Source organism: Chelmon rostratus, chromosome 7 (genome assembly GCF_017976325.1).
Source record: "Chelmon rostratus isolate fCheRos1 chromosome 7, fCheRos1.pri, whole genome shotgun sequence".
NCBI lineage: Eukaryota > Metazoa > Chordata > Actinopteri > Chaetodontiformes > Chaetodontidae > Chelmon > Chelmon rostratus.
Genome location: NC_055664.1, coordinates 1,219,536 through 1,354,348, shown reverse-complemented (window position 1 = coordinate 1,354,348; position 134,813 = coordinate 1,219,536). Strand labels below are relative to the sequence as shown.

General features: G+C 41.5%; 1 protein-coding gene across 2 annotated transcripts; it reads right to left on the bottom strand.

Annotated features, from left to right (window-relative positions):
- Positions 1-15,544: 15,544 nt before the first annotated feature.
- fat3a (FAT atypical cadherin 3a) lies at positions 15,545-129,174 on the bottom strand. Of its 2 annotated transcripts, XM_041940276.1 has the most exons (30): positions 125,865-129,174; positions 108,668-108,991; positions 94,428-94,489; positions 92,680-92,994; positions 92,146-92,356; positions 84,868-84,936; positions 79,800-79,939; positions 73,546-73,821; positions 72,779-72,989; positions 69,930-72,658; positions 68,431-69,802; positions 61,559-61,755; positions 61,155-61,308; positions 60,828-61,061; positions 59,948-60,340; positions 53,929-54,143; positions 51,814-51,951; positions 44,332-44,475; positions 43,124-43,321; positions 40,391-41,192; positions 38,701-38,835; positions 38,308-38,462; positions 34,981-35,229; positions 34,166-34,412; positions 31,282-31,435; positions 29,384-30,096; positions 27,055-27,168; positions 24,094-24,153; positions 23,492-23,527; positions 15,545-16,934 (listed from the first exon to the last, which is right to left on the bottom strand). In XM_041940276.1, the coding sequence occupies exons 1-30, from the start codon at positions 129,172-129,174 to the stop codon at positions 16,318-16,320; spliced, it is 13,974 nt and encodes a 4,657-aa protein (XP_041796210.1). In that variant the 3' UTR covers positions 15,545-16,317. The 2 variants fall into 2 exon arrangements, with proteins under 2 accessions (XP_041796210.1, XP_041796211.1); XM_041940277.1 differs by lacking the exons at positions 23,492-23,527; positions 24,094-24,153; positions 84,868-84,936 and having other exon boundaries at positions 59,948-60,337.
- Between the last annotated feature and the right edge of the window lie 5,639 nt (positions 129,175-134,813).

Genomic DNA, 134,813 nt, shown 5'->3' with positions numbered 1-134,813 from the left:
TTTTGCAATTTAAAGTTGCTTCACTTAATTTCTTTTATTGGGAATTTCCGTACAAATAAAATCAGCTGCCTCACATGAGACCACACTTGAGTTAAAAAGAAAAGACTCAAAACAGTAAAACTACCATGACGAATATGAGAACAATAGAGGTGCATTATCGCTACCAACTGTTGCTCTCTCAGGTTATGTGACAACATGGCAAGCAATTCGTTTTTCTCCAAATTTTCATCTGTGAGAACATTTAATTGAGGGCTGAGGTTTGCAGGCGAGCAGGGCATAAGTTATGAAGTAGAACGACTACAGTGCCATTACAAACTTTAAATTTGCTCCATGATGAGCATTTTAATGGCTGAAGTTGGAAAATGAATATGTTTAAAGGAGCACTCTCGCATTTCCATAAATCAGGCAGACTTGTGAAAGACTGAAGATACTGGATTCCACACTTTGCTGAATGTAAGTCAACAACATTTTTCATTAGACTCTCCTGATGCACACCTCATTTTACTTACCACCCCAAACCATAAAAATCAGTTTCCCTGTTGTCTTCTGCTTCCGTTGTACACTGCAGGTCTCGGTGCTTCGAACCTCACCTGTTGGTCTGTGGAGGGTTTAAAAAGCATATGTCTAATGAAAGAATTTTTGATGTGTCTATAACTGGAAACCTGGGATCAGGATGGAGCAACATTGCAAAATCTGTGAACTGCACAGCTTGAAGAAAAGATTGAAACACTGCATCAAGGGCGTGACAGTGAGCAATCCATTGACTCTGTGGCAGCTGCTGCACAGGGTGCTAAAAATGGATAGACCTTTCAGGTGACTCCTTCCCCTGATGCATGGTTGACAGCGGCATGCCTTATCCATGATCCCAGTGTACTGACAAATTCAATGTTTGTTGGCACTGCAAAGACTGCTTAAAGCCCAGTGGGATGCATCTAAACACCACTGGTTGCAGGCTGTTTGGCACCAATCCACTGATCTCTGTACCATAGTTAATGTGGCTCAACTCACTTCTCATTTCTCAGAGCTGCTGGTCTAACACTTTAAGGCTTTAACTACTGTGTCTGACCAACTGAAAGATGTGTGCAATACAGGACAAGTATTGACATTTTCATCAGAATTTAGTGTAGTCACTGATTGTTTTAGTAAGAGCAGTTTCAGTGCTGTTGTGTGTATTCAATTCAAGATTCAAGATTCAAGAGTCTTTATTGTCATTGAGCATGTCAATGAAATTTGCATTGCAACCCCCATGTTAGGAACAGATAGTAAGAAAGATAAGAAGACTAGAAAGAATAAAATTAAGATAACTACAATAAAATAAAATAAACCAACATGGAATAAAAATATTCGTAAAGCAATTCAAAATATAACAGAATGAAAATATACTAAGGCAATAAAATATACTAAACAATAAACAATAAAATATGGAAGTGAAATGTGTCAACAGAATAAAATATACAAGCAGAATAAAATATACAAGCAGAATAAAATATAGACAGTGAAATGTACCGACAGAATAAAATATACCAGTGGACAATAAAATATGCCAATGAAATGAAATGTGCCAATATACTAAAATGTATATAATTTAGTTAAGTGTATGTGTGTACCTAAAAGTTAAGTACACAGAAGGTGCAGGTGGAGGTGGGGGTGAAGGTGGAAAAAGTGCGGTGTGCAGTGGTTGACAGTCCTCACAGTCTCTCACTCCAGTGAGGGGCTGCTGGGGGTGATAGCTCTAACAGCTCTGGGGAAGAAGCTGTCCCTCAGTCTGTTAGTGGTGGTGCGGATGTTCCTGTACCGCTTTCCTGATGGAAGCGGTACAAACAGTCTGTGGCCCGGATGGCTGGGGTCCGTGGCGATGGATCTTGCCCTCTTCCTGACCCCGCCTTCATATATAGAGTCTAGGTCAGGGAGGGGGCAGCCCACGATGCCCTGTACAGTTTTAACCACCCGTGCCAGTTGTTTCCTCTCCTGTGCCATGCAGCTGCCATACCACACTGTCACACTAAGGCAAAGGATGCTTTCTATTGTGGCCCTGTAGAAATTGACGAGCAACCGAGAGGAGAGTCCAGCCCGTTTCAGTTTCCTGAGGAAGAAGAGCCTTTGTTGTGCCTTCTTCACCAGGCGGGAGGTGTTCATGGACCAGGAAAGATCAGATGTGAAGTGGAGGCCCAGGAACATAATGTTGTCCACACGCTCCACCACTTCTCCGTCCATGAGGAGAGGGGCCTGATCCGTCTTCCTGGACCTCCTGAAGTCCACAATGACCTCCTTGGTCTTCCCTGTGTTCAGCACCAGGTTGTTGGCTGAACACCACTGGGTGAGCTGGTGTATCTCCTCTCTGTAGTGGGTCTTGTTGTTATCTGAGGTCAGACCCACTACTGTAGTGTCGTCCGCAAACTTCACAACTGTGTAGGTGGGGTGTATGGCAGCACAGTCGTGAGTAAACATGGTGAAGAGGGCCGGGCTGAGCACACAACCCTGTGGCGTGCCCTTGCTGAGGACCAGAGGGGATGATGTTAAGTACCCTATTCTAGCCACCTGAGGCCTGTTGGTGAGAAAGTCTTTGATCCAGTGGCACAGTGCTGCATGCAGACCCACTGCGTGTAGCTTCAGCGCCAGCTTGTCTGGGATGACGGTTGTTAAAAGCTGAGCTAAAGTCTACAAATAGCATCCTGATGTAGGTGTTGGGCTGCTGCAGGTGGGTCAGGGCTGTGTGCAGGGTGATGGAGACAGCATCCTCTGTGGACCGATTCCCTCTGTAGGCGAACTGAAGGCTGTCTAGGTCCGAGGGGATGAAGCCTCTGATGTACCCGAGAATAATCCGCTCATTACCGGGGTCAGAGCAACAGGCCGGTAGTCATTCAGGCAGGTGATGGATGTCTTCTTCATTACCGGAATGATGGTGGAGGACTTGAGGCACTCAGGAACCATAGACAGCTGCAGGGACAGGTTGAAAATGTCCAGGAACACTATTATTATTAAGTTATTATTACAGTATTAAAGCCTGACTGAAATTCCTCCAGGATATTATTTTCTTTAAGAAAGGAGTTTGCACTGAAAGTATGTTTTCAGCATCTGGGAAGATGCCTGTTTGCAGAGATGTATTTATGATCTTCAGGACATGACTTGAAACACTGTCAAAAACCACTTTAAAAGTGCTGTAGGTACAAAAGGAGTCAATGAGTCATGCAAATAATACAATAATATTGGATGCAATGTGGATTAAATTGATAAGGGTGATAAGGGTAAACATAATCTAACAATGTGATGGAGGGTGAGAGCTCAAGTGAAGGTAGAAGTGACCCAGCAGGGGTAATTGAAGCTTCAACAAAGGGCTCTTTTCAACAAAATAATTTAAGAACCCCTCACAGTCCACTACTAAGGTAGCACAAACAAAAACGCAGCGAAATTTTAGCAGCTTAACTTTTAGAGTCAACTAGATTGGAAAAGTAAGTCTCTCACTCTTTACCAGTGACTTAAATGAAATGATATCACCCTCATATGGACTCAATGAACTGTTTCCACTGATGTTAAGGCACATTCTCTTTTTAGTTTTATTTTCATTCTTCCAGGGATTTGGGTTGGTGGAATGACATGGCATAGCTTTCATGTCTGGCTATCTGGTTCTCAAGCACATATAATTAAATTGATTTACTATATTGTTTACATTACTATGGAAGAGAAGAAATGCAGTTAAATAAATTTTAAAAAATGATGAGCTGAGGTAAAATCCCCCAAGAAGAAAACAATCCACACACCGAAAAAAAAATACATGAAAAGATTATCAAGGTGTGGTCATAACTAAGAACAATAGAAGAAATGAAATCAGAAAATTCTGATAAAAAAATACTATTTAGTTTAGGAGGGAGACAGATAATAAGCACACAGGAATATCAGAACTGATTTTAAACATCAGTACTTCAAATGTAGCACTCAGCCACTGATGTTTACACTGTCAGAAAATTGCCTTCACAAATATCGTTGGCATCATCCCTAACATCTCTAAAACATCTCTTTTACACACACACACACACACACACACACACACACACACACACACACGCACACACACACACACAGTGTTAACATACATATACAAACAGGCAGAAAGGATATTGTCAAGGTTAAAAGGTTAAACATATTAATTTCAACCTGGTAGTAGTACATGTGCTCCTACTGATGTAATTTGAATGATTTATGGAAATGACAAATTGAATAATTTAGCATTATCATTAGAGCAAAAGCAATATATATTCAAAAGCCTGCTTGCTTGTTCTCACCTAAATTAAATGCATCCAACTTTGAACATGTTTGTGCTCCTGAGTTCATCAAGTGATGATGCATTAACATTGAAGTGTAGGAAGTGATGACATGTCACCTCAGTAAATTTACAGCAACATACCTGGCTCTGCCTTAAAAGGGGTGACAAGTGGGGCCAGTAGAATCAATCAATCAATCAATCAATCAATCAATCAAACTTTATTTATATAGCACTTTTCATCCATTTAAAATGCAACACAAAGTGATTCACATGATAAAACAATACAACAACAGAGAGAATAAAAGCATAATATGACAGACAATATCTCGCTTCCAGATATACACACATGCGCTCACACACACACACACACACACTCACAAAACACACACACACACACACACACAAACACACACAGTGCTGAGACATGGCAGGGCACTGAGGAACCATGTGAGGAAACAGCTATGGGAGCCATCCACACTGGGAAGCGCCACAGCCTGCGGCCACTCGGGCCGGGCAGACCGGGCATACACCCCAGTGTGGAGGCCCCCCATGAGGAAACACTGAAGCTAAAAACTAAAAGACTAAAGAAAAAATAAATAAATAGATAAATAACCAAATAAATTAAAGATAAAGGCATGTATAATACACAAAAATTAAAAGCTTTAAGAAAGTTAAAAATGTAGAGATAAAATAGACAAATAAATAAATAACTAATAAATAGTAAATAATAAATAAAAGTAATAAGATTTTAAGGTGTAATACTGATAAAGTATAAGCATTACTAAGAACAAGTCATAAGAAATGTAAGAAGTAAAAATAACATAATAGAAGAATTAAAAGTTTAAAAGAGATCAGTTAAAAGCCAAACCAAAAAGGTGAGTCTTGAGCCTCCTTTTAAAAACATCAACAGTCTCTGCAGCCCTGATGCTCCGGCAGGCTATTCCATAGTCGAGGGCGGTAATGGCTGAATGCAGCCTCCCCATGGGTTTTTGTATTAACTCTAGGAATAATTAAAAGTCCAGTGCCGGAGGACCTCAGGACCCGCAAGGGTTGATATGATAAAAGCATGTCGGATAAATAAGTGGGCCCAAGACCATTAAGACATTTAAAAACTAATAAAAGAACCTTAAAATCGATCCTGAAACACACAGGGAGCCAATGCTGCGATTTTAAAATCGGTGTAATGTGAGCCCGCCCTCTGGTCTTCGTCAGCATGCATGCGGCTGAGTTCTGTATTAGTTGCAGGTTAGAAATGGTCTTTTTGGGGAGGCCCAGGGCATTACAGTAGTCTAAACGACAGGAAATAAAAGCATGCATCAGCACCTCCGTGTTAGCGTGAGAGAGAAATGGGCGGACTCTGGCTATATTCTTAAGATGATAAAACCTATTTTTAATATGTGGAATAAAATTCAGCTCAGAGTCAAAAATGACACCCAGGTTCTTTACACATTGTGTTGGTTTGAAATCTTGTAGTTTTGGTAAAAGTTTCTTTCTCTTGCCTTCAGGACCAATGACTAAGACCTCTGTTTTGTCCTGGTTGAGCTGTAGGAAATTCTCTGCCATCCATGAATTTATATCTAAAATACAGTTAAAAAGGGCATCAATTGGCCGTTCTTCAGGAGACACGGCAATGTGCAGCTATGTATCATCTGCGTAACTGTGGAAGCTGATGCCATGTCTCCTGATGACCACCCCAAGGGGAAGCATATATAGATTAAAAAGAATTGGACCTAAAATTGACCCTTGGGGCACCCCACAACTTATTTTATGTGTTCTGGAACATGTATCCAAACTTACCCAGAAATATCGATCTGTGAGATAGGAGCTGAACCAGCTAAAAACAGTACCAGAGAGGCCGACTAGGTTTCTCAGTCTGTTTAATAAAACATGGTGATCTACTGTAACAAAGGCAGCACTTAGAGCCAGTAGTACCAATACTGTGAGTTTATGCAAATCTGCATTACCTAATGTCATTTAAAATCTTTAAAACGGCTGTCTCTGTACTGTGGTTCATCCCAAAACCAGATTGGTATTTTTCTAAAACATTGATACTATTTAAAAAATCATTTACTTGATTTAAAACCAGCTGTTTTAATATTTTACTTAAAAATGGTAAGTTGGACACAGGTCTGTAGTTATTAAAAATGTTGGGGTCTAGGTTACTCTTCTTCAGAAGGGGCTTCACCACCGATGTTGTAAAGGCGGCGGGGAAGACACCCGTCTGAAGAGAGTAATTTACAATATTTAAAATCTGTTCCTTGAAGAAGCCATGAAATGTTTTTAAAAGTGATGTAGGAATTGGGTCTAAAAGGCAGGTTGTTGAGTTTACTTGGGAGAAAGCTCGACCAAGTGTCCTTGCATCCACCAGGGCAAAACTCTCCAGTGTTTCCTCAGGTAAATGGCACTAAATGCCACCTGGACAAGGGTGTTTGTTGCAAGATCTGGAATGGGGCGAGCAACCCAACCACTAGTCCAATTCCTCAACATTGTGGCCACAAGAATCTCCAACTTCCTGTTGTGTAAGAACTACATCAACATGTTGGTACAAAAGAGAGGCAGAAGATGACCAAATTCCATCCATCACAGAAAAAAACAGTGAAGAGTCATTGGAAGGTCTTTGACTGCTGCCTGACGGACAGAGACTCCTTGGGGGCTAGCAGTGTTGACCTGGAGGGCTGGTTGAGGTCTGGGCCTACCAGCAAGGGATCCTCCCAAGAATCCTCTGGCCTCTGCTCATCTATGAAGTCCCCATGACTGTAGTGGAAGGCTTTGAGAGCAAGGTGAGAAGCTATTTCCACCAATGGCTTGAGCAGCAATTCATAGTGGTGCAGGTTTGAGAAAATGTGCAGTACACTGAATAGAGAGACACCAAACTGGCCAGGGCAGGGATTGCCATGAGGAGTGTGAGACAGTGGAGGGCACTTGTGGCGTGCTTCAGTGGTGTGCTTCAGTGGCAGAGGAGCAAAAAAAAAAAAAAAAAAATAGAAATAGAGAAATGTAAGATACAAAATACAAAATAAAAGCTGACTATATGTATGTACAAATTATACAAAGGGCTTATGTCAGGAAAAAAAGTATGTAAAAAAAATACATTGCTGCAAAGAAGTGTAGCTAGATTACACATGGAATGGATAAAGTGACTACAGCATTAATGATATTGCACAGAAATAAATATGTATATGTCACAGTAGAATATTATTATGAATTGTTATGTACAGTACTCATTGAGAGTGGAAAAGAGCAGTATTGCAAGGTACTAAGTGCATCATACATCACTGCAAAAAACAACAGTCTGAGTATGGAAACAGTGCTAAGTTAAGCATTGCTGGAGTTGAACACTCTGACAGCTGTTGGAATGAAGGACCTGTGGTAGTGTTCCTTCTTACAGGGTGGATGCAGCAGTCTGTTATTGAAAGAGCTGCTAAAGGGGCCTGTGTCATGCAGAGGGTGGAAGGGGTTGTCAATGGTGGATGCCAGCTTGGCTACTGATCCATCATCAGTAGATGGAGACGACTTTGGCCCTTCCTGTACAGGGTATCAGTGTTTGTGGACCACTCCAGTTTATTGTTCAGGTGTACACCCAGGTATTTGTACTCCTCCACCATCTCAATGTCCAAACCCTGGATGCACACCGGTGTAGTCAGTGGTGCTTTCCTGCGGAAGTCAATCACCATTTCCTTTAATAAATTGATTAAACTGCACCAGCCTTTGTTAGTGTGCATATGGGCTCCATTCCAGTTTTTTTCCTTGGCATAATTTCAACAAGTACAGGGGGAACCAGTTAGAAACCTAGCAGCAGCATTCTGACCACACTGCAGACTTCAGAGAGAAAACTGATTGACTCCCATGTGCAAGAAGTTACAGTAGTGAAGGCGAGAAGTAATAAAATCATTACTTACTTATTCAGAATCTTGGAATGACAAGAAGGGTTTTAGTTTTGCTATGGCTCACAGTTGGAAAAAGCTGCCTCTCAACATGGTATTGGCCTAATTGCAGTCAAAAATCATCCCAAGGTTTTTTGCATAGGGTTTCACAAAGGATGACAGTGAGCTGAGCATCCCACACAGAGTGCTGGCAGATTCAGGAAGGCCAAAGAGAAACACCTGTTTTAATTTTGTTTAGCATCAAGAAGTTTTGGCACATCCAGTCTTTAATGTCCTGGAAACAGTCAAATAGAGGCTGAAATGAATGAAGGCTGTGGGATTTTAGAGGGATATATTGTTGGGTTTCCTCTGCAAAACAATGGAAAGAGATGCCTTCTGGTGAGAGGATAGGGTCAGGGTACGTACACAGAGAGTAGAAGATACACACAGAGTAGAAAGGCACAAGAACACAGTCCTGAGGAGCCCCACAGGTGAAGGGGGTCGAGGAGGGAGTAGTATTCTCCACACTAACAGAAAAACGTTGGCTTTCCAGACATGTCTTAAACCAATTTAAAGCTGTTCCCTGGATCCAAAACCATTGTTTCTGTAAACTTGTTTTTCACTTTCACTTTCACTTTGAGACAGGATGTGCATGATTTTTGCAATGCTACGTAAGTGGTAAAAGGCAGTCCTTGAAATTTGTCTTACGTGGAAGTTAAAGGACATATCCTGATCAAAGATGACTCTCAGATTCCTTACGGTGGTGCTGGACGCCAGCACAATACCATCCATAGTTACTGCACTAGTAAGTTTATAAGGTGTTAAGGTCCAAGTACTATAACTTCACTTTTGTCTGAATTTAGTAACAAAGAGTTGCAGGTCATCCAGGTCTTCATGTCCTTTAGACACGCTTAGAGTTTAGTCAACTTTTTTCGGGCTTCATAGATAAATATAGCTGGGTATGATCTGCATAGCAATGAAAAAAATTATGGAATGCTTCCTGATAATGTTGCCTAAAGAAAGGAAGCATATAGGGTGAATAATATCATAGTAAAATATATATATATATAGTTGAGGGAGCTGGGAGTGCATGGGCAAAATTTAAGAAAGACAGTGAGGGAGATGTCAGATGAGGCTGCTAGGTCTAGTCAGTGGATATGGATCAGGAGAAATAATAGTAGTTGGGGGGTGAAATAGGGGGGGGGGGGGGGGGCAGGCAGAGGACATGCATGCCTAACCCGGCAAGAGAAGAGGTTAAAGTCTGATCAAGACACCTCTCCTCTGAAATGTTCAATTTGGCCGGGGAGGCTTGGGGCTTGGCCCAGGCAAACCAGTGTGGAATAAAGCAGGTCTAAGGAGAAAAGAAAGCTTGTAGTGGAACAGGTGCGTAGGCAGGAGGAGTTGTTAAGAGGGCCAAAAGCAGTTGGTCAAGCCAAACAGGGACAATGGTTGAATTGGGAAGGTGTTGAGAAGAGGAAACTTAGTTGGAGGGACCTGTGGAATATGGAGGAAGGCCGTATTAAATTTCTGATAGGGGCGACATACGATGTGTTGCCAACCCCGCAGAACCTAAGTCTCTGGGTACAGGGCGATCAATCGTGCCCACTCTGCTCAGGTACAACAAGTTTAAAGCACATTTTGTCAGGTTGTAGAATTAGCTTATCACAAGGCCGGTATACATGGCGGCATAATCAGGTGCTGAGAAGCTTAGCCGCAGGCATTGAGGAGAGAAGGAAGCAGGTGAATTCTGGAAGTTCTAGAAAGGAAAGGTTAGATGTGCAGTTTGTTCGAGAGGGGGAGAAAAATAGAGCTGCTAAGTCAGGGAGAAAGCAGGTAGGTGGCTGCCTGGTAGGGGCTGATGATTGGCAAATGCAGGTCGACTTGGGAGGAAAGCTAGTTGTGCCCCAGGAAATAGTTTATAGTAATCTGAGGCCAGACATTGTCTTATGGTCCATGAGTAAAAAGACTGTGTATTTTATTGAGTTAACAGTCCCTTGGGAAAATTCAGTGGAGGCAGCTTATGAAAGGAAGAAGACTAAGTATGCAGATTTAAAGACAGAATCTGAGCAGAGGGGATGGAAGACCAGGGTCTGTCCGGTTGAAGTGGGGTGTAGAGGTTTTGTTGCAGGGTCAGCTGTTTCACTGTTGAGGGAGCTGGGAGTGCATGGGCAAAATTTAAGAAAGACAGTGAGGGAGATGTCAGATGAGGCTGCTAGGTCTAGTCAGTGGATATGGATCAGGAGAAATAATAGTAGTTGGGGGGTGAAATAGGGACAGTGGGGGGGGGGGCAGGCAGAGGACATGCATGCCTAACCCGGCAAGAGAAGAGGTTAAAGTCTGATCAAGACACCTCTCCTCTGCTCTGCTTTCCCCGCCCCATCTTCTCGCTCTGCCAATAGGAAGAGAACCAGGAAGTTTAGATAAGGTGGGGGTGTGGCCAGCTAGAGTCTCTCTTTGGGACCATGCGGCCTGTTCAGGTGAGTTTGCGTGGTAAGACACAGAGTTGGCTTGTTTTTTGATCTTTTTGGTTGTTTTCCTGTTTTGTTTGCTTCTTGAAGGAAATGTTAGGGTTTGTTTTCCTGCTCTGTTTGCTTTTTGAAGGAAATGGTAGGGTTTGCTGCTTCTTGAAGGAAATGTTAGAAGAGGCTGTTAAATCTAGTCTGTGGTTTAGGCCTCCACCTTCAGCACCTTCTAAATTTTCCACCCCCTACCCGAACAAGGGTCTGTATCCAATCCCTACTTTCATCTTTTGACTCTACCTCTTTATTTTCTATCCCCTACCCGAACCAGGGTTTGTATTCCCACCCCGCTTTTTCTTGGTGCAGTTGGTGAGAGGCAGGGGTAGATGATGGTAGTGTGGCAATCGGCAGTTACATGTGGCATCTAGGCCTGTGGTAGCATTGTAGCAGCTAACAATAGCTAAAGCGGTGAGAGTATGATAGTATCTTAGCAGTTAGTATTGGTAGCTAGCAATTAACATTAACAGCATCGGTGAATCTAGCTTTATTGTCTTCTTCTGTTCCTCTTAGCAGGTAGCGGTTAGCACGTAACATTAGCTAAATGGTAGCATCGGAACTGTATTGTCTTCTTCTGTTCTTCCTAGCGGTTAGCATTAGCATTAGCAATAGTTAAATGGTAGCATCGGTACTGGCCACTACCTGGAGCATCTCTGGGTCAGTTGAATGTGGCGGTGCTGTTTGGATTGTGTAGGAGCAGTGTGAACTGGCACTGGGGGGGTGACTCTGGGACGCCGGAGTTCACTGCCTAACCTCCTGGAGGTGTAGTGGGACTAAGTAGGCAAAACACTGTTGAAGGGAGGTTTCCACCTGATGACCCCCAGAGACGTGTTAGGAATCACTGCTCTTTGGCAGGTATAGAGGCAGATTAGAGCTCCAAGGTTCTTCACTGAGAATGAATCCTCTTTTTGAGCACAAGTATCTTGTGTTTAAATTAACTATAGTATAATAGTCCAAGCACTGGCTTTAGCATGCACAGACATCATCATTAAAGTGTACAAACTGAAATTGATCTGTTCAGTTCCATTAATGCCCTGAAGTGTTGCAGTCTTTGTAACAAGATACCATGGTCAATGGTGTCAAATGCAGCACTAAGATCTAACAAGACTAGTACAGAAACAAGTCCTTTGTCTGAGGCAATTGGAGGGTCATTTGAGACTTTAACCAATGCTGTCTCTGTGCTATGATGCACTCTAAATCCTGACTGAAAATCCTCAAATAAAATATTGTTTTGCAGAAAGTCACACAGCTGATAGGTAACTACTTTGTCGATGATTTTAGAGACAAAGGATAGGTAGAATTTTATCTTTAAAGAAGCTCATGAAGTTGTGACTACTGTGGGTTAAGGGAGTACGTGGTTCAGTGGAATTATGACAGTCCATCAGCCTGGTTATAGTGCTGAAGAGAAACCTGCGATTGTTCTTATATTTCTCTATTAGTAAGAGTAATAGGCTGCTCTGGCACCGCGGAGGACTTTCTTGTATGAAAAGAGTGTCTTGCCAGGCAAAACGAAATAGTTCCAAATTGGTGGAACGGCAAGTTTTTTTTTTTTACGTTTGCTATGATTTGCAGGCTTATGGGGTATACCAAGGAGCTAACCTCTTCTGTTTTGTTATCTTTTTTGGGGGGAATAGAGTCAAGGGTCATACGCAATGAACCTGTAGCGCTATCAACAAGTTGATCAATTTGGGAGGGACTAAACTAATCACAACAGTCCTCTGTTGTACATATGCATGTGTACATTTTGTAAAACATTTAAATTGTAAAACACAATATATAATAGAATTAATTGGATGATTTGTTGTGAGAGGGTTATTGAAATTGGAAGACTGTTGGACTGCTTTACCTACTCATCAGAATGATGGTTTGGTGGCCGATTCAAACCAGACTGTGATGGATGAACAGAGAAGAAACTGTATTATTGCATAGTGAAACTGAATTAGCAGCTCCTGAGGCTGAACTTCCTGAGCAGTCATAGAAAGTACATCCTGCTGCTGGGCCTTTGTAATGACAGTGTCTATAATGAGTGCCCACCTTATGTCCTAAGAGAACGTGGATCCCAGAAAAATGAAGTTTTGTTGCAAAAAGACCCTCGCCTGGGCCAAATGGTCTTAGAGCCTCTCTAACGTAATTGGCTCTTCTTTACTACATATTATCAACAGACCATGTGCCACAGTCCTTTAAGTAGAGGTAATTAAACTTCTTGAAAAGCATCAATATCCAAGAAAATGCAATGATGCAGGTCAATGGTAAAATGGGTTCTGGCTCAGATTTGGAGTTATTGTCAGTGAACTGGCAGGAAAGGGTGTTGGGCTTGATGTTCCTAGAAACTGGACAACAAGTGAATTAAAAATCAGTCCAAAAACATGGCCCACCTGGTTTGCCAGGAATTCAAATGGTTGGCGATGTTGATGCAGGAGAGATTTTTTTGATCTGTCCAAACAATGAAGAGAAGCTCCTGGATGACTGGCATTTCATTTTGCTAGGGTGAGTAGCTTTTACTGTCCTGTGCATTAATCTACTAACAAATTGCGCCAACAATGTAACATGAGTATAACATCAAAGTCTCTGGTAACATCCTCTCTGCCCCCTAAATAAATTCTCTCTATTATTTAAATACCTACACAACATTTTTTTAAATTATTATTATAAATCCAAGTGGCAAAGCAGTTTTAAAGGCTTCATTGCCTCATTAGAGAGCTGGTCACCTTTTCCCCTTCTCAAAGAAACTTTTTAAACACATCTGTTTTTTACTCATTTTGGTCGCTTGTGGGTTAAATTTGAGCTCTCAATTTTTCAAAGTAAAAGATTTTTCAAAATAAAAGATTGTTCAGACTCAGATAATAAATAAAACTGAAATATTTAATTATTTCTTGTGCGGCCCAGTACCAATTGATCGGCCCGGGGGTTGGGGACCACTGCATTAATGTATCAAGCTCAATAACAAATTGCCAGCTGGTTTGAGTGGCAAAATATGGAGCATTTTGCGGACTGCACAAGGAAACACTTACTTCTGGTGTGTGGCAAAACCTGACAAAAGTGGGTGAATGATACAGTTTGAGTTATACTAAGTCCTAGACATATTTCAGCAGCTCAGATGTGTGACAATATTCAATGTATTATCAAATGGTATTTAACATGATATCCAGTAAACAGCTGTGATGATCTGTCAGGGTGGAGTCATGTCACAATTGAGAACAAGTGGCATGATGCGCAAGAACCTTTTTATTTTCTGCACTGAATTAAAAAAAAGCTAAAAAAGCTTGCTCAGTTACTCTGTACACTCAATGTCTATAGATAAGGGACATATTTTTGACTTTGCCCAATGTCCTTGAACATTGGGAATTCATCAAACATTAAAGATGAAATAAATGTACAAAACATTGCCTCACAACCATAAACATCTTTTGACAAAACAAAATAAAAAACATTTGCTGGATGTAATGTCTGGATTTAATACTGTGCAGAATTCATCTATAATATTGAAATGGCATTCAGTCAGTCAGTGGCAGAGGAGGAATCATGTGAAAATAATTGGTATCCAGTCTCTTATTTGATCATTGTTCACATAAAAAAAGAAACAAAGGTAGTTCAATATTGCAATTCCATATCTACAAAATCTGCATTTTAACAACCTAGCTATGTACACTGTACAGAGATTTAAACACAAACACACACTTTTACAAAGAAAAAGAGGAGCTGCATGCCTGAATGGATCAGGCAAATTATAGTACAATACAGTGATGATCTGAAGCAGTTGGATGTGCTACCTGTCCTGGTAGCCAGATGGAATTTAAGCCATTGGTGACCTGGATAAGGGTTCGACTCCTGGCTGCAGTCATGGCAAAGATGCTTCAAAGTTACAGAAAACACTGGAATGCAATGATAAAAATGTGTCTGCTCTGCATTGCTTTTTGGAAATAATGGTATGAAAACATTAAACAGGTGGGGGAAACCCAGATATGGACATCATCAAATGCAGTCGGTGCTTGTCAATTCTTTTTGCCAAAGATTTCCAATGCAGATTTTTTTGGCTTTTTTTTTTTTTGGCTTTCACCTTTATTTACAGAGGGCAGAGTGACAGGGTGGAGGGAGAGGACAGCATGCAGCAGGGAGCAGCAGGTTGGAATCCAGCTGGGCCCGCTACCGGGATGCTGCCTTGATACATGGGGCGCACACTCTAGCAGGTGTGCTACCAGAGCATCCCAGCATTCTGTCCTTTAAAATGACTTTTGATCTTGATTGACCAATTGCAGTGGCATACTGGCAGCAAGGCTTGCAGTATTTCAGAACATGGCACAAAAAGTCATAAGCAACATCATGGATAGCCAACACCAAGTCACTAAAACATTCCACAAAAAGTCAAAGTCAAAGTCAAGTCAAAAAGACTGAAGCTAAGAATGGATGTGGTCGCTAACATACATTTTAAGGAGTTCTGTCTTAACATTATTACTTCTACTATCTTGTTACCTGAAGACAAACTTTTCCTCATAAACATGTCTTAATTATTCCTTTTTACAAGATAACAAATTGCTATCCAGTTGTGGATTAAGTATTCAAGATTTTACTTAAGTAAAAATATGACAATATAAAAATGCTCCATTACAATAAAAGTCCAGCAAAATGGAGCATAGCATTAATTCAGGCTGAGCACTTGAGTCACACTTGCATTAGCTGATTGTCATCAGCTGCTTCATTCATGCTTAACAATAACTGGCTCATTCATCAGCTCTACTGATGTGACTGTGTGTGTCTGTGTGTTTGTGTAAATGTAGGTACTGTGTCCTATCAGTAGATACAATAATCAATTTGATGATCTTTTGAGAACAGGCCTCCAATACATTAGCAACTACAGTAACTCTCGGCCTCTGCACTAAACTTGGTACAAAAACTGAAGCTGGAAGATCAGTGACACATTCAACGCTTTGGGCGAACGAGAAAGGATGCCTGAAATGTTATGGCTTGACGGGAGGGCTTAATTTTGGGGGGAAAGGAGCAAGCACGTTCCACATTAAAACAAATAAAGAACTTTTTTAAATGTGGCCACAACACTGTTTCATACTTATCCACCAGTAAGGTCATACTATTTTACAAAGTCTGTACAAGCTTGAAGCACTACAAAGTTTACAAATCAAGGAGGAAAAAGGACAATGTGGATTTGTTTTTGTTTTTCAGAAAGAAGTGGTCTGATGGGCTTCTGTGAAGGAGCAGGGAACCAAACAACCTTTTCACTGACATGATTGTCCCTTCTCTTTTGTCTAATTTTCTCTACCGCACCTGTAAATTTCAATCTCTTTTGGATAAGTCTTTCTCATTCACATTCTCTAACCCATTCTTTTCACATTACAAATGACTCCCTTTTGGTACAGGAAGGACACTTCTGATTGTTCAGCATAGCAGGGACAAGACTGACAACACAGTTTGTTGTTCATGGTAAAACTTAACACTCCCATTTCTGGACATAGTTGCATGGAAGGATAGTACTTAGAACAACTGTGGTTTTAAATTTGTGGTTTTAAGTACATTGTTATAGTCTATGGTTGTAGCAGTACCTATTGCTGACAATATTTCTTCCCTTGTGATAACATCCTCTTATGCATCTCCTGCCATCTGCACTAATGTTATGCTCCTTCTGGCCCGTTATACATCCCATAGCATCCCTTTACTGGTCAATCAATCACACCTCAGTCTGTTGCTGTGAGTCAGTGATGATGGTCACTCCTCGACGAAGCTCGTCCATGCTGTCAAAGTCACTGCTATGTTCAGAGTCCTCGAGCCCACAGGGGGCCGACATGTCCGAGGCTGAAGACGCACCAACAGATAGTCGCATATTTAGCGACACAGAGTCATCAGTGTCCCCATTTCCTGGTGTTACCCCACTCACTGCAGTGGCGAAGTCCCCAAGGGGCAGCTGGTGTGGGGGCAGGTACTGGCTGGGGTGGAAGTGTGGCCTGGCATGCTGGTGCCCAGCGCTGCCAGAGCTGAGGGTGCTCTCCTTGGAGACTGGCAGGTTGGACGGCATCGGCGTGTAGGGCTCGGGAAAGTCCTCACCTGTGGGCAGTGGAGGTGGCAGTTGGTCTTGACTCAAGAACTCTTCTTCGTGGGGAGGGGGGTAATCACTGTCGATGTCATAGCCCCCCAGGTAGTAGTCTGACTCCAGTGCACGGGTGCTTCCTCCAAGGTGGGGCGCTGAGCCTGCTACATCGCTGCCAGGACCTGCTTCATAACCTGGCACCTCTTCAATGTCTGACAGCCTGGTGTTCGGCATCCAGTCTGATGTGTCCCAGTGATATGCTGGATAGTAAAAGGGGAGATTATTAGTAACAATTTGGACTGTGAAAATGGGAGTCAACAGCCCAAAATGGTTGAGCCAATACACTAATCTCCAAAATGTGAAGCTGTGCAGCAGCGATGCCTGTGCACAAGGCACGTTAGACTCAACCACACGCAGAAGTCTTCAAGGTCAGGTACATCGCAAAGCACAACCTGTGCAGAAAACATGTTAGGTCTTTGAGGCTATGTGGCATGCACAACAGGAGCCTTTTAGGATCAGGATCACAGGAGTCACAGCATGCTGAGCTTTATGAAGAATTGCAGCATTCAAGCCATGTCAAAAGGCTCAAAAAACACACACACATTTGATTCTGGATGTTAGAGGGATACATCAAATATCTGGTACATTTTCCTATTGGTCAATATAGCAAAGTGATATGAAACATCTATGCATTTTCAGTGGGTCGTTGGCTCTGATGCACCCTGTTACAACTCTGCTTACACTCCATGCAGATACTTATATCGGCAGTATGAATACAATGATTACACATATTATTAATCAGCTTGGTATAATAAAGTCTAATGTCAAAGTAATGATATTCTTAGGTTTTCCTGAGAAGTGACCTGTTGTGGTGTTGCAGATAACGACTGTTCACTCTCAGAAGCAAAAGCAGAAGTAGTCTGTTATGGATAAAACACCACAAAACCTCAAAGCTACGTGGCTGTGGTTGATGGTGACACCAATGACTGCAGTTCACATCCAGTCTGCTGCTGAGAGTCAATGTTGGTTTCTTTTTACTATGACCACATTCTTAGCCTAACTTTATTCATATAGTTTTAGTTGGCTGATTAACTTTACCAAAAGTGGTCGATCTCATATGAATAATTTTTGAGTCTTGTAGGTTGTTTTGGAAGGCGGTAACAAATTGGGTATCTCATTCTGTCTGGGCATGGGATCAGAGAATTCATATAGCTCATCCTGACAGGAAATGACAAAGAAACTAAAACTAGTAATGTGCAGGATGCTGCACTGACATTTAAGTACTATTTTCTATCATAACATGTATAAGATATTCCAACAGCCTACCATCAGGCTTGTGAGCAACCAAACTACCAACAACAGTCAATGATATGTGCATCACTCCCATTATATGCATCTAACTGGTCCATTTTTCGTGAAGCATTTACTGGTAATAGATGACCACCAAAATGAAACAAAATGGTAAGTATTACATGATTTTCTGAAGTGGATGAAGACTAACCAAATGCAGCATAAAGAAGTGACAGAAAATTTGGGATGGTGCAATTTTACATTACAACACACTGATCATCTCCTCCAAATTCAAGCAAAACAAGTCTGCATTTTTTGACCATGTTTGGCAGGGCCTTTGGAATTGAGAGACTTATTGACCCATCAGAACATAGTCTATCTTGAAATGCAAACTCTGAAGGAGTGCATGCCTGAAATGGAACCCAACAGGGGTATACTAAGGTGTTAGGATTGAGGACTGGAGCCAACAATCTACTGGCATAGCATGAATGATGATTCTCATCACAAAGGTTTGGTTGACCAGAAGGACAATCTACCAAAAACTCTGCAGATTAACTTAAGTGAAGGCAAATTCAATTTAAGAGCAAATGGTAAGTGAAGTTCAAATGGTGAGTGAAGTTCAGCGATGACAAATCAAACAAAAAGACATTCATGCATCAAAGCAAAACATAAACCAAGACTGAGGCTGTGAGAACTTCATTACACAACAACTGGTACAGTACCATCACTGGGCTGGAGATAACAATCCAAACAAATCGTCATGGTGGGATGCAGTAAGGTAAAAGTGGCAGGCACAAGTAGTTTGGGGGTGGGGGTGTGTATAGTGGGTTGCTAAGTCAGCACAGCACAGTGAGTACGAGGGGTGGGAAGTCACATCAGATCACACACACATACACACACACACACAAAGCTCCAACTAGGGAAAGGGAAGAGCAGAGGAATTTACCAATCGCAAAGTATAGAAGTATGAAAGTATAGTTGGGTATACATAGAGAGAGAAAGACGCAGGGGGTAGACAAAATAGCTTCAGTCAGTGTTGATCTTGGGTCAATGCCTGACAGATGGATGGCAAATAAACCTGTCCATCTGGTTGTAGATGGTGTTTTGATGCTGCTCGTTCCAGGACATGGTGGGGAGTGGTGGGACTAAGTTACACGTGTCCAAGTCTGAAGTCTGAACCTTCAAGTCTTAAGCAAATTCTGAGTTACTGTCATGAGAAGCGAGTAAAGTCGAGTCGCTGTTATAAGTACAGTAAATCAAGTCGTTGCTCAGGTCAAGCAAGTCACAAGTCAAGTCATTCGAAATTCGGATGATTTCCCACAGTTTCCACACCTAAAATACAGTGGTTATTAAAAGTTGAATTTTCTTTTCAACATGAAAGAAAACTGTTGCAGCCTGCTTATACCTCATAAATCATACTAATACTTGATATTTTGTTGCAATCAATAGCAAGCCTCCAAATCAACAACAATGGAGAGTGGGACTGCGAGAGCTGTTATGTTTGGCAGTTCAAAAAGGCCCAAATGCAGGAAACTCAGGTTAAATGCAGATTAAAAAAAAAAAGCTAGCTTTTAATAACCAAAGCTGAAACCAGAAAACCCAAACAGGCAGGCAAAAAATGCAGGACCAGGTGGGGGCAAATTCCAAAAAACAAACTAACAACAAACCAGTATGAGACAGGCAGGAAACAAATGCAGACGACCTCACAACTGAAAGATGAAAAACACACTGGCTGTATTTGAACCTACTATGCTGGTTGTATATACTGATTTGGCCAAAATGTAGAATGTAGCATGCAGCATACAAACAAAAGCAAAATGTGCAGTATGCCAAAAATACCCAGATGTTATGCTGATTCTGAAAAAATCTCCAGTCTGAATCTTACAATGCAAAGCACTGGAGCACTCACAACAACAGGAACTTTTTTTCACAATTTTCAACAACTAAACTGAACAGAAAGATATTTCTCATTTTCATTTCTCTGTTATTCTGTCATTACATACGTTTTTTTATGTATTTTATTGAACTCATGCACCTTTTGCCAAGGGGTAAATTTTCACAGTATGACCAGATGAGCATGGGGATTAACACAAACAAAAATACCATCAAATAACAAACTTTAGGAAAAGGCAACCAGTCTGATTAAAGAAGGATAGGTAGGATAATGTTACGTTTTCAAAGCAACAGAAATACCAGGAGGACTAGCTCCAACTCACGTTATATTTGCAGTGAAATAATACAACATAACAAAAGGAGAAATGGGAAAATACAGATTTACCAGTTTCATACTGCTATACTGCTATGAAAAACAGAACGCAGTATGTAGGACATACGACATCCATAGTCCACAGTAGCCAGTTCCAAACACAGCCACAGACTAAATAGACAAAACAGGGAAAACTAACCAGGGACAGGTGAAAATAATCTGTAATCACAAGGGTTGGAAAGTAGCAAAGGCAGAAAGTAAAACACAACATGACACATGAGGAAACATTCAACTTAAAACAGGAAATAAGTAAACTAAAAGTCAAAACCATGACAATTGCACACAGAAGCGAGATTTATCATGACTTACTGCTGCTGACTTCTCCCTTGAAGAAGAAAACAAAATTACCACCACCATAACTATCACTTATGCCCCAACTACATGCTGTCCATTCATCCCTCTCCTAGAGATTTAAAAACCATCCACATTTGGCCTCATGTGATGACACCCAACAACTGTTGTTTACAATTGGCCTCAAGAGGCTCCAATGAAACTAGTGACTGCCATTAAATCGCCAGGAGCACTAACGCTCCAAATGGTATCAATGATCTAGATATCGACTCTACAGAGGTCTTATACCTGGGAATCCCCAGCAGTCAAATAGAACTGAAGAAGCCCCTTGGATGAGAGGCCCCCGGATCAACACTTCTTGAAAAAACAAAATCAAACAACAAACCAAATCATGGATATGTATTAACCAAAACCACAGACACTGTGGTTGCCGTACACTCAGATCGGTTCAGCACAAAACTGCATTACATCACCAACTTGGAAAACTTCGACCACAGCTACCAACAGAACTGACTCAGCTTCGAAATTGTAATGTAGCCATTTTAAATTAAATTAATGGTGTTTTAAAGAAGCTCTTAAAACAGCATAGAAAGGGGTATAGTTGCATGTCATGAGAATTTACACCTGAAGCCATTTAGTCATGAGCATGCAGCCGTGTTGCCTCGACAGTTAAAAAAAAAGCACCACTATGGCCCCAATCAGTCCCGCATTATCTTTTTCACTAACAATGTGTATGTCTTCTCAATAAATTGAAGAATTGATTCCAAACCAAGTCTAACAACACTTAGACACTTAACATTAGCTTTCAGTCTAACATCTGACCCACCGATTAAATAGCAATAAAGACATTCACATACCTTTCTTTGCGGCTTTTGTAGTGACAGATGGATGTTGTGGTGGTCGTGTCACTGATTTCTGAGCTGCAAATCTAGCTGTTCTCTTTTTACTACCATCATCAACAACATAATCCTTGAATGCTACCATGTAAGCTGTCTCATGTGTTGGCCTCTGCTGCTCTGCCAATGTCCTGCTAAGTTAACAGTTTTACGCGTAATGCACTAGAAATCACTCAGTCATATGTATTTTTAAAGTAACTCCTCAATATATAGAAAAAAACAAATATTTACACACGTGGACAAAACTGTGGTACCCCTCGGTTGATGAAAGAAAAACCCACAGTGGTCACAGAAATAATTTGAATCTGAGAAAGTAGTAATCTATAAAAATTCTATCAAAATTAACAATGAAAATCAGACATTGCTTTTGAACGGTGGTTTAACAGAATTATTTTAAAACAGAAACTCATGAAACAGGCCTGGACAAAAATGATGGTACCCTTAATTTAATATATTGTTGCACAACCTTTTGAAGCAATCACTGCAATCAAATGATTTCTGTAACTGTCAGTGAGACTTCTGCATCTCCTTGAGTTGTCTCAGGTTTGAAGGCTGCCTTCTCCAGACGGCATGTTTCAGCTCCTTCCACATATGTTTAATAGGATTTAGATCAGGTGACCATTGTGGGTTTTTCTTTCATTAACCAAGGGGTACCAACAATTTTGTCCACATGTGTACTAAAAAAGGTCAAGTCCCTTCGAGTCATCTGTCTCAAGTCGAAGTCAAGTCTCGACATGAATACCAAGTCAAAGTCAGGTAGAGTCTTCAATGTTAGTCAAGCAAGTCCTCAAATTTGGAACTGTGGTCTGACTGGAGTCAAGTCATGTGACTCAAGTCCCCCACCCTTGGGCAAGGTGAAGGTTGGATGTTGGCCTCAGGTTCGAGAGCCTGGACTAGTGCACCATAAGTGCATTTAATTTGGTATTAATTGGCGATTGGCTTCCCTGCAGAAGAATGAGAGGAGCAGTAGGTTTAAGCATAAAGATATCCTGTGGAGCTTTCTTGTAAAAAAGCCAAAGCTAGGTTTACATTCAGTGTTAGTCAGCAAAGCACACAATGTGTGACCTTGAGCTTCAACAAATGTATTAAATGATTTTCCTTTCTCATAAAACATTTGCAAAGCCAAATTTTGAAAAGGTTTAAACCTGCATTGTTCACATCTGTTTACCAGCTACAAGTCTTGATATCTGCGTTTTGCGGGTGCATTACTATATTTTTTAACATATTACTGCCATCCGTAGACTAGTGGAATACTGTGAAACACTTTGGTAAAAATGTGTATCGAATCACCTGTGTGTATTTTGATCTGCATCCTCATATACCAGCAAAAGAATAAAGAAAACAGGGATACTATGACAAAACTGACTCCATAGTACGAGTGGTCAAAAACTCCACAAGGTACCTTTAACATTACGGCCTGGTCACAAGAGCAATTGGCCTGAAAAACAGTACTGGAAGCTTGGTGACTTAGTGACAACTCCCAGGGCCCATTAATGAACTAATGTAGCTAACTAGGTTGCTGGCTGGAAAATGGTTTCAATGGCTTGCTATGCCAAATTTTTGCGTGTTTCACCGATGAATTCTTGTTACAAAAGTGGAAGTTTTGGCCTGATGCTGGCAGTAGAAGAAAGGTCAGTGAGTCAATAGCGAATTCAATGGGTATTTGGTCGTAATATCTTGTTCTGGATCAAATAGTTAGATAGACTGACCTACCAGCTTCTTCATCATTAACCAATCAGCTGCAAAATTATTTCATGTATCCAGAACACTTAAAAATAATGCAACAAAATCTGTTGAGCCTAATATGACCCACTGTTTTAGCAGTATTTACAATGTAGATTTCGTTACTGCACAAAGTTATTTTCATTGGGTGGTTGTTATTTTGTCTACTCGCTGCAAATAGACAGACAGACAGACAGGCACACAGACAGATAGACAGATAGATAGATAGATAGATAGATAGATAGATAGATAGATAGATAGATAGATAGATAGATAGATAGATAGATAGATAGATAGATAGACAGACAGATAGATAGATAGATAGATAGATAGATAGACAGATACTTGTCACCTCTGTTGTAGCCTTGACCGTGGTCCATAACTGACACTGTCAGATGGAAGAACAACATAACACAGTGACCTTTAGCATTCAATCATGAGTGTGTCCACTGTTCTATATGTAGTAGTACAGGGTAGAAGACGGTTTAGAGTGGAGGTGCTGTGGGAATTCATGTCCTCCAGAGACTGTCCTCGCAAGACATATTACAGCATCAGTCTTGTTTGCTTGGAGAGAATACCTGTGTGTCCTGCAGATTGTTGGCAATGGAATGTAGTTTGCCATCACTGCTTGATGATGAAAAAAATATACTGAAAACTGAGAGCTAATGCAACCTGAAATGGATTGGACTGACTAACCACTGACTGTGAGACTGTGTGAGAAAGGAGAAAAATAATCTGTAAATCTAGGTACTGCCATGTTTGAAGCTACTCTTTGTACAGTGCCCAGGAGGGTTCACTTACTGAAACATACAGTATGTAAAACGTAGTGAGTGTGTATTCACCTAGTGTATAAAACTGTAAACACCATTTTCAGAGGTCAACAGATAACAAGACTGAGATAAGACAATAGTAAAAGAGTGAGATGGGAGACACAAAGGGAATGAGACATGGTACCTTCACTTTCGATTGTGTCGACTGCATCATTGACCAGTCGAATGACGGTCACTATGGAGGCTTGTGGAGGGAAAAAAGGAGGAGATAAGTTTTGAAATACAGTCATTCAAAGTGGAAAAGGCTACTCATGGTGTTAGTCGGGGGTCATCCCTCACACCTGTGTCATTGCTTTCCCACTACTGCCAGTCCTATCTGCAGAGAGGTCTACCTGGTCTGCTTCTGGCATTGTCAAGACTTCTGACTGATTTTGGAGGGATTTGGGGGGGTAATTTGCTTACAGTATTCTTCACACATATGGAGATAGAAGTTAAAAAAAAGACAAGGTAAACACTGACAGACAAAGAAAATGAACTACACAAATGCAAAGAAAGCCATGGGGAAGCAACACAATATAAAAAAACAAAACTAAACAGAAACAATGCCAGTACATTTCTACTGCTTGCCATTTTAGTGCAGACACATCCTCATCCGATGAAGTCAGTCAGACTTCAGCAAACACAGAAATGGCAACAATATCAATTTAGTTAATGCAAAATTCACATGTTTAATCAACATCATCATCATGATTACTGGCAAAAAAGCTTTCATTTTTAAAATCACGATCATTCTGAAAAGTAAAACAATGAATGTCATGGATTGCAAATAAATGTAATGGGAACAGGACGCAGTGTAAACACAAAACTATACATACAGCTCTAGCACAAAGGCCACGACCACCAACACCACTGTGAAGCAGTCACAACCCCTTAGCCTCTTTGAGATTCTTTACAATTACCTTTTGTTAAATCATTGTAATGTACAGTTGTAAGAAAAAAGTTGGGGAAACCTTGGGAATGCATTCCTGTGTTATTTTAGCAAACTGATAATATGTGCAAACATACATGAGTAAATGTCTGAACAAATTAAATCTCACACAGAACTGACACCATACAGTACTGCTAATTTTGCTTTACCAGTAGTGACGCTCAAAATATATCTTTCTTTTAGCCAGTTTACTTGGTAACTGACAGTGTCAGAGCAGATGGGGAATGTTGGGAGAGAGACAGGTGTATGAAACTCAATGCAGATCCTTGGATAGAATCAAACTGATGCCATTTAGCATGCAAGGAAACTGCTATACAAGCTACTGTGGAGTCCCGAAAATATAATTTGACATGAGGAATGACCACAGGGTCATTTTGGCTCTTCTCAACATGAATTTCTTTAGCAAAATTCATGACAGTCTGGCTGTTAGAGGAGACAATCCACTCATCCTCTGGAAACAATGAATATCCACAGTAAACTTTATGTAACCTCATTACTCAACATGCTATTGATCTCAGACTTGTGTTCTTCCTCCTCATCATCATCATCAAGTTCTACCATTTTTGTTAGATTGGACTTCTGAGTTGTACTTGTGCTCTGGGGATGACAAATTTGGCATACTGTGATGGACCACTGTGTTGGGGTTCGACATGGGCAGGTTTACACCAAATACTGTCAGTCTCTATTCCTCTCCGCCTCTCTTCTCTTTGTTTATGCACTCTTATAGATAGTACAGTACAGCAGGGACCCTCAACTAGATTAGCAAACAATTACTCGAAGCAGACACAGTGGGAACCAGACATTCATATAAAATATCTAATAAATTTTATTTAGGCCTAATTAGCCTAATACTATTTCATATTTTCACTTTCTTACAAAAATAACATTATTTTTACGAGTTCATAGCAGTGTGGACAGAGTCCTAAAAAAACTGAAAATCCATAATGGTAACTGGATATTCACCTAAAAAGGAGGCAGTCAGTGCTCAATACAAAACCCACAGTTCAACTACTAATGAAGTTCTTATCCAAAAAAACTCCTCTTCAGGACAAAAATACTCAATACAACAGCTGGCCAACAAAAATAAACCCAAGTGACACCTCTCGTCTAATAGACAAGCTTAGTGATTCTCCACCAACTCCAGAGTTCATTTCTGCCCTGCTCAGTAGGTGGTGCCAGGTACTGTCAGGGGAAAGAAGTACAACAGCTGCAACACGTCAGATACCACAATTAATTCATTTAGCAGGAGGTGTTTAGATTAAAGACTACAAGGAGCATGTTCCAATATATTGGGATAGTCTGATTCAGAATACCCAGCGTGTGTGTTGCTGCAATATTCTACATTTATCCACAACTGGTCAGCTGGACTGGTCTGGTCTTCTCTCTGAATGCTATTCTGTCAACCTCCTACTGCACGTGGGGATCGATACTTAACAATACTGACTTTTAAACATCATCACAAGTAAATATAAAAGATAATGTATATTACCACCCAGTTTCCCATCACTGCCTGCCCTGCAACTGCATTTCACTCACCCACTAAGCATTGTATAAACATGATGACCATGGCCTCTGTGTCACCATAGGACGCCGCCTTTTCAGTGATGTGTATGTGAAGTATTCTGGTTTGTGAAACAAAGTGGAAACATAATGCAGGGAAATAAATTGGGCCTTATGTGTTCTTACAGATTCATGATAGAGGAAGCTCCAGGTGATTTTGTGAGTTTGTTGTAATGTGAGATTCTTATAGTGGAAAAGTGCTATTACTGTGCTCCCCCTTTCTTTTCTCTGCTTCCATGCTTTCAGGTACTTTCAGGCTCTATGACCATTGCTTCTGAAGCTAAATAAGTTATTCTTCAAGTATTTCTCTGTGACTTCTCTTTGTTTTGCAACAAGCACATGGACATTTCTCACTGATTTATTCAGATCTGTCTATATATTTCATATATGTATAAGTCTGAAGGAGAGCACAGATTTTGCATGGGCATTGATGAGGAAATTTTAAAATTCACGAAATAGACACCCAGTAAAACCAACTAATAAACAAGCAAACAAATAATTTTAAAATAACCACATTTAAAAGAACTGAAACACTATGGATCTGGGATATTCTGAGAATTCTGAAACACTCTTGCTGTCGGTGCGTGTGCTTCTTACCATTGTCATCACAGGAGTCAGACTGGAAGGAGCTCAGTGACTGGACCTCTGAGTTGCTGCCTTTGTTGCTCCCTGAGAAACATGTTACTTCTTCTGCCATGTCAACCGTTTTACCTACAGGGAGAGGCCAGAAGTCAGGAGGGCCAAATTAGAAAACAAATACAAATGTAAAACAAACTGCCTTTTGAGGAGCTGAAACTATGACTGTGTGTGATATGAACAGTATTTATGTATTCTTCTAAGTTTGAATCTTATGTTGCTAAAGTACATATCAGATTTTTACCTATAAATATACCAAAGATATTCAGGTCCAGTCTTAGGTGTTAGGGTTCACCCTTTACAAGTTAAGCTATGTAGCATGAGGGTAGCATAAATAAGAAGAGATAAAGTAAGGCATCAAGGTGGTTATCACCAACATCCAATTTTGGTCAGGCGTATGCATCCATAGTAGTACTGAACAATCTCAATAGCAGATGAACTGGAGCTTGCACAACTAGGGTAAGGGTGGCAGTGCTCAAACTATTTCATACCCCTGTTTGAGGTTGCAATGTTTCCACTGGCACCTGGTTTTGTAATATGCCAAATCAGAGTACGCTGGAGAAGCTGACAGCAACAGAACTGTATTTCTGTCTATATGTCTCAACTACAAATGTCACTAAAAACAATGAATAATATTCAAGTATATATTCGTGGAAGCTGAATTTAAGAATGTCTATTTTTAATGATCTGCCTTAGACGTAGTAATGCAAGGACACATGGGAGCAGTCAATATTCCAACCCATTTAGTCATTAATGTTCATGTAAGCACATTGGGGGGATTAGTCAAATCTGATATCCGATTGTGTGGCCTTGCAAGGCATCTTTTCTCTACAACAGGCAAAAATGAGCAGCTTGTTTCTCTATGCAGCTCTTAACTATGTAATATCTAAATCAGAGGTTCACTCAATCAAAGTGATTTGCAGATGTCATGAAAGACATGACAGACTACAATGAATGTTGTCTTCATAAATAAGTTCCCTGAGCTTCATACACAATCAAGCATGAATGTGGCTACTTCGATCTTGTCACGTCCTGTGAGTTTCTGCTATTGAAATAAGCGGGTTAGGAGAACGACATCTGAAGCATAAAAAAACAAACATGTTCAACGGGACATGCTGAGGTACTGACCAAATGAAGCGCAGCACACCGGCAACATTTCCAATTAATGTCATCAGTGAATGGAGCTAACTCAGTTGTCATCATACTACCTAAGTGTAATAACATGTCATCATACAAGGGGGGAGATTGTAACCCCCCCCCCCCCCCCCCCCCCCCTTATCATGTGAATGTCCTCTTGAATCTTTGTCCTGAACCAGCTCCATGGTGCAAGTGACAGTATTTGGAGTTTATGAAAAGCATGATGTGCTAAATTTATAATGTCACAACTGTTATTTCAATGGGACAGATACATTTTCAATCACCACTGCAGCTATTTCTAACTGCTTTAAAAGGTACCTGGACTTGCCATCCTAGAGGTTTCTTCAGTTCTAACTGACTGGTGTGGAGTCCCAGGCACTAGTCGTCTTGTACGACACCTTGGGAGTCGGTGAGGTCACATGTAAGTCGGTGACCCACCCGGCCATCTTTTGAGTTGTTAGGGACACATGAGTCATGGTGTGAATGGCCGTTGAGCTGCCTGGGGAGGGATTTCAGGACTGCATTGTAAGTGGCTGATAAGTGGTGTCGTAGACCACCTCCTCTGTTCAGTGATGGTAGTTCCAGTTTGCCTTAGATGGCTTATTTCAGTCCTCTTTCAAACTGCTTCCTGGGACTCCCCCCCAGTCAGTTAGAACTGAACAAGTCAGAACTCAGCTCATCTCATCTCATCTTCTAGAACCTCAAGCAAGTCCAGTTGCCTTTGTAAAGCACTTACAAGTACTACGGCCTTGATGAATGACAATCTTCACAGAAACCTTACATATCTTCTCCCTCCATGCATATAATTATTTCATCCAATGTAATATGAGCATGTTTGGCACTAGATATCCTTTGGGGTGAATTATTATTGTGTTTTCAGGTTGTAGTTGAGTGGATTGGGTTGCTGTATTAGTGAAATTTGTGGTGAAATGAAAGTTTTGGTAAATTAAAGTGTCCAGTCAGACTGTACCAGTCAATACCCATTAGCAAAGGACTTGGATCATAATTGTGTTTGCAATTTATAGCTGGGGAAAAATAACCTCCAAAATACACATTCTATCTTCACATACTGTTACTTTGTTAATCCTAAATTATTCCAAAGTATTCCTACCTGCTCAAGTTTTCACTTTGGGAAAGAAACACATACACTCACCCTCATCACTGTCCCATGGGCTCTTGCGTAAGGAGTCACAGTCTGAACGACAGGGTGACACTGGTGGGAGATTGGGGGCTACGCTGCACACCACCACTCCCCTCCTGGTGCTTCCTGACAGGATCCTTGGTGACTCTGGGTGAAAGGTGCTCATCTCTGTATGTTCCACACTGCGCCCATCCACCATCTTCTCCAGCGTGGACCGTGGGTCACCCTGGAAACAGGGTGTGTATGCCATGGGCCTAACAGGTACCTGTGGAGGTCCCATCATCCCACCCCCCCCAACCACGGTGGGCCCTAGTCCTGTCTCTGTGTACAGGTTGAGAGGGTCTCCAGGTGTGCAGTGTAGGGTCTTAAACTGAACACCGTTGGCCTTGTTGAGGAGTGCTGCAGTGGCTGGGTCCTGGACAAGAGAAAGGTTGTTCCGCGAGTAGTTCTTCTGGAAAACCTTCTTGCGGAAAGCAATGAAGAGGATGATGAGGGTGATGATGACGAAAAGCACCACAGCGATGCCGATCAGCTCCTCTTTACCAACCACAGCATGACCAGCCTGCATGTCAGGGACAACAACGGGTCGTAGGCTGCAGCGCTGGCCCACGAAGCCTGCTGTGCAGTTACAGTAGAAGGAGCCATGAGTGTTAACACAGACGCCGCCGTTCTCACACTCACCCTCTGGATTGCTGCGGTCGCATTCATTAACATCTTCCTCACAGCTGCAGGATGGAGAGATGGAGGAAAGAGTGGACAAGACTGGTATGAGATAATAGTGTATGAATAACTTTGGACTGCTCAGTTACCTGCTCCCAGGTGGATTTCTTTCCAAAAGCCAGAGAGCAAGAGTAAGATGAAATGCACTGAGGACAGACTGCGGAAGACGTAGTCCCTTTACAGGCTCACAACACAATCCCTTTGTCTTTAGTATGATTAAACTGCTGTTATAATTAGAATAACATCAGTGAAGTGGTCTGTTCTTGATTTTGGAAAGGACAGTTCTTGCTCATCAATCAATTTTTTAAGTAATAATAATAATAATTTTAAAAAGTTTTTAACCTCTTTAACCTCATTCACTAATCTCTGTGTCAAAACACTTTATGAAAGTTTAAAGGTTTAATTGGGTTTGATTGCTGGGTAATATGTAGAGTGAAATACTACACATGAGGCGCTCCAGTCCGGCGTCTGTTGCAGCATTTTGAAGCGTGATCCTTTAATAGTTTGAGTTGTAAATTCTTTGCTGTTGTTTTTGTCTGTCTGCCTCTCTAAATCAGGATCATAAGTGCTGCTGCAGCTGTGTGCTCAGGCACCGTCTCCAAGTTCAAACAGCAGCTAAACACAGACAGTATAGACCTCCACAGGTGGACAGATGTTCTGCTAAAATTCACTGTTAGATCTGAAGAAGGATTACTTGTTTTGCTATTGTTCAACAATAAAGAGCACATTTTTTTTTAATTTGTGCAGTTATTAAACTTAAACTGTTCCATCAGTGTGTGTGGAGAAACATCAGCGCACTCTGACAGTATCTGCTCCAGTAGCAGGATCAGCCTGTTGGAGAGCTCAGGAAGCTGATCCTGACAGTTGTGCTGATATTTGTGCTGCTGTAATGTATAAAGTTGGTGATTTGCAGGTCGGATTGGGTGCAGGTGTTGATTAACATATATTTTTGTTGGCCAGGAAGGTGGGCTGGCTCTCATGATGGGTCTGGGGAATGCGGTAAGTGTGTGCGTATGTGTGTGTGTGTTTGCTTCTTAACTGAGGAGCTCACGGGCCCATCATGATAGCCTGCACTGGGACCCATTGTTACTAACTTACACAAAAATATATTTTTCCAGAATGTGGATGAATCAACCCTTTAAGGACTGTGTGTGTGTGTGTGTGTGTGTGTGTGTTGGACTTGAACTCACGTGAGACCCTTGAAGCCTCTCCTGCAGCTGCAGAAGAACGCGTTGCCAATAGGCTTACAAGCACCACCATTCTGACACGGGTTTGGAACGCACGCCGTTATCTCCATCTCACAGTGCCCTCCGGTGAACTGGGGGCTACAGCTACATGAGTACCCTGGCAGAGAGACAGGGGGGAGGGGGGTGATGAGTCAGAGCAGTCTGTGCACTGTTTACAGTGCTGTGTGGCCAACCTTAACCCAAACCTAATTCTAACCTAAAACTGGAAACCAAGTCTTAACCCTCAAACAGCCCTTTGAAGTTGTGAGGACCAGCCGAAATGTCCTCACTTTCCTAAAATGCCCTCATTCTGTTAGTTAAAAACTTTTTGCAGTTAACATGTACCAAGTATAAGTACACACACCCACACAAAACACACACACACACACAAACACACACACACACACAATCAAGGGAAGGGAACATACACTAAACTTTAAATCACAAATGTATACTTGAATATACTTTATAAGGGTATGATTAGATAAGTTTATACTTCTTCCTACTCCCTTTCGCTCATGTAAACTATGTTGCTCATGAGATGTGACTGTTTTCCGGATTATTTTTTGTTTTTGTTTTGTTTTTTGTTTTTTTAATGTGCACTTATTTCCTTATGATTCCTTATGATTATTATTTTTTATATAGGTACTATGTGTATGTATTGCTATGTACGTATGCATGTATACATGTAAGCTTTTATTTTTATTTTTATTGTGGTTTACGTGATCGAAATAAATTTATACTACTACTACTAAAGAAGATTTACTGTGTACACACAGTACATCTGAGACACACACTAACCACTCCACAGCAGTGTGTAAATGACAACTGTGGGCTGCGATTCCCTGGATGCTTTGCTCATTCACAATATAAATGAGGAACATGTGGCATGTGGGAAATCTTGTAGTTGCATTTAGGGAGGCCTTCTGGGACTGTAGCATTACAACAAACACACACAGCTCTGCTGAGAACTCTATATGCTGGCACTGTAGCTGGTGCATTAACTTTACCCACACAGTGTGGGGATTTCAACCATCAGCTGCTGTTCATCTGGAGCTGTTAGACACAGTTGGGCAGTCTGGCATAGCGATAGAGCTGCATTGTGGTCTAAAAACTACTAGAAACACATCAATGAGCCACACTGCTGGAGTTAGCGACACGTTCCTTCATTACCATGAACACACACACTGTAGTTTATTTTGGCTCAGTCCCACACACACTGTCCTGCTGCCATAAATGCTCATTAGAGCACCAAATCTGGATTAAATAGTCCCAAACAAATGTACTGTTTTCTCCTGTTTTAGTAAAGTTTGCCTTTACAATCTGTACACCAGCTGTTTTTGGAAATTTAAAAAAGGAAAATATATATTTCATTTTTTTTTCATCTTCCATAAGAACCAGTGGGCTTAAACCTGAGAGGAATAGACAGGGTGGAGAAGTCAGAAACTATTGGGAGAATCACTGATGTTGGTTTGGGTCTTTACACAGGGTTTTATTAGCACCTGCCTTATCATTTAATATGACAGTTGCAGTGTGGATTAAACCAGTCTTTTCTGGTTTATTAACATCCATTAACTAATTTTCACAAATCCCTGTTATGGTTGCCAGATGTGAAGAATATGAAAACTGTTAACAAATCATCAAAGTGTTTTAGTGTTTGACAAATACAAAATTGTTACAGATTTATATATTCATTGATACATTTATATAAATATGAACTAATCCGTATTAAAAGTGGGTACTATGAGTGAAAAGTTTGTGAAAGTGATATTTTGATAGCTATTTGTCATTTCTATTATAGAGTTTGAGAGTGTTCCTCATCTCTTTCTCCCTCTGTGTGTTGTTTCCTTCCTCCTGTTTGTCAGAATCGTGTGCTTGAGCTTTGCATCTTGTGCAATTGTGTTGTCTGTCCTCTTTCCAGGTAGAAGAGGTCATAGGGCTCAGGTACTGTCTGTTTGGTGACACCTGAAGTTGCTCAATGTCCCCCTAGATTCATATTCTCTATATTTACAATCTGTCGATAATTTTGTCATCCTGATTGTCCATACTGTAATGTTGCTATGTTGGTCTATTCTGTGCACACTGTGACATTTGTTGCATGTCCTTCCTGGGTGTGGGATCCCTCCTCTGTTGCTCTGTCTGAAGGTTCCTCCATTTTAATTTCCCTGTTTAAGATTTTTTGGGGGGAGTTTTTCATTATCTGAAACAAGGGTCCAAAGGGTGTGTTACGCTGTCCAGATTGTGAAGGTCCTTGATTATATTGAGCTAGATAAATAAAACTGACTTGACTAGCTCAAAAAATGCACTATCAAGGTGTAATGCCATCCACTACAGCAGGCCTTTAATAAATACTAATTTGTTTTTTTTGTGTGTGTGTGTATACACATCAATTTATAGGATGAGAAAGTCATACAGTGTTCAGAGGAGCAAAACTATTAAAACACCTTCAGTTACAATATAGTCCATACAAAACAATGACTAGCACTATCCTAAACTTGTAAACTTTAATCAACGCCTTCTGACGCATTGTCATCACTTTACTGCTCAGCTGCATTAAAAAAAACTGCTGTCACTTGACCACATGACATGGCGGCCAATCATATGAACACTGATCATATGACCATTTTTTAAGGGTAGATGCACCCTGGTAGATCCTGCCCTGCAGTAAATAATAATTAATACTTGCAATACTTTCAAACAATTAACCTTAATAATTAAAGAAATCATTCAAAAGACAATTTAAATGCATTCAATTTATTAATTTCTGTGCCATTAAATCCAAACAGGCCTCCGTTTTTAGGATATTCAGTGTGTCGAAGCTGGGATGTATGAATGTCCTGTTACTCACCACCAGAGGGCAGGCTTGTGCAAGTGGCTCCATTGCGGCAAGGCTGCTGCAGGCAGGCATCAGGATAGAGGATGCAGCCCAGCTTCATCTCTGTCAGTCCAACCACCTCTGCATAGCGCGAGCGTTTGTTCTGCAGTGGCAGCTCATTGTTGTTCAGCATGACCGAGTCCAGGCAGCCCTGGAAACCCTCAAGCACCCGCGGGTCCTTCCGGGAGTCCATGAGACTGCGAGAGTTGGGGTGTTGCAACTGAGGAAAGAAGGGTCAAAAATGAATGCACAGACTTTCAAAGACACCCTCAAGAGGTGAAGACCAGCCAAAAGGAAATCCGGAAAACAAACGCACGCACACACACACAAACACACACACACACACACACACACACACACACATACACACACACACACACACTCTCACAGACACACTATATTAAATTTAAGTTACTGTTACATTTAAATCAATGTAGCACATAAGAAATTACAGTATGGCATATTTATTACATTTTTTGTTGTGCTTTCTATTTTCATTTAAAAAGAAGAGTTGTACAGTATAGCTGGAGATCATTCACAGCGATCCTGTCGCAAGATTAATGTGATTTTAATGTAGCTTATTTCCCTATGGTTGACATAGTTGGCATAGCAACGTGTGTGCAAATGTAGCTCGAAAAATGTTACAATTTTTCACGATCTGCTTGGACCCTGGTTGTTGCTGCTTTTGGTTATATTTAATGTTTTCTGGATGCCAAAAAGCTCAGGATCCCCCATGTGGCTGCCACTCTGACAACCTTCTATGGCAGCTAAACTAATAATGGACTGACCAATGCTCCAAAGTAGATGATTCTGTCCGGAGCAAGTGGTTGTATGAATGATGGTCCACGGCGTCGCTCTACATAGCTGTCATCCAGCGCCAAGCTGCTGAGGTTGCGGTTCAGCTCCAGTGCCACTGTGTGCCAGTTGCCGTCGTTGATACGACGGCCAGAGATGCCCAACATATCAGGACCGTCACCACCTCCACCGCCATTGCCAAGGCCACAGGCCAGTTGGAACCACAGCTTCCCCTCCTCCAACTGCTCACACACACACACACACACACACACACACACACACACACACACATGTTTAACGCAACGTATATCCAATCAGGCAATTCATTAAAAGAAAATTATCTTATTTACTGCATGTCTTACATCAAATTCTCTTACAAACAGTTCAAATCTCTTCTTAGGATAATTTTCATGGAAAGCATGTATTGAGTGTTTTCTTTGCTTGCAGATGCAGATGCTTCCTTCTCTCCTACATAGTTAATACCTTGCTCTTGAGCTCAAAGCAGAATTATCAGTGCACATATTTACGTTGTATTGTAAGATATTCATCTGTTTTTGCAGGAATTCTCAGGGCTGATCACACCTGGCATCACTAGATATGACAGATTAAATTTGAATGAAGAACTGAGAACATATCAACAAAAACAATGACTGCAAAGCTTTGGAGCTTGTGAATTTACTGCTAATTAACTAATTTACAGCTTTGAACTTATCCAACAGGTGAATGAAGATTTTTAAATGTAATGTAATTTTTTATCTTTTCAAGATTGTTACAGAGAATGCTAAGAGCTCTAGAATACTATTCTCCACTACTGACTCAAGAGTGCCACCACCTATCCGCAGTTCTCTGCATGAAACTCTGAAGAACTTGCATCCATCTTCAATCATTCAATTCATCAACTTGAACAGTTGGTTGGTTTTTTCTAACTGTGTGTTCAACTGGTTTAAAACATACATCGCAGGGAGAAATCTTTTATGCATGTTTTTATTTTTTTGCATAAGGGAGCTGCTTGGTCCACACCTGTTCTTACTGTACATGCTGCCACTTAGTGACATCATTAGAGAGCACAATAAGTTTCCAAATGCAAGTGACACACAAGTGTACATCTCTGCCCAACCAAATGATGCTACAGCTACAGACTCCATTGTTAAGTGCCTTTTGGCAATTGGTAAATGGATAAGCAATAATGAGGACAAAACTGAAATCCTACTAGTTGGCCCTGAAACAAAAAGAGAAATGTTATTCAACAATCTGGGGATACAGATCTAAGTTCTAAGACGATCAACAAGATGACAAATACTTACCACCACCACCTTAGAAACATAGCTAAAGTATGGCCATTATGAATCAAACAGATGCTGAAAAACTGTTTCAGTCAGCTTTATTTCAAGCTGACTCAATTATTGTAACACACTATACTATACTGGCCTCCCCCCAATAAAGGGAAAGGCTTCAGCTCATTCAAATATCTGCAACTTGTCCAGTAAACCAAGAGGAGAGAGCATATTTGTCCAATTTTAGCTGCTCTGTACTAGCTTCGTGTAACATTTAGAATTGATTTTAAGGTCCTCCTCCTTGTATACAAACCCTTAATAGTTGTTAAATCCCTTGTTCACGATTTACCTTCAAGAACACCGCCATCATCTGCTGCTGGTTTATTAGAGATTCCCAGCAACAGCCCAGAGAAAATCAGGGATGTAACCTTTGTATAAATTACACCCCATGGCTGTACTTCTTTAAAATGTTGTACTTTACTTCATTTTATGTATTCTATGTATGTGCATTTTAACCTTATTTTGTTACTGCTAAGAAATTGCTGTACTTTACTTGATCTTATGCCTTCTTATTTATATTAATTTCCATCCTTGTTTTTATGGTCAAGGATGTGATTTATGTGTTTGTGGGTTTAATTTTCCATGTAATATTATTCATTCTCTTTATAAAAGACAGTGTTTTTTGTTTTGTTTTGTTTTAACCCCCACAGCACCACAACAGGGTGATTTTTTCCAGGGCAACTTTGGACTGTGCACAGATAGCGCTCACAGTAAGGTTAAACCCATGGGATGACGCTCTAGGGTAGGCTCAAATAGGCCTATGTAGATTAATGAAGACCGATGGTGAATTTCCATTTGGAAATTGGGAGACTCTGTTATGCTTGTGTTTCAGTGGCCTACATGCCGATTGGTAGACTGTGCATACAAGCCAAAATACTTTCTGAGTTCTCGCCTATTAAGACTTGAATCGCTACCATTGTATTAAAGGAATAAAAGAGTTTGGAGACTTTTGATGCTTCTATTTTCAGCCTTAGTTTTATCTTATTTCTATTGCTATTATCAAGTGGGTTTTATTCTGCATATTTTACATTAATTTTCTATCCTTATTTGTAATGTTCAGTCTGTGTTTTCTTTATGTGAAGCACTTCTGCATTTCTTTGGTATAAAGCACTTTGAGCTGTAATTTGTGCATAAAAGGTTTTATTATTATTATTATGATTATTATTATTACCATCATTGTTATTAAATGATTATATAGGGGGTAATTTATAGGATGAGAAAGTGAATTGTGTCAGCTGTTTGACGTCTGAAACACGTTCTCTATGATAGTAGACAAACTAATGCCAACATAGTATTCCACCATGTTATAGGGCTAGCAAACACGGTTACTTGACTAAAAAAAACTTCATTAAGAATAGTGCTTTTTACTGATTGGCCACAACAAGTATACACATCATTTTCTGCAACAACATTTTGGTTATCTTGGACTGTATGCCAGAGCAGTTCAGATGAACTTTATATATCTCTGTGGTTCAACCACACAGCAACAGAGCTTTAGTATCAAACTAACTAGTTTCAAAGTATTGTTTAGTGTGGACTTTGCCACCTAATTTAAGCAAGAACTTAGACAGCAACATTTTTTGTAGTCCTGTTGGCTGGAGGCTACACACCCACTGCCACAAGGGTTCCAGAAATGTCCCGAACACAGCAAAATAAGAAAATACAGGCAGAGGACAGGGTCTCTGCAGATACAGAAACTACCACATACTTTTAGCTGGTCATAAGTGTTGAGTGGGATTCCTTTGTATGAGTCTACGGATTATTTTTTGGAAAATTGTATGCATTCTGCCTTAAATAAATATGTTAGACATGGTCCATGTCAAGCATTCGAAGAAATGTTTTCCTTAATTTATTTCAATTGTACATTGATTCAGCTCACAGAGAGAGAAGACTGGCAGCTTTTATGGCCAACTGAGCAGCAAATACCCCTTAAAATGTCAGAGCCTAGGCCAGTGTGTATGTGTGTGTGTGTGTGTGTGTGTGTACCTTCAGTACAGTGCAGGGTTCAGTATGTGTGTACATGATGATTCCTCGACTCTGCAGTGTTCTGATTCTCAGGCTGAGTTTCAGCTCCGTCTGCAGCCGGTCAGACAGTCTGTACTTGATGTAGCTGTTACCTGAGAAACTCAGAGACGAATGGCCTGCACCCCCACCCACACAAAACATGTGGTTAAATGAAACAAATTCCAGAGCAATGCACAAGCACATATACATGACATCTTAGTACTCTAATAATTTATGTTTTTACTTAAAAGTTGTCATTTGTATTATTCATACATCAAACATTTTCACACAGAGGTGTGACTTTTGTGTGTTTCCTCTCTTTCTCTCTCGTTCTCTCTCTCTCTCTCTCTCACACACACACACACACACACACACCTGCACACTCTCCCAGTTTGCCTGGTGGACACTGGCATGCGTAATGCCCTCTGGTGGCCTCAATTGAAACACACTGCATGTCTGGTGGACACGACTGATCCTCACACTGTTCTGACAGGACAGCACAGCTGGCATCTGTACACACAGAGACAAAAGTATGTTGCTTTTAAGTCTTCAAGTGATTGCATGGTTTGATTGTACTTCTGACATATGCATTTGGCATACAGTATGAAAGCTTTATTAATCTTTTTGAAGATTTCCAAGGTTTGATAGCATATGACCCTCGTGAGGCTCTGTAGACCATGAATGAACAACAGCATGTATTTCATATTACACTGTCACACACTGTGTTTTATGAACAATATGTATTTTGTGCCATGTCTTGTTGTTTATGGGCATTAACTGTATTATGTGCACAAATGCACTTTGGGTAACTGCATGAAAAGTGACATGTTTCTTTTCATGACATCAATTTGTATATCATAATGGCAATTAATTTGGGAATATAATATTAATGTAATTATCAACATATCATTGCTATTTGCATTACACTGTTACATTATTACACTTGAAAGAAAAAGTCATATCCCTTATTTCCTTCATGCACTTCAGACTGTAGTGTCTGAAGTATTTGGTCCATTACATGTATCTCATGACTTGCCTTGAAGTGCAGTTTGTACTTCAAACATGCTAATGTTATACTTGGAATTTATGCACAAAACATGGGGTGCATTTAACTACATGGAATACTTGCAAAGTTTTCTATTTCATGCATTTCACCCTTGGTGTTACAAGTAAAAAAAAGCACTGCAAATATAGTGTCATATCATAAAATCTGGCAAATTCATTTTCTTCATTGTGTGGTGCCAAATGCATTTCATGACACACACACTTTGCAGCTCATGGTGCATTTGGTGCATAGACCACAGACGACAGACCACATTTTTGTCTCTCTCTTTACTCAAAAGGCCAGCATGTGTCAGTGGAAAGCCCAGCTCCATTGTGTGGCTGCCAGTGAACACTATGATGGTAGATACTGCCAAGCTAGAACAGACAGTAGGTTGATCACCTTATTTTTCAAATTTGAAGAGTAATGATGTTAAACCTGGGATAGCCTGTTCTACTATATTAGCTTCTGTAACTCAATGCAGTCTTTCATGATGCATTTCTTGCACTGATCAAAAAATAAGTATTTTCCTGAGGTTTACTTTCCATATTCTATGACGAATGAGCATCAGTTACAGCACTTGATATTAGAAACTGAATCTGAATTTCATGAAGTTAAACACAATGTTTTTGTGTGCACAGCTCATATGAAAATTAAAGGTGCAACAGTGCAGACATGTACGTCATCATCATAGCTTTGCTTTGTCTTCAGGCCTCTCTATAAAACCCTGCAAAGCTCTCCAGTATTAACTAGCTGTAATCTCTGCTCTCTAAAAACTTTAAGACTGTTCAGTCTTTTCTGCCTTGCTGTTATTACAGACATGGCGGTCCATGATGTTAATCCCACAGAGCTGTAAGGCTCATGGGAAATTGTGGATATTACAAGCAGTTAAAAACAAGTAATAAACAGAAATTGGATTGTTTTTTTTAAACTACCGTTCTTATGACATATGAAATGAAAGACTGTTCAGACTGCAGCACAGTAAATAAAGCCTTGGCACATTTACAAGATTCTATCACTCACCGTTGCATGTGCAGCGTGAAGTCCGGTGGAAGCGTGGTGAGACAAAGCTGACCCGTGGGGTGCTGTATGTGGCCAGCTTGTGTGAGTCCAGGATGATGCTCTGTTCACACTGCGCCCCGCGACACTCCAGCCCTGAGCAGTTCTTATCTAGGATAGCTGACACTCTGAGGACCCCCTCTAGCTGCCGCCGCGATGCACTGAGTTTCTGGGTGAGGTAGGCTGCCTTGTAGTACCCATCCCCCGCAGTTTCCACTGCAACGAGCATGTCCAGCTGTTGTGTACCACCGACTGGCTGCAGACTAAGCAGGTGCACAGTGTCCTGCTGTTGGGAAGCAGCAGCCTTCTGCAACACCTTCAACACGCTCTTCAGGTGTAAAGCTACAAAGTCTTGTGGTGCCACGCTCTCAAAGCGTACTGTCACTGCCTCACGCAGCATCTCTGGTGTCGCCTGCTCCACGTGCACACTCACAGGCACAGGCACAGCAAAGCGGCCATCACTGACGCTGGCATTGAGGGAGTACTTGCCTGCATCCAATCCTCCCAGGGCGATGATCTTGCCATCACGGGGACTGATCTTAAAGAGACTGCGCTGGGCTGGCGGAGCATGGCCAAAGGTCAGCACATCATAAGGGTCAGCATCCGTGGCGTGCAGCTGGCCAATCACACCACCAGGAAACTCGTCCTCCATAGTGATGATATGAACTTCTAGGGGCAATGCCACTGGCCGGTGGAGGCTCTCCTCAATCACCCTGACTGTCAGCATGGAGGAGGAGGACAGACGAGGCTTCCCTGAGTCTGTTACCTGGATGGAGGATTGAGAACAGGAAGAGAAAAGGGATCATAGGAAAGACAGGAGAAGAAACGTGAAAAAGAAACGAAATGAAAGGAGAACAGGACTGAAAAAAGACTTAATAACATCTCTTGATGATTTTTATTTGGTTAGGAAGTTCATATATAGAGGTGGATACTGCCGACTTACATTTAAATGCACTTCTTTGTTTGAGTAAATATGGTAAGTTTTTACACAAAATCATTCTTTGATTCCATTAGATTTGGAGACATTTATTGTGCTACTTTTATTTCTGCACATTCAATTAAGATGCTGGTTGTCCATTGTCCAGGTCTGCCAATGCTACCCTGCTGCAAACATGCCCCCATAATGGCTTAAGCTACAGCAGAGGGTTCAGGTGAAATGGAGCATCCTTGTCCTCACTTTTTTGTTTTTACACTGTCAGACTATGGCTATCAAATAGCGCTAGCAGCTAATACTTAGAGACCACAGTGCAGCAAGCTGGTCAGCAGAGAACTATGCGAACGCTGAACTGGCAGACACTGTTGTGTTGATGCGAGTGAGAGTAATACTATGTGTATCTTTGCATCTGACTCAACCTTTCAACTAGTCAAACTCATTCATATAGCCTGATAAGGAGAGGCAGAGCGAGAAGTAGAGCGCTAATTCTGCATGTGAAAAACAAATGTGTGGACTAATATGATGTTTCAACCACAGATGGTCATCCCCATGTAAAAGTGAATAGGGTAAACACCAGTGTATTTAATAAGCAATTCATGATGACATAATTATCTCTTTTCTTCTGCCACTTCACTTTCGTTTCACTTGTGATCTTATTGTCTTCATTTGTTAGGAGTGACTGGAATGTGTTGGGCTCACTTGTGATCTGTGGGTGTCTGTGATGGAAACTGGGACTTGGGACCTCTCTGGCCACTCTCTCCTAATCTAGTTTCTCAAGGTAACAGGTAGCTTTATTTAAAACATATAAAGGAATAAATAAAGGATAGTTTGGGATTGTTCAAGGATCTCTTAATACACTATTCACATACCACATGCATATCAAAACAGTTGCTGAAATTGTTTTCATCTCCTTCTTCACTGTCTTCACCTGACATTTCAATTGGGTTCAGCGTTTCCTGCTTAAATTACACTTTAAATTGGTTTTAATGTACTTTGACTGACTCTTCAACTGATACTTAACTGATACTGATTCAGCACCTACAGTTCAAATTTTAGTCATTATATTTGTTTTTCTTATTCAACTGCCACTTCAATTTCTTTCAGTTGTTTAATTTTAGATTCCACTTTTGCATTTGAGAGCAAGACTATGCAACTTTTGCTAAATAGCAGCCAATGTGGCACAGCTCACAAGTGCAAGGTAATGGTCAATGCTAAAACCTGTAACAGTTGCACAAGTGAAGAAGAGTGTGAGACAGCAAGCTGATTCAGTAATGGTAGTTACACAGTAATATCTAGTTAAGATTTACTGTTACTAGCTAACATTAGTCACAGTGATAGTCACAGTCACAGTAGTAAGCTATTGGTCATACTAGATTAATCACAGCTGTAGCAGCAAAACCACTGAAAGTAAGAGTTGAGCAATGTTTTTTTGCCAATGAATGTGTCTATTTTTTGTAAGAGGAAGTCTCTGTTTCAAAAGCACCATACATTCAGCGTATTAAGATACTGAAATAATTTCATGCCAGGAAAATAAAAAGAGCATTCTGTCCTAAAAAATACCCCAATTCTTGATGATACCCACTTGATCTGTTTAACTCAGATTGTTGAAACCTCATATTAGCTTTGCCTTCTTGTTATTTGTATATTTATGTTTTAGAGCCATTCAGTGATTCACAACACTCTTCTTGAAAACCATGTGACACTAAAGAAGAATAACTGCAGCAGTTCTGCAGGTGTGAAGTTGAAGAGCAGTTTGATTCTACCTGTATCTGAATAACATATTCGGTTGCCAGGTCCCTCCTGAACACTTGATTGGCCACCAGTGTTCCATCTTTCTCCAGCACAAACTCTCCACCTTCGTTTCCTGATAGGATGTGGAAGTCAAATGGCGGGCCGTTGTGGGAGGCGTCCTGATCTGTGACAGACAGCTGCAGGATGGTGGTGCCAATTGGCTTGTTTTCCTGGGGGTGGAGGCACACCATTAGAAAGGCCTGCATGTTTGTGGATACCATGTGTGGAGGTAAATTCAGTTCTCTTTGAATAATCATTTCCTGGTTATCCATGCTAAAATGTCATGGTATGGGGGTCACGGTCTGGTGCCCGCAGCTGCACATACATTATATGGTATGTTGGCTGCAGAACCGAAGTTCCAGTGCGAATTCTGCCTAGAAATGTTTAACCATCTGCCGTAAGCACCCTGTGATGAGGTTAGCCCAACAAACTGATATCATAACAGCATGCGTGCCAGTCACACTATGAACCGCGAAACTGAAACACCAGAGCTAGAAGACCCACCTGTGTATCTTTAAATCAGCAACAGAGACACACTGAACATGCTAATTTTACCGCTTAATACAGAACAATACATACATGCTACTGTGCTTTGAATGTTTGAATGCTTTTGTCTTTTCACACAGTCTGTTCAAAATGAAATGGAAATGAAGAGAAATGTATCCTTATGCAGTTGTTTTTTTTTCTTTTTGTACTGAACTTGCAATGAACGGTGACTTACTTCTGTGTACCGTTCCAGGATGTAACATAGAATCTGACAGGCATTTTTAGGGCAAAAAAGCATCTAGAGCGCATTCATCGTCATCGCTTGCCACCCACACACTACCAGCTACTGACTATACCAGTAGCCACCTCAATGTACCTAACAAAATAAAAGTTTCTACTGTGAAATTTTAAAAGACAGTTTTTGGTGGAATTCCACTATAAATACTTACAAACACTTCACCTCCAATTTCCCTAAGAGTAACAAGAGGTGCACATGTCTATTTGTTGAGTCAGTTGTTTGTACAGGATTTGTAGAGAATGTATTAAAAGGGGAAGGCAGGCTTACGTAGGGTCTGCAGATCTCTGTGCTCTGGGATTATACAGTAAGAGCCACTGATGGCTGAATTTTCAGCAAAGTTTTCTTTAACTAATGCATCACATTCTTATATTTGTGTTTACGTTAATAGCATGTTACCTGTGTGACAGCAGTGAGGTTGGCAGGGGAGAAGGTGGGAGGGTTGTCATTGATGTCAGAGATGTCTATGTTGACCATCACGGTGGATGACATTGGTGGGATTCCACTATCCAGAGCTCTGATGGCCAAAGAATAGCTGGGAACCTAGAAGGACAAACATAATGGAAGATGAAAAAACATGAAAAAAGAAAACAAACGCATGAGCCAAATCATGGATGTAGCGCCTGTGATGACATCAATACGTTTTTGAAAACTTGGATTTCTCCCATCATGGCTGTGAGTGGAGGCAGAAAATATAGACTGGATGAAAGCAGAGCAGCCTGGGCTCTGTTGGGCTGAGGTTTAATGAACACATAGCAACCATCACAGCAGATCTTTGAGATCCTGATTTTGGCGGGAAATTATACTAAGGCTATAAAGGCTGTCATGTTCATCATGTCCTGCATCTAAAAATTCTGGAAAACAACATAATGATGATTTTACTATTCTTAGAGCCTTTCCTTTCAGTGAAAATGTAAAGTTTGCCCTGATGGTGGCAGTGCATGATAGTGAAAGGGTTTTAAAATCTAAAGGTTTTATCCCCTCAGGAGTATGATGCTGTTAAAGACATCTTCCTTTTATTATAAAGTCTTCCTTTTATATTAACCCTTATGAAAAAAATGGGCTGATTCTTGTGTTTGGATGTGAACCCTGAACCATGAGCCAGAAACCTAGTCTGCTTTGAAATTTTGGTCAAAATTGAAAATTTTCCAAATTGTCATTTTGTTTCTTTACAGGATAATTCAATTATATTACAACTTGAGTCTTATTTTCATAGTTTTGGCCAACATCGTGCTCCCCATGTCAATAGCTGAGATCTGGGAACACTAGGACATCACTAGAAAGTCCACTGGGTCAACAAACACGAGGAGCCGGATGATCAGACACATTGGAAACAAGTCATCAGTCTAAGAGTTTATCCAGATGTCCAAAGGCTATCCCACCACCCAGCCTTCTGGTGGCCAGTATCTGGTCACAGGGAAATAAAATGGATGAAATACAACTCAGACTAACTGAGAATGGGAACTCAGAGACTGATGTGCTCAAATCTTTACAGAGACCTGGCTCCATCACAACTTCCCAGGTCATGCTTTTGCACTTGACGGGCAGATGGTGTTCTGCTCCAACAGAACGTAAGACTCCGGTGAGACGGGGGGAGGACTCTGTGTTTACACCAATGATGCTTTTCCCAGCTAAGATGCTGACCACATTCCTGAATGATCAGAACTTCTGCAATTAGGATGAAATGCATGATATGGAAAAACATGTATACTTGATCATGTGCATTACTGCAGGATGTTCCATTACATCATATTTAATTTTTAAAATATGATTTGGGGCATCTGACATTAGCATGTGTAATTGGTCAATAGCATAGCCTACACTTTCGTCATATGACATATGCCTGTTACATTACAGGCATGTTGACATTATGCAATAGGTCTTTGGCTCTGCAGTAAACGGCACCATGTAAAAAAAAAATCATTAATTAATTTGTGCATTCATTAGGCACATAAATATCTGTGTGGTATATATGGATATTACAGTGCCTGTGGTGGACTTTTTAATTCTTACTGTGCAATCATCAAGTTGCTACCACAAGTGTTTTCCAAAATAGTCCATCTAATGAGGATGCCCCTGTCTGTGTAATCAATGCAATGTGTTCTGTCATCAATTATCCTGCTAATATTTGTCAAACACAGAAGATGACTTTCCCCTCTTTACTCAGGAGGGCACAACGTCTTCAATGGGTGTGTGTACACACACACATTCATATACAGCCTGTGTGGGTGGGACTTATACAAACTAATGGGCACGTTTCACTCATGCTCTCACACATAGCAGAACACAACTTGTTAATCAAAACTCCTCTAATATAATGAAAAATTCATACAATAAAGTTGCTGGCTGGATTTAAACGAATAGTCGTCTGTTGGTCTAGCAGCTTCATGCTTATGGAAAACTGCATCAACAAGGCAAGGCAGCAACGTAAACAGAGATTGGAGAGCAATACCACCAAAAATATGTGGGAGGCAATCCAGGCCATCACAGGCTACAGAAGCAGGAGTGCCCCCAACATGTGTGAGGCAACATTGCCAGATGAGCCGAGTCAGATGTCAAGCTAACTCCACCTCCTGAGGACCTACCACTGTCGGTACCCACAGTGGATGTGGGAAGAGCCTCAAGCTGCTGAGTCTGATAACATATTTGGACATGGACTAAAACACCTGCAAACCAGCGAGTTGATGTTGTTACTGACTTTTTAACATAACACTGACACAGGAGAGTGTTCCCGCCTGCACCATCCAGCCACCATTTTCTCTGTACCTAAAAAAATCTACAGTGCCTAGTCTAACTGTCTGACTTCTGCCCTGTGACACTGAACCACATTCTGTTCTTTGGGAAACTGGTTCTCCAGCAACAACATCCCAGTCTGCCTGGACCCTAACCAGTTTACATTGAGAGCCAATAGATCCACAGAGAATGCCATCTCCAGTGCCTTTCGCTCAGTCTTCACACATCTGAAAATTCAACAGAACCTCCCACGAAACTGAGTACCACATCTGCATCTGGATATTGGACTTCCAGACCTGACAGACCAGAGACAGCTTTGATAGGCAGTCACACCTTTTCCACTCAACACTAGAGTTCTCCCGGGATGTGTACTCAGCCACCTCCTATTCGTGCTGTACAAATATGACTGCAATCCCCAGCATGGAAATAACTCTGTTGTGAAGTTCTGGATGACAAAACCATCACTGGTCAGATTTCAAACAATGATGAGAATTCATATCAAGAGGCAATCAACAATCTTGCAGACTAGTGGGCAGAGAACAACTTACTGCTCAAAATCAGCAAACACAAGGAGCTAAAGTTGACTTTATAAAACAGGAGTCAGAAACACACACCTCTGATCTGAGGTGGATCAGGGGAATAGTTTCAAGTTCCTGTGAATCAGCATCACAATCTGTAATGGATATCAGACATCTGCACCTGGTAAAGAAATAAAAGCTGGTATTTCTTATGGCAGAAAGAAGGCAAAATTCCCTGTCTCTGTTACAAAGGAGCAATAAAATCCACAGTCCAGGACAGGAGGGCCCTGCAGCGGGTGATTAATACTGGCCAAATAATCACTAGTACCCATCTACCGAGCCACAGTGATATATGATGTCAGTTGCATGCAGAGAGTCCAAAGGATATCAAAAGACAATAGCCACGCCAGCCACAGCCTGTTCACCCTGCTGCCATCTGGCAAGCGATACAGAAGTATCTGCTGCCATTCCACCAGAATACAGGGCAGCTTCTTTCCTCAAGCTGTGGGACTCTTCAACTCACCCTAAATACTCCACAATAAATAATAGTTTATTTTTGTCACATTATTTAGCGATCCCTGATATGATTTTTTGTATATAGCATGAAGACAACTAACATTTCATTGTACAATTCTGTGCTGTAGAATGCTAACTTAATAAACCTCGTATTTTTTTTTCCCCATTTCTGACTTCATATGAGTCAAGGATCAGCACCTAAAATGTGAAATATTCACAAGCAGCTATTTAGAGTAGCCAAAGTAGAACAACTCCTGGTTTAGTCCACCACTTCAGCAGAGCAGGACACAGTAACATTTGATGCACATGTGGTTGTTGGATCCTCACAGCAACTTTCAAGCAGGAGTAACAGTCAGTAGCTACACATTAAAATGTGATGATATGTCAATGTTCACACCTTATTCCCATTGGCCCCAAATGACCAGAAACAACCAAAAGGAAGCAGTTATTGCAGGTATATAGACAGTTTGCGCTAATTGTATTAGGAGGAAATTTGTTTTAATATTTAACTGGTATAATAGGATAAAAATACTATGCAACTGAAACTGATGCTAATCAAGTATGACTCCTAATGTGTGTAAAGTGGTAAATAAAAGCTTAATTGGTTTTGGGCTGTTGATTCCTCCAAATCTTGCTCTGAGATGACGGATAGAAGTTTTTTTTTATTACAGAAAAAAACAGAGTGCCTATGTATGTGGTTTTCTGAAGGTAATTTGAGAATGCTGTTCTCCTGACATGCTGCTCAGTCTTCCCTAAACCCACTACAGCATATCTACAGCATATTTTCTTGTATTTTCATATTATTTTGTAATAAAGAGCTAATGAAGCATGCTGAGGAGAATTGCAAAAGAAGCAAAAAAAAACAAACAAACAAAAAAACAAAAACAAACAACAAAAAAACAATATACTGCTGCCTGAGACGTGTAAAAAATAAACCTCAGTAATAAACAACTATGACCTGCTTAGCAGGGAGACAGGGGCGGAGAAAACAGAAGAACCAGAATGGAAATGAGAAGAAGTAACATATGTAAACACACACATACACACACCTATAACTAAATGTTAACACATAGACACACGGATGGACACATCAGCATTGCACACTCATGTGCACACGCATGCATGCACACACACACACACACACACACCCACACTGATGAGAGAAGACTCCTACTCTCTGTGTGATAACCCCAAACACACTTTCATCAGCCAAAAGCTTTGATCCCCCACACGCCCCTGCACTCTTTCTGAGCACGCTCTGACAGCTCATCGACCGCAATCATGAATACTTTATGATAGGAATATGAACATTTCTGAAGTTTTCAAGTGCTGTAGAGGAAAAGAAGATGATGAAGAAGCAGGAGATGGGAAAGAAGAAGAAGGGTGAGAAAACACAGGAGGCATGAGACATGTAGGGGTTCATAGCTTAAGTATATTTTCCCGCTACAAATTAAAAAGCTCATATTCAGAGATGCTTTGTGTGTGTATTTCCTGTTCAAATGTGATTAGCTGCCATCTGGTCAGGGATCTATCTCATCTACTGAGCTCATCAGCTGCCAAAAGACTCTTTCTTTACATCAAAGCAACCATGAGAGCTCCCACTCGAGGTATTGACTCAGAGCAAACACTATAGCCGCTCGTTTCATATAGCGGCTGTTTATATCTGCATGGAGGTAGTTAGCTGTGATTTCAGTGTCATTGTACTTTATAGGATTATATGTGACAAATAGACTTGATTGACAAACAGCTGCATATCATAAGGTTTTCATCAATACACAGTATTGGGAATATGAGGCATGATCAATAATCTGTTGAATAAAACACAAAGTAAGATGCTAGATTTTTAGTTGCAGTTTTGAACATATAGGACAGAGATCACTAACTATATTTGTCGGAGGGACAGAATTTTTCTGGACAGACACCTTGGGGGCCATACACTCAAATAAAATGAAATAAAAACCACATTTTGGCCTAACGTTATTATTTGATATTTATTGTTTATACATATTTTATTTTATTATTACAAAACTGAAGGCATTTGTAGCCTGTATCAGTCAGGCTGCTATCACCTATACCACAGTCAGCCACCAGGAGTGATAGAGATATTTTGCCTCAATTTAATTCAAGTAAACTTTATTTATAGAGCACTTTAAAAACAAACACAGCTGAAAAAAGGCCTCGATTGTGGGGCTGTCATACCAATCACTGACTTCAACGCTAGTACAGCATCAGTTAGTGGGAGGAAAAGGCCTCTTAACACAGGTAAAATGGCACCTCAATGGCCATTAAACGAAAAGCTGATGCTGAAAACTGAATGATGAATGGACTGAAAAGTACGCATTTATCATTTACCAACATTCAGAAATGCGTCATCAGTATGCCTCATCTGCAACGAAACTCTTGCTGTTGCAAAAGAATAAAATCTGTGTGCTCACCGTGTTCGGTTCAACCTACACCTGCGAAGATGAACTCGGCAAAAACACACGAGAGGAAGCCACTGTCAGAGCAGTCTGACAGCTGCCAGCCTGATGTGAAGAGGCCTGTTTCAGCCTTGTGACCTGAAATCACTACAGCCTACTTAACATTTATTCTGAATTTGATGTGCTGAACATTATCTGTGACCTGTGTTATGTTCTGATACCAGGTTTGTATTTACCTGCAATTTCAAGTTATGCCAGTTTTTTTTTCTCCTTTTTTTGTCCTGAGAGGTCTACAAGTTTGAAGCTTGTTGTTGAGATTTTTAACTAAAAATCAAATGTTAAGCAAGGGCATGAAGAAAGGTTATGTAAAAAAAAAAGTGAAACAATAAATGCGAAACAGTGCAGCAAATTTGTCCTCATTTTGTCATAAATGGTGGGATTACTGAGTAGCTTTAATAGTGGGGGCCACACGATATTTTCTCTTTGATCCTCACAATTTTGGAATCCAGTCGCGGGCCAGATTGGACGGCTCGGCGGGCCGAATTTGGCCCGCAGACCACCAGTTGATGATAATTGATGTAAGATATTAAAGCTTAGTTTGCTGCAGGGTGAAACATTTAATGCTAAAATTATAATTCATTGACTGCTGCAACTATTTCCATATAACTTTAAAGAGGTTTAGGTTGATAAAATGTACATATTCTACAAGCTACAAGCCTAATAAATGACCTGAACTCACTTTAAACCCCTTGTTCCATTTTCATTAGTAAGGTGTAATGTGCAAAACTTCAGGAAGACAGTCAGCTTTGAACATTGATTCCACCCTAGAATCCCAATTGTCACTAGCTGTAGATTATATCAGCTGTAACTAACAAACATTAATGCTGTGAGAAACGTGAAGTGAAACTCTGTAGTTAAAGTGCCCTCTGCAAGCCAGTGTCTGTACTGGACCATAGAGACACATGTACGTTTGATATTTTACTATACATCAACATTTATGCCATAAAGATGAATTTGTCCACACAATCAAGTATTTTTGCAGTTCATCAATAGAGCAGTGAGTCATCACTACTTAAACAGCTCATTGCCTCATTTCAATTTCAGAAGTCTTAATCTCCCATGAGAATTTTCATATGATAAAAGCCATAGCCAAAAAATGTAAACTGATCAACGTAAAAATTGTCTTGAATTCAGATCTCCAGTGTTTGGAATAAGTATGCTGGTTCGTGAAAAATAAACTATGCTTTTAATTACATTTAACAGACATGTTTAGGATGGCTGTGGCTCATGAGGTAGAGTGGTTCGTTCACTAAGCAGGCCAGTGGTTCAATCCGGCTCCTCCAGTCTGCATGGGTTAGGGTTAGTGTCAGTGTCCTTTGGCAAGATACTGAACCCCAAATTGCTCGAGATAGCTGTGTGAGTGCATGGGGGACTGTGATATGTGCTGTAAAATGCTTTGAGTGGTCGGTAGAAGAGAAAAACGCTTTATTAATGCAGAGCATTTACTATATTTCTTTATATGTAACACTAATAGTAGGCTATATAGCTCCTGCTCTTCCATTTACATGTACGTGAAGCCTCTCATGCCAAGCTGTACTACACTGCTGCACTCAAGTGTGACTGTGAGGTAGCGATACTTTTCTATAGGTATTTGTAGGCTAAACAGTAGTGTGCATATGTGTGTCGGTCCTCACTGTCTCCCGGTCCAGTTGCTTGTTGACCTTGATGACTCCACGGAGTGGGTCAATAAAAAATTGGTTGCCTCGGTCTCCACTGATAATGGAGTAGAGGATGGCTCCATTCAGCTGACTGTCAACATCCTCAGCTACCAGCTGCAAACACACACAGAGAGGGAAGGTGAATGCTTCAATTTCCACATTTTGCTCATTTTGACCATGCCATATACCTTACTAAAAACATGTTTTATAAATGCATATTGGATGAACCTTGAGGTAATTTCTTCAAATTTGGCACAAACATTCACTTGGACTCAATGATGAACTGATTAGAATATTCACACAAATGTCTCAGGATAAAATGATGAATTGATGACCTTTTAAATCCTAAAGGTCAAAGGTCAACTTCACTGTGACATCATAATGTTCTGCAAAAACTCTTTTTTGTTAAATATTCATTACCATAACTCAGGAATATTGTGACCATATTTCATTTTTGGTCAGAAACTGAATTGGTGACACTCATCTTGGGTGTCCACCTGAAACTGTGCTGACTGTATAGATCTTCTGTGCTGCTGGGTTGAAGCACCATCTATCTTTGAAGCATTGTAGTCCACCACAAGGTCAATGGTTTTCCTGATAATGAGTGTCAGGTGATTGTTGTTGCACCATGTGATGAAGCTCTCTATCAGTCCCCTGTACTCTACAAAAACAGTCTCAAAGTGAAGACAGCATGTCTCTAACTGGAAACTATGAACTGGAATCATACATAAATATAGTGATGACTTCCACATTGTAAAAAATGCACTTAATACCTTATATTAAATTCCATCAGAGCCATCACTACATACAGTAGTAATTGTACGAGTCTGGACAGACATGGATGTAAAATGCAATTTGACTGGGTGGCGGAGGCATACAGCCGTGAGGCGGTAATTCCAGTTCATCAATATATTACCAGTTCCTTATAAGATGTATAAATATGAGCCTTCTGTGTTCCCATTGTTTCTTCTTCACCACAACATTCTGGTACAATGCATGTATTACGCATACATCTGTCCACCTCATGCTCCCTTTAGCCCTCACTTGTGAACAAACTTCAACTGCTTCACTTGGGGCAATAACCCCCATATTATCCTGCAGTACCTGCCATGCAGCCACTGGATGCAATTATCGTGGGAACATAATGAAAACCAATTTGCAGGAAGTTGAAACATGTTCAAGATAAGTTATTCATCCCAGTTAACAGTGAGTCACCTTCATTCATTTGACAGTTCTACATTATCATCGTGTAGTAAGAGCAAATCGATTGTGTGTGCAAAGTGTGCAATACCATACAAGGACACAATATGACACAAATTGAAGGAGGTATGTCTTGAGTGTTGAGAAAATACATCCAAAATAGGTAACACTTTCGATGAAGACCACATCTACAGTGTGTTATCGAGGCATTCATAATGAATTACAATAGATTCATAATGGTTTATAACTACACTCATAGACACACATAATGGTTTCTGGTGCACTATATCAACAGTCATGAAACATTATAAATGTGACTTACAATGAGTTGTAACTTCAAGTGTCTTATGCTCTATGCGTTTGCCTTAATTATTGATAAACTATAGGCTGACTGATGGAGCTTTTGTGATGGGAGTCATGATTACCTGTGCACACTTAAACACATCTCAGCAATCAACTGTAGTGAGACTCATAATTTGCTGTAATAGTTCATGTACTTTTAAAATTATCATTGTCTGTGTCATCATTCCCAGCATTGTCTCTTCAACGCAATGCTGAATTGTTAATGTAAAATGGACCAAAAGTTTACATGAAATGTTTAACTTTTGTAGTGGTAACTCACAGTGGGTGTGATTAGTATCATTAAAGACTCCACTTAACATTTCTGGTAAAAGGACAAAAGTGTAATGCCATACACTGGTAAGAGTAAGTGGCAATTAACAATCCTAGCAAACTGCTCTAACTTGTACATTTAGTTATGTTAAGTTCAGTCTAGATTTGTCAGGAGGCAAAAATGAAGGCAATGAGTTAGCTGTAAAGATATCTTGTTCAGTACCACTTGCATTCTCAGGCCTCACATGCATGCAGTGAAAAACTCTGACCAGAACCTACCTGGACGACAGACTCTCCAATAGTGGCGTCCTCAGACACTACTGCAGCGTAGAGGTCACAACTAAACATGGGTGCGTTGTCATTGACATCTGTCAGGTTTATGTTCACTGTAGTAACGGCACTCAGTGGTGGTGTGCCACCATCACGGGCCTCCACCGTCAGGAAGTAGTCCCTGCAGGTCTCATAGTCCAGAGACTGGGCAATTAAAATAGCACCTGAGGAAGGTGAAGAAGGAAAAAGAACAGAAATATGCATTTTTTAAAAAAAGAAAAGAACAGAAATATGCTTTTTTTTAAAAAAAACAGAACAGAAATTCGCATTTGAATTAATGCAAAGCATAGAATGAAATCAAACTGTCATATGGGGGAGAAAAGAATGATGATATACATCAAATGGATGTTTGTGGCTAGATAAAGGAGTTAAAGGCCTGGTGATCATCTTTATTTTTATTCCTGTCAACAAAGTTCATGAAGCGCCAAAGAGAGCCAACAAAGAGCCAAACCAACAAAGAAATGATCTACCAACAAGTTATGTGAGTATCTAGAGCCTTATCTTCTTCCTATATGCCACAGAGCTCCATCGTTACCTAAAAACTATTAAAAACACGTCAGTGAGCCACACTGTTGTTCTGGGTGACATGTTCCTTCATTACAATGAACACACACAGTTTCATAGTTTAGCTCACTGAGAAGTGAAAAGGAATGAGGGTGAATAATAATAATACGACTTTTCTTCATCCAGAAGCAACCATCACACCTCAATTTTCCTCCCTAACCACTGTAGTCATGTATGTAATCACAGATTTCTTTCTGTAACCGATCATTCTTTTACAAGCAATATCAGACTCCTGGTATCCAATATTTCCTAAAAGATATTTTTGGTAAGAGCATACTGCTTTATATATTTCTATCTCAGCATAGTTTGTCTCCATCCTCAAGATGAATTCATGGACTCTTTCAGATTATTTTTGGCTTGGTTCTTCTTGTTATTTATTTATTTTTGTTTCCAAATCAGAATCACTGCAGCAGCCCACCATGTTGTTGTCCTGAGCGGGGTCAAATCAGTGTAATTAAGGTTCTATGAATAAAAACGTTTTGTTTCATAGCTCATTTTGAATTGTTGGTACCCCTCGGTTAATGAAAGAAAAACCCACAGTGGTCACAGAAAAAATTTGAATCTGACAAAAGTAACAATAAATAAAAATTCTATGAAAATTAACCAATGAAACTCATTGCTTTTGAACTGTGGTTCAACAGAATTATTAAAAAAAATAATAAACTCATGAAACAGGCCTGGACAAAAATGCTTCCGCTGCTGAAAATAGTTCCCAACCAATGCACTATTTACCCTTGTTGAGTAATGTTTGCTTAAAGCTACACTGGCTCACTGTTTTGAGAAATTCATGAGCCTTTTTTAAAGCCAAAAGTACATATTTGTGTTTTTTAAAGATCTACATCATCAGTAGAAAACAATGGACTTGGGGCTGTGAGTCACAAACAGGTTAGGGAAGTCAGAAAGTACAGCGAGCTGGACTAACATATCAGCAGCTACAACTATAATAGTTTAATTTGGAGAATTTATGATTTGAGGATATGACCTGTACGCAGTTTAGCCAACTCAAAAAAGAAGAGTTAATCACAAATACAAAATGACACACATTGCAAGAAGTTGAGTTGGAAAAAGTAAGTAGCTGTTGTGACCCATTTGGGGGTGCCAAAGCTACAAACTCAAACAACTGAACTAAACTCTCAAACAGCCACAGAGGCAGATTGCTAAGATGTAACAACTGAAGTGTTTGTTTATGATGTGTTTTAGCATAACTGGAGCTGAGAATGAACTTCAGGGTGGGCAAAGGCCAAAATAACAAACAAACAAAACTAGCTGGGGAGGTATAATGAGTGCAATCCACTAAAAACAAACTCCTGCAGAACAACAGCCAGCCAGAGATCCGACAAAAGGATGCACAGCTTTGCACAGTAACACATGTGGCTAGTTGGAAGGAGAGGGGAGCCATTTTGGTTCCTTATTTAACAGGATGTCATTCAGAGCAGAGAGAGCCATTCACTATTGGGTGCCAGTGGGTGGTGCACCACTCCCCTGCTCCTACTTGCATACACACATGCTCATAACTGACACACATCATGCATACTTTTGCAGTGAAACACACTAACACACCTAAATATGATTGCGGTCACAACAGTAATCCAAATTGTGAAGCTGAGCTAGCCGATGAAGATAAAGTTCACAGTGTTAGGACGAGTAAAGTGGTTTATTGAGCTAAACCAGTGAGACTGTGGATGTTAGTGATGATTATCAAGTGAACTGTGTTCCAAAGAGCAAAAGTCTTATCCATTGTTTACTTTCATGTTCCCTGTAACCAAACACAGCTCAGGGGTCTTTTGGTGTTTTTCAGGATGTGTTCCCAATTTGGCTGTCATTAATGCAACTTTGACTAGTCTCTTGAAGAAAGAATTTAGTCCAGATCAAACATCAATTTGTATAGTTCATAGCAAAATTGCTCTTGCTGTGGATGTGTGCAATGGATGGTTGGAGCAAGGGAACAGTAGTAAGTTATTTCACAAAAGTATACGAATATCAACATGAATATTTGACTATTGATGTCTATTTAGCCATTAGTGACAAGACCCATTAGCAGGACAAAATCAGAACACGTTGTTTTTTTATTTTTAACTTTCGTGGCCACGTTCCAGCAAGCCAATGCTCTGATCGAGTCTTTTCCTGCAGCTGTACAACACTGAGGTCAAGCACTTTTCAGTCAAAAACAATGTAGTAGCTGATCCTCTTTCCAGAGGCTGAGAGAATTCCAGGTTAAAGGATAACTTTCGTTTTTTACAACCTTGACCTTATTTCTAGCATTAAATACGACCATTTACTCACCCAGACAACTTTGGTGGCATTTGGAGTCATTTTGAAGAAATTAGCCCCAGAGGAGCGGCGCGTATATCCGTATAATGTGAGTACTCGGGGCATCCGTGCGTAGCCTCTATATAACGCATAATCTTCTTCGCTCATATTCCAATATTTTGTTATGATATGCTGGTGCTATTCCCCTCTGAGCCGGCGGTCGGCTAGTTTAGCTGTAGTTTGGCACAGCTATGGTTCGTTATTGCGTATTCGTAGCCGACCGCCGCAGAGTCAGCCGTGTTATGGCTGGCTGCTTCAGTAATGACATCATGACAGACACAAGCTCAATAGGCTGTTGGAATGAGAAGAGGACCAGACCAAACTGTCCCAGCAATGCTAAATTCTGACCCTTTCTTTACTGTACTCTGCTGTTCTGTCCACATCAGCCTACTGTAATGTTGCAATACTGCTCTCCCTTATGACAGCACTGTAGTGCCAGCACTCCACGGCACATCCAAGTTAGAATTTGTGTGTGACTGTGAAAAATTGTTTGGCCGCAGCAGTGCAACTTATGCTGAGTTCAGAAATACTGGTTGGCAAAATAAACACTTTTGCTAAACACCACCATTTCATACACTTTGCTAGTGGCAGCTTATCTGTTGCTGATTAATGCTACTTCTGTGAGTAACTTGATTACAGGCCAGAATGAAACTTGTCTCTTGCACTTGTGTTCCCTACAAACCAAGAGTCAAAGATCTTTTGTGAGAGAGGAACCTCCACTTGGTAACACAAATGGACAACCATGAGTGGATTAAGTGTTTCTGTCTTTCCACCAACCCATGTGAGTAACATGTCTTTTCTCAAACTGATTGCATCACATCGATTTTAGTCACATTTTCCATTTTTTTCCAGTCCAAATTTCCTAAAGCCCAAAACATGCTAACTTTGAACTTGGATCAAATGTCTTGTGAAAAATAAGGTGTGTCCAGTTTAGTAGCTACAGCTGTTATTTTAGGTGTCAGATGCATATTTAACATTAGGGTAAATATACCGTAATGACTGGATCGGTATGAGAAGATTTCCAATATTAAAGGATTCAGGATAAGGACCAAAAGTTTGAGAAATATTAAACATGGTATAAAGATAAGAAGACAATGTCTATGTGATCACTCATTTTAAATGTGGATATATTGCACAGCTGCTGGCGTTAACCTGCGTTTACTTCATCAGAAATGTCGCAGTCATAAAATATAGATTTGATCAGCAGCCAGCAGCTTTATAGTATTTATGACCAAATCTCTTTCTATTTTTACTTATTCCGCTGTTTGACAACAGAAAAAGAAAAACATGTCAACTCTTTGGCTGGAATCTGACTGCATTAATACACAGTATAGGTGACCAGAGAGAGCAGGAGGAACAGATGTAACCAGATGTGTCTGCGAGCATAGTTGGGATTGTGTGGCTGTTAAGTTAAGACAACCTTCTCTCTTCTCTGAATTTCTCTGTTTTCATCTTAAGTGTGGATACAGCTGCTCACACAGCTGTTATCATTAATCTGTATTTATGTTGATTTTGTCAGATGACATTAAATCAGGATTTGACTACCACAGCAGCAGCAGTCTGGATGACATTTGAACAGTGATTAACTCACTAACTGAATTGTCTGACAACAGGAAGAAAAAAATGTGTTAAATGAGAACAACTAAATTAAAACATGGAGGTGATTGCAGAGGAAGTGACAGAACTGAGTTGTAATGGCCTGATACTGAGCACCAGGCTGTCTCTGTAGCCTTTTCCAGACTTAAGATACAAGGCCTCTGAAGCTGTGGTAAGACACACTGGCACACCTCAAGGAACTGTCCCGGCACCATCCCTTTTCACAATTTACACCTCAGACTTCCGCTTTTACTCGGGTTCCTGCCACCTTCAAAAGTTTTCCTGACTCTCCCATGCTGGATACACCAAATATGATAAGGAGAATAAGGAAGGAGAGGAAGTGGAGACCGTGGATTCATACAGTACGTGTACTTGCGGTTGAACTGGACTCACAACACTGATGTCCTCTACAGGAAGGGACAGAGCAGGGGGTAAGTAATTGTGTCAGGATGGCCTTGGCCATATTAAAATATTCAACACATACATCACACTAACCTCTGTCTAGCTACATTTGCCACAGCTTTAATTTCGCTTAATATTATTTCACATTTGAAAGCAGAGAGCTGCGAAGCTGGCTGGAGCTTGAGGTTCAGCTCTGAGAGATACTTGATAGTGTCCAACATAAAGGCTAAATCACATGGACACTTACTATCAATGAGTTTCCATTTCAGGTTCTTCCCTCCATCTCTATGAATTATTCCAGACAAACTGACACATTGGAACAGCAGCAACAAGGCACTCCTTTGCCAATTCTCATTCTGAATGAGGTTTCAGCTTCTTAGCTATCAGCTCACTCACCAGAAAACTTGCCTTCATAACACTGTCTCTATCAGAATGTGGTCTTGTGAGAGCTGCTTGTTGGGCATCCAAAATCCACCGAAGAGTGTTAACTTTATCCAAGGCACTTGTCCTTGCAGCTAATCCAGTTTAGCATGTTTTGAGCTGTAATGATGTTAGATTAGCCTTTTCATCACTACGGCGCATCCTGTCAAAGAGGTTGATATCCTCATTCCTCTGTTAAACTTTCCTTATGCCTGCCTGCTCGGACCCCCACAAATCACCTCACAGGAAGAAGGTCTTGGTTTCACTTCCCAGCTGGGACAGGGCAGTTTCTGTGTGGAGTTTGCATGTTCTGCCTATGCCTCTGGTTTCTTTTTACATATTGTATTTCTATAATATATTTTCATATTTTGTTGTTTTTCATTTTAAAAATGTATTTTTTGTTTTCTACTTACTGCGTTTATTGTAACGCAATGCCAAGGCAAATTTGTTGTATGTGAAAACCTACTTGGAAATAAACTTATTCTGATTCTATCTTACTTTGTTTGATTACATATTTGGCCATTTTTAGCATCAGTCCAGAGTTCAAGATCTAAGGTCAAATAAAGCTGAATGACAGTGTGATCTCAGATACTAGTTATCAGTGACCAATATACAGTAAGTGTTAACAAAATGAGGGATGACTAGGGATGTGTAGGGACGTGGTTAGCACACTCACCAGTCAGTGGGTGGATATGGAACTTCCCATGCTCATTGCCTGACCGGATACTGTAAGTGATCTCAGCATTGGTCCCGATGTCCTTGCTGGCTGCATAAACTCTCAGAACCTCTGTTCCCACTCCCACATCCTCTGGCACGGTCGCCAGTTGATCACGGCGCTCAAACACAGGCGGGTTGTCATTGATGTCCAGCACAGTGATTGTGACATTGACCAACGAGGAGAGGGGCAGTGGTGAACCCAAGTCAGACGCATGGACTGTTATCTGATAAGTTGGCTGGACCTCACGGTCAAGAATGCGTTCCAAGACCACGATGCCTGAGGACTTATCGATCGAGAAGGACCCTCCTGCAGAGTCAGCCAGGGAGTAGATCACCATACGGCCCGGACCTGCTGCAGAGCCAAAACAGGAGTGTCAGGTATACATAGAGGTATGATCAGTATGATCCCATGAAAGTGCTTGCTGGATCGTCTAACCATGTCTCTCAATGATGACTACTTCTGACAATTTTTGTTTGTTTTTGATATGAACAACCGAGTGTAACACCATGAATAATTATGTAATAATTCAAGGACAGACTGTGTGGGCAGTTGTCCCCTTTAGTAAATTGAATTCAGTCAAGACCACAAAGACACATTAAAGACACAAAGTTTTTGGGCAGACATCAGGGAGGAGTGTGCCAGGAGGAGACTCTGGGTGGGGGAGTGTAAGTGAAAGTATTTTATTCATATTTTGTATTTCATTAAAATTTTACTCAGTGAAGACTTTCTTATTTATAAAATATAGCATGTACAGTAGAATCTGAAGCACTGCTTGCAGTAGTGGTAGCACCAGCCGTAGTACCAGTAATACTAGTAGTTATTAGTTAGTGAGTATCACCTTCATCAGGGTCTATGGCTTGGATGCGGGTAAGCAGGGCTTTGGTGGCAGTGTCTTCGTAGACACTGGCGGTGTACTGTGACAGAGTGAAGATGGGTGGGTTGTCATTCACATCAGTCACTACCAGCTGTATGTCAGCACGGCACCACCGCCCACCACCATCAGTTGCCTGTGCAACCAGCCGGTAACTAGGTGTCATCTCACGGTCCAGAATCACAGATGACTTGACCTCACCTAGGAAGGTTAGAAACAACATTTAAGAGACGGAACCATAAAGGGGCAAGAGAGTGTCTCACGCAAGTATCAACAGGATACACTAAGTCATACCAGTGTCCGGGTCCATAACAAAGTCCTGGGAACCAGGACCATGTAAGGAGTACTGGATCCATGCACTGATGCCCACATCTGCATCTGTAGCTCTAACCCGCAAGAGCACACTGTTGACTGGGAGATTCTCTGGAATGGAGGCAGTATACACAGCCTGCAGACACAAATATATATATACACACACAGACACACAGCAAACAGATAAAGAGACTGAGTCACTGGAATGAAATTACATTATGGAAGGTTGGTGAACCTTTCATTTGGTTATTTTTACAGCTAGCTAGTAAATAGATGTGGTAGGCCTACAGTGTATTTAAAACAAACAGCCATTTTCCACTGTCTTTTCCTGTCACTGTGGTTGCATCTGCCCTTTAAAAAGAGCAACACGCAGTTTCATTCCTCACCTGGTCACAGATGGGGCTGTTGTCATTGGTATCTATTACTGTCACCTCAACTGTTGCTTGGGAAACAAAGAGTCCATCACTGGCAGTGACATTGATGATGTATAGGTTGCGTTCCTCCCTGTCCAGTGGCCACTTCACATACATCTTCCATTCACCCTGCACTAGACCCAATGCAAATACACCTCGATGGTTCCCCCCTAGACAACACACAGACAGAGAGAGAGAGAGGTCTAGTAAGACACAGGATCAGTAAAGAAGATTTAAGACATGTAAGCCAAGATCAGGTTTGTTACAGAGTTTGCCAAAAAATGCAGTAAAGTAGTACATGCAATGTTACATGTACAACACATACTATTTGTAACAAATAGTGATTTAAATGTCACCCCATAAGACCGTCATCACTTGGTGTAAGAATTTTACACATGCAAAACTGTAAATAATTGTAAAGTGTTATGTCTGTGTTCAAAGAAGAGATTCTCATTTGTTTGCAGAGGTGGGATGAAATGGTTTGCTACACAAAACCGTCTGGGAAGTTGTTCATGGAAACTGTTTGGAAAAGATAAGATAAGATAAAACTCACACCAGGGAAATTAAATTGTTACAGACAGCAAAGACTAAAGAGAAATATAGATCAAAAAGAAAATAAAAAGGACACAGAATACAAAATCAACAATATATATGTACATTATGTATAAAAGTAAAAGAATACTATTGCCATATGGTTCGACCACAAGCACATAACTTGGCTCATATGATCTTGTCTGATCTCTGTGATCTGTCATAGAATTTCTCGTTATCATCCTCAACTCTATTTTAATCCTTGTATTGCTGCCTATTGGGAAAATGAATTAAATAAATGAATAAATTAATTAATCAATATTTAATACTTAATAAATAAATTCTGCAGATTCCCTTATTCTTTTCAGATTTCCTTCTGGCCCACAGATGCAAGGCCACCTCACATCAGCATCATCCCTCTGGGTCGATCCTTTTTGTGACACCTACTTTCCATTGCCTCCTCTGTTCCATCTCTCCACGGCCACCTAATGCTTGAAAAAGCATGTATGATGTGGCTTAAAATGTGGCACCAGTTCCTATCCCCCCGGATCGCTGTCTTTTATGACAACCATTTCACTAAGCCAGAAGATGTTTACCTGTTCACAGATGCAACCTGAACCACCTGAACCTGCCCCAGGCGGCAGGCGGTTCTCAATGACTGCCTGACTTCACAACTCTTACTCTCTCCTTCACTGTCGGCGAAATGTACCCAGCCATCATAGCAGCCATTCTTTGGGGGCACGAATGGTCCAAGAAGACCATCACCATTACGTACCATACAACAACAGTTAATCAATGCTGACACACCTTCTTGTTACTCCAGACTATTTCATTCCGCTATTCCAGACAATTGCCACCAGCCTCTGTGCCTCTTTCAATTTTTCCTCAAGATTAAAACTTTCACCATGCAGGTCTACATCAACCCAATTAAGTTCTTCACAATTTATCCACGGGTGCACCATGTCCCTCCTTGTCCCACTCTCACATCAGCTCATTGATCAAAGGTCTCTACAAGGCGATCCACGCCTAAACGTTTGGCCCTCATTTAGGACCTCCTTGCTCATTGCAGCATACTCTCCACTCAATTGATCTGTCTGCATTTATAGACAAAGTCTCAAAATCCATGTTCTTACTGGCATTCTTTGGTTTGCTACGCTACTCAGAGTTCCCAGCCACTATCCTCTACTACCATCTCTCCACGCAGCAATATCTTAACATTTCCATCCATTCCTCTGACTTTTACGTACCACCTCTTATGAGAGGGCAGACATTAGAGAAGCATTGGGGGAAACAGATTGTAGAGCCGTAATATTTTCACATCTAACTGGAATTACACTCACATATAATGGACTTAAACTAATTTTCCATGTAAAAACAACAACAACAACAACACCAAAAAACCCTTTAATAACTGGACCGGAAACTCTTTCCTTTGTTTTGTGATAGAGCTAGTATGAGCTAGTTACATGCCAACTGCAGGTTTAGGGAGAGAGGACTTGCTAAGGCACGTGGAATTGTATTCACTCTCCCTTGCACTCAAAACTTTCACTTAGGACAGCTACTTGTGCATAACCACAAAACTGGAGTCTTATAACAGTTGTTAAGATAGAATATAGTGATGAATGCAAGCTGCAAAACGCAACTCCTCAGTTTATGGCTGCCTGAGACCAAAAATGGTGAAAAATGTCAATTTAATTCCCAGAAAACATGGCTTGTCAGCTTGTGAGAATGTGTCAGACATGAGAGAAAGATCTCATACTGGTGATTCCAACTTTTTCTGTCAAAGAAGGTCTGAGCTAACCTGCCACCTAAATTACAGCAAATCTCCACAGTGATGGACCCACAAAATGCAGAATAGAGTGTTTCTGTGTTGTTACTTTTGTTATTAAGGAGACTTGTCCTTATGGTGTTCCCTAGTGGTGGTCATGCGTAGAGGGAACAGCTAAAATGCCGCCAGTGATTCATTCCAGATTCCTGATGGTGAAGAACATACTCCATGTCCAAACCCTTGTAATTGGAGGAAGGAGAAGTTCAGGTATTTACCTATTGACCTAGTAACCTTGGCTATGTGTTTAGACAGCAAAACAATTGTTTGTTATTCTGGGTTGTTCCTTCAACACATTGGACTTGAAATTAAATAATTATTAGGAGTTTTAAGTGCAGATTTTCAGCTTTAGTCTGAGGGCACTGATTATTAGGTCATCAAATTCAAAGAATCTGCAACCAAGTACTTTGTGGTCCCAACTACCAACTTGTGGTCCCCTGAAAGTAGCAGAATGTCAAATGGCTATAATTAAACATGGTTCACTTGATACATCTGAAAATACCCACAAACTTAGGATGAGAGTTTCCACTTGAAGTCCACAGTCATTTTGTTTTATTTCAGATTCTGCACACGTCAAAAATAGTAGAAATAATGCCAATAAGCCAAATAAGTATGGACCCTACCTGTGGTAAAGCAACATAAAAATTACAAAACTTATAGGTTCTAAGTATGAAGTCAGTATCAATCCTTGGGTTGAGTTTTTAATCCTACTTTGTATTGACCCTCAGAGTGTGGAGATCTGTCTCCCTTCCTTTTCCCTTTTTTGTTTTCCCCTCCTCTTGTCTCTTGTCTGTCTCTCCCCTGTCCGTCTTGTTTAGTCATATCTCTGCATGGCGGGGCCAACAGCTCGGTCTAGCCTCCTCGCCAATTGAGCACAAGTGTATGTTCAACGAAGCAATCAAGACCCACCTGACTACACAGTATATAAGCCCCAGGAAATCATCCAGAATTAGTCAACTCGTCTGCCTACCAGTGTGGTAACGACAGAGATCTCCTTATGTGCCTAGTCTCTCTGTCTGTTATTTATCTGTCGGTACTTAAGTTCCCTGACCTGACTTTTGTGTTTGTGCTCAGGCGAATCAGCCACCTGTTCTCGTCTGTGCCCTGACTGTCTGCTCTCCCTGCGGAGACCTTGGATCATCCAAACACCCCCTTCGGACCTCATCAATATCTAGTCTGTCTACTCTCCCTTGCACTCAGAACTTTCACTTAGGCCAGCCACACTAATATATTGGTGTTTGACAGTGTTACGGTGTAAATGTGTCCAACAACAGAGATTTAGCAATGCCCTTTTCACCAAAGGATGTCTGCAGAATCAGGTCCGGACATTGTCCTGAATTCATAAAAGTAAAGAACTTTAGTGTCTCTGCAATATATTTCGGGTGGGCAATGCAATGTAGCAATCCACCTGCCTTGCAAGGTCACGTCATTTAGGAATCAGGACTGCTTACCACATTCTCATGTGACCTGAGAGCTCCAATAAAACACTTCTGTTGCATCCATGTTCTCATTTGGAACCTTAAAGCTTCCATTTTGAGAGAATGTTAAATTTACTCTTTTTAGTCACGGTAAAGGAAGAAAATGATAAAATGTAATGAAGTATGATGCAGTATGGTTATTTTAAACCATTTCTTAATTTAATTTACATAACAGTTACAATACCATGATATATACCATTACTGTGATAAGTATAATATAAAATTACACATACAATGGTACAATGGCCATATCGCCAACCTCTAAAAAATTTGGCTGGGTACCTTGTGAATTTCACCTTGGGGATCATCGTGTATGTTACTTTGTATCATAATTTATTTGTTAATTATGTTTTGTATTATTAATCATAATCTGTAAAGAAATTGGAGTTATAAATCTTGTGGAGTACAAATTAAAATATTTGCCTCTAAAATTTAGTGGCATAGAAGCACAAAGCAGCAGAAAGTAAAAATACTCCACAGAAAAAGTGCTATATTATGTGTTAATACTGACCGAAAATTGCTGCAGATATAATCGCTGCTGCTGTCTATCCTGCTGGAAACCGTTCAGACAGGTGGTCAGCTCTGATTTGTTCGGACCCATTGAAAGCTACATGAACCACGTGACTGAGTGTCAAAATCTCTTTTTCTAAGTCGCTGGCTGAGGCCTGTGTGAGCTGACCAATCAGAGCAGACTGGGCTTTTTGGGGGCGGACCTTAGCGACATTAGCTAAAGTATGAAAAGAGGCTTTCAGACAGAGTGGTAGAGTTGTTGCATCAAAGAACAGTATGAGAAAAATGTGTTTTTTTGAACATTAAAGCATAGTAAGTAATAGTAAGAACTTGAAAATGAGCATGTCAATTAAAAAAAAAATACAGCCTGCTATAGCATTAAAACATTTTTAAACTGTCAAAAATTGATACTGGAAAAAAATCAGAATTGGCAGACACTAAATTGATTTCCCCATGTTGGTCCATGTAGTCCTGGTGATGAAGAATCACAAAAACTGTACAGTGACAGTTACTTGTCAATCAGTGTGACATCATGTTCATTCCTCTTGTATGTAAAAGGCAAGTCTCAACAAGCCAGAGTCGACCTTAAAGCAAACGTTTCTTTTCTTTTTTTTTTGATATAGACCAACTGAATTCTAAACACAGGTGCGAAAGAGACCTCAAATGCACTGCTACACTGCTTATGGAGTTAGTATTTATCCAACCACCTCTGCTGTCGTATGTTAATACTATATTATTTATCAATATCATGTACCTTGGTTTACAGTTGATCAAATATTCAGGTCATCTCTATCTATGATATATTCACATGCAAACACAGAAACACAAGCAAATCATCGACAAGCCTTTGGGAGTTACAGACAATTTAGCATCTGTAAGGGATATCCTAAAATTCTGATTCCAATCAAAATATAAAGACACCAAAGAAGACAAGCCTTTGGGAGTTACAGACAATTTAGCATCTGTAAGGGATATCCTAAAATTCTGATTCCAATCAAAATATAAAGACACCAAAGATTGCAGAAGTAATATCAAATAACTTTCCCTTTATTAGGCTATATCAGTGTCACTATAGATGAAACTGAGGCATTTTTTTACAGCAAGAAGGTACAGCAAGTGCTTTTTTTGATTTACTGTTGGACTGTGAGATTAAATAACATCACATTGTTCTCTCTTGGAAGTGAGAAAGGTCACATCTGTCAGTATTGTTGACAAATCATTTGCTTTTTTGCAGGCATTTCTGTTATCTATATATTTCACTCATGTCTCCCTCCACTGCAGAAGCAGCTCATTCCTCCTCGCATTCTTTCTTCACCTGTTGAAGGTCTCATTACCACTCACATGTCTGTCATTCACCCCAGCTGTCTAGCTGACGTAACTATTAATGCTATTAAGGAAAGAAAGTCTTTCCTATTAAAAGTACTTCATTAGCTGTCCCTTCCTCTATTCTTTTCTTTCTCTCTTTGGACTGAAAAATATCTCTCTGTGCCTTGGATCGTTGTTTGCCTTGTCATGGAAACAGTTTGTCTGCAGTTTATCTTGCACATTCAGAAAATGATCCTGACCTCCCATTGATTTCCCTGGGTGGCTTTTTAGGCTAGTATTAGAACTGCATATCTATTCAAGCCCCAAAAGATAAACTTGTTCACAGCAACTTTCATCAAATGCCCTGCAGTCCTCCAATTGTCTACTCTAACTCTATTCACTACCTCTTCCACCTCTGGAGAACTGTAACTGGGTAAACGTATGGCATATGAATTAAGGATGGAATCACACCTTTAATTTAGTGTCTTACTTCTCTTCTCATGTTCATTCATGAATGTAGCAATGGTTTGGAGATACAGAATACTAACCTGGTGACTACTGTATCTTAAGTAAGCCAGTGGGCCAAGACAGAAAGATACATAACAGTTTTATGTATAAGTATTTATGTAGATGGGCCACAAAACATAGCCCATTATCCCTAGGAATTCCAACCATATTGGACGAATCTTTACCTCACTATTTACGTCCAACAACAAATATAAATTCAATGACAAAGCAGGAAGTTGTGTGCCTCCTGTGTAGTAAAGCAGAAATTGAGGGTGTGGAGGTCATGGTTAAAAATGAGCATGTGCAGTGTCTGACTTTAAAGCAATAAACTAGGGTTTGCATCCCATCAAAGATCTGCAATTAACATTCAGCTTTTCATCGACAATAACCACAATCTTTCCCTAACTTTAACTTTAAGTGTTTTAGTTGTCCAGTTAGTTAACCCTTCCTTAACTACAGTTTCCTTGCCATAACAACAATCTTTTTCTAACCTTAACTACACAGTAGTTGGTATGCACAGATATTGTGGAAAGTAAAAACATTTGTATTGGATGTAAAACAAACAAACAAACAACCCCAAAAATATTGTCATTGGACATAGTCCGGGGTTTTGTAGAATTGTCCAATATCAGCGTTCTTGTCTGGCAATACAGTTGCAATGACATACAAGAATTTATAGTGGTACTCACCAGTGATGTGGTAGCTGACTTGTCGGTTAACAGCAGAGCTGTCATCATCTCTGGTGTTCAGCACAGCCACCACCTCACCTGGTGGGTCACTCTCCTGAATTGAACCAAAGTAGTGTTGCTCCAGGAACCTTGGTGGGTTGTCGTTGATGTCAGACACTGCTACGGTCACAGTGGTAGTACTGGTAAGAGACAAGGTTTCCCCAAGGTCCGAGGCCACCACTGTGAATGTGTAGGATGGATTGGTCTCATGGTCCAAGTCCTTCCGTGTGGAGATCCAGCCTGTGTTGCTATCAATGCTAAAGGTACTGATCAATGTGTCTGAATCCCCTTCTGACTGGATTAAAGACCCAAGACTGTATGTTACCTGACCATTGGCCCCTGAGTCTGGGTCTTGTGCTTGGACTTGAATTATTCTGGTTCCAGCTGACATCCCCTCCATAACTGTGGCCTCGTATAAGTTGGCTTCAAATGCTGGTTTGTTGTCATTAAGATCCAACACTTTGACTTCAACGTCGACAGAAGTCACAGAATCCAACTTAGCCTGTTGTACTGTGGCAGTGACTTTGAAGTGGTATCCCTTGATCATCTCATGGTCCAAGGGCTTATCAAGTTTGATGTAACCTGTATCCTTTTCCACCACAAACACCCCATCTTGGTTGTTTTCTCCAGTCTCTCCATTAATCAGGGCAAAGGTAGCAGAGAGCGAGACATATCCAGGAGGAGTGTTGAGACGCACTGTCCCTATGGCTGAACCTAGGGGGGTGTCCTCTGGCATGCTAAATAAGTACTGATGTTGGCCAAAGGAAGGAATGAAGGCATCTGGAGAAAGAACGTGGATGTAGACAGACACCAGAGAGTGTCGGACTGGACTTCCTCCATCTACAGCCTTCACAAAAAACGACAACACAGAGTTCCTCAAGTGGCTGAAGCTGCCTTTAGTCACCATCCAACCATTGTCTGGGTCTATCTCCAAAATGTCCACCACAGGGACATGTGCCTCACTGTAAATAGAATATGTCACTTTGGCATTAGCGCCATCGTCAGGATCATAAGCCTGAATTTGCATCACCAAAAATCCTTTAGCCACATCAGATTTGACTGAAGCTCGGTACTCTGTGGCACGGAAGCGAGGTGCATTATCATTATCATCCATTAGAGTAACTTGCACTGTACAGTAAGAAACACATCCACCAGAGTCCTGGGCTGCTACTGTCAAAACAATATCCTTATTGGCTGGGTCCTCACGATCAAGCTTTTCTACAGTGGTGATCTGACCACTTCCATCAATGCTAAATTGGTCCTTGCCCATATCATTAACAAAGGAATACATGATGTGACCGAACACTCCAGGGTCTGCATCTGTTGCCTTAACCTGAAATGAAAAAAAAAAAAAGTCTTAGTGGAGACAGGAGCATTTTATATTTGTAATATTATGTTATCAATGTTTCTTCTAAAAAGATTGACAAAGGAAAAATACAGTGAATTTCTATAGCGCTTACCTGTATAACTTTGGTTCCCACGGCAACATTCTCTCTCAACTCTGCCTCATACATATTCTGTCCAAACACTGGACTGTACAAGTTGGCTCCCAAAACCTGAACATGAACCTGTGCAGTGCTGGTGAACACCCCATCAGAAACTGAAACATTGAGGCTATAGGCAGGGTCCATCCTTTGTTTGCGGTGGCTGGACAATGTGATGATTCCTGTCTTTTTGTCCATCACAAAGTTCATTCTTTCATTTCCTGACAAAACGCCGTATTCCAATTTCTCAAAATCAGAGCTGTCAGCATCTGAGGCCTGGACACAGGTTACAAAGTGACCCCTAGGTGCTAACTCATTCACATATGCCTCATAGAGCAACTGGTTGAAAACTGGAGGGTTGTCATTCATGTCATTCACCACAACTATGACTGATACTTCACTACTTAATGGTGGGAAGCCATTATCAGTAGCCTTGACAATGAAGTCATATTTCTGGACTAGTTCATGGTCTAGCATACGTGCTGTGAGGATTAAACCACTGCTACTATCAATGTGAAAGTAGTCTGTGCTGTTATGCGCATCTGAGAAGATTTGGTATCGGACAACATTGTTCTTCTCAGAGTCTTTGTCAGTGGCAATAACTTGAAGTGCTGGAGTTCCAATCATAGCTGTTTCAGACAAAACTACCCTGTAGGACATTTTCTGGAAGATAGGTGGGTTGTCATTTACATCCTGGACAACCAGATCTACATCAACCTCAGCATGGGCACCAGTCAGAGAGTCTGTTGCTCTAACAGTCAGGTGGTAAGTTGGTGCTGCTTCAAAGTCCAAAGAGTGGATGACACTTATGACTCCAGTATCAAAACCAATGTCAAACTGAAGAGATGGGTCTCCATCTACAATGGTGTAGATGATGTTTTGACCTTCAGGACTAGTGGCATTAATACCAAGAATTGGGGTGTGTACAGCCACATCCTCATTCACAGAGACAGAATAAAATGATTTGTCAAAGACAGGCATGGCTTTGTTGACTACAGTGATGGGAAACTCTATAGTAGATGAGAGAGGTGGATAACCACCATCTCTGGCATATATCACCATCTGGTATTCCATATTGGACAAGTCAGACTCAAAAGCCCTCTTGAGGCTGAGACTACCTGTCTGCTGGTTGATATCGAAGTGACCATGGTCATCCTTGAGATAGTAAGACACTTCTCCATTAATCCCTTTGTCACCATCTACTGCCATGACCCTGAAAATGGGTGATCCTGGCTCAGCTTCTACTTGAACAGCTGCATAGTAAGGAAGTCCAACAAACACAGGGACATTATCATTTACATCCTCAACCTGGACTTGAACCATAACTCTGGCCACATGTAGATGGTCATGCTCCCTTCTCGCCTCAACAACCAGTTCATAAAACTCTTGCTCTTCACGGTCAAAGGGTATACCTGTTGTTTGGATCACACCAGATGTTGGACGGATTCTGAAGCATGTCCCAGCATTCAACAAGTTGTACTTCAATGGTTCATTGAGACGGTTTCCAACAGCATTGACCACAGCCACTTTGGTGATATTTGACACATTCTCTTGAATAGATGAAGAGTAAAGACTATGGCTGAAGCTGAGACCAGAGTCAAGAGCATCTCTGACAAGAATGGTCACCATAGCCGTGCTGGAGAATTTCCCATCTGAAACTTTGACACTGAAGCGGAAACGTTCTTTGGAGAAGTAATTGTGTTTGACTATGATGACTCCACTGGAAGGTTTGATGGCAAAGTGCTCCAGTACTCCATCGGTGAGAGAGTAGGTGAGCTCTGTAGAGACATCCTTGTCAGGGTCTATGGCTGAAACCTGCAATGCTTCTACTCCCACATATGTGGGGAGTAGCAGGACTGTTTCATAGGAATTCTGAGTGAAGCGAGGCGGTGAATCATTTGTGTCAATCACTTGTATTGTAACTTCGGTTGGACTGTCTGCTGTCAACTGTGGCCTGCCATTGTCCCTAACATGAACATGGAAGTGGAAGATGGCCAGTGTTTCATGGTCTAGATTAGCAATGGTTCTGATGGAGCCAGTTCCTGAGTCCACTGTGAAGAACATTTTTGCAGTGTCCTCAACAATCTGGTAGACCAAAAGAGCATTTTGGTTGCGGTCAGCATCAGTGGCCTTGATTACTAGAGGTGATTCATCTGAGTTTAATACCACGCTGTTGACTGGTGCTGCCTCACTGATGCTACCATGATAGTGAAGTTGCTGGAAAACTGGTGGGTTATCATTCTCATCCACTACTTGGATTAAGAGAGTAGCATTGGAGGCCATGCCAGCCATGTTGATAGCCTGGACTATAAGGCTGTAAGATGCTGTAGTCTCATAATCTAGAGATTTTTGAGTAGTAATCACTCCACTGTACTGATTTATTTGAAAAACATGATTGGTGTTGCCCAGCTTGATGTCATATGTGAGTGTGGACTGGCTGACTGCACTGACTGTGGTGACAGATGTCCCTACCACTGCATTCTCTGTGATCTCAGCCTGGTACTCAGGCTGAGGGAACTTTGGGCCGGTGTTATCAGAGAGGGTGACAGCAATACGCACTAAAGTGGTGGTGGACAGGGGAGGGGAGCCATTGTCAGTAGCTCTGACAGTGAGAACATAATGGCCTATGCTCGACAAGTCCAGGTCATGTGCAACACTGATGATACCCAAAACTGGTTCGATATGGAATGCAACTCCAGTGTTTCCTGTAAGAAATCAAAAAGAAAGATTAAACAAAATTATCAGTATGGTTGTTTTTAAGGGCAATTATAGACAGTAAATAGACATTTCAACATATAAAAGCAATAGTTGTCAGAGGTGCCTACCTGCTTCGATGGAGTAGTGTAGCTCTGCATTCTCGCCTTTGTCTTTGTCTAGGGCAGTGACCTGAACCACAGCTGATCCAACTGCTGCTGACTCATAGACGGAGCCTTCATACAGTGCATTGGTAAAGATGGGTACATGGTCATTTATATCTTCCACTTCTATTAGCACACGAGCCAGGTTCTTTCTGTATGGGAACTCTTGGTCCTTCACCTGTGGACAACACAAACAAAAAAACAAACAACAAAGGTCATCCTTCAGGATCACTATAAACATCAAATCTTGATGATCATGTAACTGAGAATTCACATTTTTTTTATTTTATTTTATTTGTTTATTTGAATGGGACAGTGCATATTGATGAACATGTTAAAACATGTAAAGATGCCAGATTGTAGCTTGATGCTAATTTCCATCCACAGTCCCATATACATAAAAAACAAATTAAGACAGTACAACATTTCACAAAAAGAAAAAAGAAGCAGTAGCAATATAAAACAAGTACTAACAGTGGAAAGAAAAAAAAAACACATTGTGGAACACATACCATAATATACAAATAATTTGCAATCCAAGTTGACTGTGGGTGGAGAGCTAGCCCACAGGTAGGGAGACCATGAGAGTTTCGTTTTGAGGAGTAAAGTGCATAGGTGCATAGGTTCCCAGTGACATCATTGTCCGAAGTAAAAGGCACATAAAAACAAAATGCTTAATATCATAAATATAATTAATCTAAATATCACTGGCAGACAGAGTGGCATAGACTTACAATAACAGTGAGGATGTGCTGGGCACAGGCCTCATGGTCCAGCCTCTGAGCAGTGTAGATGGTGCCCAGGGTTGGGTGGATACGGAACAGACGCATGCTATTGGGGTCTATGGAACTCTGCAGCGAGTAGGTCAGCCGGTGATGTTCATCACGATCTGACGCCAGAACCTGGACCACCTCAGTGTCAGGTGGTGTGTCTTCAGAAATAGTGACATCATAGGTTGGCTGGGAGAAGATGGGAGCATTGTCATTGTTGTCCATAACAGTGATGTAAACCTGGAACATTGACAAAGAGAAAGGAAGGAGAGGAATGAAAGAAGTCATAGTTTACTGATTTATATTATCTGACTTTTGATTAGCTGAAACTTATTTTCAGAATACACATTTTATGTTGTCGGTGGACATTTTCACTCAAAATGCTTCCTCCTCAAATTGAAAACAATGCAGGCAGCATTACATTTCCTACAAAACATATTTGCTAATGCAGATTAGTTGTATATTAACTTAATTTGTAGGAGACAGGGTTGGGGAGTCAGTTATTTCTCATGGCTGAGAACTTTTCAGAAATACAATAGTGGACAGACAGGTTCAGGGGGATTCCTCTTTATGAATCTCTTAGCCACGATAATTCCACCAAAAACAGATTCAGATATTTCAGTACAATCACAGGAAATGACAGGTTGAAGCTTTTGTTTGGTCTGTCACTGCTGTCACAACCCAGTGTGACCAGTTCCTTGTTGTATCAGCCCCTTGAGGGCTCAGGTATTACCTCCACAGGGATATAAAGGGTTGCTGTGCACGGTAATTTATCCTCTTTAAAAAGTTCATGATAGTAAAATTTCAGATCAAAATCAATGTATTTCAATTCTGCAATCAGTATTCGCTTCCAGAGGCAAAGTAAATCTCTGTGGCGCTTTCACGTAGATGTAGACTTTGATGAACTTTGACAAATAATGTAGTGGTGCTAAGAAATACGAAAAGTCTTAACTACACGACTCTCGCCACTGTACTTGGCCATCTTTTGGGTCGTTGGAATAATGTAACAGAGCGTATGCTGAAAATAATGAGTGTCATTGCACAGACCGCAGAGAAGTCAAGCAGGGTGTTTGTGGTTTGCGTATGTCATGACTCATGGAAAGTTCCTGAGTCATAGGTGACTGGTAATGAAACCCAGCATGAGTCAGGAAAATACAGAAGGAGAGGCAGAGACAGACAGGTAGGGAAGCAGACAGAACAGACAGAAAGGCAGGAAATGAGAGACGTAAGAGTAGATTTAATTTTATCAAACCCTGTGGGGAACCTGGGCCGTAGCAGTATGATGCAGCAAAGGGAAAATAGATTAGACAAAAGTAAATGGATGCACAGATCTAGCCACTGATTACTGAAATAAAGGTTTTACTTGCCCCACTGTTGTTGTCATGGGTGTCAATAAATATATAGCAGGCCAACATAAATAACTCAAGAATTAAATATTTCTGGTGCTGTCTCTTTAAAATGCACCTCACTGTCCCTATACTACTTTAAAAAGCTCGTCTGTTATATTTAAAAAAAACAGAAGTGATACAAAATGTCTTCATCAGACATTTCTGATAAATCACTGAGCGTACCAGTTTACCTACTCAATGTGAAAATGTGGCTTACTAGTGTTTGTGTCTGCCCACTCTAGTGAGTTTCAGGGCAAGGGTGGTAGAATGCCAAACTGATTCAGGTAAGGGGCCAGGGCTGGAAGCAATGGGGAGCAGGGTACAAGCTGCTGCTACACTTAGGAGCTGAGCAAAAGGAAAAGAGGTCAGGAGCTGGTACAGTCTGGATGGTGACAGAAATTGACATGCCAGGAGAAAGAGGAGATAGGGCTGGGCAGAGTGATTCGCAGGCCGTTGCAAGCAAGGGAGATAGAGAAGGGTGACAAAAGAAAGGAAAACCCAAAATAAAGTGTAGGAGACACAAGCAGCCCAAGTTGACCAATCACTGTTCGCGTGGTCTCCTCGTGGTAGCCACTGTACATGTAAGCCATAGTGTAGGCTCCATAGCTATTTCGTAACCCACTAACTACTACTCACGTTTGACTAGCCTGGGGATTGGTTACAACCTGTCTAAATGACTACTGTATGTGAAACTTTCTCTGGATGATTTTAAATGCAATACAAATGTAATGCATATGCCCCTTTTTACTATTGCTATTATTTCACACTACTTGATACACAGTTCACAGGAAATTGGCTGTGCTTGAAAATGTCAAGATTAACAGTGTGTGTTTGTGTGTGTGTATGTGTGTGTGTGTCTGTCCGTGTGGCAGAATCACAGGGATTTCACTCATTCCTCATGTCAGAACAATTCTTCATGCTCTATAAAAATATCACGTGCTGTGTGTGTGAGTGTGTGTTTGTGTGTCACATACAATACTAAAAGAGAGCACACAATATTTCATAATAGTGCTAGAATGGAGACTGCTGTTACACAACATGTACTGTATGCTAAATGTTTAGCATAGAGCTGACTATCAGTCAAAGACTATAAAAGACTGCATGTGCATACAATATATGCCTACAATGTAACACTGTGTGTGTGTGAGGAACTTGGGGTTCAGTGTCTTAATCAAAGACACTTTGGAATTACCAACACTGGGATTAATGGATGATCCACTCTACCCCCTGAACCACAATAAAAATGAGCCAGAATGTCATGTGAATCAACCAGGATTCTACTTTTCATATTCAAGGTGTTCAGTGGATGATTCTCCTAAAACCCTGATCACATGCCCATGCAGCAATTCATAAATACAAAAAGAAATTACATTTCTTCAGCAATAAAGAAAATAACACATTATAAGGGATTAAGATGTAGTTCTGAGCAGGCCCTGAATGCAGCACACATGGAGTGGCTGATATCACATCAATGCACCATGGCGGCTGTCTACAAAACAAAAATTGATGCAGTGTCATATTTCCAAGAGAAATGGACAATGTCTTTTTTTTCTTTTTAAGTAAAAAGCATACCAGTGGGCCAAATGCCGGGATCAGACTGTAACAATTTTTTTTTCTTTATGATGGTCAGATCTAACGATCACAGTTCCATAAACTCTTGCCATATCTTGGTCAGGTGACAAGACTACACATATGACAGATTTCAGATTTCATTGGTGAGGCAGGTGAAGCAACTGTCAATCATGGCTACATGGCGTGTGTGATTCTGGTGTTCCTGCGTACTGAAAAAAAAGAAAAAGACGTAGATTTAATTTTATCAAACCCTGTGGGGAACCTGGGCCGTAGCAGTATGATGCAGCAAAGGGAAAATAGATTAGACAAAAGTAAATGGATGCACAGATCTAGCTTTGGATGCACTATAACATTAAAAGCAAATGCAAGAGGTGGTGTAAACTTGGGCCCATTCAGTCATTTTTCTATACATCTACTGCAGGGGTCACCAACTATATTTGTCGGAGGGTCAGAATATTTCTGGACAGACACTCAGATAAAATTATATAAAAATCACATCTTGGCCTAACATTATTATTTGATGTTTATTGTTTGCTGCTATCGCCTATACAACATTATTTTGCCTCAACTCAATTCAAGTAAACTTTATTTATAGAGCACTTTAAAAACAAACACAGCTGAAACAAAGCCTCGATTGTGGGGCTGTCATATCAATCACAATTACGTCAAGTACAACGAGTCACATATAGTAATTCTATTTCCATAGTTATTTATTCCACAAGGACCAGACTTGGCTGCGTTGGCCGCATCAAACAGGCTACTTCAACGTTAGATCTGGAATTAGTGGCTAGCTAACCATGTGCTACTAGAGTAAGGACAAACATGTTCTCGCAATTAGGACTGGGGATAATGTTATGACAGCGTAGCCAGCTAAGTGCCTCCGCTATTTCTCGCCAACATTAGTCTTTTTTGACTTGGTACTCATGGTACTCCCTCGAGGAATCATCAACTAGGCAATGGTACTGCTGCCACAGCTCAACAAACTTTTCCTCTCTTTTGTTGTCCCAAGTGACAGCAGCAAACTCAGCATCCCTCCTCCTCCTCCTCCTTTTTGCCATGTTTGTCCTGATTGCTCTTTGGAGAGAGCACCTGAGATGTCACTCCAGGCCTGTCAAGACAAGAAACTTCTGACATGACTTTTCGTCGGGGTGTTGTGGGCTGTCCCAGATGCTGCACGACAGGTTGTTTAGCATGTCACTGTACATGAGTATAGACGCCCAATTGTCATTAATGATCAGATACAATGGTGGTAATTTGTCGGCCACAACAAAATTGTCTCAAAATCGGGCCAGATTTGTGTAGTCTGATCCTGGCATAAGTTGGTTTGTGGGGATGTGGTAGCAGTGATGAAAAAGACTAATATTGAGCGTCATTGGAGCTCTAAAACATGCCCAACTGGATGAGCTGCAAGGACAGATGCACTTGGATAAAGCTAAGGGTCAATGGTGGAGTTTGGATGCCCAACAAGCAACTTCCACAACACCACATTCTGTTAGAGTCAGTTGTATGCAGGCAAGTTATGTGGTGAGTAAGCTACTACCTAAGAAGCTGAAAAATCATTCAGAAGGATAATTTGTGAAGGAGTGCCTTGTTGCCTTGCTGACTTTGCGCTCTTAACAAGTCTAATGCCAAGGATGTTCATGGACTTGACATAAATTTTCTAATATATCACAAGGAGTCCCTGGTTCGTTCCAATTACACAGTTGATAAATATATCTATTAAGCACTCCGTTTTCCCGAACAACTGGAAGGTGAGCGTGATAACTCCAATCTTTAAATCAGGGAGTAAATCTGAATTAAACAACTACAGACCAATTAGTATTCTTCCGGTCATCTCTAAAATAATAGAAAAATGGGTAGCCACACAGTTAATAGAACATCTTGATATGAGTTCTACAACACTACACCCGATGCAGTTTGGATTCCGGGCACATCATTCCACAGAATCAGCCATGACTATGTTTATGGAAAGAACTAAGTGCCTTCTAGATAGGAACAGCTGTGTGGGAGCTGTTTTTTTGGACCTCAAAAGGGCATTTGACACTGTCGATCACCAGATACTGCTAACCAAGCTATCTAAATTCAATTTCTCTACACAGGCCCTTGATTGGTTCGGATCCTATCTTGCACATAGAAAGCAGTGTGTGGTGGTCGATGGTGTCAGGTCCCCATGCCTGGATTGCCCAGTGGGGGTCCCCCAACGATCATCAAGGATCGGCCCTTTATTGTTTTCCTTGTACATAAATGATTTCTTTGATGTCTGTGAAGGTGTCCATGCCCAGCTTTATGCGGATGATGCGGTTATTTTTGCCACCGCAAAAAATACAACATAGGCTGCTCAGAGTCTCACATTAGCAATGGGTAAAGTTCAAAACTGGCTCACTAAATCCTGTCTTTGCCTAAACGTCAAAAAAAGTGTCTGTATGCTTTTTTGCAAAACAGCCATCAAAAAATTGTTCAATCTGGTGTGTTTCTGGGAGGAGAGGAGCTCTCATTGGTACATGAGTTCAAATATCTTGGAGTCATCCTGGACTCGACACTCTCATTCAGGAAACACATTAAAAAGGTATCTAATGCGGTTAAACACAACCTGGCAAACTTCAGACAAATAAGGAACTCATTAACTAATACTGCTGCTCTGATGTTTTTACATTGCATGATCTTCTCACACAGCTGGGCACTGGCATGTTCAACAGCATTCAAACCAATAGAAACCCTTTATGAAAAAACTTTAAAGACACTGGAAAAAAACCTTACTCATATCACATCTGTAATATCCTTAAAAAGTATAGTTTTCTAAGTTTTCATAGTTTCAAGGTCTATAAATTTGCCTGTGCTATATACAAAAGTCTTCACAGTCTTGCCCCTCCACCTCTGAACGAATTTATAAAAAACAGGACTGTCAGGGGTATGAACACCAGGGCCTGCGACATGTGTACTTCCATGTTGTTTTATTAGGCAACTAACATTCTGCCCAAGGACTACAGTTGCAAATTAGCTAATCAGCTATAAACTGGCACATTTACAGCAATGTTCATCAATGTGCACTGTCCTAAATAAATAAATAAAAATAAAAAAGACAAAAGTGCTCAAATAATTAATTATTATGATTAACACCTTTTTTCACCATGGACACATGTTCTTCCTCTGTGGCATCTGGTGCATTAGTATTTGGAGTTGTTCCAAAAATGGTTATACAAGGGATAATTGTATACCACCAAACAATGAAAGGTTGGGGAAATAAAAGTTAAGCAGTACCTGTGTGTATGCAGTGTTGGTGCCGTCTGTGGCCTGCACCGTCAGGTTGTAGAAGGAGCGCTGTTCAGCATCCAGAGGCTTGGCAATAATGATGGTGCCCACAGCTTTCTCTATGTCAAACACACTGTCGCTGTTCCCACCTGCTCCATGGGAGGAAGGTCAGACAGGAGGAGGACACAGTGTCAATCTTACAGACATACTCTGAAAATACACCAGTTATGATGAATATGTGAATATACACGCACACAAACAAGACAGTTGTATTTATGGACCAATGATTTTCAGTCATGTGCAACCATGTGCAGAAATGTCCGGACATTTATTTAAATATGTCATACCCAGTAGTATATTTGCTGCTTTGCGTAAAACATATATATTCTTAGCTTGGGAACTGAGTGACTACAGTGATCAGACTGACTTAAGACCACATGACTGGAGACCACTGCTGCACACACACTCTTTGAGTGTCTGATGGTGTAGATGAGGGAGGGAGGGATGCCACCCCCCCAACACACACACACACGCACAAGCACACATACACATGCACAAGCACACACACAAACACACGCACACACACACACAGACACACAGACACACACACACACACACACACACACACACACACACACACACACACATAGGTCAGTTCCGCACAGTCCTGCAAAAATCACAGGAATACAATGAAGTGCAAGCACTGGCCATGCAAGCAGCAAGAACAACACAAACTGTGTGTGTGTTTGTGTGTGTGTGACAGTAGCTCTCATAAAATGGCTACACTTCAGTTTTAATTTGTTATTTTTTGCTTTTATTACTGAAGCACAAATTACTTACGACAGAAATACACTCATTGGAAAAGGAAGCGCAGGGATTGGATTAAGTGCAGTGGACCTTTAGACAATCACCGCCCAAAACATCTTCTCTGACCATCAAGCCAGACCAGCCGGACCAAGAGGGGGAGGAAAGCTGGGGTAGGAGCTAAATTAACCCAGCTTGGACCTAAGGCTGTTCCACTACCCAGCCTTCTTATGGCCAATGTCTGATCACAGGAAAATAAAGAGGATGAAATAAGACTCTAAATAAGGTTAACTCAGCTATGGTAAATCAGAGACTGTTGTGCTCACATCTATACAGAGACCTTGCTCCATCACAACATCGGGGGGATGGTGTTCTGCAGCAACAGAACATAGGACTTCAGTAAGACTGAAGGAGGTGGAACACATCAATGATGCTTGGTGCCTGTGTAGACAAAGTTGATGGGCAATGTTTGCCAAATCTCGACCATATTATCTGCCAGATAACTCACTAGTGTTTTTTGTTGCTGCTGTTTACATTTCCTCCAGATACAAATTCAAAAAATACACTATAGGAGCTGTATGAGGTCATCAGCAGTCACATGACAAAACAACCAATTATTTTAGCTAGTTATTATAATCAAACAGACCTCACATGTATTTTACCTAAATTCCACCAACATGTCCACATCCCCACCAAGGGAAGCAGTTTGGTCAACCAGACCGTCTCTCCGTGCTTCTCCTGCCCACTCACTCCAAGCTGATTAAAATGATCAAACCATCAGAAAAAAACAGCTACAATGTAGACAGATGAAGCTACAGCCGCTCTACAGGATTATTGAGTGCAGACTGGCACATGTTCAGAGATGCTGTCACCCAGGAACTGCCTCAATGTTAAAAAATATACATAATCTGTGACATCGTACACAAGGAAATGTGTTGATGATGTGTTGATTACAAAGACAATAAAATAATTCCCCAATTAGAAAGCCTGGATGATGAAGACTTAAGAGATTTTTTCTAGAGCTGCCTTTCCATCATGTGACAAGGAAGCATGCAACGCTTGCAGAGCAAGGCTGTAAATTGGCATCAAGCATTGTGGTAGTTGATCCAGACCATCACAGACTACAAAAGCAGAAATGCTCCCTTCAGCACAGCATCAGCTAAGGTCTCAGCCCATCACCTCTCAGCCAAAGCTTACTGTGTGTGTGTGCATGCGTGTGTGTGTGTGTGCCCAGCAACATGTGCATTTATGTCCTGTGTGTGGAGCACATTTGAAGAAGCCCACAAACTAGCCTCTATCCCAGCCTCCTCTCAGTTCAGCAATATTTTGGCTCATCCCGTCAATCATAGTAATTGCCGTAAATCAGCTGTGAAAACACAGCCCCCCTTTGGTTCCTTAGATTGCCATTACTAACAGCTGAAGTGTCAAATGAGTGAATACTTCAGTTCCCAGATCCATTGGGTAGTCAGTCTGCACTCGTCTATTCAGGGTCTAGACAAAAAGAATAATCAATTGGACTGAAATCATAGACTTGAAGTTGCATCGTCACACATTCAAGACATTTCTAATGCTGTAATAAACAGGGGCTCCTAAGATTTAGATCTACACAAGCCTCTCCCCACTTGTCAGCAGAACAGCAGTCTCACAATGAGTGATGTTTTGTCTTAACGTTGCACTACTATAATGAGATGAGCATTCATACTAAGGTTTGGGGTTCAATAGCATTTTAGTGGATCTGAATACTGTATTAAATCCGATTATTACATGAAAGTCCTTCAATCAATCAATACAACAATTGAATTACTGTGGGTTCAGCTTTCAACATTTGCAAGTAAATAAAGTAAAAACAAACAAACAATTGAATCTTTAAGTTATATTTTGTCAGTTTGTGTTACCCAGACAAAGACACTACATTTGGCAGGTTGAATCATGGTCAAAACCTTTAGCTTCAAGCAGAAATGTTATAATAATAAAAGTTGTGTTAAAAAAAGTTGAAAGATCAATAACAGATTTGCAATTCTTAGAGTTTATTTTATTATAGGATGATTCATATTTTTATTCTAAGAATTAGAATTAAACCATTAAACTGATCTCTGTCAGTACTCCAAAGGAGTATACTTTACAATAACCTACTTTACATATAACCTGCTCTTAATGAGAATTTATTAACCAATAATGAATGAAGATAGGATAAATGAAATGACTGATAATCACACTGTAATGGTCAAAGTGGAAAAAACAAGCAATACCTGTGGATGATAAAGTAAACTATGCAATGAATTGCGCGATGGTGAAAGAGAGTACATGAGTACCTAATGGACAATGAATAAATTCTAAGGTACTCTACTTCAATCATGCAGTGACCTGGCTTGTAAAAATAGAGAATACAAAAATCACATGTGTAAGTATTACAATATATTATTATTATATATATATAATAATATCTTATATTCCTGTCTGGAAGAATCTTGCAATACAATTTCAGACATCGCTACAGTGGGCAATATTATTTCTTACCCTCACATCTGTTGAATGTCTTGCCTGAATTTGATTTTGTCAAGTGTCTAGGGATGATCACTGACTTTAGCTAGGTTCCAGCATTTGCCTTGAGTTACAGTTACAAATCTTTCAACATTTCAAAATTGGGAGGAAAGCCCATGGGAGTCAACGCAAACCTCTAAGGTCCATAATATAAGGTAAGACTGATTTGAAACTATTAGCTGTACTACCATAATTAATAGATCAATAGTGCTATATTATGTTCATATACCATCTACTATCAATATGTGAATACATCACATACATAAATATATCACATATGTATATACTATGGCATATGTGCTTCATATAGCTATAAATCTATTAGAGCTGTCAATACTGTGATTACATTTCTGCAGACAAATTTATATTATTGGGTGGTCTATGACGTTGATGTTTGACAGGCACAGGGCTAGATGTTGTATATTCTTAACACAATGTCCCAATATACAGTTTTAATGAACACTATTTTCACTGACTACTGTATATAAAGATTAAAGATGTGCACATGTTTGTTTTAGTGTGTGCAGACATCTGTGTGGGTGATATCTGAACAGTTGAGTGTTGGTGTGTATAGGTACTGTGGACCAGACTGAGGCTGGTCTGCGATCCGGTCTGATCACGACTGTCTGTGTGTTATTCTGGCTCAGCCTGCTGGGTGGAGCACAAGCAGCTTCAGCTATAAATGGAACACTGGTGTGTGTTTCGAAGATGACGTGTGAACATGCATATGTTCTATGTATGTATTCTGTAATCTCCACACACATCTCAGAGCTCGTGTGATTTAAACAGATGGACACTTGGAATGGAATTAAGGGTTACTCCACAATCTCATTTAATTTGTCAATCTAGAAAATAAACCACTCTCCTTGTTGTCTTCTATTGATCTATTTTTTTTTACTTTTCATAATTTATTTTCGGTTTCTTTTTTCTCCTCCCTTTGACTCTGCCCCCCCTCCCCACATATGATTATGCAGGCTGCTGGGTATTGGGTGCTAGAAACTGAGTGCTGGGTTCTTTAAAGCATGTGTGTTGGTTGTTGTGGGATGAGTTTTGTGCCCTGGTTACTGGGTATTTAGACACTGCCTGCTGTGTGGTTGGTATTCCTTCTGGATGTAGGGTATTTTGCTTCTTCAACAACAACAGTCGAGTCCAGCCATTAGTTTAGCTAGTGGGTCAGCAGATAGTAGGGGATTTGCATGCATTTGTAAAAAGTGCGACATGAAGGCATGTGTTAATTCCATTGGAACTGTGTGTACAGGTGCTGCTAGGAGCAAGTTGTTCGACAGAGCTGTCAACGAGGTAACCCAGGGGTTGTTGCCATGGGAGCTGATAAAAAGGTTGTGATACCTTTTAACCACAGTCTCATCCCTTCAATTAACCTTGGCTGTAATGTAGCCTATTCATGTGAAACACACAAACACAAATACACACACACATTGACACAGGATAAACACTAACACACACGCAAACACACACACACACACGCACACACACACACACACACACACACACACACACACACACACACATACGTCCACTCAGGCTGAGCTTTTGTGTGTTTTTTTGCTTCAGCCGACCACCTACAATCAACCAATCATAGGAATAGGTCAGCAGTACTGATGATAAGCACAGGGGTGCACGATGAGAGTCAACAAAAAGGACGAGGAAAAGGAAAAGAAAGGAGTAGAGGGGGGACAGCAAAGAGCAGTAGGGGAACTTGTAAGCGAGATACCTTCTGAGGAACAGTTCCTGCCACAAGCGCTCTGCAGAATATAGAACATCTCACGGAAAGACCTGGGACCTTCCAGGCATGAAGCATTGTGGAGAGAGAGGAGAGAGAAGGTGAGCCAGGAAGGACAGACAGGACTGAGGGAGGCAGACAGGAGGATGGTGTGATGAACAAAGGAGATGAGCAGACAGAGTGATGAGATAGGACAGAGACAGCAACTTCTTCAGATGAGCTAAACCTCTCAAATTATTTGTACATGGGATGGAGTCTACTGAAAGTCACTTTTAGTTTTTTTGGTTTAGTACAGCTTCATATTTTCCCATCTTGGGATAAATAAAGTATATCTATCTATCTATGATATTTTTAACAGCTGCTTTCTCTAACCTTACCAATGTAATTTTAACAGTCATCTCTGATGAGCAGTTGGCCGCATTGTCCACCTACGTTTCTAATCTGGCCAATTACCCTCCTCTCTTCACTAATATTAATGACCGAGTTAGGTGGTTTAATCATTTGTGCACATCAACCATTGATGCTTCCGCTTCATACATTTCCTTGGCTGTTCCAGTTATTAATATAGCCCCTTGGATCAACAACGACATCCGACAACAAAGAAAAGAATAGAGGAGGGGTAAACGTAGATGGAAAAAGATCTAAACTTAAAGTTCATCACCTCCATATAAAGGCTATTGCCTAAGATCAACCAGACAATAAGGACATACCAGCAGGCATCTTTTCTGGCTTGACTGATTATTATAAACACAACCTAAAGTTCTTATTTAGCACTATTAACCAGCTCCTGTCATTCCCACCTAATCTACTGACTGTGAAAAATTTGTCTTTCAATTTCTTAAGTTCGATGGTCTGAGGTCCTCTTGTCCTATTTGACGAATAGATATTTTAATATCTGTATCAATAATCAGGTGTCCTCCTCAGTTCCCCTGCTCTGTGGTGTCCCTCAGGGGTCAGTCCCTGGACCGGTTCTTTTTTCATTGTACATGCTTCCTCTGGTCACTTATTCAGCTGCTTTTGAGATGTATGATATCACTGTTATGTCAATGATACACAGATGTATGCTAAACCCAGTAACCTGAATTTTGGTATCATCTTTGATCAGCACACCACACTTGACCAAATGTTAGGCTTGTTTCTTCAGCTAAGAATTATCTTACTTTTTTGGATTGATTATTGTCATTCCTTCTACAACTCAGTCACGTTGCTCTAAACCACTTACAGTTAGTTCTGAATGCAGCTGCCAGGCTATTAACAAGAACAATAAATGACAAGATTCTATTGATTACACATAAGGCTCAGCATGAGTTACATTTCTGATCTTCTCATCCACTTTTTAACTGGTCAAATCCTCTGATCCTGGCCTTTTATCCATTTCCTGCTCTAACTGCAAATCAAAAGATGATCGTGCCTTAGTTGTTTCTGTCATGTCCCGCCGTGTCTGATGTGTCTGTTCACAGTGTTTAGTCTTGTTGGGCACTTCCTGTTTTATTGTGAAACCCTAACTCTCCTCTCGTTTCAGACCCTGACTTCCTGATGTGACACACGGTCATGAGTCAGGTAAATCTACTCACCGATCAACTCCTGAAAATCAGTAACCGTTTGGACGATTCCCCTCAGAGTCATTCTGCCGCGACCCCACGCCGAACCGGCGGCCAGTGCTCCGCCGATCAGCAGTCCGATCCAGGGAGCCCCACACCTCGCCTCCCCCGATAAATTCTCCGGAGACTCCGGTGATTGCCGGGTCTTTCTGGTGTAGTGCGACCTCCACTTTAAACATTATCTGGGTGCGTATCAAACTGAACCTGCTAAAGTCGCATTCATAATCTCGCACCTCACAGGGAGAGCAGCAGCCTGGGCTACTGCTGAGTGGGCCAGAGGGTCAGCCTTGTGTCATGATGCTAAGGTTTTTTCTAAAACAATAACGACTATTTTTGACCATGAGTCCCCAGCCAAGGACGCATCTCGAGCGCTACTGTGCTTGCGGCAGGGACGCCGCCGCGTGGTCGACTATGCCATCGACTTCCGCAGACTTGCAGCCGACAGTGGCTGGAATGGCCCGGCTCTGAATGACGCTTTCACCCACTGACTCTCGGACGCCATAAAAGGCCAACTCGCCCCGTTGGAGCTGCCGCCCGACCTGGAATCCATCATCTTGACCGCTGTTGGCATAGATTCACGGCTATGCGAGCAGGAGCGAAGTCGCCAAAGGGAGGCGTTCCCCATGACGGAGAGTTGGAGAGGCCGTCCAGGTATTGCGGGGGGACAGCGTGCCCCTCCTCCACGGGATCGGAATCTTAATCCGATACCGCCATCTCCTGGTCCCGAAGAACCCATGCAGGTGGGTAGGACAAAACTGAGTCAGGAGGAAAAGATGAGAGGCGTCACAGAAAAGGCGTGCTTCTACTGCGGGGAGCAGGGCCACCAAGTGATAAACTGTCAGGTAAAAGACAGGGCTCACCAGCTGAAAGGAGGGAGGTGGTGAGCCGTACTAATGACTTGTCTAAACCTCCCCGCATATTGACCAGAGTAATTCTGCGTGCCAATAACCAGCTGATAGAGCTCGAAGCCCTCATAGATTTGGGGGCTGATGATAACTTTATGGACTGGAAATTAGCCAGAAAATACCAGATTGGGGTTATAAAACTGTCCAAACCTCTCAACGCCAGTGCCTTAAACGGCAGATTTCTCTTTCAAGTAACTCATATCACGGAGAACTGTGAATTGACTGTCGGTTCGGTCCGACCAGCAGAGGGAGCGGAGGAGCGTTATCCCGATTTGGCTAAAGTGCCAGAATGCTACTGGGATCTCAAGGAAGTTTTCAATAAAGAGAAAGCCACCTCTCTGCCGCCTCATCGGGCTTCTGATTGCTTCATTGATGTACTTCCAGGTGCTCCTATCCCCAAGGGCTGGCTCTACTCCCTCTCTGGGCTGGAACGTAAGGCCATGGACGACTACATTCAGACGTCACTGAAAGCCGGCATCATCCGCCCTTCCTCGTCCCCTGCTGGAGCGGGGTTCTTCTTTGTGGAGAAGAAAGACGGGTCCTTACGACCTTGCATTGATTACAGTGCTTTAAATGATATCACAGTAAAAAATTGTTACCCTCTGCCTTTAATGAACACTGTATTTGAACTTTTGCAACAGGCTTGCTGGTTCACGAAGCTTGATCTCCGGAACGCTTATCACCTGATTCGCATCCGTGAGGGAGATGAGTGGAAAACTGGGTTCAATACCCCTAGCGGCCACTATGAGTACTTGGTCATGCCCTTCGGACTCACCAACGTGCCTGCAGTGTTCCAGGGGTATGTGAATGATGTGCTTAGAGACTATCTGAATGACTTTGTTTTCGTCAATTTAGACGACATATTGATCTTCTCCCCGGACATAGACTCACATAAGCGCCACACACGGCAGGTGTTGTCCCGCCTACTGGAACACCATTTGTATGTGAAAGCGGAGAAGTGTGAATTTCACAGCAACCAAGTTGGGTTTTTGGGTTATGTAATCTCTGAGAACCAGATCCAGATGAACCCAGAGAAGGTGAGCGCGGTAGCTAATTGGCCAGTTCCATCCAACCGTAAGAAACTGCAGCAGTTTCTCGGTTTTGCCAACTTTTACCGCAAATTCATCCGCAACTTCAGTACGGTTGCTTCACCTCTCCACCAACTAACTTCTGCTAAGTCCGTTTTTCAGTGGTCCTCTGAAGCTGGAGACACCTTTCAGCGTCTCAAGTCTGCCTTCACCTCAGCACCCGTTCTCACCGTTCCCGATCCACAGCGGCAGTTCATAGTCGAAGTTGATGCCTCCAATGAGGGAGTGGGGGCGGTCCTATCCCAGCGTAACACACAGGACAACCGGATTCATCCCTGTGCCTTCCTATAAGTTGTCACCTACGGAAAGAAGGTATGATGTGGGAAACAGAGAGCTACTAGCGGTGAAAACAGCCTTAGAGGAATGGAGACATTGGCTGGAGGGGGCTGAGCATCCGTTTGTGGTACTCACAGATCATAAGAATCTTGAATACATCAAAAAGGCTAAAAGACTGAATTCTAGACAGGCACGCTGGGCTCTTTTTTCAGCCGGTTCCGGTTTAGTATTTCATTTAGTCCGGGTTCACAAAACGTCAAACCCGATGCTTTGTCTCGATTGTACGAACCGGAACCGGTCGCCAAGGAACCTGAGACCATCCTACCACTGAACTGTGTGGTAGGTGGGGTTTCGTGGCAAATAGAAAAAGATGTGCAACAGGCCAATGAGGGATTAGAATCCCCGGCAGGGTGTCCCAGCGATCGGTTGTTCGTACCGGCTCAGCTGCGGTCCCAAGTAATTCAATGGGCACACACATCTTTGCTTACCTGTCACCCTGGGGTCAAACGCACTTTATATGTGTTACGTCAAAGGTTCTGGTGGCCGACATTGAGAAGTGATGTTCTTGAATATGTTCAGGCTTGTGAAGTATGTTGCAGAAACAAGACGCCCAAGCAGAATCCGATGGGACTCCTCCCAGACCCTGGACCCACCTTTCTATTGATTTTGTGACCGGACTACCCCCTTCCCGAGGTAACACAGCCATACTTACAGTGGTAGACCGTTTCTCCAAAATGACTCATTTCATTGCTCTGGCTAAACTCCCCTCAGCCAAAGAAACGGCTGAAGTTCTCCTCAAGGAGGTGTTTAGGATCCACGGTTTACCCAAAGACATTGTTTCTGATAGGGGCCCTCAATTCATTTCCATGTTCTGGCGGGAGTTCTGTAAGTCATTCGGGGCCACAGTGAGCCTGACGTCAGGCTATCACCCCCAATCCAATGGGCAAACTGAAAGACTCAACCAAGAGTTAGAGACATGCTTGCGATGTCTGGTTTCCCAGAATCAGACCTCTTGGAGTGATAATCTCAGATGGGTTGAATATGCACATAACACACTTCCTACCACAGCTACAGGCATGTCACCGTTCCACTGTGTCTACGGTTACCAACCCCGGCTATTCGAGGTGAACGAGCATGACGTCGCGGTGCCATCTGCTCACGCTCTCGTGAGACGCTGTCGGCGCATCTGGGCAGCAGCCAGGAAGGTTCTGCTCAGGAGTCAGGACCGGATGAAGAAGGCTGCTGACCGCCACCGCCGTGATGCTCCGCAGTATGTGCCGGGCCAGAAGGTCTGGCTGTCGACCCGAGACCTCCCTCTCCATGTTCACTCTCGGAAGCTGTCACCTAGGTTTGTAGGTCCTTACGAAGTCGCCAAAATTATTAACCCTGTGTCTGTCCGGCTGAAACTTCCGAGGTCCTTGAGAGTGCACCTGACCTTTCATGTGTCCAAGCTGAAGCCGGTCCACGAGAGTTCTCTGGTCCCCACCACAAACCGCCCCCTCCTCCTTGCATGGTTGATGGAGGCCCCGTCTATGCAGTCAAAAGACTCCTTGCGGCACGACGTCGGGGCCGAGGCTTTCAGTATTTGGTGGATTGGGAGGGATACGGACCAGAGGAGAGGTCATGGGTGCCTGCAAGTTTTGTGATGGACAAATCACTTATTACTGACTTTGAATGACGCCAACAGAACGAGCCTGGGCCGTCAGGAGTCGGCCCTAGAGGGGGGGGTACTGTCATGTCCCGCTGTGTCTGATGTGTCTGTTCACAGTGTTTAGTCTTGTCGGGCACTTCCTGTTTTATTGTGAAACCCTAACTCTCCTCCCGTTTCAGACCCTGACTTCCTGATGTGCTTCCCGCTTGTCTGATTGTCTGCCCCGCCCTGATTGTCTCCACCTGTTCATTGTTACCTCATGTATATATAGTCCGCGTCTCCCTTTGTCTTGTGCCAGATTGTCTTGTACGTCATGTGCTCCCTGTATCTCGTCTTGCTATCAGTCCTGCTAAAATACCTAAGAAGTTTATTGCCTTGATTACCTTAGCGTCCTTAGTTCTCTTTTTGAAAGCCATAGCGATTTTTGTTCTTGCTTTTGACACAACCTCTGAGCCCTGAGTTTTGCCTGTATTGCCTTCTTGCTTTTTGTAAATAAATCAGCCATAGCGCTCGCTTTTTGTTGGAACTGTGTTTGGTCTCCTGCCTTTGAGTCCTGACTCCTTCGAGCCCTTGGGCCTTTCAGTTTCAGCCACAACCCTCTGGAATTATCTTCCCCCCACATATCCAAAGACACAAATAGCTATTAATAACTGTGATAGCTGTGATTCCAGAGACAGGATGTATACAGACTCACAAATCATGAATGAAAAAGTGAGAATGAATGTGAATTGAGAGAGAGAGAGAGAGAGAGAGAGAGAGAGAGAGGGAAAGAAAGACAGAGAGAGAGAGAGAGAGAGAGATGGACAGAGCTATGGAGAGCCAGAAGCATGAGCCAGAAGGTATCTCCAGCCGGATACACACTGACTGTCACTGCTCAGTGACAACAAAAGGAAAGATGGATGGAGCAGTGTGGAAACCACAGTCCTTCCTGGTCACTGTTGTCCATGTAGTTTGGGCTGACTGTTGGCCACAGTGCATGCATCGTGGCCAAGGAATTGTGAGTGTATATAAAGTATTGCACTGAAAACTAATAGAATTAGAATCAAAAGTACTGATTAGTAAAATGATTCAATCACTTTTACCACACTAGAATCATCACCACACATAATGCGTAAAAACTGAGCTTAGTGCACTGGGCAAGACATAATCTGGTTAAGCCTTTCAAGCGGCTGAAAGTGAACTTCAACAGATCAAAGGGATTTAAGTGTGCCACACTGGGTATTTCCCACTTATGGGGGAATGTCACACTGGCTTAAAAATCTGTCAGAATGTTCTTTATTGAGAGTGAGACAGTGCCTCCTCTAAGCAGAGACATTATGAAAGGAACTAAATAAGTCACGAATAATACTTATAAATAACACTAAATCACTGGAAGGAAAAGTCCCCTTAAATAAAGAATCTCAGGACAACAAACATGAAGATATGTTTAAGTTTTATCCTGGCTTAATCCATGTCAGTTCTTAATGGACTGTCAACGTTTTTTATTGCTTTACCTCCTACAGGGCATACAGACCTGACGGCTGGAGAAACTGTCTCCATGGTGACTGGGATAGGCAGAACAAAACAGATCATGCAGTGAGGCCGCAATACCTGAGCTGCATCTCTTATTACACTGATGCACACCAACACACACTAACACTGTCAGCCCAACACAAACCATGCATCGAGCCTGGGCACACCCTACCTCAAACCACACAAAGCCCGCCACTGGCTCACAGGGATCGTCCTCACCTACAGCGGGATTTTACCTGTGATGTCAAACCACAAGGGGGCCGAGCTCTGCTGCAGGGACACCACTCCCACGATCTCAGCCACCTTGTCATTCTCCATGATGGTGAAATTGTAGACTGGCTCATCGAAGAGGAGTGGCAGAGTGGAGGGAGGAGGTCGACGGATCCACTCAATGTGCAGGCGAGCTGTGGAGGACTTCTGAGGACGGCCGTTGTCTATCACTTTGATCTGAAGAGAAAAGCACAGAAGTTACATTATAAACTGGGGAAAAGGCTCACAAGAGTCAATCACACAGAAAGTGAGCTGAATTGTCCAATATGGATGTAATTTTTAGGATACTGGCGTGAATTTAGAAAGAGTTTAAAAGTTTTTATCCCACCACCAGAAGAACAGGAAACATAACGTCCTTGGTAGAGGAAACACATCTGAAGCTGTGGCACTGAGCCAGTCTCAAACACTCAAACATTCATCCACTGACTAAGCCTTCGAAGAGAATTCAACAAAAAATCTTTGAAAACTTATAACTAATAATTGACATTCAGTTCACATACAGTCAGGATGTCGTAGCTTCCTGCAGTGAAGGCCTTGCGTGAAGATACAACTGCAGTCTTGGGGTCGATAAAGAACTTCCCATCCTCATTGCCATCCACGATGCTGTAGGAGAGGTCGCTGTTGGGCCCTTCATCACGGTCATAGGCGAACACTCGATAGATGGGCTCACCCTTCTTTTTCCGCTCTCTCTCCGGAAGTTTGATCTGATAGACTTTCTCAGGAAATGTGGGCTTGTTGTCGTTTTCATCCAGGACCTGAACCATCACCCACACCGTACTCTGCCTGGGAGTAGGACCCCCATCTGACACCAACACCTGCAGGGGCAGAACAGAGTGAGAGGTTCAATATAAATACATACACAGAAAATATTGTCCAAACCGGACATCCAGACATCTACCGAACTGGTAGATGCAATCCAAGAGGGATTGTCCCTTGGAGGATGCGAGGGTCTGATTGAGAGGCCCATTCTTATAACACAGCAATTTCTCTTGACTTTTGATCATCTGAGGCCAAAAGACAGATTTGTCTGACATGATGACATGCTTTTTCCTGACTTTGTGACTTAATGAGGATCACGTTTAGGCAATAACTTAAAATGATAGAGAAAGACAGAGAGAGAGAGAGAGAGGTTCAGGGATGGACAGGAATCACAGTATTGACAGCTCTAATAGATTTATAGCTACATGAAGTACATATGAAATAGTATATACATATGTGATATATTTATGTATGTGATGTATTAACATATTAATAGCAGATAGTATATGAACACAGTACAGCACTAGTGATCTAATAATAATGATAGTATAGCTAATAGTAATAGAAGTTGCAGCGGGCACGGCAGGTGATGCAGCTGTAATCGATTAAACTACTCTGTAGCTCTTTAGCTCTCCTAAACCCTGGAAGGGGTAAGATGACCTTTAGTGATTACAGTTGATACAACTCACATATCTATAAATAAGACCAAATATGCAGAATTGAAATGATTATCAAATAAATCCATTGGTCAACCAACACAAATTAATCTGCAACTATTTAAGATAAGATAAGATAAGATAAGATAAGATAAGATAAGATAAGACAAGACCTTATTAATCCCCAGCTGGGGAAATTTGAGTGTTACAGGCAGCAGGCAGTAGCAGTAAGAATAACAACAGAATAGAAAATACAAAATAAAAGTTGACTATATCTGTATATTTTATACAAGAATTATAAAAAAAATACAGGGGAAATACATATTGCCACAAGAGAACTATAAAAAAAATGCCATAAAAAAAGCATACTGCCTAAAAATTGAGGAGAATTTCACATTTTTAGCAGAAACTGCATTGAAATTGCACATGGTGGGTACGGATAAGTTTCGTTCTCAAATTTTTATGCAATGTGCCTGCTGAGTCTGAAAAAACAGGTTCAAATGTCAACCACATCTGCAACAAATCTGAATCGACATCTGATCACTGCTGGGAAATATCTGTGAGTGAAATGATCACAAGAAACCATTAACAAAGGGTAGACCACAAGGCGGGTTTAAAGTTCCACTCAACTCACTACAGTATATTGTAGATCTGCAGCCTTTGCAGCTGATACTCAATAAAAAAAATCAAAGAAATAAACAAAGAAATTAATGTGAACCAGTTCATTTTTTGGGACTGTGAACTCTTCAGTAACTCATTTTAATCTGTGTGAACTGAACTTTGAGCATGTTCTTGTGAAGTGTGAACACTGCATACATACACTGTGTCCTTACCTCTAAAACATGCTCTGTCTGTTGTTCACGGTCCAGTTTTCTGGGGGTTGTGGTGATCAGACCTGAACCAGAAAAAACAATTAAATTAGCCAGTAAGAAAAATGAGCAAAGTGATATGGTAATTAGTTATGAATGGAAGACACAGTGAATGACCTGACCGAAGATACAGCCACAAAAAATCTGTGGATCTGATTTTGTTGGAGGTTTATAGTTCCCATTATTTTCAGGCTACAGCATGGTTTTGATGGAGCATTATCCTCCCAGTTCTAAATTTATATTCATAGCTGTAACACTTCTGGTTTCAGTTAATACGTAGCCACAGCTTGTGGAGCAGATACTACCAACATATAATTTCCATTGAAATAACATACTGCCCTAAAATGAATTAATAAAAACATTTGCTCGAACATTTTAACAGAGGATCAAATTACATAATCCACATCAACAAATGGAGTTATGTCAGCACACTCCGCAGAGGGAAACCCCCCTATGATGACCATAATCATCATAATATGATGACATGATCATAATAGGATCTGGGCACGATTAGTTTGTGTTTGGATTATTTTTGGATAACCTTGCTTGCATTGGATTATCGCTTGAACACAACATAACCTCCATGCGCCCAAGGAGCAGCAGCAATTACTGCTCCTTCACATCAAAACTTGAGATAGCACAAGCATCTGAAAAGGATGCCTACTGGACAGCATATTTTGCTGCTATTCCTACCACATCCAACTACAAGGAGAGCCCAGGACAGATCCAGAAGACAATGGAGGGATTATCCCATTCGGCTCGGGAAAAGCTAAAAAATCCCACAGGAGAAGGACTTCTGAGTTATCTTTCTTACCCTACTGGCAGCAAGACTTAAAAAATGGATGGCTGGATGAACTCAAACACAAAGCAGTAAACATTTAGAATAAAAAGTCATGAGATGTACAACACTCTTGAGACATGCTACAATTAGCTGTCCCACTCTGCTCTGCATCAGAGAGCAGATGTCCAGTGATGGCTTATACAGAGGTCAGAAATCATTTGGAATCTAAATCCACTGATCATGATAGTTTTATATCACAGCTAAATTCTAATCAGCTGCAATTACTTGAAGGAAACCACATCTTGCAGAAAGCCAAATAAGATGAATGCATCAGTGGTGCATCAGTTGTTTGATACATTTTATATTGTTTCTAAATGAGAAAAATGTATGGCAGCAACTACAGCATTTTTCCCATGCTCTGGAAGCTCAGCTCTGGGGGTAAACAGTGATATATATATATATATATATATATATATATATATATATATATATATATATATACATATATATGCTCCATGGATCCCCTGTACGGATCCACAGCCACAGTGAGGCCCTCTCTGCGGCCTCTAAAATGCTCTTGATGGCTCTATTCAATTGCAGCCCTTTTACTCCAAGGAGTTTGAATGTACACAGAAGTGAATGGCCAGCGAAGCCTCGACACCCAACCTTGACTGGCTCGCAACAGGTTTTCCAGCCGTTAAGTTCTGCGTACTTAGACCTCTTATGCTCGTGGGCCTCTTCAATTCTGTCTCCTCAGGGTAGAGTCAGTTCTAGGATAACCACTTGCTTGATGAACTCGGATGTTAATACCACGTCTGGGCACAGCAAAGTGGTTGTGATGTTGGCTGGTAACTTGAGCTGTCTTCCAAGGTGGACTTAAAGCTGCCAGTCACGAGCAGTGGTGAGGTGGTGTCTTCTGCCCTGCTCTTATGAAAGTGATTAACTGTTTGGGGGCTGCCTGGGTCTTGCTGTGCTGGACTGATGTGCAGATGGAGTCCGCCAAACCTTTTAACACTTGGTCGTGGCACCAGCGGTACCCCTCTCTCCTTGCGCTTTTGAGCAGCTGCTCAAAATGTGCTCCAGGGTGCCCCTTTTCTCGAACAGCTTACCCTCGGGAGTGTCTACCAAGGCCCAGGTGTGCAGGTTGGCTGGGCTTGGGAGGACATCATAAACAAGGACAAGGAACTTGATGCATGATGGTTCTGCTTTCCAGAGCTCAGCCCAAGTGATTTTACAGGAATCTGCGTGCTCCCACCTCTTCCATGCTCCATGTTTGGAAATGCCTGCTATCTTGCTGCAGCGCTGTTCTTCCACCTCTGCTTGAATCTCATCCTGGATCAGACAGCGCTTCTCCCTCCCACAGACCATATTGTACTGTGGTTTAGGAAAGCAACCCAGACCTGGTCTTCCTGTTGCCACAGAGCCCGCCAGCGTTTTATGCCTCAGTCACACCTCAGCTTTAGTGACAGCTTCTTGCGCCTGCCAATTCCTATTAGTATTCCTGCTGCTGCGACTTTGGTGTCTGCAAGTCCCTGTACATCAACAGCTCTTTGGAGCAGGTGACTTTACACTCCTCTGTTAGTCCATTAAAAGGAAGGTGCAGCTTGGTGGAGTGGCCGTACAGGGCGATGCTGCTCAAGGACTGCAGGAGCCCCAGCCATCTCCTCAGAAACTGGCTGATGGACTTCTCTAGAGCCTCTACCGTTGTTATTGGTACTTGGAGCCAATAACAACTTGGAGTTTTCTTGAAAGGACTCTCTGCTGGTACAGCCATCCTTTGAATTTTCCAGGGAGCCCAGATCTGTCAACTGCTGAAAAGCCAGGTGGTCAAGTCTCTTTTAGTTTGTTGTATGGCAGCCGAGTCATTCAGGGAGCTGTCAAAAATCTTGTCCAGGCTCTTGACCGGTCTCTCGGTCACTAATGAAATGATGGTCTCACCCAGGGTAAAGCGGAGTCTGTCGCACACTTTACCCTTTTTCAGGACCAGAGACCTGGACTTGAAGCTCATCCTTGTCCAGGATATAAGCCATTCAAGCCCCTGAAGGAGCCATCTGCACCCTGGGACAGATGTCGTCATCACTGTTAAGTCATCCATGAAGGCTCTTATGGGGGGCTGCCAAGTCATAGATCTCGACCTGGGCTTTCTGCATTCCACCTGGGCAGACTTAACAATCATGTTCATGACCAGAGAAATGAGGGTTACAGAGATTGTACAGCTGGTCATTATCACCTTCTCAAGGCGGTGCCAAGCTGATGTTACTTGGCCTGAGGAGACTCGCGCGCTGAAGTTGCTATAATAGTCCATAATGAGGTTGCAGATCTTTCCAGAACATGGTGCCTTACCAGTGTGGTTTTGATCACCAGATCACCTTCAGGATCTTTACAGAGACGTCTGAGGAGCTGTGGGCACTGCCTGTAGACTTTGGATACCGCTGGGCTCGGGAGCAGAGTTGGATCTTGCTGCTCTTACCGCTACTTCCACCTCCCTCAGGGTGGGTTCAGTGCTGTTGAATTGGTTCTGCCGGTGCCACCAGATCCCTACAAGGTCCGAGCTCACAGTCTCTCTGTGTGTAGCTGAAGGTTGCGTGGAGATGACGGTCAATCTCCTCTACCGGGCAAGAGAGATGGCCGCTATGCTTCTGGCTCAGTAGGTTCTTGATGAAGCCGAAAGGATTACCAATAAAAACGCTACGTTTCAGAGCCTTTTCCATGCCCTTCCTTCAGTGCCATTCCACCCTCCTCAACGAGATGAGTTTCCTTCTTATCATAGTTAGTGAGTCCTTTCGTCTTCCTTGCCCATCTTAAACTGACGTCTCAGGGATTTTAGCTCTTGTCTCAACTGACTAATCATGGCCTCTCGCTGGTTGAGCTTTGCCAGCTTGCTTGCTCCTCATTTTTCTTCAACGCCAAACCAATCTGCTCCTATGTTTACTATGATGGTACACATGGTCTGGAGTTTCTGGTCGACACTGCCCTTTGCGATGGATTCTGAGCTTTAGCCAATGATGGCAGCAGGCCACTTCACCCTCCCGTGTTCTGAATTCCTGCCTAGTGGGACTTGTGTTGCTTGTTTGTTAAAAACACCTAATGAGTGAAAATTTAATAAAGGTTTAGTTACTTATCAACAGCATTTATCCGCAGATGGCAGCAACTCCTTATTTGAGAGATAATGAAAATTTGTAAACTTTAAATAATAATTAAAAATCAGCACTTCTCCAAAACTGTCCCAGAGCATACTTGCTCATGTTTGTTGACAAGTCAAATAGCCAATCTAAGCAATCTAAGGCATTGAAAAATAACAACTTTGTTCTCTCACCTTAGTTCACTGCCCTGCTCATATCATCTACCAAGTGACTAGACACACACAGATACACACAGGTGTGAAGGCCACAATGTTTGTTCCCAAAAATGTTAGAAATTGACAACGTAAACAAAAGCTTTCAGTATCTTGTTAACACAAGTCCTCTTGTGTTAAACTGAGGCCCAACTGTAACTAGGATTGGGTATCTTATCAAATCAATCCAGTCTTCATCCTCAGCTGATAGCAGGTGCAACTGTTCTGCTAGTTGGCTATTAAAGTTACTCTACTGGTGGCAAACTTTGCACTGGCATGATCATGTAGGAGCAGGAGAACTGATGAAGAAAATAGGTTTAAGACCATTACTTTCCACCCTGGATCTGGCAGTACAGATGACCAACAGCCTGTTTAATATACACCCCACCACTCAAGTGCAGACTGCTCAATGGAGCAAACTGTTTTGTGGTAAGTCAAGATCCAATCACAGTCACTAATTGCAGTTCAGGATAGAGACAATGCTTAAAATGTGTTAGATCTGGTTAACTCTTTAGATAAAAAAGATAAAAAACCCTTTCTGAAAGGGTTCATAGCATAAAAAATGTATACAATAACACAAAAAAGCGAGACAATAGCACATCACATGACACTGCATACATCTATTACATCCATCCATTTTCTTCTACTTATATGGGGTCAGCTTATGTTGGAAGCAAGCTATTCCAGACATTCCACTTCCCTGCAACATTTTTCACCTCCTCCTGGGGGATCCCAAGGTGCTATATAATCCCTTCCCCCTATGGGTCTATTCTGAGGTCTCCTCCTAGTTGGACATGCCTGGAAAACTCCAAAGGAAGGCCCTCAGGGCATCCAAATCAGATTCCCATAAACCTCATCTGGCTCCCTTCAACCCAAAGGAGCAGCGGCTCAACTCCGAGGTCCCTTCACATGTCTGAGCTCCTCCATCTTTAAGGCTGAGCCTAGCCACCCTATGAAGGACAATTATTTCAGCTGCTTGAATCAGCATTCTTGTTCTTTCGGTCAATACCCACAGCTCATGGCCGTTGTTGAGGGCTTGATTGTCGATCTTTTTCTAAATTGAAAGTTTTACATTCTGGCTCAGCTCTCTCTTCACCACAAGTACAATGTTCACATGACTGCTGACACTACAGCAATCCACCATCCAACCATACAATCCATCCTACGCTGTCTTCAACTCCTTCACTTGGGGCAACAGCTCACACCTGGCAGAAAACCATGGCCTCTGGTTTGGAATTGGTGACTTTCCTTCAGGCTGCTTCCCACTCAGCTGCAAACTGCAAACAGTCTAATGAAGCCAACAGAACCACACCATCTGCAAAAACCAGAGGTGCAAATCTCATGCACACCAGGAGCTTCTTGACTATCTCAGCTACCTCTGCCAGGGATATGGATGAGGCTTTGTCCAAAGCTTCAGAGCTTGCCTCCTCCACAGAGGACATGTTATTTGGGTTCAGGTGCTCCTCAAAGTGTTCTTTCCACCGCTCAATAAAATCCCCCACGCAGGTCCCAGAAGTTCTCCTCCCTGGCTAAACACAGCCTGAGCCAAGCCCTGCTTTCCCTTCCTGAGTCATTGAACGGTTTGCCAGAACTTTCTTGAGACCAACCAAAAACTCCCTCCCCAAACTCCTCCCACACCCGGGCTTTTGTTTCAGTGACTGCCTAAGCTGCAGCCCCTCTGGTATCCCAGTATCTGTCTGCTGCTTTAGGAGACCCTCAGTGCCAAACAAGCCCTTCTTAATCCCTGTCCTTCTTCAGCTAGATTGCTAGGTGTCCATCAATGGGTTCTTAGGTTGCTGCCACAACAGGCATGGATGGCCTTCTGACCACAGCTTCTGCCAGCCTGGAAGTTTTGAAGATGGCCCACTCGGACATCATGCCCGCTACCTCCCACAAGATGTACAAGCAAATTATTCCAGAGGTGGGAGTTGAAGAGCTCTGCTAGAGGCCTCTGCCAGATGTTACCAGCTCCCTTTCGTTACATGTTTGTGCTTATCAGGACTGTCCAGCAGCCTTTCGCACCATCTGATCCAATTCATCAACAGGTGGTGATCAGTTGACAGCTGTGCACTTGGCCCTAATGCCAATCCTGGCGAGTGGTGGCTCCTCAGGGTGGTGGCTCCACGTACTTCTTTCAGCAATACCTGGGTGAGCATGGTGCTGGGTCAAGAACTGGCTGCAAAATGCTAGGTGGTGTGCTCCTCTCCCAGGTCCGGCTACAGAAGGGAGCCATGGTTTCCTTTTTCCTGTATAAAGCAAGTTGCTGCAGCTCCTTGTTTTATACAGACCAATTTGCCTTGATAGAGACCCTACCAGGGGTCAGCTCCAAGGATCACAGGGTCACACAAAACCCTCCACCACATTAAGGTGGCAATTCTTTGGGGGACGCTTCATACATAAACTTCTGAAATGTGTTATTTTTGTTGTAATGAAAATGCCTAATTTTTCAAATGTCAAAGGTTTTCTCTCCCAGGGACAGCAAAATAAAACCATTTAATTTCAAGCACAAGATGAGACACAAGAAAAAAAGATAAGAGCAGTGGAAGGGTGAGTGCAGAGATATGGCGCTGACTTGAGACCACCAGAAGGAAAGTGATGCCAGGGATGTTTAATCCACCGCAATAAAACACAACATATTTTGGCAGTTGAATTGAGGGTGCTGTGCTTAATATGATGCGATATGAATATAAAAATCTTCTACTGGTTTGGCCCCAAGGATCAGAGCCAGGGTCCAACTTGTTAAAAATATTGATCAACACTGACACCCTCTATATTTACCACTTAGCTGTGGGCAATTCCAGTCATAAATGCAAGCTTAATAATAAGAGAAAAATGCTATTTATTAATGAGAACACAACTGTTTGGTTTTATGCAACATTAGCCAAGCAGACTGATATGCTAACAAGCCAGGAACAGCTGATTTCAGTTCTTGTGTCTGTTAGTGGCAATTTATCAGCTTTAACAAGGAAGGGAATGCAACACAATGCATCACCAACTACACTACACAACACACACACACAAAGTCTATAAACTAGTGTCTCTCTGTAAGTGTCCAGCTGTTATGTCACAGCATCAAAGCTAAAGATGACAATGCACACATACAAAACCCCACAACATTCCACATACAGAATATTAACACCTGACACATAAGACAAAAGACACATAAATACATGTACTTCTATAATAAGATCCTGAAGAAAAGACCACACATTTTAGTATATTCATACATAATTTAATCATCTGACCACACACATCACATCTGTGGTAAAAAGCAGAAAATAAATGTGACTGTCTGGGAGACCCAATTTATTTTTGGTAGTTTGATTACTGAACAATTTGTCTCAACCACAAAAGTTTCTTCATCAGAAAATGCAGGACTCTGTCATCAATGTCTACATAGAAGAAAAAGAACTGGAAATGAACAAGCAGGGTTTTTTGCTGCTATGTGATGTCTGTTTTGTGCAATGCACTTCATGCGAACAACATGTTACATACACAATTTACAAAGAGTGAAAGGTGGTGGTGTTGTTGGAGGGATGTTGGTTGAGGGCCCAACAACAAATGATTGCCTTGGGGTACCTTAATAGGTTAATCTAGCCACACGTGTGTTGGACTAAACTCTGGCTGAAAGAAACTAGCAGACCAGAAACCCTGAAAATTAATTAATTGAATTAATGAAACACATTCAAAATCTCTCATCCTTGGTGCCCCATCTGGCTGGCCATTGCCTATTCTGAGAATAGAACATAGGGAGTACAGCTATAAAGCATTGTTTTGATGAACTGCATTTTTAAATGAAGAAAACTTAATACTGGTCATTTCGTCAAGATAAGTAATTCTGCTTAACACAGAAAGAGTCTGTCCTCTGCATAAAAAGCTTTCCTCACAATAATACACACACACACACACACACACACACACACACACACACACACACACACACACACACACACAAATGCACACACCCTTTTTCTGCTAGCTGTACCTTGGCTGCCAGAATCTTAATGGCTAAAATTGGGAATGAGAAACAGGATAACAGACCTGAGGACCAAATCGGGTAGGTAGGGACAATAGTCTGAGCAGTCCTGGCATTTTCATTTCTACTAGTCTTTATCCAACTCAGAAAGAAGTAAAAAGCTAAATTCAGTGATGCTGAATTGAATGACTAACTAATAAACTGAAAGAACAATTTCAGCGGTTTAAAGTGAGACTCTAGGTGAGAAAATCTTTGTGATTGTTTTTAATTAAGTAAATATGAGACCCATCATGAACTCTAATCAAGGAGATGGCAGGTGAAAAGATGCCAAACTTAAAAATGCTACGCATCATAAAATGAGTGCAATCTCCTAACTGATTCATAGTTCACTGAACATGGCCTCTTGCTTCATTCATGAAATACCACAAAAAAGCTAAAAGATTTTGTATCAATGTTATCATTGTTTTTTGATTATTGTGTTACTGTTTTTCTGGAAAATGTGAAAGCAGCACAACAGCTGCATCAGCTGTAGACTTCCTTCAGTGTCTACACTGGAACTGTTGATCCACAGTACTGCTGTGTCACCAGAGGCACTTTGAAAGTACTCAACGTTCAATACACAATTATGTAGTTACACATATAAGTGGCAAAAATAGAACTGAAGCCTTGAAGACACTTCAGGTCTCAGTAAGGTTGTGTTCAAGACCAAAATTAACACTGTGTCAAAAGAATTTTGATTTAAGTGAGACGGCTGTGTTGGTACAGCAGGGTGCTCAACATCTGCCACAATGTAATGTGACTTCATCCAGCAATGTACTGCACTGGGTAATGGGATATGTGCATGCTCACAAGATAATTCAGTACAGTTTTTTGCACTATTGCACAGTAGACAAATGTATAATACAGTCGAAAAAATGTCTTGGCTTGGTGTGCAAGATATATATGCAATATTGAAGAAAAAAAACAATATGGCACAAGATATTGCATGGATGTAATAGCAACATATTGAAACATAAATCACATAGTAGTACAAACAGTATGTATGTAACTGCAGTGCTACAGTGAACAATGCTAGAGTTGAGAGACAATGCTTGAGTTAACAGTTAGACGACAGCTGTTGGAATGAAGGACCTGTGGTAGCCTTCCTTCTTACAAGGTGGATGCAGTAGTCTGTTACTGAAGGAGCTGCTTAAGGCTGCCAAAATCTCAAGCAGTGGGTGAGAGGGGTTGTCAATGATTGATCAGTCAGTTTGGCTAACATCCTCCTCTTGCCTACCTCCTCAATGGAGTGTAGAGGGCAGTCCAGGACAGAACCACCTCTCTTGACCAGTTTGTTTAGTCTTTTTCTATCCCTCCCAGAGCTCCCACAGCCCCAGCAGACCACTGCGTAGAAGACTGCAGATGCCAAAAAAAGTCATAAAAAGTTTTTAACAGTGTCTTACATACTCCAAAGGACCTCTGTCCATCTCAGCAGATGGAGACAACTTTGGCCCTTCCTGTACAGGACATCTGTGTTGTTGGTCCAGTCCAGTTTGTTGTTGGGGTGAACACCCAGGTATTTGTACTCCTCCATGATCTCAATGTCAAAACCCTGGATGCTCACCAGTGTAGTCTGTGGCACCTTCCTGTGGAAATCTATCACCTTCTCCTTTGTCTTGCTGGCGTTGATGAACTTCTGGTGGTGGTAGCTGTCTGTGATGTGTTGGAAGTCCGATATAAAGAGGTTGAAGAGGAAAGGAGACAGCACTGTAGCCGGCGGAGCCCCGCTGCTGCAAACTGCCACATCCGACACACAGTCCCAAAGCCTCACAGACTGTGGTGTGTTGGTGAGGTAGTTGATTGTCCATGCAGCCAGGTGACAGTCAACTCCAGCCCCTTCCAGCTTCCCCCTGAACAGTGATGGCTGGATTGTGTTGAAAGCACTGGAGTCTAAAGTCAAAAAACATGACCCTCAGTGTGCTCTCAGTGTTCTCCAGGTGGGAAAGAGATTGGTGGAACAGGTAGATGACTGTGTCTTCCACAGCAATGCCTGGTCGGTATGTGAACTGTAGGGGGTCCAGCTCACAGCTCACCAGGTGATAGAGATGGTTTAGTAAGATCCTCTTCAAGGTCTTCATCAGGAGAGAAGTTATGGCTACCAGCCTGAAGAGGTTGGGCTCCCTGGGATGTGCAGTCTTTGGAACTGGAGCCATACAGGAAGTTTTCCAGAGGGCTGGAACTCTCTCCAGATTGAGGCTCATGTTGAAGATGTGCTGGATGACCCCGCAGATCTGATCCGCACAGTTCCTGAGCATTGTGGAGCTAGTGCCATCAGGGCCAGTCGCTTTCCTTGCCTCCATCTTCCTGAGCTCCTTCCTCCCCTGATGTGGTGTCGGTTGTGATTTGGCGCTATATAAATAAAATTGAACTGAATTGAACTGGTGGGTGGGGGAGGGAAAACGTATTCAGCTCATTTGCTCATTCCTGATCTCCAGATTCAGGGCCCCTGCCACTGTCACAGCCCTGACCTGAAGTAGTTTTCAGGCCTTTCCAAACTTCTCTGCCGTTGTTCCCCTGCAGGCACTCCTCCAGCTTCCTCCTGCAGCTGTCCTTGCCTCTCCTAATTTCCTTCTTCAGCTCCCTTGCACCCTCCTCAGCTCATTTTGTGCGCAAATCTAAAAACCCTATCTTTTCACTTAATAGGGCTTTCTGTGCCAGGGACACCCAGGGTTTGTTATTTGGAAAACACTGTACGTTCCTGGTCCGCACAGTGTTGTCCACACAGAAGTTTATGTAGTCTGTGATGCAGGTTGTCAAACTGACAATGTCCTCCCCGTGTGGACTGCACAACACTTCCCAGTACAGTTATTTGTTCATCAAAGGTATGTAGAGAGGGAGCAGATGAACCAGGTTGTCATCAGAGTGGCCCAGTGGGGGAGGGGTGAAGAACTGTAAGCATCCTTTGTATTTGCATACAGTAAGTATGGTGTTCTATTGTCTCTAGTGTGGTATTTAGCATACTGGGTGAAGGTGGGGAGATTTGAAGACAGGGAAGCGTGATTGAAGTCCAGAGATGAGGAGGAGGGCCTGGGGGTGCCATTTCTGCAGCTGTGAAACTACAGTTTGCAGGAGCTTGCATGCTGCTGCACCATCGGCCAAAGGGGGGATATACACTGTTATCAGGATGACATGCGAGAACTCCCTTGGGAGGTAATGTAGCCAAATGCTAACAGCTAGCAGCTCTATGTCTCTTGTGCAGCGCTGCTCCTTTACACTGATGTGTCCTGGGTTACACCACCTGTCATCGCTATGCCCCCACCCTTCCTCATTTCACTCTCTGTCGTTCTCCTGTCCGTTCTCAGCAGTAGAAATCCGATCAAAACAACATGCGAGACCGGCGTGAGTACATTCAGCCACGTCTCTGTAAAGCACATGATGCTACACTCGTGGTATTCCCTCTGCTGCCTGGTTACCACTGTCAGCTCTTCCATCTTATTTGGGAGAGATCCTGCATTCCCCATAAAAAGAGACAGTATGGATGGTTTGTACTGTCTCTTCTTGTCCCTTGTCCCATGGGGATCTCTGGTCTTTCCACTGGGAGTACGTTTGTGTTGCACATCGCTAACAGCTGTTCCCAAGTGTAAACAATAGAGCCGTGGCTGAATGGACCTCCCAATGTTGTTTTAAATAATCCAAAGAAGGGTAAAAAGCAAATTACTAGTCTCACCAGTTGTACAGAGACCAGTGATGGAAAAAAAACACAAGAAGAAGAAGGAAAACACAAGAGAACACTATCGCAAAGGAAAGCGGTCACAGCTGCTGTAATTTGCTGCCACTCATGCAGCGCCATCTTGTAGGGAATGGTAAGATGGTAAAGTTTTGTTTTTGTTTTTTTTTTTACAGTAAGTGGAGTTGTCCCCAGTGTTTTTCTCTGCCTTCAGCACAAAATTGGTCCATAATGAAAACAGCAGAAAGCAAGACAAGTTTGCTTAGCTCAGCAGAGGTGTGCACACAGTTATTGTTTACATATATGTATTTTGCTTCGATTACTTTTCTATAGCACTGCATCAACATAATCTACTGAAATGTCCATCAAAATACCACTATCAATGTGACTAAGGCAGGTCTGAAACATGGTTGAAAATGTGCTTTTTCCAGGAGAAAGTAGCTGAGAATAGCAGATGTCTCTAATCCCCTACCCTTATTATGAAAACCATTCTTTTATGTTTAAGAAATCAGGTTATTAGCAACCCAGTGGAAGCAGACTTGACGCAGTGTTTGCAGACTGCACTGGATAAAGTGCAGCTGTCTGTAGCTGCACCTGACTCGTATGTGTCTTAAAAACAGTGCAAATGTCTCAGTAACATCAACTGAAAAACTGACTTCACAGCCTGCAAACTACTGCTGTTGTTATGACATCACAACTTAACATCCAAATTTGCTGTGCTTCAGGCACTGAGGGTCACTATGATACCAGGAGAAAGGAAGGGAAGACAATGGAGGTTAGAATTTGAGAAGTGACAAGAGAATAAACAGACAACTAAAAAGATAATCAGGCAGATGGACTGGAAATAAACACAACAGAAATTAGAGAGGTAGAGTGCTACAGGCTTATGGATGATCTGCAGCCCCTCATCAATGTTTCATAGCAACACAATTGAATATTCAGCATCCACCATCAAGGCAGGGAGAGACAGACAGGTGACTAAAAAACACTTATCATGAGAAGACAGGAGAAAGTTGGCAGGAAATCAGAGTGTGAAGACAGAAAGACAGAACATGAGGAGATGAGGGATAACGATACAGAAAATTGAAGCAGAAGAATCTCTGCAATAAAACCAAACAGAAAGAAAGGAGCTGTTGCTTAAGACGAGTGGGTGGAATATTATCAAATTCAAAGCAAAGGGATCTTAACTAAAGAAAATATAAATATAGCAGCAGCTAATTATACCGCTCTGCACCACGAACCGTATCTGCAGATAAGTGTGAGGCAGCGTGCAGACGGGATGTGAGTGTTAATGTTCCCAGACAATGTTGTGGCTGTTGTTTCTCCCAGCGTCCGTCTTGTCTTCCTTCTTTTCACCCCTTCTGCTTCATCCTATACATGTGCGATTATTCTAACGCTTGCCTCAGCACTAGTGCTGGAGGACCTGAGAGGAGGAGATGTTACAAAATCTAACTACATCAAAATAAAAGCCTTTTTAATAATAAAAGCAATTACAGTAATAATTAAAGAAACTACATGGAGCTTTTCTTTTGTGTTTTTGGCCGTCTCTGTGGACAAAAGGGGTTGTTTCACTGCCTCCTTTCATACAGATCATGATCTGGCTTGTGCGTACATTTGTTTAGGAAGTTGTCTGTTGGTCAGATCACAAAGCTAACGCATAAGCTAACGCAAACACAAAGCAATCATATAGTATTTATGTACCACAAAAGAGGTAGTTATAGTAATAGTAATAGTACTGTCTCTCATGACTTACAGGCGCTAGCTGACACTGCTCTCACATCCACACAGATTCAGTGATTGAACTGATCAGGGATCAGATAAACACTATACCAGCTTGTTTTCAGACCATTTTGAATACTTCCTGGATGCATTCACACAGAGATTAGATAAGTATCTGACCCACCCAAGACGCATGAAGTGATTGTGTTAATGAAATCTAAGACTTTGCATTAAACAGTATCTAGTTTACTTGTCCATATGTACTGTCACATGTCAATTTCAATATATTTCACTTTCAAAGGTCACTTTTTACGTAGTTTTAATCTTGTTCATTAGTGGATGACGAGCATAAAAGTCATCAACTACAATACAAAGCATTTTCCATCATCAGTATGTTAACTAAATCAACACTGTCCTGCACTGAATCAGAGGAATCCACCAGATCAAAGTTCTGTCTTACAGCCCAGTCACTGAAGGAGCCTGAAATTTGCTGCTCCTTCTAAACTGTCATCTGTCAGCTACTGTTAGCTGCTTTGCCACTACAATACTCAAACTAAGAGAAGGACAATTCAAACTCTTTTCTCTCTAGAAGTCATGCACACCTGCATATGAAAACTCATTGCTCTACATTCTTCTCAAACCCGAGACTCAGCACTGCCTATTTCACTCACACACACACATTCCTCACCAGTGCGGGTGTTGATTGTGAAGAAGTTCTGTGGGTTTCCACTGATGATGCGGTAGTTCAGCCTATCAACAGTGGCGGAAGGTGTGGCGTCAGGGTCCTGGGCCTGGATCTGGATCACAGAAACATCCCGCGGAGAGTTCTCGGGCACTGAGGGCCGGTACACTGGCTCTGAGGTCAGTGGGGCGTTGTCGTTAACATCCTCCACCTGGACAAACACTTCAATAGTGGCGAATTGGGGAACCACGCCATGGTCGCTGGCATACACCGTTAACCAATAGGAGTCCTTGGTCTCACGATCCAACATATCGGTGGTGTAGATCATCCCTGGTGGAGAGACAAAGAGAATACTCGTTGTGCTTATTTATTTCTGTTCTCATCATCCAGACAGAGTAAGGAGTAAAGTATAGAATAAAGAACTTTAACGACACCAAGTGCAAAAAACTGATTCTTGCAAAAACGTTAACACTTTTTTACTGCAATAGCACAGCCAATTATTTCAATTTTTTCACTGTGTCATGTCAGAAGTCCTCAACGCAACAAAGAGTAAAAGAGTGAATGAAAAGAGAGAAATAGCCCGAGGATGTTACGGACTGAAGACACTGCCACTGTAAAGCACCAAAACATTATATGGCCTGTAGTATATCCACAATTTTGACAATTAGCACAATGCTCTTTCACATATTCAAGAGCTGAAAAGGTATGTCCTGTTTTCTCTCAAAACCCCACAGAACACACTGTTCAAAAGCTTTAATAAACAGTGAACACTTAAAAGGACACGAAAGTAGTGACAGGGAGAAGCTTGTGCTTGCCAGAGGAAATGCTATTTCCAGTAGCAGTTTTTTCATGAGTGGACACACACAAAACACAAAGGTAGACAATTAAGGAAAAGGGTGATTTCTCCCAGCACGAAATCCCTGTGTAAAACACAGTCTTTGGTCCATCCAAAGGACCGCACTTCCAAATGTCTCAAAAACAATGCCATATATGTGTTCAAGTGCAGCAAGGAATGTACGGACCTCTATATACAGGAAACTAATCAACTGCTCAACTGATGCATGCCTCAACAAGGGCGAGCAATCTCCTCAGGACAGGACTGAGCAGTTTTCAAACATCTACAAGAAAAGAAACACACTTTTAATGATTATGAGGTACATATCCTGGACAGAGAATACAGCTAGTTTGAAAGAGGTGTCAACAAGTTCATCCATGTCAAAGAGGATTAGCCCTCATAAAAAGATAATGCTCTGTAAAAACTATACCATACACCAATAAAATCTGTCGATCTGCTGTCTCCCCTCCTTTTTTCCCTTTCGTGCTCTTTGGTTTCTCTTCCTTTTGTCTCCTGTCTGTCTCTCCCTTGTCTAGAGTCTGTGTTTGTGTCACTGCAGGGTGTGGTCCACAGGTTGGGCCCAGCCTCCTCTCCTCCTGAGCAAAGCGTCACTCAATCAAGCAGTCAAGCCTCAGCTGACCTTACAGTATATGAAGCACCAAGGCTTCAACCAGTATTTGTCAAATTGTCTACTTTGCTGCTTGCTAATGACCAAGACCTGTGAGCGCTAAGTACCTTTTGTCAGTCTTTTTGCCTTGCCTGCTACCTGTCGTCCTGACCCTTTTGTCTGTCTATGCTCAGGTGTCTAATCCTCACCTGTTGTCATTCCTGCCCTGTCAGTCTGCTCTCACCGAGAACGTGGTCCTGTTTCTGCTCGGACTCAGTTACTGTGGACTCATCTGGACTCGTCTTTTGCACATTCCCTTGACATTCATTAAATTGTTAACCTTTATTCACCTCCTGTCTTCCTGTCTCAGTATGGTATTTTGGGTCTTAAAAGAACTTGGAGAAAATGTAACATCTCCTCAAGTACTCTTGTGCAGTGTTTTTAACAAACCTTTATAATAGTTTATTACCTGAATGTCTTATGAAATTAGTCTTCACAGACACAGAACACACTGTCAAGAGATTCCATAGGGACAGTTTCTTGGGCAAAAAGTAGCTCCTAAGTGAGGACTGTGGATTATTCAGACAGGAGCATTGCTGAAAAGTCATGTTTCTTCAATTGTTTTTCAATGCCAGATATAGCATTGAAATAGAAGACAGTGAGCCCCTTTTCTTTTGGATGGTTGTTCTTGCTGCACCAACAAACTCTTTGCTTTGATTACTGCTTGAGTTTGCTGTATATGTAGCTGTACATGATGCATGCCCCCTAACTACACATGAGGCTCCAGAGGCTACAAATATACTGCATTGGGTCTTCAAGAACTGTGATTGGTCAGCATGGGCTGCTTGTGTTTTTTCAAACAGAAAACATCAATTAATCACAATCCCCACAACCAACCTTCTGCTTTCTGAATGAAACAACATAAATTTGATGATTGCACAGCTTAGCAATGAAACAAGGCAAACCTTCCAACTGCTGCATATATCACGAGGCTACAGTGCTGTGTTATTTATCTAAGATATGGGGAGTAAATACTGAGTGGTTAATGAACAGTTGGTGGGTTTATTGCAGTGCATTCAACACTTTCCTAAAGCTAATAAAACAAACCAAAAGTGAAATGAAATAAAAACTCTCTCTCTTTTCTCTTTCAGATGTCTCTCGAGCATAGAGAGGTAGGATAAAACATAAAATTGCTGTTTATTTTTGTCCTTCATATTACCATCAAAATCCATTTGGGATCAAAATAATTCTGGATGTATTGCTTAAAGGTCCCATTTGTAGGATTTACTGGCATCTAGCAGTGAGGTTGCAGATTGCAACCAACTGAAACTCCTCACCTCATTCTCCCTATGATGGACACTAGAAATGCATAAAGCCAGTGCTTGGTTTGTCTGTTCTGGGCTACTGTAAAAACATGGACTCCATGGAAGAGGACCCCTTCCTCTACAATTGTAAAAGGCTAAACCTAAGGTAACCAAAATACAATATTTCTGAAATGTCTGGTAATAATACCCAAATGAAATATAACTATGAATATTATACTGAATCACTGACAGTCCTACACACCTTTAATTGCTACCATCAGACCAGTAGACTGGACACTTTCTGCAAAGCTGCATTGTTAATCATTCATCCTGTGTAAAGAATCTCTCTCTCAGTCACTGTTCTGGTACACATGCACACACACTGAGGTAAACTGCAGGATATGTTATCAAGACCACAAACAGTGCGTCACTGTTTTTGTCCTGTGGGACAATTCATCGTTCAAGGTTAGCCATAATTAATTCAGAGTTGCCCTGTGCTGTGTTCTCTCTGCCTCACTCTTCATTCATCTCTGCCTCCCTCTAGCCCCTTGACTGAACTGCCATAAATAGCTATGCACCACGCTACAACACTGCTTCTAATAGCCTAAGCTCCTGCTTACAAGCCTGCTTTCCAATTAAGAGTGTGGAATTAACAACAAATGTCACAGGAGTGCTCGACAGAAAACACACTGGAGAGGAGGGTGCAAAATAGTCTGCATTGCTATCCAATCAGCTTCCTCTCAGCACCGAGCAGAAACAAAGCAGAGCTGCTGCAATGCTGCAGCAAACCACTGAAAGCTGAATGATAGAGAATGAAAATGTGGTGAATATGTTACAGTCTGTGAGCTACTGGCCTTTTGACTCATATCCAAACTCCACATATATGGGCTGTCTGACCAGGAAGCACTGCACTGGAAAAAGATCTGTTCTTGTGTTGATGTCATGTCTCATCGAGTCTGTTAATGTGTCTTGTTCACTGGTGTCATGTCTCGTAGTACACTTCCTGTTTTATTGTGAAACCTAACTCTCCTCTCGTTTCAGACCCTTGACTTCCTGGTGCCCTCCCCCCTGTCTGATTGTCTACCTTGCCCTGATTGTCTCCACCTGTTCATTGTTGCCTCAGGTATATATAGTCCGAGTCCTGATAATACATCAGCTCATATCTGTTTTTATGTGAACACAACATTTTTCATAAGGATCCCAAGATCAGGACATTTTTAAGTTAAACAAGATCTGAAGAGTTCAAAAGCAAATTTTAAAAGTAAACTTCAGTGGAAATTAATATTGTTATTATTACCAAAACTGTAATGAATGTTCAGTAAGAAACAGAGCAAGAGGCAGCATGATACAACAGAAATATATTAAAGTTAAGAAGAGTAAAATAAGAGCCTAACTATAAATACTATACACTATAGAAAACAATAATAAAATGTAGAATAAATTATGTGTGGTATGGGCAAACCTATATCATAAACACACGTTTATACATGTTGATAAAACTCAGTATATCTGTGATATGAAAATTGGATGTGAAAAATGGATGCTAATGTCAACCAGGCTACTGTATGAGTCAGGTTCTACTATTTAACATAACTGACAGTATGTTTGAATTTCAATTCAACTGAGAACACCTGCTCAATTATCAAATCCAGTGCTCCTCAAAATTTCTCATTGATTCACCAGAAGCACTATCCGGAAATAAAACAGGCTGCCCTTTGTTGGTCTACACCTTTATCTAGTCTCTATCCATTACAGCTGCATGTTGCTGCCAGCAGACACCAGCAGCCTCGGGTTCATTTCATGGTGGTGGGCCAGAACTCAGTTCCTAACTATGTCTTAATCTTAAAATATAAAGCAGTGGATAATAACAGAAAAGTTTAATCTCATGATCAATTTAGCAATACAGCATGGATGTCATGTGGACATAATTTTGTTTTACAATAAATCCCAAATTAACAGGTTATCAGTCTAGCAGTCGTGACAAAAGTACTCAGATCATTTATTTGAGAAAAGTAACAATACCACAGTGTAGTAAGTGAAGCCCTGAATTTGAAGTATTATGAGCAAATTGTACTTAAAGTATCAAAAGTATTCCAACTTGAGTGTGTCTAATCAGCAAAGGAACCGAAAACAACGTATTATATTTAACAAGGTTATATGTTTTATATGCAAAATCAAAGTACTACATATTACTACCGCAGTTCAATGAATGTAGCAGAAAATATATGATATATTTTCTTGAATATACAAGTACTTTCTTACAAAATTGTACTCATGTACAGTAATTGTACTGCACCATTGCAGTTGGTAAGTTAAAGATTCTAGGGCAAAGCACTTGACATACCTGTCAACAGTAGGTGTTATTTGAGTGAATGACTTGTCATCACTAGATGTTACAGCTAACGTTCTACATACTCTGCCACCTGCTGTACCAGTGGGGGATGTAGCAGTCACATAAAATAGGTACTTATGGTTCCCATCAATGTTACAGCAAATCCTTTTTTTAAAAAAAAGAGAGGTAAAAAGGACTGCTTGATTCCGATTTACCTGTATACAGCAGTTATATGGTCAATTTTGCTGTGATTTTATTAAACATCATTAAATCATCATTATTATCATTTTAGGTTAAAGCTGTTTTGGGGCCAGACTTCATCACATACAAAATCTTTTCTAAAACAGTGATGTCGCAATACAATCCCTGAGACAGTACAGAACGGGTGTGCTGTAGACCTACATCACCTGAAGCGTTTTGGTAATCATGACACCATTTTATCATCATCAAGATCAGCTCACTTCATTCCGTTCAGTGAGTTCTGAAGCAGAACAGAGTACATTCTATACATTCAGTCCATTAAATGAGATGGCTATGATAAAATACTGACATGAAAGAGCTTTGTCTTCTGCAGCCCTGACTCTAGCTGGAGTAAGGTGTGAGGCTCCTGAGGCTGACTGGCCTGAAGGCTGCTGGGTATCTGGGGAAAGCCAGACCAAGTGAGTCTCAGGCTTAATTGGGAATTAGGAGAAGATTAATTAAGGCAGTGATAAGCATTTGCACTAATCCAAGAGAGTGGAGGCCCTTTGTAATTCACTAGGCAGGCACTCACTGTCTTTTAATGATGCCTGCTAAAGCTGGAGGCAAATACATCCAATTTGCAGTATTGCTTGATGTAAACATTGACTAGTCTGAGTGTGTGTGTGTGTGTGTGCATTAGGAAGGTATACACCATGGGAACCATCTCAACCAGTCTTACTGGTGTCCAAAGGACTTCAAAGGACGTCTGTGTGGTACCACCAAATCCACTGTTTAATGTTTCATCTCCTCTTCTGCTTTGCTACTCCTTCAAAGTTGTGCATGTTTTGATATACACGACTGTGGTGTAACACATGTTTACAAATGTCACTATATCTGTGCTTGCTCAAAAGAAAAAAAAGACCACCACCTGATTTATTTCACACAAATTACACTAACACTCCTCACACCATCCACACCAAGAGTGGGGAGCAGATGTATCAGATGTGCCTGATGTTTACGCACAAAAACCACGTGTACGCCTTTTCTGAAACATAAACTTGTATTTATAAAGCAGGAATATTAGGTGAGAAAGTAAGCACCTCACGCATACTTCAGACCAGAGCCACACATGGTTTTCAAGAGCTAGCAACCGATGCAATGTTGAGAGACCTCAGAGCAAAACATTCACGCTTCTTTAGGTTGTTAGTTTTACTCATTTTGTTATTACATTGGCAGTCCACACAGCAATTTTGAAATATCACAATATCAGGCTAATTTTATCATTTTTATTGACATTGCTTCAATATCAGCTCTACAGATTACTGATCACCCTTCTGACGTTAAAAAATGATGAGTGAGGTATTACTGCAATGATCGTTTACAGCACACACACACACACACACACACACACACACACACACACACACACACACACACACACATAATGTGTAGTAATTGGAAATGCACTGGGTTCCTTAATCTAATTTAGCCTTGCTTGCAGCAAGTAACTCGTCAGCTTGGAGAGTGGAGCTTGCAACTCGGAGAGCAGACCGGTCTGATGAAGGATGATAGCAAGGCATTGTCGTGGCCTTCATTAACTGGAACCTTCCACTGCAGCAGTGGACTTAGGACTGTCTAAACTATAAGCCAAAGATTCCACCAGGCACATCTGCGGAACGTGACATAGATGTGATTTGTTCTGTCCTCCACGTGGCTTCAAACCTCACTCAAGTCAAATCAATTTCATTTTTACATCCCTTTATCACTAATCAAAACATTTGTCTCAAGTGGCTTCACAGTCTGCACAGAATATGACATGCTCTGTCCATAGACCCTTGACTTGGATGAAAACTACCATGAATGGGCAAAATGGAACAAACCTCAAGTATAGCAACATGGGAGTCAGTCAGTCCTTAAAGTAGCTGTAATTTATCCTATTCTTAAAAAGTTCACTCTTGATCCAGGCGTTTTAGCTGACTATAGACATATATCTAACCTCCCCTTTCTCTCCAAAATCAGTGGGGGCCCTCAGCAGCTCCTTCAGTAACAGACTGCTGCATCCACTCTGTAAGAAGGAACGCTATCGCAGGTCCTTCATACCAACAGCTGTCAGAGTGTTCAGTTCCAGCGTTGCTTAATGTAGCACTGGGTCCTTATTCAGACTGTTTTTTTGCACCGATGTGTGATTTATCATACACAGATGTATGTGTGTGTGTGTGTGTGTGTGTATATATATATATACACACACACATATATACATACATACATTTGTTACTGTGCACTAGCATAAATGCTGTAGTCACTTTATCTGCACCATGTGCAATTTCTACCCAAGTGCAATTGTTTAAAAACTGTATAATTCGATAGAATTTTTTACCAGTATATTTTTACGGCAATTTTTCCCCAACTGCTATTACCTGCTGTCTGTAATACCCGCTGGGGATTAATAAAGTCTTGTCTTATCTTATCTCATCTTATCTTATCTTATCTTGGTCCTCAACACCTTAGAAACTCACTACCTAATGACCTAATGATATAGCTACTCTGGATGACATTGCCCTGGTCTCCAGCACCACTGTCTGGAATCTGGGACCTATCTTTGTTCAGGATATGTCATTTAACTCCAATGTCAAACAAATTTCAAGCACTGTATTTTTCAACCCCAAAAGTCATTTACTTATAGTAGGAAACAGTTCACCCAATCCTTGTTGTTCTGATATTTTAAAGTGACCTAGTGATGGTTCTAGGATTCACTGAGTGTACCCTTGCCTAATTGGGGTATGTGGACAGTGGAAAGGGTGGTGGGATGGTCGAGGGCGGGGTGGCAGAAATTTTCCTTTATTTTCAAATCCCAATGTTGACAGGTATCTGCTGAACCAAGACCAGATTGTTGAGGACTTCACTGTGCACAAGGATCAGAGAATGATGACAAGTGAGAACATAGCAGCTACAGAGGAAGGCTGTCACACATCTGTAATTGATAATTAGTGGTAAACACTGGCTGCAAAATCTGTCAATAGAAATGGAATTTAGTGTTGGTTGGAACATCTGGGCTTAGTGCTGTGATGTGAAATTGTCCCTCTAGGGTTTTTGGAGTGACACTGAATACAACTGGACCCTATAGGTGTTTAACAGTAATTTAACAGTAACATCATACAGTATATCACGTGTATCAAGGTACGCCCACCCAAAACACACACAATCATTTCACCAATGTAACACAGTAACATTTACTCAGAGCACATTTTAACTAACTCTTTTCTTTTATCTAGGCACATTTTTACACAAGTACTTTCACTTCAGTAAAATGTCTTTTGAGTAACAGTACTTGAGTATAATAGTACAGTATAATAGTTTTCATTCATCACAGGAAGGGGAACGGAATGGGACAGGAGTCATTCTTCCACTCAGTTCACCAACCAGATAGTACAGTTTAATCATGTTTATGATGGTCGCCACACTGTTCAGTACAATACTCAACTCCATTGGAAGTTTTAATGGAATAAAGCAAAAATATGAAATCTATATGACATACAAGACAACAAATGAAATATCAGTGAGAAAAATTAGGATGGACAACATAAAGCTACAGGCGAGTAAGTTTTTGCTCTGATATCTACTCCACCTCCATCTCTGCTGTCACCTCCACTCATGTCAACAGGGCTGAAAGGTGCTTAAGAAAGACAAAAGTGAGAGGAGAATGGTGGTGAAAGCAGAGTTAGATGGAAGCTTGGGAAAGAGTGGAAACAATAACATTGTAGTTTGATTTTAATCTCTGCAGTCAGTCCAGCATCAGTCAAGTACTTTTTCACTCAATCTGATAATAAATCTCACCTTTCACAATATCATTGTATTGGCAACCATGATAGGCATTACAGCTTCAAAATACAATCTGAACTGGATTCAAAACCCATACAATTAACAACGAAAACTTAATTCACTGGAGACCCTTGCATACCAAATGGATCCTGTGGCGATCTAGCCTTTTGTAGTAAACACATCTTGCTAAGTATTGAAAAGTCATTCAGGACAAACATTCAGATTGTAGAGGGATGGGTTCAGTCTGTTTCACAGAGAAACATACATTCTCTCTCTCTCTCCACCACAGTCAGCGTTTTATATCTGCTACCTCATTCATTCCTCATTCAGTAAAGGCCAGAGGAGAAGGAGAGGATGAGGAGAGACTGAGAAAAAAGAAAGAAGAAAGACAGCAGCTTGAGCATTAAACTTCAACAAACAGTGCAGGCCCTGCATCAGTAAAACAGCTAAATCCCCCCGTGGAGTTTGGCAAGATAATGGCGGAATCATGAACAACAGCATGGATAAAGAGGGGCTGTAGGTGTGAGAAGCCAGGAGATCAGCCATGTCAGATTGTGAAGATGTTATTAGCGAGAAATGAGCAGCAAGAACCCTTCATCACACTCCCTTTACACTGGCCTGTCTGAAGGTCATTATGAGTCCTCAGCTAGTGCTTCACCTATGAGCAAGGATTAGACCTGAGACCCCATGAGCAGAACCCTCTTTAGCCAACTATCATTAGAGTGATAAAGTGCTCGGCAAAGAGAGGGGAAGTCTGTATCAGCATGAGGGAGAGTAACACAGTAGCTGAATGAATGTAAAGGTTAGCACATGAATAAGAGACGTCTTCATTCACTCCCGGTGAAGACAAGGCTCCTGTGAAGTGCCTGTTCACCCAAGTTGCAGGTACATCTGGTTTTATTTAGTTTGTAAGACATCTTTGTCTAAGATTTTCAGCTTCCACATAGTAGTGCATATAAGCAGGTAGTTTTTAACACCTTTTTGAAACTGATGTCTCTGAATGTTCTTAACTGATCCTAATCTGATTGTTTACTGTGCCTCCATTACCACATATTGGATCATGCTGAAGGATATCCCGCTTCTGTCTTCACAGACTTCAACTTCTGCTGTGAGCAGCTTTGCTAAAACTAATTCTGCTTTTAATTTCTTATATCAATGCCTCCTCTTCCCTCTCCATCAAACCCGGTATCATGCCAAAGCGCGTAACACACCTGCTGGTCCACAGCGATGTGTTGCCTAGGCATGAAAACAACACTTTCTCATTCTGCTGTCAAGTTAGAAAGAATGCAACCTCCAGGTAGACTTGCAAAATAAAGTTTGCTGAGAAATATTTAAGGCGATGGTCACACTTTTAACTTAGGTTTAAACACCAAAACTAGTTGGTTTGGTTTAGGAAAATATCTGGTCTGTCTTAAAATAACTACTTCATTAAAACAATCAACAATGAGTATTGGTTTTACGTGGGAATCAAACCCTGGTCTTCTGTGTGAAAGCCATGTCCAACCTCCACCCCTAGATGGACTTTGTTATCCTTAATACATTTGTTCTTTGTTACCATCATTATTGCCCCCTACTGATACTGCACCTTCATACACATGTTTACTTTCATGTGTAGGCGACGCAAACCATCACACTGACATAGTATCCACTAGTGGCTCGGCAGGTCTATTACATGCTTCAGCAATACAATCCAGGCCTGCTGCTTCTGGTCCCTATGAACAGCAACGGCACTCCCCCTCCAGGGGAACCAGCTCCAAAATGCCAGCGAGAACCAACCGCAGCAGATGCCATTGCCTGCTTGCTCCCCTGACATGAACCCTATCGAGCATTCCTGGGATGCCTTAGGCCAAGCCGTTAATGAGAGGGGCAATATTCCTCAGAGTCTACAGGAATTAGCCTGGGATCTGACTGAATAGTGGGTCGCCTTTCCATTGATCGCTTCAACAAGCTTGTGGACAGTATACCATGACGTCTTGAACACTGAGCCATGTCAGGGGTGGCCATACTCAATATTACTGACTGAGTGACATTTGAAAGACTAACATTGGACATTCTCATGCATGGAGTCCCCTCAAATATGTGTTTCCTGTTAAATTGACCAAGGCTGAAAAATTGAAACAAAGCCCTTCATCCTATTGTTCTTTACCTCCAATTTTGTTTGTGGTTTAATTTTCACTGTGATATTTTTGGAAGAAATTGATCAATAGTTTTGAGAAGATATGCACTTTATCAAGAATAAATCACATTGTCACAATCATTTCATGAGAAGAGGTAAAAAATATTTTATTCCAACTTTATGGGCAACTGTGTATATATACTGTAAATATATATATACTTTTCTTGACAAGGTTACAACAAATATATGTGTGTGTGTATATATATATATACACACTGTAAATAATTTCTGTAAATTTACGGCAGAATTTCAACAGTATTAAGGTGTTTTTTCAATAATAATAAATATTATTTGTGAGGGAACAACATCCACTCTATAACACCACTCTACAATCAGATTGCACTGGGTGTTTCAATAGTTCTGGAAAATCAAAATGATTCCTAAAATGATCCAGCTGATGACATCACATACTGCAACTTTGAAGATCAGCAACTGAAACTGATCAACCTATAGGTTCTGCATCAGAACCAACCAACATTTGGATCAAGCGGCTGAATAATGTTAGTTCCAAAGTCAGTAGGCAACAGCTCTAAATATCAGGAAATATCAACTTTGAATTACGTTCCATCTTATCATGTCTCGTATTAAAGTTGATCAGCTTTTGAAAAGCTGTTTCTGCCTTCTGAGCCAGTGTTAGCATAGTAGCATACAGCGTAGTAGCAGTGGTAGTGGTAGTAGAAACAACTAATAACTGATAATAATCATAATAATAATAATAATGATAATAATAATAAAGTTGCTGTGTTACTGTACGCCTGCCTACCAACACATCTTACCTGAATGGTAAATCGTAAATGATGACCACTCAAAGCTCTTCTACAACACAAGTCTGCATTCACCAATTCACGCAAACTTACATGCCAACGAACAGTATTGGGGGCAATTTGTAGTTCAGTATCTTGCCCAAGGATACTTGGATATGTACACTGCTGAGGCCAGGTCAAAACCATCAACCTTCTGATAAGTTCTGCTTTTTCTTCACCTAATGCATTCAAAGAGTATGCAACTGCACACACAATAGTATAGTACAGTAACAAAAGGCATTTTTTTCAAACACATATCATAAGGCAGAATCTTTCACACACATAGATACACTTCTCCTTCTCCTGACCTCAGTTTCAACTTTCTGAAGGTAACTGGCCTAATTGTTGGCTGCAGTTTGTAATATTCATATAGAATATATTGGTAAGGCTTGTTTAACAGCAATGTTAGAACTATGAGATGGCAACTGATATCTCTAACGGATGCTGAACAATGCTTGATTGCGATTGGTCCATAGTGCATGCGAAGAGTGTGCATAGATAGTGCAAAGAGAATGTCAACACAGTCTCAGTATGTGTTTAGTTCCCTTTCCAGCAAGACAGTCAACCTGTGTGTCTCCAGTATAGGAAATAAATACTAGTAAAAGCAGTCATATTTTCCATCCATCCATCCATCATCTATACACCGCTGAATCCTTTGCAGGGTCACGGGGGGGGGGGGGGGCTGGAGCCTATCCCAGCCGTCTCTCGGGCGAAGGCAGGGGACACCACAGGGCTACATATACAGACAAACAACCACGCACACCGCTCATTCACACCTATGGACAATTTAGAGTTATCAATTAACCTCAACATGTTTTTGGACTGTGGGAGGAAGCCGGAGAACCCGGTGAAAACCCACGCTGCACAGGGAGAACATGCAAACTCCACACAGAAAGACCCCAGGCGAGATCGAACCGGGGATCTTCTAGCTGTGAGTGTCCCTGTTTTCTGATCTCAACTGCCAGACACACTGCCTCTGCCCTACCCTATTTGATTATCTAAATGATTTTAGTACAGTACACCCATCCATCTGTATACTCCTGGAGAGGGACTTGAAGCTGTAGCAAATCTCAGGATCAATAACAGGACCAACCTAAAGGAATGTATTTAAGATCACCTGTCCATAATCTGTGTCTGGACAGTGGGAAACAAAGCACTTGGAAGGAAACGGTCACACATACAGAAAACATCCAAGTACTAGCCAGATATTGTTGTTGGTTGCAACCACACACACTCTGGGCATATTGTACAGCTATACAGCAGCATCACAAACAGAAAAAACAGCACCTAAGGATGTAGTCAGACCAAATTTAATTCTGCAAGCACAGTGTCATCTGGCAAGCCAATAAATTGGCCAATCAAGTACATTTAATTGTACATTACTTGTAGATCCACAAGTAATTACATGCTTTTTAAAATTAAGATAAAGATAAAAATGCCACTTGCTGTCGTGTCTTTGACTAATATAATCATCATCATCAGTCATCAATCAATCAAACAGGACTTCCTGGACAGTACTTCAGCAATACCTTCAGCAAGCCTTGTTGTACTCTTGCAGGCCAACATGTCTGTGGTCTGTTTATGAGAAAGTACAATATCTGGTTGTGGCTTGAAGAACATGACAACACGGTCCTGAGTCAGTGATGTGTTAAAATATCCTGCTGTCAATGATCTGGAGGTGCTGCTGAACTGGCTGCTACATGTGACAAAGCTCCAACATGAGCATTAGCAGTCTGTGAGTGTACAGATGCAGAAAAGCTCACTTCTTGTGTCTCATCATTTTTCATCTTTAACATAAGTGTCCTTTGAATCTGCTCTTTTCACTTGTCGTAATTATTCATACCACCTTGACTACCTTCATAACCTGCATAAACCTTTACCTTGGAGTCTGATGCAGCAATCTTGGCCTCTCACTCCAACTGCTCTTTGCATGCCTTCAAGTGCGACTCTTATATCCGAATGTCTTGTCTTTTCTTTCAGAAAACAAGTACTTACTGCTCTGCCTGCAGTTTAAAACAAGCAGAACTTGTAGAGAACTGCAGTTTACCCTCTTTTTCTTTGTGCTCCAGTGTTTTCCTCCCTTTTCCGTCTGTGTCAATGCAGGATATGGCCGATTGAACCAGCCTTCTCTTCTGAGCACAGCTGTGCTCAATCAAGCCATCAAGACTCACCTGCCTACACAATATATAAGCACCAGGGTTTCAGCCAGTATTTGTTGAATCATCTGGCTACTTGCATGGTCATGACTAGACCAAACAAACCTTTTTGTCAGTTTTCTGCCTTGCCTGCTAGCTGCCTTCCTGACCTTCCTTTTGTGTGTCTGTGCTCAGGTGCCCAAATATTCACCTGTTGTCATCCACACCCTGCCGAAGTCTGCTCTGACCGAAGAACCTGGACCCGTCCCTTCCTGGACTCAACCACTCTGGATTCGTCAAAGATTCATTACACCTTTTCGTCAGTCCCCTGTCTGAATTTTTTAACCAATTCCACACACTTTGCCATGGGCTTCCGGCAATCTGTTCCAAATTCCATTTCCAGTGGCATTGGCCTTATGTAATACTCTTGCATGATGGCTTCACACTGAATTAGACAAAGCTCTTGATTAGGAAGATACACTGCACAGCAATGAACGTCAATCAATGGGGCTCTTTTGATCCTTGCTAAATGAAGAATTTCTTTCCATAATCCTCTTCCTGATCCATATGTTTGGTAACCTTTATGAGCATAGTTTTTGTATAATGGTACCGTCTATTTCTTGAAAATGCTCACATAATCATATTCAACTCCATCCAAAAATGTCCATCTTTAGCATGGAAGCACATTTGGGATGTGAGTTTTTTCTGTAATGTTTCCAATCTTCAATCATCACTTGCCAGTGAAACGGTGACCAGTACTGTGGCTCCATTTTATTTTAATCTTCTCTTTAGGTTGTTTTGAAGACGATCACTGCTACATTTTTTTTTTATTTAAAATGAAAGACTTTTTGTATAAAACATTAAAATCAGCCAAAATCCCATGTGGCTTTATCCCCAGTCAATATGCAATAAAACATACAAATATCACTAATTCATGATCATTCCCAGCCTCTGCACGCACACACACACTCACACACACACACACACACAGATGCTCCATATCCAAGCTGTACCTCAGCAGAGCAAAGTACTCAACAAAACACCCATGCTCCTTCCCAGTCTGCAATTATGATAAATACAGTCATTAATTCACTACTTATGGTAACAGAAGGAGTGCAGCTCCTGTAATGTGCCAAGTGTGTCAATAGCTGCTAGTGCTTATGGTCAAACGTATTGCTGCCTGTCCCTAAAAGAAACACATACTGGATGACTGTTCCATTGAGTGAGGAATGGGCTGTACAGGACAAAGTCACATGCAGGTCATTTCAATTCAACAGATCTACAGCATGCTTTGTGTCACAAAGGGATGAGAGCTGTAGGGTGATGCATGAAGGGATGAGGGAAGATGATGAAGGGATGCAGGGATAAGGGGTGAGGGGTGAAGGGAAGGAAGGATGAGGGTCGAGGGATGAGGGGAAAAGGAGCTAGGGATGGAGGGATGAGGGTATAGAGATGACGAAGAAGGGGAAGAAAGTTGAGGAATTATTTTAAACCAAAAACTTTGTGAGTCTGAGGTGGTTGATTGACAGCAGTCTCAGCCAGTCATAGTCAGCCAGTGGTTTTCACTTGCTTGCTCAACCTTGTCCACCCAGGCCACACCTGGTTAATATAAGTTAATATAATGTAAACATGGTTTACAGAGCTAGTCACTGAGGTGTGTGTGTGTGTGTGTGTGTGTGTTTGTGTGTGTGTGTGTGTGCGTGTGTGTGTGTGTGTGTGTGTGTGTGTGTGTGTGTGGCCATGTATTACTCATGTTGTGGGGACAAAATGCAAATCCCCATAATGTAAACTGACTTGGATTCAGGTTAGTGTAAGGTTAGATTTAGGTTAAGGTTAGGATACGGGTTAGGGCTAGGCAAGTGGTGGTTATGGTAAGTCTCCAGGAAATGAATGTAAGTCTATGTAATGACCCCAGAAGTGTCTGCGTCTGTGTGTGCGTGCGTTCACAGCTTGGGACTGATTTATGAGACTTGCCAATGCTTGGGTAACAAGGACCATAAATCTTTCCCTCCACTCTGCTCCTGTTCATCACCTTGGGAGAACCACACCGTGTTAACGACCATGTATGTGCGGGGGTGTGTGAATCTGTGTGTAAGTGTGTGTTAGATACAGTGTATAGTAAGTAAAAACTTTCCTATCAACCACTTTCAGCCCTTCAGCTGGAGTGGGCGGTTGAGGGGTTGTGTGCGGTGTGCAGTGTTTTTGCAGTTTCACCAGAACAAAATCCTAAATCTGGCAATATGTATAAATATATAAATATTTTCTTACTAATTCAAGAGCAGCTCTTCTACAATTAAGAGTACTGATGTACATGTTGGTCTACTGGACTGTTGTGGATGTAAAATCATTAGTTAGCACTTTACTTAAGTCTATACAGTATATTCTCTATTTTATTCTCTGTGTCACAGTGATTTGCGAAAGAGACTCGACTAGGTAAGGCAAGATTGAAAGAACATGATCTGTGAACCACGAACACAGAAGGAACGGTACCTATGTCCTGTGCATGTGAATGCGTGTTTACGGGATAGTAATCAAGGTCAAGGTCTGATCACTGATCAAGGTCAGAGCATTACTTAACACTGTAACAACTGTCCAAACTGTAAAAACTGACCAAATTTTGAGATGGAGCTATCAATAAGTTAATGAAGTTGAGGTCAGTGTAGTTTTGTCTAGAAGACTATAAAAACTGCATTTTGAGACTGCGCCTGAGCCTGAGCTTCCCTGATCTTTGTTTCTATGAAGGTGCATCTCTTTCTTGTAGCTACTTTTTTTAAAATTTTCAACCACCAATGTGTTTGTGCATTAGCTGATGTCTATTTGGGTGCTTTTGAACAGTTTCCATGACACTCTGTCCACATCTAATTCTCTGAGCAAAGTCAATTAAAGATTTATACAGTCAAGTGCAGTTTTCCACTCTCTTTCATCTTCAATTTTATCTAGTTTAGTCATAGGAATAAGGCAAAACTCATTAAAAGCATGGTACACAAAAGACAATTTTCAAAGAAAACTCACCGGTCTCTTCATCAATGGCAAAACGTCCAAGCCCACTCCCATCATGAATGGAGTACTGGATTTCTCCATCTCTGCCAGTGTCGTCATCTTTAGCTGTGACTTGGAGTAGAGTAGTTCCAATCCTTGCATTCTCTTTAACCAATCCTGTCAAGGCAAAGTGAAAAAAGTACGGCGCATAGAGATTTTCGTTCACATCTACAACCTCGACCTCCACAAAGGTGACAGAGAGAAGAGAAACAGGCCTTCCCTTGTCTTTGGCCTTCACGGTGAGGTTGTAGAACTGCTGGGTCTCATAGTCCAGCTCCTTGGTCAGGCGAATAGCCCCACTGACCCTGTCTACCTCAAACCATCCATTGTAGTCATTGGCTAAAGAGTACCGGACCTGGCCTCCCAACCCCAAATCTGGGTCCTGGGTTTCTAACCAGGCCACAACAGTTCCAACTGGAAGATCCTCCAGAGCCCTGGCCTTGTACACACTAGGGATAAATAGTGGAGGACAGTCATTCACATCCTCCAGTATGATTTTCAAAGTGGTCACAGAAAACCTCTGGCTTCCTTTCTCAGCCTTGTCCCGGGCCTCAATCTTCAGGTTAAAAGCAGAAACAAATTCCCTGTCTAGTTGGCCTGCAACATACACTATTCCATTTGTGGAGTTGATACCAAACTGGGTGGTGCTGGTCAAAACAGAGTACACAATCTCCCCATTGGATCCAAGATCTTTGTCAGTGGCATCAACTTGGATGACATCTGTACCAATGGCAGTGTTTTCGGGTATGACAATTGTATAGCCTCCGTCTTGCAAAAACTGGGGTGCATTATCATTAGCATCCTCTAAGTAGACAGTCAGCAAACGCCAAGCAGTTTTCGGTGGCAGGCCAAGGTCATAGATAGTGAGGTTAAGGAGATAGCGATCCCTCTTTTCTCTGTCCATTGGTAGAAAGACACTGATAACGCCAGTCTCCATGTTGATGGTAAAACAACTGTCAGTGTTTCCACCTGAAATAGAGTATAGAATCTGACCATTGAAACCTGTGTCACCATCATAGGCATTCACCTTGAAAACACTCGAGCCAACCTTTAGGTCTTCCCGCACAGCAATATCTGTGGGAAAAGCTTTGTCAAACTGGGGTGTTTGCCGATTGACAGAGAAAAGGTCAATAAAACCTTCTTCGATTTTGGGCTTGGTGCTAGCTTTGGACTTTTTGAGTAACTTTTCAGCTAACTTTTGGGCTACCTTTGTCTCCTTACAGTTGAAACTTTTGGGAGGAGATTTCCCATAAACAACTGTGATGTTAACAAACATAGGATCAGAAAAGTTCTCACCATCTGTGGCAGTTATTTTGAGACTAAAAATACCATTCTTTGGACTGGCTGTGGCAAGGGAACGTCGCAGTGTGAGGACTCCTGAATCTGGATTGAGGTCGAAGTACCCCCAGTCGTTCCCTGAAATTATTTTATATTTTACTAGCTCTAACTCATCTATATCAATCGCAGACATTGTGGTAATCACTTCATCCACTGGGAAATCCCTTGACAGCACCCCCTGGCATGCAATCTTCTCAAACAATGGCTGGTTATCATTTACATTTTCCAGGTGGATTGTTACATTGACTTCACTCTCTCGCCTGTAAGGTGACCCCCAGTCAGATGCTCTGACAACAAAAACAAAGCTCTCTGATGAGGATTCAAAGTCCAACTCTTTAGTGGTACTGATGATACCAGAAAACTGATTAACTTTGAATGGTAATGGTTGAAGGCTGGAAATGCTGTAAGTTATGTATCCATTTTCTCCTTTATCCTCATCTACTGCAGAAACTGTTAATACATTGGTCCCAACTGGTACACTTTCATTAACCAAAATCTCATAAGAGGACTGATCAAAAGTTGGTGTGTTGTCATTGGCGTCCTCAATGGTGACCCGTACTTTAACTTTGAGCTCACTATCTATTTCCAATACCTCTAGATTGAAGACATGCTGGGTCACTTGAGTGAACCAGCGAGTGGTAGCGATTACGCCTGTTAGGGTGTTAATTTGAAAAAAAACTGAATCTGCAGATGGTGTCAGAATGTATTCTGCATCATCAGGCTCAGGCTTGATTTTAACAGCCTCTACTATCGTGCCTGGTGGTGAAATTTCATTCAGACTAACATCGTACAACTCTAGCTCAAACTTGGCTTCTAGTGTCTGACGTTTTTTGGCCATAATGTGGACAACCTTGACGGCAGAGTATTTTTGGGGGGTTCCCCTGTCTTTAGCCTGCAAAGTGAGGTTACAGCCATAAGGGTAAGTGTCCCAATTAACTGACTCAGAGGCCTTTATGGCAAACTGGCCTTCCTCAGATCTTTCTACAAAAAACTTCTCAGAGGGGTCTCCACCCACAATGACCACTGAGTCGATTTCTCCATTTAAGCCTTCATCTAGGTCCTCAACAGTGACCATGATGTAAACAGGGTTTTTATCTAGCCATGAGGGGCTGTGAGTGACCACATTCATGACAGGGGCATGCTCATTCACACGCTCTACATGGACAAAAAGCTTGGCTGTGCTGCTGACCCCATTATTTCCATAGAGCTTCATGCCACGGTCCACTGCCAGGATTTCTAAGTCATACCGGTTCTGCTCATCAACATTCAGCTTTCCACTGAGAGAAACTACTCCACTGGTTGGATGTACTGCAAACAGCTCCATTTTCTCCTTGAAAAAATAGTAAAACTCTCCATTGGAGCCAATATCTGCATCTGTGGCTGTTACTTGTGCTATGCTAGTTCTGAGAGGGGTGCTCTCCACGATGGTGACTGAGTAAGTGGTGGGTGAGAACAAGGGTCGAAGGTCATTCATATCCAAGACCTGGACGCTGACTTTAGTCCAGGTCTCAAGGAAGGCCTCTCCTTTGACTGAGGCTTTCACTGTCAATACATAATTATCCTGAATCTCTCGGTTCAAGATAGCTGCATTGCCACCTTTAGTCCGTATGCGCAAGAAGCAGAAGTCACCCAGCACATACTCCTCTGCCTTGAAAAACCCTTCGTCATCACCTGAGGTGATTCGGTAGCGGATCTCCCAGGAGCGCTGTGCCAGGCGGATGCCCATTTTAACTTTACTGTTGGCATAGGTACGTGCAGCTGAGTTTTCATAAACCGTTGCGTGGTAGACAGCCTGAGTGAAGCCAAAGTGAGGTCCATCCTGAGAGGCCCGCTGGGTGTTCTGGCCACAGCAGGGTGGTGGCTGGAAGAGCAGCAACAGCAGCAGCAGGGCCAGGCTGAGGAATGGGGCTCGCATGCCTGCCCACTGGCCCATATTCACATCCATCCCATCGTCATTCCATTCTGAATGAGAAAGAGTCAGACAGAGACAGGGAGAAAAAGGTTAGCAACAGGGTGAGGGATATAACACATTTACAGGCTACTAATTATCCATTGGACTAGAGAGATTGAAAGTGAGGAGGGGAGGGGGCGTCCACAGTTACCAGGCAACCAAAATGAAGGCTGACATCATCCTTGTGTGGTCTCTGGACACTGGCAGTCAATTGCAAGTTTTAGAAAAACCAGAGGTGGTTTGAGAAGGAACAAAATAATTGTATGGCTAGGAAGAGAAGTGTAACATCACCAAAACAAACATCAAAGGAAATAACCAGAGAGGTCAAAATGATGGGCTGCCACACCATGACCCGATCATAACCCTTTTCCTGAAATACATGAAAACTGCAGCCCTGTGTCTTAAAACCATGTAATATCTCCAGAAGCAAAACAGATATGGTTTTGAAACTGAGTCAAGTAGTCACTGTGTTCAGATTTTGTTCTCTTTTTCAGAAAAAAAAAAAACTGTTCTGAAAGAAACAGCCACAAATATGTGCCAGTCTGGGTTTTGGGAGAAAAGCCTGATCCGGTAAAAGCCATGTTGTGGCCATAGGAGTGCCACAGTGGTCTGAATTTTGATGACTCTTCACTTTCCACCACAAGGGATGAAGAGCTGTGGCGGGAAAAGACAGGTCATATCCGAGCACACTGATAATAACACACTGCTGAAGTGTACGGGTAAATGTCAGATTCACACAAACAGTTAAACACATATACAATCAGCTGCTGTAAGAGTACAAACTTTTTTTTTGTTTCAGACAGGAGCGGAATTCAGTCTTGACTTGACTGAAAGACAAAAATCATTTGGCTTTGCGAACGTGACCATAAACCACCTCATTTCAAACAATGCATACCAATGCCTAAGCCTGCATTTAAAAACAATTCAACAGTCATTCAGACAAGAAAAGCTAGAATCCACCCAAGTGAAATGCCAAAACAACACTTCAGTTTTCATCTGACCTTAAACTGTCATCTGAGTGATGCTGGATGTGGGGGTGGCCGGGGGGAGGGAGGGTTTGAGGACTTTCCTCCTGGAAGTGTCTCAGAGTACTCTCAGTCAGCTTTACTAGGTCAGCGCATCTCTCTTTGAAAAGCTAGTGCCAGCACAGAGGCACAGTAATGAGTCAGTGACATGGCTGTAGACTGCACCTGAGCTCTGTTTTTTTAACCATATTTATATTGTACAAACAGAACATTTTGGCAAATCTGCATTATGTCAGACATTAGAGATAATAATAACCAGGAAGAATTTAATCCTCTGAAAATGCCTAAACTGAAATTATAAGACATGATCTGAATGTGTAAGGAATGCCTTTTTTTATTTGTAAACTGATTTAGAAATGATTACTTATATGATTGCACTGGTGATACCGGAAGAGTAAACCCTGATTCCAGTCGTCTACTGTGAAAGTGTCAGTAATCTGTAAGTAATCTGAAATTGTGTCAGTTGGGTTCTCAGACTGGATCATACTACGTTTTAAGGGGATGCATAGGGTATACCAAGCAAGGCTGCATACATGAATGATTTAGTGGTTTAACAAAACAATTATCAGAGGTTTGACAGCTATTGTGTGCTCACTAGCGAAATGTCTTAGAACAAAGCACTGGACTCTTCAGAACAGCTTAGAACTCAACCAACAAGTCAGTCAAAGTTATGGTGCTTATTAATACATGTGCTGCAAGAAATGTCATACAGTAGCATTTAGCAGCCTTTGACACCACTGTAGAGAGTGAATGTGATCTTATGTTACTTTCAATTGTTACAATCCCACAATACCCAAGAGGCAGCCATTTCTGGAAGTACCATAAACATACATCTGGTCAACGTGTTCCCTGTTCTGTTTGTCACGACACACAGACAGGACACACACACACACACACACACACACACACACACACACACACACACACACACACACATACTTGTGTCTATCACAGCTCATTTCTGTCCCCAGTATGTAAAGCTGTGCCCTGAGGGTCTGGTGGAGGAGGAGGTTGATGGAGCACATGTACCAGATATGCTGCTCTGCTCCTCTTTAGGTAATATTGTTGAGATCAGTGACAACAGTGATCACAAGGACTATTTAACACAGAGAGAAGTTTTTGGCAGACTGGAGCTGCCATGTCACACTCTGCAGTTAATTTCTTCATTCAGCTTGTGTTTTCTCTGAAGTGTGGCAGTAAACACATTTCTCTTTTTTGAAATGTGTATGTCTATGTGCGATGTAGATACATGTAGATAGAGGTGAGACACTAAACAGATTGTGGTGGCCATTTTGGTATATTTTAGGCCATGCATTACAAAATAAATGTACAACAGAAAGTTCTGGAAAAACAAAGCAAGTGGCGCTACAGTAGAGATTATTTTGTCAAACTGACATATACAGAATCTTTAATATGTACAACAATTCAAAATAAAGTTGTCAAATAACGTTTGGCTGTACCACAGGTGTGTAATGGACATACTTGTGGCTCCAGTGGAGTTAAAGTGGTAAATAATTCTTCAGAAAACTTTAGATTCCTTTGGAGGAACTGCAGACACTCTGGAAACTGAAATAATTTAAATTCATCAGTTTATTTGGTCTTAAGCGTATAATTGCCATGTTGTTTCTATACAAGGAAACCCCACAAGCCTGTGTCTGCTATGTCTGCCACACTCACATGCACGTGCGTCCGTCCACACACACAAGCACACACACGCACAGGCGCGCGCACACACACACACACACACACACACACACACACACCACAAGCGATAGTGACACAGAAAAACACTATCATTCTCCACTTAGAAGCCCTACTTACTGTCAACTCTAAATACTCTCTCATTAGCTTTTCATTTCAGGCTAATTGGCCTTGAATTGTGTGGCAAACAGCAGCCAGAAGCCTCCACACCCTGGACACACCACCGGCTCTTGGCTCTGACCCGGCTAATACTACGGTATATGTTAACAGCTAACAGACAGAGGCAGGCCTGCTGGTGGCTGTTGGTTTCCTTCTGCCTCACATGCTGACAAAACAGCCAACACACACATGTACTCACACTAGGGATGTGGAGATTCACCGATTCATATCGGTGGTCCGATATAAACGTTTGCGATGCGACTGCACCGATAGAATGAACGTGCATCGGATATAATTTACGGGTGAATTCGCGGTGCATCTCTTCTAGCCTGTCTACACCGGCAAATCCCATTGTTAAATCGACTATTTCTATCTATGTTCTAGTATTTTCAAGGCAACCTGAATGCACCATCGCGTCCCCAGGCAGTGACGCAAGCAGGTGTTGTACACAACAGACAAACGAGGCAAACGAGAAAGACGATAGCCGCGACGAGATATTTAATGCACCAAAAAAGACACATTAATCAAACGTGTGGCAATATTTTGGGTTTTTTTAAGTGAGGGGGTCAGCGAGACAAGACGCACGCAATTTGCAAACAATGCCGTGCGGCTATCAAGTACGTCGGCAGCACGACGCAACAAGCGTTCCCTCTGAACAGTGTTCAATACCGCTGGTGACATAGTAATAATAATAATAATAATAATACATTTTATTTGGAAGCGCCTTTCAGAACACTCAAGGATACTTTACAGTGCGGGTAAAACACAAATAACAAGATAAATACAAGCAGAATAAAAAAAAATAGACTCAGCGCTCACTGCTCAGCGCAGTTTGCTATTCCCAGAACATGTAGACCAGTTAATATTTCTAAAGAAAAACCTGAAACTAAGCCATATGAGGTAGATCAGTGAGGTGTTTGCAGTAAATGGCATTGTTTGATTGCCAGTAGTTGATGTTTTTTGCTTACATTGTGAGCAGTTAAGAAAGACTTGTTAGGAAATGTTATTTATTTACATGTTCAATTTCTTATAGAAATTACACCAATACGTTTTCCTCCTAATACACAGGAGCACTATGGACACTGCACTTTAGGAAGAAATACCTCTATTTGAGCCCCTTGGTGAGAGTATTGTTTACAGCAGCTGTTGCTGGCTGCCAGTTATAGTTTTATTTTTTTTTACACTTGATTCTGTAAAACATTGTTATTTGATTTTCATTCTTTGTAAGAAATCAGTCAACTTACTGAAACAAGCACATCATTCTGGCAGACAGTAGTATGTGTTGCTGGTCATGTTATTTGCACTATTCACATGGTTAATACTGTGCTTTCTGAAACTGTTTAACTGTGAAGTTTTATACATTTTGTATAATTATAGAGACAGAGAACATAATTGGGAGTTAGGAGTGCCATTTATAAATACAATTGAATGCTCTGTCTACTGAAATATGTCTTTTTAAAAATATGATTTATTGGTTACTCCATAAAAAAACAAATATTAAATACATCCCTCAAATCGATACAGACAGTAAAGCAGAATTGTGCTATTGAGGTAAAAAACCTGATGTTACTATTACTCTCTCATACTGCAACTAACTGTATTGAATGATCACATCATATCGAAACATCCTTTTATAGTTAAGTCATATCGTTATCAAATCATTTTTGAATCGCATCGTATCGTGAGCAGGAGTGAATCGTATCGCATTGTATCGATGGGAGCTTCAGTGTATCGTAACTGTATCGTATCGGTGTCAGCGCATCGAGATGCATATCGAATCGGCCTCAGTGGTGGAGATATACAACCCTAACTCACACACATAGTGAGGTGCTGACAGAGTAAACAACATAATATACAGCAGAAGACTGAAAATACTTCTTTACCCATGACTCACAGCACACAGAGAGTGTGTGTGAAGACAGACAGCAGTAAACATGTATCTACAGCGGGGCTCCAACCAATCAGCTGCCAGTTGCAACAGTCACATGAACAGCAAGATATTTTTGCTTTAAATGCAACAATAAAGGCAACAAGTGAGGACAAGCCATCACATCTGTTTTCTGCCCTGACTTCCAGTCCCTGCATCTGACCTGTGTACTCAGGTGGAATTTTTTCTTCATTTCTAGCACTACACTGAGTCCAGTAGGTGCTGGTGACTTTGGTGAAACTGTTAAATTGGACTGTATCCAATATTCACAAGTAAGTGACTACAATGATGTCTAAAGTCTTCATCAAATTCTTACTGAAGACTTTTGTTTGAAATGAATGATTCACAAAACTGTTAAATTAGACAGACAACCCATTTTACTCTAAACTGTCTCTAAACTATCAGCAATTAAAGGCCTGACTGCTCCATGCAAATGGTTTTTTGACTGGAGACTTTTTATTGTACCATTGGACCAATTGGTGTCTTTTTAACTCTAAAAAGCAGCAATGAGCTGCAACACTGGCTGAATTATCATATGTGAAGACCAGATGCTATACCCTTCTTTACATACACCTGAAAGCTAAATATAGATAAAGCGGATGTAAATCTACACTCTAGAACAGGTCTAAATCTGAACTGTTGTTGAATTTAATTTAAAATGTGATTTAAGGAAAACCACCATCGCTAGACACAAGAAACACACACCATCTGAGTGAAAATGTTTTGGCAGTTAAGAGGCACTCACTGGCAAACACTGGGGTTGTTTTCGGTCCTACTGTGATAATTACAGCCTCCTCTATCTGGAAGGAGTGTAGGAAGAG

Coding starts and splice junctions, on each gene's coding strand:
- fat3a (XM_041940276.1), bottom strand. CDS start 129,174: ATGGATGTGAATATGGGCCAGTGGGCAGGCATGCGAGCCCCATTCCTC. Junction 92,995..94,427: donor AGACAGAGCATGTTTTAGAG/GTAAGGACACAG, acceptor CTGCCCCTGCAG/GTGTTGGTGTCAGATGGGGG. Junction 27,169..29,383: donor CCCATGGGACAGTGATGAGG/GTGAGTGTATGT, acceptor CTCTCCCTGTAG/GTAAAACGGTTGACATGGCA.